Source organism: Oncorhynchus masou, chromosome 5 (assembly GCF_036934945.1).
Source record: "Oncorhynchus masou masou isolate Uvic2021 chromosome 5, UVic_Omas_1.1, whole genome shotgun sequence".
Taxonomy (NCBI): domain Eukaryota; kingdom Metazoa; phylum Chordata; class Actinopteri; order Salmoniformes; family Salmonidae; genus Oncorhynchus; species Oncorhynchus masou.
Genome location: NC_088216.1, coordinates 24,896,958 through 25,041,136, shown reverse-complemented (window position 1 = coordinate 25,041,136; position 144,179 = coordinate 24,896,958). Strand labels below are relative to the sequence as shown.

Below are 144,179 nucleotides of genomic sequence, written 5' to 3'. Positions count from 1 at the left end.
CGTTCGGGGAGCGGGGCTCTCAAGGGTAAAGTGGTGAGAATAAGGGAGCGACTGGGTGTCTGTTGGGGGGGTCCCGCCGCCACCAGACAAACCCGGGGTGTCGAAAACCACCCAAAACACAGATTTCCAAGCGGCTTATTAACAAACGGCGAGGGACAGAAAAACAAAGCATTCATGCTTTAAATGCGGTGCCATTAACAATCCCACAATTAATTAGCGACAAATTACCTTATGTTGATTATTTGCGTCGGGAGGGGGGAGAGGAGCGGGCGTGGCTGGCGATCTTTTGTTTTGGTGGCGATCGTTTGTTTAGGCTTGAATGGGCTGTTTTCCACAGACGACGAGGATGGGGAGTAATGTCGACAGACTGACTAGACGGACTTCTCCTGTGCTGCGTGTCTGAGCCTCTGGAAGAGAGACCGAGGAGGATGTGGGTTAGTTAAAGATGGGAGAAAAGAGAAGGAAATTCTCTCTGGTGCAATATTACCAATACAGACAGTGTATCAGCCTATCAACTCTGCCTAGCAACGACATAGCGAGCAATCAGTACGACTACATGCAGAGTGATTGTAGAGGCACCAGACAGTCAGCACTGTGACTGTATGTACGCCATCTTCCCTCTCTACCACCCAAACAATGCTTCCTCTATATGACGACACGTCTGTGTATATACGCTGATAGGATTCAGAAGTGAACCGTCTCGGTGCCAAACGACCATGGCACCATGCCACATTAAAGCAATATGTTGTGAATACGGTGTGGCTGGCAGTCTGGCACACAAGGATGCGGTGTATGAGTCCCTATAGACCGAACCCCTTGTTACACTTGGCATGAGTACCAATGTTGACTCAGCACTGGAGGGAAAAGGTGTGGTTTGGTCAGTTCCCCTTGATGAACGCCACCCTCAGCTCAACATTGGTGCTCAAGACACCATCCCTCACTCTCCCATAGCATAGTTTCTCATGACAGACTGACTGTTAACATAAAAGGTTAACAAAATCAAGATTTAGTTCTGGGTTACCCAAGATTACCCATTGCATTTATTGAATAACACCACTATCAATGGCAATGCTTTATTTATGATAAAGAAATCATTGCATTCCCAAAGCAACAATATTTAACTATCCGACTAACTCCCATCCACTACAAAAGGCACAGATAGTCAACCAGTCAACCACAGACCACACACCCTGTCAAAAAATAACTGAAACCCTATTGAAACCCTGCCAAATGTGCATGTCGACTTCTGCTGCCCCCAGCCTCCAGCTTATGTACATTAGACTGTGTGATTGTCTCATTAATGCAGACCACCCAGTGATTCTCAGTGTACCACAGCGTGTTGACTCCCCTGGTGCCGTGTAACAAACACTGGAACTGCAGCAACACGGGGGCATCACCCTGACACATACGCAGCAGAGGAGACACACACACACACACACACACACACACACAGCGCCAGAGAGAACTGTCTGGGAGAGAAGACTAGGGCTCCCTTGAGCGCTATAAGCTCAATGGGGTTTCTCGCGCTGTCTGACAAGGGTCGCAGATACATGGTGTAAAAACAAACCAATCTACAGCTGTTTGATTACTAACTAACAAGTATGGCGCTACACTGCCCAGCCGCTCGCAAAACACAAACACATAGACACACACACACACACACACACACGCACACGCACACGTCACACACACACACACTCCATCGAGTCTCTACGCCTGAAAAGGTTCACTGAATGGCAAATTAATTTAATTACACAGTGACACAAAAGCGGTGCTTTGGCAAATAAAAAGGTAGGGGAGGAGGGAGTGTGTGTTCGGGAACAGAGTGAACACTCTGCTGCTATGGATCTGAGAGCAGCACATTTCTCTCCCTCTCGGTCTCTAAGGGATACGCCGGCGGCACCGTGCTGGAAAGAGTGTGAGATAATGAGCTGCTCTTTACCTGGCAGTGGCAGACAGAGCAAAATCCAAAACGTACTAGCCAGAGGAAAGGGCGTGAGAGAGGGTTAGAGAGTGCCCACCCGGCTGGATGGTTCAGGGAAAAAAGGTGAGAGAAAGAGCCAAGGTGGGCGCCATTTTGAGAGCCGCCCGACCCCGACGTCTCGCCATTTTACAAGAGAAGGGGAATGAAAAGTCCCTGACCCACACACACTTCTAAACAAAAGCATTTGCATACCAACACAATAAGCGTCGCTCTTCACTGCCAAGAGGACTCCGTTAATTAGCCAACAGACGACTTGCGTTGAGTACAGAGCGTTTTCAAGGAGTCCTTTAACGATGGTTGGGGAATGGTTGAGATAACTACTAAGTTATTCTGCGTTCATAACAAGTGGGGAACTCACTGTAAACTGGGCGCAACGAGTTGTGTGCGTTCACGTGCTTTGAACTCGTTGAGAATGCCGTTTGGCTCATGGCAAACAAGCTCTGTCAACTAAAAAGAAAAAGTACAGCTTTTGTGCTCATGAACAATTTATAGAGTACAAATACACTATAAATAGATTGCCATTTATTTCATAAATAATGTTTTGTTGTTCCATTTAACTGCTGAAATGCTGTTACCAAGGTCATTTCCTTAGTAGGTGACGTCAGAGCTCAGAATGTGGGAGAAGTTGGAGCTCAGAGAGGAGACAAGTTCCCCACTAGTAATTACGAGTTGGAGGGGCATTTGCTCATATCTGCGAATTTACGAGATGTTATAAGCACAACTTTAGGTACCATCCTAGTATATGTACCAATATATCTACATCATGGCAGGTGTCATTCGTATATACAACATTTACACAGCCAGCACACCTTATTAACATGAACACAATTGTGTATAACCCATCACCCACCTCTTATACCCTAGTGGTAGTCAGCATCAATGTCAGTAGAGCCGAGATGACAAGGCTACTTCAATGTTCAGGCAGGTCTTCCAAAACTAGTCTGGGGAGGCAGGGAAAGGCATAGAGTGAAAGTGTGAGATAGACTGACCTATTCAACTGAACAGCTAGTTAAGCATGCCCACGTGGATTGAGGAAAGATGACAGGAGAGGTATGAATGAGTGTACCCAGCGTTGCGTGAACAAGGTGTGATTCGTGAAGCTCCAGTTTGAAGCGTTGTTACCCCTCAGGACATGGCCTGTCGTGAGCTAGTTGCTATTTTCAAACTCTACCTGTCTGGCCTCGACAATTGAAGAGTTGTAGGAACAGCAATTCTACTAGGCTACTGTAAATTGTATAAATTCGTTCTAGAAAACAAAAAGTAGCCTAATGTCTTCTGTTGTAGCCCAGGCCCACACACGCCTTGGAACATTTTGGAATAACTTTGTAGTTTCTCGATTGTAGTTTATTATCCAACATTGTTTATTAGGCATATAAAGGCAGTTAAATACATTGACCACCTTCCAGTCCTAGAATATTTCCATTAATTATATTCCCCAAAGACTGATGTTTACTTGCAACGGTACAACTACATCATCACCAAACTAAAAATATTTAGAAGTGTCGTTACAATTCGGTAGGCATATTTTACCCCCTATCATTCCACTTCCAGTATCATATTGTTTGATTGTTTTCTAAATACCTTGTAACTTGGTTCTCCTCATAAATTTGAAAAAAATACTCCGTCAACACAATAAAACCAAAACTTCAATGGTAAAGCTTTGGTAAAAAACCTCTGGTAGTTTTCGAAATTAATACGTTTTTCGCAAGGATTCAGACGTGCCAAATTGCGTATGAGGAAAGGGGCTTTTGTGATTGGTTGAGTCAGGTGGATAATTGTCAATCAAGACAGAATAAGTGTAAACAAGAAAATAGTCTAGCTATATTAATATGTATCTTTGATACGTTATCATACCATAAATTACACAGCAATAAACATTGTATTACCTTTCGTCATTTCTTAATGTTACGTAAGCTACATTGCTGAATGAATAGTACTCTTGGTTTTGACCTCTGTCCATGAGTTTTTGGCGGAGTGAAGAATTGTGTTTGGCAGAATGGCACATTTATGACTTTTTGGAATAAATGTTTAGTAGGGAAGATAAGGGAAGATAAGGGAGTTAAACATTGACTACACCGGGAATGCAAAACTGTCCGGGAACTAAATATTACAAGCGGTGTATGTAGGCTACATATTACTGATGTCCTATTCCGTATCATGTCCAAAAGTACAGAATGTGAATCTAGATTCATACAATTCCCTATGAATAAATGGGAGACAAAGTATGAGGGCAAGGAGATACTGATAAATATAACCAAATGGGGTCTACATAGGTTTTCCTTGCCTGGCTACCCAGACTCAAAGGCTATGTATGCCAACAGACGTTAGTTACTTCTCCATAGCGAAAGACCGAGCAGGAGAATTCCAGGAGAACAACGGGCGTGTTTAGAAGCTGGTAGCCCATGAGCATCATCTAACTCAATTAAAAGTGAGTACATGAGGGGCATAAACAGAAAGGACATGTATTTGGTTTACAGAAGAGAAAACACATAGGGAGAAAACAGGTGTGTTCCCTACACCCAAATCTAGCTAAAAACAACACAATAATATATTATAATTATAATAACAACATAATGGTAAATGTAAAATGCACTGTCACTAATATGACATTAGCATATTGGTAAAGACAGGATCGTTTGGTAAGAGGTCTTGCATTTCTGAAAACACAACGGAAAAAGACAAAGGGATTTCATCTCCACACTGCATTGCTGTTTTACTGGACAGTGCAGATTTGTCAACATTTACAAAGAACCTAAACCCTAATATCTAGACAACACCATACAGCACAACATGGACATAGACCAGGTATTTCAAGATGAACTAAATGTGCTATACTTAGATAGCTGGTCTATACACATCTGTATGCTATAATACTGTGGCATCCCATCTCCCTAGGGGACATCTTGTACTGTTTACCCAACAGCTCTGACCGACAACGACCTACACTAGAACTTCCAGCTAACAGAAACTCTGCTTAGCAGTTGATCATGTAAAAATGGTTATACAACTTGATATTGGTATGTACAGTCCTTTATGTCACGTCAGCCAGTGATGATGGGGAGATGTCGGAGGAGGAGGCTCAGTGTGAGTGGATGTGTGTGTGTGTCACGTGGTGTTTGCATGTTTGGGTGTGTGTGTGTGTCACATTAGTTGCCAGCCGTTAAAGATATGGGTTGTTCCACAAAATTAGTCCCTTTTGCATCCCTTTGATATTTAAAGTAGAAATTGTGCATAAATTAAAAAAGCCTGTTTAAATGAATGAAATAAAAGTATATTTTTTATATGAATAAGACTTGATTAAGTGCCAAAATTCAGCATCTTGACATGTATCTCTGTGCATGCTCTGTGATTTCTAGTAAGATTTTAACCCCAACAGTTTTCAAGTGTTCACCATCATTGTAAAGCCCAAGTTTCTTTGTTGCTTTGACAAAGTCATTTCAAAAGAGTATTATTTATTTAATGTGATTAGTGAATCATTTTAAGGGGAAAAAATTAAGAAAACATGTTCCTCATTTTAAGTTGAACCCTGTTGCGTGAACAGAACTCTCATTTTAATGATGAAACTATATTTTTTATTCAAAGAAACATGAAAATAAATAAACTGAGCGGGTCGAGAACACTATACCTTATTACCCATATATAGACAGGCAAAAAATGTTTGAACAATAAAAAATAAAAATGTTAAGCTTGCATTGAATTGCACCTCCCTGTTGCACACAAGCTTCCATTCCCCTGTTAGAAAGGGATTTATGAATGATTTAAGATTAAATAGTCAATCCTGTTACCGTTAACCCTGTTATTTGATTTGGCTTCTAATAGGCACTTACTACAGTCATTTTTTTATTTAACCTTTTGAGATGGGGAAAACGTGCATTTTAAATTAAGTTGAACATGTGCTCTTTATGACAGAATGTTAAAATTAGGTAAAATAAAACTCTTCAAGTCTTACTGCCCAAAAAGGGTCTCATTTTGTGGAACAACCCATATGTGCGTCTGTGTGTTTCTGGGGTGGTTAGACATCTACATCTCATGGGTCAGAACTGTGCTGCCACCCCGTTGGCCTGCTGTGGGTTGACCAGTGTGTTGGGCTGGGCGTTGGGCTGGGCGTTGGGCTGGCTGTTGGTCTCGTTTAGCCTGCGGACACGGTACACCTCGTAGTGGATGCTACTGGTGATGTCCTTGATGTTCTGCATGTGGGTCCTTACAGAGAGGAAACAGAGGGGATTTAGTGATAAATGTTACCTAGAGAAACATCAACCCAAGGACGTACCAGCCATTATATCAAAATTACAGTTTTAACCATGTTTTGAGGCTATACAGTGCTTGCCTAAATTTACGTTGTTTACAAATGTTGGAGTAAAACAATCTTATATTTAGGGTTCTGATAGGGTACAACAGTTGAACTAAGCTCACGAGGCATTCATAAGTTATATTCTCGAAGAACCAAATTGGTATATACAATTTATTTAAAAGTCCAAAAATGTATTAAGCAACTGCAGACTGCCCCTTTAATAATACACTTTTACCTTTAGATAGTATTTTATGTGCGTTCAGAAAGTATTAACACCCCTTGACCTTTCCCCATGACAGCTGCTGGGCACGTCTACACCTCTCTCTTGCTCCCTCCATCCATCCCTCTCCCACTGCCTGGCCAGGGGGCAACCACATTTCTCACATCACATGCTCCCACAAACATACCTTTGTCTAAAGTTCAATTAAAGTCCATGTGTGTTTTAACCCCATAGAGTCCAAGCCTTGGGGCAAAACAAATAGTAAAACATTTAATCACAAGGAAGTATGTTTTGAAGCGTCTGTCCTATATTTTTACCAATATTTATCCCATTTTCGGGGCACAAAATGACTTCCATACACAGACGACTCTTGTGAAGCTTGTGGGTGTCGTGGAGAAAAACAACATGTATGTGTCCATGAGTCTCAGCTTTCGATAGTGGGGTCGTAATAGTTTGTAGTGCAAAGCGTTCAGATTCTATAGACCGAAGTTGGCTGAGTCAGTACAGACTTCAGATGAGTCCCGTGAAGCTGGGGGTCATGGAACTAGTGGGGGTCGTGGAGCTGGTGGGGGTCGTGGAGCAAAAAATGCCCAAACTCTGAACACTGCAACTTTTTAGTGAGAAAAATAAATGTTTCAGGATGTCTCCTGGTCTGACAAACACCGCTGCAACTCTGACACCTTCCAGCGCAGATACAGAAGGATGATTGAGAAGCTAATGTCTAGCTTGAATAGAAATATTTGTATTCTTATGCTAATTAGAGGAGCTTCAATCGACTATGGGGTAGGAGACCTTGACAGGTCCAGAACAGGACCTAAGTACTAGAACTCTAGAAAGCCATGTATGCTAAGTTCTGGTTGGTTGGTCCTTTGAACAGACCTAACAGCAAGAGGTCAAGAATAGTATAGTTGTTCTATACAAGGGTTAAGTGATGAAAGGAGCATTCACCAAGAGGGGCCCTGGAGGGGCCAGGTGCAATCTGGGAAGAAGACAGTCGGCCCTCCAGTGAAAAGGAGCTGACATTCCTCTTCCCCCCTCTCCCTCTTTTCAGACCTCCTCCTCCTTCACCTCCACCCCCCCTATTCCCCCCAGTGGTGAGTCATGGACGCTCACTTGATATGACCCCCAACTTGACAGTAAGAATGCTTAAGGCAGTCCAAAAAACATAAGCACTACGATAGTTTGTGTGTGCGAGTGCACGCATGCTCTCAACTACAGTATTGTCTGTCTAGACCAGTGTCTGTCATAGACATTCAAATCAGTAGATAGTGATAACACTGATGTCATCCACGTATTCCAATGGAAAACTCCCGATGGCGCATGAAGCCGGAAATGTTCTAATTTGAAGGGCACCATATTGCTGAATGGGACTGAATGGCACCAAATAAAAATCCGCTAAGGATCATGGTGAAAGTGACCATAACTAGCAGAGGAACATGGTCCGTGTAGTCGTTTTCATCCTGCCTGAGAGGGTCAACCGTAATGTCTACAGCACGAGGGCGCAAGCCTCCTCGTAGCCTACCGGCTTGTGATTGGACTGTGTCAACACGTGGTCCTTAGTGGACAAATGTAGTAGTCAGAATGGATCACTATTTAAAATATGCATGTCGATTGGTAAAATAATTCACAGTGGGAATCGAACTTGATCATAATAAACACATATTAGAGCCCAAAACGACGTTGACATTTTTTTTTTGTGGAGGGGTGGGGTCGCCCTGGCAATTGTAATTTACATAGGACAAACCAAGGTTTGGCACCGTTCGGTTGCTGTGCAGTAGCCGACCAGCAGGGCTCATGACATCACATTCCAGATCGGACACGGCAGGCCTGGTGTCTGTGCACAATTTCCCCCATTATGACCCGGATTCAGAAGATTCGGTAAATCATCCTCCTCCCGTCTATTACTCCTAAATCTGTTTAGTCAAAGACAGACCAGAGAAACGTGGATATGAGTTAGACGACAGATGTTTAAATCAGTTGGCTGGGATTGAAACATGTACTGGCAGTAGTAACATGCATGGTTGATCCACTGTACTGTGCAGTCCAATCAGGCAATGGCAAATCTGCTTCAGCCCATTTGACATGATTAGTATGACAGGGAGAGTAATGGTGTGTGTGTGTGTGTGTGTTGAATTACCTTCTATGGCTACCCACTTTGTTTGTGCCCAGAATAATCTTTCCATTGACCAGGTTGCTCCCCACCACAGCAAATGGGATCATCTCCTGACAACACACAACACAGGGTTTATAATGAATCCATGTGTCGGTCGGTCGGTCGGGGGTGTGTGTGTGTGTGTGTGTATTTACAACACTGTAAACGCACCCTGATTTTCTCATTGATCCATCTGGTCATCAAAATCCTCGTCAAACTCTTTCTGAGGGTAGACGTCGATCCCGTTGGCTCGCAGCTCTTCCCTGATCTGCACACACACAGAAACACATCAGAATCTAACACCAGGTTTGCACGGTTTCATCAATGTACTGTAGAACAGCAGTCAGGGCTAAACAATGGCCGTTTCCACCTCACGTCATCTACCAAGTCATCTAGTCCTGGAGGTGGAGGAGTGTGTGTCCTGCCCAGTACAACAACAACACACACCAAAGCCTTTCACTCACCACCAGAGGAAAGACCAGGGAAGGGAGGCTTTGTCACATCATAACAATTTTTCAAGCAGATCTTCAGATACCCTGATTGTTTGGACCAGTATAAGGTCCTCATGATTGAAACGATAAATATACAAGTATGAAATGATTGACTACATTTTGACAGTACTGTCCGCTCACTCGGATTCCACCATAAATACTCCATGTTGTTAAGGCTGGTGTTGACCTTAAACAATCTATATCATGTTCTCTAACATGGAGACTTACTGTGGAGGTTAACAACCATTAAACAAATATACAGCCAGACACAAAATGGCCGCCTTCTTTACAATGACGGACACAGACAGGCTTCTTCTGCAAGCAGTGATGGCCTTTAAATGAATGACCGTTCCGCTCACAATTACTACTTTGATCATCAACCAAGTGGAAACTGTCAAACAGATTTTCTACATTACTCTGTTTATACTTCTTGGAAAGTCTAAACTTGTAACTTTAACTTTCTCCGCCTTAGGCCTACATTATAGGATGAAATGTAAACTGACTACATTTTTTAAAGCTATAACAGAGCATGCACACACACACTGTTGGACACAGATGGCAAAACCCGAATAAAAAGCTATTTTGTTCCCTTTGTATGCAAGTCATCTGCTGCAGGGAGCAGAGAACTAGAAAGAAACATCAAGACAAATGTAAGATCACAATCCCAGGGTCGTACATTGCCCAGCCCATGCAGCCAACCAAAACAAGCTGGTTACAAGCCCCAGAGCTTCCATCTCGCTCTGCCTTGTTCTCATTGGCCGTTGTCGGGGGAACGGTAGCCAAGTCGCCCAATGTGTATCCTCCTCCAGAATTAATAAAGCTGTCACAGGATGCCAGAGAGTGGAGACTAGCGTCCCTGGAGAGAGGGAATGTGCATGTACATGTGCATGTCCTTTTCTTCTTTGTGTGTGTGTGTGTGTGTGTGTGTGTGTGTGTGTGTGTGTGTGTGTGTGTGTGTGTGTGTACATGTTCATTTTCTTCTCCCAGGCTGACCACTGGCCAACAGAAACAGAGGAAGAGAGCGGGGTGCAGAGGCCTCTTTAAGCTGAGCCAAGCAGGTAGTTTAGGCCTGTGTATCCTGGTATGGTGCAGAGTTAAAGTGACAGGAAGAGAAAGTAGCATTTGGGAATTCCATTGAATTCTAAACCATTTAAACTTCCATTGAAATCAGCAGAGGGCCTCTAGTCTCTATAACATAAGCATGAGTCAGTCATCAACAGAAAGGGTTATGCATTCCATTATGGAGTAGTTACTAGACAGCCTCTACCAAGTAGCTACTAGACAGCCTGCTACAGTACACTGGCATCTGTGCAGACATCAGCTGCCTCGGAGGTTTACAGAAAGCTGGAATACTGTAAAAAATCACTTCTTAAAATGCTCCTTTCTGGCTAAAAACATCGGTTAAGGTTTCATACCACTACTCCTCAGACTGGGCAGAGTACAGTAGTTTATCCAGATGGCTGCTGTTTGTAATGCCTGGCATCGCTTCATACCGGCCTGTGTGTGATCTTACCCTCTCGTTATCCTGTGTGTGTGCACGCGGGTGGTGTGTGTGTAATCTTACCCTCTCGTTATCCTGTGTGTGTGCACGCGGGTGGTGTGTGTGTAATCTTACCCTCTCGTTATCCTGTGTGTGTGCACGCGGGTGGTGTGTGTGTAATCTTACCCTCTCGTTATCCTGTGTGTGTGCACGCGGGTGGTGTGTGTGATCTTACCCTCTCGTTATCCTGTGTGTGTGCACGCGGGTGGTGTGTGTGTGATCATACCCTCTTGTTACCCTGCTGTAAAAGCCTAATGTCAGGCATGTAAGGTTGTTGTAGTGCCAAAGGGACTAGTTTAAAAGCAAATCAACAGATCAATGTCATAGGCTTTCTGTGTACACACACACACACACACACACACACACACACACACACACACAGTACCGTCTGTTTGAAGGGTGAGTGTGTCTGCCTTGGCAATGACAGGGACTATGTTGACCACTTTACTCAGACGACTCATAAACTCCACATCCAGGGGCTTCAGACTGGAGAGAGACAACATGGAGGAAGAGAGATAAGGCGGGGAGGAGATGGAGAAGGAGAGAAAAGATGTTAAGATATTTTCTGATTTGTAGGTTATATTGTAATGCAGCACTGTGGAATAATTGAAAGCATGTCCAAGACGTTTATTCAACCACAAAGGACATTTCTTTTGAGACGTTTGATAAAGCAGTTGTGGGGCAATGAATGTCACATCCACTGAAGACTTTTCAGTCATGGATGATATGAGACAGATATACCACTAGGGGGCAATGATGGTCCATTGTCATTGTCTATTATTTTCTGATCAATGTCATGACTTTGGCCTGGGGGGTTAGGTTTTTGACAGTCATAAATACCTCTTCCCCCCTTTTTCCTCTCTCTACCCTACTGAGGTTACATTTGCAAAACCCTTGGATAACATAGAGATTGGGAACATCAGAAGATGGGGGTAATCCGACCAGTGGAACATATGCGGTGGTACTTAATGAATATGATGTCAGTTCGGTTGTCATCTGAGACATTCTCATCAATGATCAGGTGACAAACTCTACAGTGGAAAGTCTACACATCAGAGTTATCGGATTCACATGGAATTGTTGTTCAATTTAAATGTTTGAGTATTCAATTATTCGTGATGGGATGAAATGTGATTTTAGCTTCTAAAATGTGAGATTTGGGTTTTCATAAGACAGGGCTCTTCTCAATCAGTGGCCCGCCCCTGTGAAGGGACATGGGCTATAAAAAATTCAAACACACCCTCCTCTCCCTTCCTATAAGCCCTTGACGACAATATAACCTCCTGTTCCGAGGACGACGGTCCTCTGTCAGAATGGTTCAGATATTAACTACAGAACGAAGCCAACATCAGCGTGAGCTTTGGTTGCGAATGGTATGAACTTTGAACTCTTATTCACTACAGAAGTGATACCTCCGAGCCATTGAGTTAGCAACAGCAGATGCAAACAAGAGTTTGGAAGGAACAGACAAAGTATCCCGTCTATTACCCAACGACATTATTACAACGTATCCAATTGACAACCAGAGACATTCTTCAAAGGACTCGGTTGGGCAAGACGGCCTTCCATCTACCACAAACCTACCGAAGCGCAGCTCAGAGTAAATATTTATTGCATTTTCCTTTTCCAAATGGGCAGTAATTTAGAATGCATAAGATACTGTATTTACAATAGCACAGCTTCGGCCTTTGTTCCTCAGTCTTCCCGCTCTATCACTCAAACTCAGCCCATTTTCTTTTGTGTAAGAAGCTGTCATATCTGTTCCGCCCGCTAGGGACGTTTTCTTTATGACGTAATTTGTAATCAAGTTATGATTTTATGTGTATGTGTAATTTATTTAATTTTAACTTTATTTAACTAGGCAAGTCAGTTAAGAACAAATTCTTATTTTCAATGACGGCCTAGGAACAGTGGGTTAACTGCCTGTTCAGGGGCAGAATGACAGATTTGTACCTTGTCAGCTCAGGGGTTTGAACTTGCAACCTTCCGGTTACTAGTCCAACGCTCTAACCACTAGGCTACCCTTGTTAGCTATGGTTCGTGCAGATAACCAAGAATGTACAACTTTCAGATGAGACTGAATTAAGATGACGATTAATATTGACTGCTATTGATGTAAAATACTACTAGGTCTTTAAGAGTTTATTCGGAAGATAACAGCTCTATAAATATTCTTTCCTGGTGCCCGACTCTCTAGTTAATTACATTTACATGATAAGCTCAATCAGGTAATATTAATTACAGAGAAATGATTTTATAGAATAGCATGTCATATCACTTAATCCGGCATAGCCAAAGACACGACAACCACTTTACTCAGACGACTCATAAACTCCACATCCAGGGGCTTCAGACTGGAGAGAGACAACATGGAGGGAGAGAGATAAGGGGGGAGGAGATGGAGAAGGAGAGAAAAGATGTTAAGATATTTTCTGATTGGTAGGTTATATTGTAATGCAGCACTGTGGTATAATTGAAAGCATGTCCAAGACGTTTATTCAACTACAAAGGACATTTCTTTTGAGACGTTTGATAAAGCAGTTGTGGGGCAATGAATGTCACATCCACTGAAGATTTTTCAGTCATGGATGATATGAGACAGATATACCACTAGGGGGCAATGATGGTCCATTGTCATTGATCAGAAAATAATAGACAATGTGATTTTGCAGCAGTGTGCCAGTATAATCCTAATTCTCAAATTTAAAAGACGAATCACAACCTCTTTCCAAGGTTAAACACAAAATGAAACTGATAAGCCTAGAAACAGATAATGGTCCTCAAGATTTGTCATGGATGGCAGTTTTAGGAGGTAAAATGTGGGTATAATGCAATTGAATACATACATACTAGATCTAGAAACATTGTCCTCAATTGACCACTCACACAAAGCTTGTACATCCTACTCCTAAGTTGTCAAGTCTTAGAGCTCCTCTACTATCTCCTATAAACCTTCTCTCTTCCCCATCTCATCTCGTTGTATCCTGTATACACTCTCCTATCAGAGGAGAATGCATGAGAATGTTCAGGCTATAGCTAGCCTGGCAGTGGCTCTGGCTGTTCCATATGGAGTATGTCTAGAGTCTGAAACACATTTACACATTCATTTATTCAACATAAAAAAAAATGTGAATATCTCCAAACCACCATTTTTGATGATTTTAAGACATATGGTTTGGAACAATGCACTACAAGTACATCACATTTACAGAGTGGGCTCTCTGCTCATTCTGAATTTCTTATCAATTGTATGAGCACCACCAACACAGGGAACGGTAAATTGATTCAAAAGGAAACTCCCTTTGCTGGTGAGTTGCTGAATGTGCAATCCTAAAGATGGGCTGTGGTTGGTTAATGACCTATAATGTTAATTTCTATGTATAAAATGGGTCGTACCAGAGCCCACTCTGGAAATGTGATGTGTATGAAGACTATAGTGTTCCACACAATATGTCTAAAATTAAGGGAAAAACAGATCATTTGGAGTTATTCATAGATTCAATGAATAAATGTATATTTCAGAATCTAAACATACTCCATGTTAGAGAACACTATAAGGAGTATAATGACTGCAAGATTCCTGTATCATGTAAAATATTGCTAGGTCTTTAAGAGTTTATTCGGAAGATAACAGCTCTATAAACACTCTTTCGTGGTGCCCTGACTTTAGTTAATTACATTTACATGATTAGCTCAATCAGGTAATATTAATTACAGAGAAAGGATTCTATAGAATAGCATGTCATATCACTTAATCCGGCAAAGCCAAAGACACAACACTACCATAGTCGTGTGTATTTATCTCAAACTGCTCAATCTCGTAAAAGGAAACCTTGAAGCAAATTGCTGACACTAAACCAAGGACAAATCAATTCAATTAATGAATATTCAGAGTAGTGTCTACCATCAAAGAAAAATAATTCTGCTTGGGATTTCTCTATTATGGACATAATGGCACCAAAGCATGGAGTTATCCAAGACATGGGTTAATTCCCAAATGGCATCCTATTCCCTATGTAGTTCACTACGTTTGACCAGAGACATAGGGGCCCTGCTCAAAAGCAGTGCACTACAAGGAAAAGGGTGTCATTTGGAATGCACATATGGCTTTGGCATCGTGTCTATGTAATTGATTAGAGGCCCTTGTTTCAAACCTCAACCGACAGACGATATTCCATTTGTGAAAGCAATGAATACGGAGGGAAGAAAAAAAACGGAGAATGAAGAAGGGGGAGTATTTGGGTTTTGGGGAGAATTTTTTTGAATAGTTCCAGAAGCTTCTTAAGTCTAGACCATGAACCAGGTTCCACCGGCAGTAAGATCTATATTGCTTAAAGAACACCAGAACACCAGGATTGAGAGTTATACCCTCATATTGCCCTAAAGAGCAGCATTTGCTACTCAACACATTATTTTAGTGTCTCTCCCCTCATCGCCTGTCATGCGATCCGTTTTTGCTGAGTGACTAAGTGTTTTGTGTCGTGTTGTTCCTATTCATGTGCCTCAACACCAGGAAGGCCCAACCACCACTCACCCATGTCCACACTGCACCAAAATGTGGCTCCCGGCTCAACCATCTGAAGACCCACAAATAGAATATCCACAAATATTAGACCCTACAGGCATGAGTAAGACTATCCAGGGTGTACTCAAGGACACTTTAATCCCTGTTAAATGAATCTAACAAACTGCAGACGTGAGTAAAAGGAACATTTGCTAAATCACTAGCAGAGCAGCATGAGCCAATGTGGTTGGTATTACTGAGACATTAAGAGTGGGTTTCTATACAAACGCTATTCAAAATTAAACAAATAGCCACCACTTGGGTGTTTAATCTGATCATATTCGCTGCTAGTTGCTCACTAAATTAACTGTGATGATTCACAAGCATGCAGACATTTTAAGGTTTAATTTTCCACTGCTAAAAATCACAAGAAACAGCACATTTTAAACATTAAAATAGTTTTGTCCCCATTCCTAGTTATTGTTAGGCACCTCACACACTATTCCCACCTGAACATATACAAACTGATTCTAAATGCTTTGTCATATACATTGTCTGTCTCCCCAACACTCACTGCCTAATGTTTTCTAGACTGGGTACTATAGTCTACAATAGTATCTGCAGTCAAAAGGAGTCTTTGTGAAACTTGATTCCTAAAGCTGAATAGAATGAGTTCCACATGTGGTCGAAAGAGAGAGGGAAGGGGGGAGAGGATAGTGTAGGAGTGAAGAGGGAGGGGAGGAGAGGGAGGGGGAAGTTTAGAGGAAGTGGTGAGGAGCATCTAATTTGTAAAAATGTTTACAGTAAAATTAAACTTTTTCAATTGCACAGGAAAGTTATTCTCTTTCTTGTGATGCAAGTGTCGAGACGATGTGTTAAAGCCCAGATAAAGCAACGGAAAGAGCTGAATAGAATGAGTTCCACATGTGGTCGAAGAGAGAGAGGAAGGGAGAGGATAGTGTAGGAGTGAAGAGGAGGAGAGAGGGAGGGAAGTTTAGAGGAAGTGGTGAGGAGCATCTAATTTGTAAAAATGTTTACAGTATTAAACTTTTTCAATTGCACAATAGATTTTTTTGTATATTTTAGTCAACTTTTTTTGTATTTCTTTGAGTGTGTTTGACAGGTCAGGACAAACATTTCCGTGGTCATAACGTTAACGTGAAAACAACTACAGGCACAAGCAAAAGTATGAAAGAGTCATAGTAGTAAAATGAAAACAATCAATCCATCAAGACTGAAGTGACAATTGGATTTTGCTCCCCTCAAACGCAGGAAATAGATGGCTGAAACATACAGATCCTCAGGTGGGAATGCACATTGCTGGTATAAGATTTATGGCATATTTCATTGTAGCATATATATATATATATATTTAGAAACATTTGAGGATACCGTTCAAAATTCCCTGATCCGTGACTTGGAGGTGGGAGAGGGTATTTGTGACAAGGGTGCCCTCTACCCAACTCTATGGTCACGTGAGTACTGAGGGCACTCGTAGCAGGTGTGGCCTCTATATTGCTCTATGGACAGGAATGTATACGGGATGATCCGAACTTCCTCACACTCGTGTGAGTAGGGGAATGTGGCGAGATGTCTCTCATAATATCAGAGAATCGTGGTTACGCAAGTAACCCTAAATTCTCTTTAAATTATTTGTTTTGACATCTCATAGTGGGATATAACCAACTCCCATATCACACATGCTCTCTGGAGCCAGGGAGTCTCCATTCCCTTTGATGGGAATTCCCTCTGGACAAAACATCTGCTCCTATGTTCAGTACACCCGGGACATGAGTCGGGCGTAGGGACAGTACTGTAGGTGTGCTCTGCTCCACAGAATAATCCTGACAGATAGTCTAAGCGTAGGGAGTGAGTGCCATCCAGGCGCATAATGTACTCCACTACAGTCGTATTGTCCGTTCTGATCAGAACATGCTAATTCTGAAGGGAGGGTAAAAAATGTTTCAGTGAAAGAAGCACCATCAGCAATTTGAGGTCATTTATGTGAGCAATGCGGATTAGTGGGGTCCATACTCTGTTTATTACATTTCCCTTGTGAACTGCGCCCAAGTCTGAGTGACGCATCTGTCATCACCACTTTCCTCGTTTCCACGACCTTTAGGGGAGTGCCCAGTGTTGCCAACTTAGCGACTTTGTTGCTATATTTAGCGAGAATTCAGATCCCTCGAGCAACCCATTTTCAAAAAAGAGACGAGCAACAAATCTAGCGACTTTTTCTGGTGTTATTGGAGACTCTGACGCGAAAGCATGTATCATTCTTACTCTTCTCAATGAGCCCGGATAAAGGAGGAGGGTTGGAATTGTGAGATTTAAAAAAAAAACAGGAATCGACAGTTCATTTGTAGTTCTAAGCATATTTAGAATATTTTTAATCACTTTTTGTCCCTCCCATGACATTATTCCTCTCTCCTATAGCATCCATCACAATTACATGCACATGGCCTATTATGCAAATTATGTGATGACGTCATTTAGCGACTTCTAGGACAGTCAATAGCTACTTTCCTTACTGCGGAGTTGGCAACACTGGGAGTGGCAGAAACGAAGATGGAGGGGCTCTTCCAGTGACTGGGAGCTGAGAGACATGCGGATGTCACCTCTATCCGGCGATTGACAGACAAAAGGCAAAACCCTCAGTAGGCTGAGTGGTACTACTGAGATGGTGGATGCCATCAAACCCAGCACTCGGAGGCACGTCTCAAACATGACCGAGCGCCCCTGTGTAACAGGGAGAGGCACTGTAGGAACGAGGCGATGCAGTCTTCCGAGAGTGTTGCCCGATAAGGGAGAGTACCCAGCATTATGCCAAGGTATTCTATTCTCTGTGTTGGCACCAAACAGTTATTTTTCTGATTGATCTTGAACCCTAGCTCAGAGACTTGGGTTAAGCTTAGCTTAAACTTCCCAGTCAAAACAGTTCGCACATATGATAATTTGGTGTTCGGCATCATTCGGCAGGGATTTTTCCTGGCATGTTCGAGCACACAACCATTTCTCTTGAGGCAAGCCAAAGTTTGGTAGCCGAAGTCTACGCCCTTCGTTGGTGATTGGTCAACAGTAGGGATTCTTCAATTAAGTGTTTGTCATTCAACGACAGACGACTAGTTGCCATGCACATTTTGTCACTTGCAAACATCTTAAAACCTCCTCTGCAAAAACTTCAAAATGAATGACATATTTCTTGACTTATCTTTGACTAATTCTAAGTATTTTGAGGAAGTGTTACTACATGTTATTTTACATGGCGAGGGACAAACAGTAATATTGCTGTTTTTTTAAGGAAATGTCTATCTATTTAAGGGAATATGCGAGGCACGAATCAAATCTCCTTTTCATTGTATTTTCAACCTGTGTATGTGGATGCCTGGATACTGCAGAGGCTTTTTTTACTGAGTAAATAAAAAGAGTGAATGCATCAAAATGGGTCGCTGCACAAAGGGAAGGGTTTTAGGAGCACAGATGTGCCCCTCCCTCATAGTGGGGTGAACTATTGGGTTGCCCCGCTCTGCCGTGTACCCCTAGGTTGGGCGCCCATTCCCTGCAGGGGAATCAAATGAGCCAGACATCAACGCGGCTGCAAGGAAGGAACGTTTTTCCCACTGTCATTCCAATAGGGGATCCGAACTGTGGGGTCGAAGACCAATGTGTCGCTGGGGGCTTCTCGCAGAAAGTTTCCCTCTCTCTGGTACAACGCCTTGCCTTCTGGAGGGGTTGGCCGGGTAACCACGATTCCCAGGTCTACAGAGTTTGCACTTCTGCCGAATGATGGCGACAGGTGGTCCAAACAGTCCTTTCAGCTCGACAGGAACGTGAAGGAAATGTACTTTCTCCTTGTCCGTTAGCCACAGGGCTCTCTCCCCTACCACTGCAAGGCTCATGGCACAACCACAGGCTTGAATGGCACAACCTGAAGGCTCGGAAGTGTCTTCTATGAAGACACCGATCTCTTCCCAAAGATTTGGATTAGGATTGCCAATCGATAGGAGATTATGCATCTCCAGCATCAAATCGGGCTGGTAAGCCAGTAGTAGGGATGTAATGTTCAACACCCATGAAGAATGTGCAGCAAACACTTACACATTTTCGTAGATAGATGCGGAGAAGCGGTTTCGTCTTAACAGGGAGAGTGACCGCTCAACCACCGGTGGATTGTCCTTGACGTTCATTTTGGCCAAAAGTCTGGTTTGGACATTGCTAGTCAAATCAAATGTATTTATAAAGCCCTTCTTACATCAGCTGATATCTCAAAGTGCTGTACAGAAACCCAGCCTAAAACCCCAAACAGCAAGCAATGCATGTGTAGAAGCACAGTGGCTAGGAAAAACTCCCTAGAAAGGCCAAAACCTAGGAAGAAACCTAGAGAGGAACCAGGCTATGAGGGGTGGCCAGTCCTCTTCTGGCTGTGCCGGGTGGAGATTATAACAGAACATGGCCAAGATGTTCAAATGTTCATAAATGACCAGCATGGTCAATAAATAATAATCACAGTAGTTGTCGAGGGTGCAGCAAGTCAGCGCCTCAGGAGTAAATGTCACTTGGCTTTTCATAGCCGATCATTAAGAGTATCTCTACCGCTCCTGCTGTCTTTAGAGAGTTGAAAACAGCAGGTCTGGGACAAGTAGCACGTCCGGTGAACAGGTCAAGGTTCCATAGCCGCAGGCAGAACAGTTGAAACTGGAGCAGCAGCATGGCCAGGTGGACTGGGGACAGCAAGGAGGCATGGTCCTAGGGCTCAGGTCCACCGAGAGAAAGAAAGAATTAGAGAGAGCATACTCAAATTCACACAGGACACCGGATAAGACAGGAGAAGTACTCCAGAAATAACAGACTGACCCTAGCCCCCCGACACAAACCACTGCAGCATAAATACTGGAGGCTGAGACAGGAGGGGTCAGGAGACTCAGTGGCCCCATCCGATGATACACCCGGACAGTACCAAACAGGAAGGATATAACCCCACCCACTTTGCCAAAGCACAGCCCCCACACTACTAGAGGGATATCTTCAACCACCAACTTACCATCCTGAGACAAGGCCGAGTATAGCCCACAAAGATCTCCGCCACGGCACAACCCAAGGGAGGGCACCTACCCAGACAGGAAGATCACGTCAGTGACTCAACCCACTCAAGTTACGCACCCCTCCTAGGGATGGCATGAAAGAACACCAGTAAGCCAGTGACTCAGCCCCTGTAATAGGGTTAGAGGCAGAGAATCCCAGTGGAGAGAGGTGAACCGGCCAGGCAGAGACATCAAGGGCGGTTCGTTGCTCCAGAGCCTTTCCGTTCACCTTCACACTCCTGGGCCAGACTACACTCAATCATATGACCCACTGAAGATATGAGTCTTCAGTAAAGACTTAAAGGTTGAGACCGAGTCTGCGTCTCTCACATGGGTAGGCAGACCATTCCATAAAAATTGAGCTCTATAGGAGAAAGCCCTGCCTCCAGCTGTTTTCTCAGAAATTCTAGGAACAATTAGGAGGCCTGCGTCTTGTGACTGTAGCGTATGTATGTACGGCAGGACCAAATCAGAAAGATAGGTAGGAGCAAGCCCATGTAATGCTTTATAGGTTAGCAGTAAAACCTTGAAATCAGCCCTTGCCTTAACAGGAAGCCAGTGTAGGGAGGCTAGCACTGGAGTAATATTATCACATTTTTGGTTCTAGTCATTCTAGCAGCCATATTTAGCACTAACTGAAGTGTATTTAGTGCTTTATCCGGGAAGCCGGAAAGTAAAGCATTGCAGTAGTCTAACCTAGAAGTAACAAAAGCATGGATACATTTTTCTGCATCATTTTTGGACAGAAAGTTTCTGATTTTTGCAATGTTACGGAGATGGAAAAAAGTTGTTCTTGAAACAGTCTTGATATGTTCGTCAAAAGGGAGATCAGGGTCCAGAGTAACACTGAGGTCCTTCACAGTTTTGTTTTGAGACGACTGTACAACCATCAAGAATTGTCAGAGTCAACAGAAGATCTCTTTGTTTCTTGGGACCTAAAACAAGCATCTCTGTTTTGTCCGAGTTTAAAAGTAGAACGTTTGCAGCCATCCACTTCCTTATGTCTGAAACACAGGCTTCTAGCGAGAGCAGTTTTGGGGCTTCACCATGTTTCATTGAAATTTACAGCTGTGTGTCATCCGCATAGCAGTAAAAGTTAACATTATGTTTTCGTATGACATCCAAGATGTAAAATATATAGTGAAAACAATAGTGGTCCTAGAACGGTACCTTGAGGAACACAGACATTTACAGTTGATTTGTCAGAGGATAAACCATTCATAGAGACAAACTGATATCTTTCCGACAGATAAGATCTAAACCAGGCCAGAACTTATCCGTGTAGACCAATTTGGGTTTCCAATCTCTCCAAAAGAATGTGTTGATCGATGGTATCAAAAGCAGCACTAAGGTCTAGGAGCAAGAGGACAGATGCAGAGCCTCAGTCTGGCGCCATTAAAATGGCATTTACCACCTTCACAAGTGCAGTCTCAGTGCTATGATGGGGTGTAAAACCAGACTGAAGCATTTCATATACATTGTTTGTCTTCAGGAAGGCAGCGAGTTGCTGCGCAACAGCTTTTTCTAAAATGTTTGAGAGGAATGGAAGATTCGATATAGGCCAATAGTTTTTTATATTTTCTGGGTCAAGGTTTGGCTTTTTCAAGAAAGGCTTTATTACTGCCACTTTTAGTGAGTTTGGTACACATCCGGTGGATAGAGAGAAGTTAATTATGTTGAACATAGGTGGCCCAATCACAAGAAGTTAGCTCTTTCAGTAGTTTAGTTGGAATTGGGTCCAGTATGCAGCTTGAAGGTTTAGAGGCCATGATTATTTTCATCATTGTGTCAAGAGACATAGTACTAAAACACTTGAGTGTCTCTCTTGATCCTAGGTCCTGGCAGAGTTGTGCAGACTCAGAAAACTCAAAAGGTTTTCAAAATTGCATTTGGCTTCAGCCATGCACGCTGAGAGGAGTAGTTTTCCTGGGACGGTCCTAGAGGGAAGTTTACTCCTGTCGTACCAGTCCCTCGCTGATGCCACCCCCCATGGGTTCAGGCCACTCAATATGCTGCCCGTTTGCTGACATCAATGAGTGAATATCTCATCCGCCATCGATGCCCAGCTAAGCTAGCAGGTTCAATGGCTCCAAAAAACAGCTGAAAAAGTGAAACGTAACTAGCGTTCACCACTTGGGTTAGTAGCCTAGCTAGTTAATAAGACAGTGCTGTCCAGAAAAGCTAATCCTTTAACAATGTGAACGTAGCTATCGTTCGCCACGAGGGTTAGTAGTCTAGCTAGTTAGCTTCCTTTGGCTAACTTTGTGCTATGTTGGTCTTGCGACAAATGAAAGCATGGCTCTTGACCAATAAGCAGTGACGCTAGGATGGTCGGTCTAATCAATGCCGATGAAGGGTCAAACTAACAGAGAACAAACTAGTAATCCTACCATTCCAAGTATAAAAGCTAGTCATAGGATAGCTAGCCTTGCAGCGAGCTAGCCAGGTTACCTAAGCATGGCAGCTAAGCTAGCCAAGTCTCCGCAGTTAGTCGTGTGATGCTAGTTACAAAAGGAAGACAAAGGAAGAAAGGCACTGAGGCAAATTATTACTCGAAAATGTCACCCAGCATAAAAGACGTGAGCTAATAAGGTTACGCCACCAAGTGCAGGATTAACGGCACATGAACAGTTAAACAGGGAAAAGTATCAAGTCGTGCTCAGGAGAGCCAAGTAGAACTCTTCTGTGAGGAAGAGAGGTGAGAATGAGAAGAGGGAAGGTGAGTGGCTCTTTGGTATGAGGGCTCCCTCATTCACCACCTGACCGGTCTGATTAGTCCTTCAAGCTACTTATGTCGAAACAAATAATTGAAAGAGAACCCGTGTGCGTCTTTGACATTTAAGTCACATTTATCATGTAGAAGAGGATAAGAATAGAACTCCCTCACCATTGTTGTTCATAGGCCAAAGAGCTACAGTATATTTTCCTCTCATCCAACAAATGTAAACAGAGTTTGCATGGAGTTAAACTAGAATTTTCAAAACAACATTGGCATCGAGTAGAACAGGTGCTTAAGTCAAATGACATGAAAATAGAGCTCTTTGGCCATGCACGCCAGTTGTGGGTTTGGCATCAAAATGAGAATGCATGAACAGAAATTAATCCCATACCTACTTTAAAATATAGTGGTGAAATGAATTGAACCTTTATTTTATCAGGGAGTCATACTGAGACCAAGGCTTCTTTTTTTACAGATGAGCCCTGAATTACATAAATTGCAGAAAATAAACATCAATATAAATACGAAATGCAAGAAGGAAACCAGGTCACAAAAAATAAACACATTAATCTGTAAAAATGTCTTCAATCAGCTTTCTGACTTGCCCTAGAGGAGGAAAAACATCAAATGTAAGAACATTTTGAAGATAAGGTGTAAGAAAACTCAAAGCTGATTTACCTAACTCAGTAGAGAGCAAAGGATTTTCCAGAGTTAGCCATCCCCGAGACTGAGTGTTGCAACTCATATGCCGAAAGTATAGTAACGGTGTTAGGTACAGTGGGGCTTTTTGTAAAAGGCTTTATAAATTAAAACATAGCAATGCATCAACCTACATGTTTGGGCCATTATGCCTCCACTGGTCCTGGGGCCCTTGTTAAGGGCAACAGCATCATGAACTTTACCCAGTACCAGGACATTTTAGCCAAAAAGCTGGTTGCCTCTGCCAGGAGGCTGAAACTTGGCCACAACTGGCTCGTCCTGCATGACTATAACCCCAAGCACACATCAAAATCCACTTAGAAATGGTTAAATTGGCCACAAATCAACATTTTGAAATGGCCGTCTCAGTCTCTGGAATTGAAAACCTGTGGTTTGAATAAAGAGGGCAGTCCATAAGTGCAGATGAATGATATATTTGATTTATTTTACCTTTATTTAACTAGGCAAGTCAGTTAAGAGCAAATTCTTATTTTCAATGACAGCCTATGAACAGTGGGTTAACTGCCTTGTTCAGGGGCAGAACGACATATTTTTACCTTCTCAGCTCGGCGATTCGATCTTGCAACCAGGGGTTAGTTAGCTATAGCTCTGGACGGACGGACGGACACGCACATACACACAATCTTCCTAGTTCATACATGATAGCAATGAGAGAAAGGAATACCTTTTGACCTTGCCCAGATAGGTCTTCATTGACTTGGTGTCATGAGATGCCACCCTTATTTTAAACATTCCCCAATCACTGTTTGTAATGGTTAAGGATCTCATCAGAACCACTATAACATATAGTATATATACAAAACACAATCCCGCAGGGCTCTTATACAAACACACTATATGTGTGTGTACGTGCATGTGTGGGCATTCTCTCTTCTCTACCAGCATCACCACACAAACATAAATACATGGCTAGCAGTACAGGTACATCAAGTCTGACACCAACAGGCTCATAAACAGCTTCTATCCCCAAGCTTTAACCAACAGAATGAATTGACCTTATTTTTTCACTGACTACACACTCACACATTTATACCGACTCCACACACACACACACACCTGACATTAAAACTTGAAACTTAAAACACTGAGTGATGTCTAAGCTGGGAAGGAAGACTCAAGGTTTTTCAACATGCTCTTTGTAGCACCAATCGCTTCTCAGTGTGTTCTCATCCTCCTAGATCCATCTGCTGGCTCAGGCTCTGCACACTCTTGGATTGCATCCGACCTGGCAGGTCGCTCCTAGGTGACGTAGAGAGGATCTGTGTCTGCACCACATGCGCTCACTACCGGTGTCCCCCATGGCTCAGTTCTAGGCCCTCTCCTCTAAACACCAAATCATTTGGCTCTATCATATCCTCACAGTTGCACCTATCAACTACTTTTCTCCTTCCCACCCCTTCTGACAGGTGGCGACATGCATCTCTGAGTGCCTGGCAGTCATCTCAGCTTGGAAGTCAGCCCACCACCTCAAGCTCAACAAGAAGGAGCTGCTCTTCCTCCTGCGGGGAAGGCCTGCCAGATCCAAGAGCTCTCCATCACGGTTGACGCCATGGGGTCCCCCTCCCAGAGTTCAAAGAACCTTGACGTGACCATGGACAACAATCTGTCATTCCCAGCTCTTCTCTGTCCTGGCACCCCAATGGTGGAACGAGCTTCCACCTAACGTCAGGAAAGCAGAGGGCCTGCCCATCTTCCAAAAACGTCTGAAACCCTACTTCTTCAAATTGTATTTGTTACTTGCGCCGAATACAACAGTGTAGACTTCACTGTGAAACGCTTACTTATGACCCCTTTCTCAAAAACGCAGAGTTAAAAAGAAACATTTGCTCAATAAAAAAGGAAATAGTAACAACAAAATAACAATAATGAGTAGTTACTCAGACGTAACGCCGTTCCCTAGCCTAGGGCTCTCCACGGGGACACACTTAACTCATACACCAACCAGGGTGCCCCAACTGGGGATTTTATTTGGCCTCCCAAGTTTGTTGTTGGACAGAAGACTAAAAACACCAGCAAATCAGCTCCAAGTGATTTTAATTCAGGAAATGTTTTACGAAGTAGTCCCACAAATAATACTGTAAAATAGATACATGCAATCGTATACAAACGTAAGCAAGGTTTGAAATTATAACGGTTTATATCCGTTTGGGCTTCTTGCGGTCAGTTTGCAGTCGACAAATTATTTGTAATAATGTTCTGCCCCCCCCCGACCATCCACTCAAAAAAAGTATAATTGGCCCAAGGCTGAATCTAGTTGATGATCCCGGTCATACACATATGCGGGCGCCTACACACCCACACAAGAAGCGCATGCACAATTTTAAAAAGGCAATGTTGTAAGACACTGGGTTTATGAGTCCCTATTCTGTGTGTGTGGTGGTGGCTTTTAATTGGCCCTTTTGAGCTGTTGATGTTCTCTTAATGAGAGTCTGCTAGAGCTTGTCAACATTAATGGGCATCATTACTCCACCATCTCTCTCTGCCTGACAGCTTTCTTATATCTACTGAAGGATGCATGCCACTACGTGTAGTGTGTACCAATCGCAGGGGCACTCGGGGTAATGGTTCCCCAATGGGGTTCCATGCTAGTACTCGAAAAACAAACTGCCGTGTATGTGTGTCTACGTGCATATTAAATGCCACTCACCCACAACCATGTCTAAGAAGAGTCCAACTTTAGCCACAGGACTAAACACTCATACTCCAACACAAAACATTGAATGAAATGACTGACACCCTCTTTCACCTACTAAAATTGAAGATTGATCCCTTGGGGATCTGCAAACCGAGTCAACAACCTGCTAAAATGGAAGATTCCAGATCCCAGAGGGTTCAAACCGAGCCAACAACCTGCTAAAATGGAAGATTCCAGATCCCCGAGGGATCAAACAAAGCCAACAACCTGCAGAGAACAGTAAATCACACGGATCAGTTTACAAAACACATCCGCTCCCTAGCGTCGCATCAATCTGAAGATATATATTCAACCCGTCATGCCTTACAATAGCCATTCATTTTGTTTGGATTCAGACTGTTGCATTCCCCAGAAGAACATTTGGTGAACAATGATGGGAAGCTGTAAAGTGGAGTGTGTGTAGCTGGCTGCAATGTGTGTTGTGGGTGTGAGTGTCACTAGGAGGTGGAGTAACGTCCAACTGCAGTGGTTCTCAAACCTCTCCTCAGGATCCCCCAGACATTTTACCATTTTCTTGTAGCCCTGAACTAACCCACCTGATTTACCCAGTCAAGGGCTTGATGAATAGTCAACAAGTTGAATCAGGTGTGCCAGCTGTGGGACGGCTGGGCGTCCCCGAGGAGAGGTTTGAGAACCCCTTCAGGCAGCCTCGCTGAAAACTGAGAGACAGGATACAAATAGGCAATAATGATGATATTAAAGTTCAATCTATAGCCATCCCGCCCCTGGATACCACAACAGTGCCAGTCAGCTTCCCCTGTGCCATCTGCTGGGTTATGTGACATCTGTGTTCTCCAAGAACACACTTACTGTATTCCCAGCCCTGAACGTTCAACTGTCTATGGGAACGTTTCCCAAACTCGGTCCTGGGGACTCTAAGGGGTACACGTTTTGGTTTATGCCCTAGCACCACACAGCTGATTAAAATAATCAAAGCTTGATGATGAGTTCATTATTTGAATCAGCTGTGTAGTGCTAAGGCAAAAACCAAAACGTGTACCCCTTAGAGTCACAAGGACTGAGTTTGGGAAACGCTGGTCTATGGGCCCTTGGTCATGAGCTTGTAGACATGAAAAAACATTGGCATCTCATGGCTATACATTCTAAATTTAGCTCATGCAAAGGACCCAAATTTGATGTAAAAACCCCTCCAATACACACTGTATTTACCTCAATTCAGCCACAGGTTGTTTGAAATAACTTTATGACTTTGCAAAGACACTTTATGACACTAAAACCCAAACACTACATAAAGGGTATCATTTTCCACAGTTTCAGACATGCCAAATTGCAAATTTTGTGATTGGTTAAGAGAGGAGTCACCTGCACAGGTGAAATGGATTGGCAATCAAGACAATTGTGAACAATAAAAATATCAATCTTTATTTATTTGACATAGCATATCAAAGATAAACCATACTCTCATCATACTATAACAAATTACACAATAACTATACAACAGTAAACATTGTATTACCTTTTGTAATTGTTTAGGTTACGTAAGCTACATTGCTGAATGAATAGTACTCTTGGTTTTGACCTCTGTCCATGAGTTTTTGGCAGAGTGAAGAATTGTGTTTGGCTGAATGGCACATTTATGACTTTGGAATAAATGTTTAGTAGGGAAGATAAGGGTGTTAAACATGGACTACACCAGGAATGTAACTGTCTGGTACTAAATATTATTACAAGCGGTGTATGTAGGCTACATATTCAACCTACCTGTAGGCCTATTCTGTATCATGTCCAAAAAGACAATGTACATCTAGATTCATAGAATTCTCTATAAATACACGGGAGACAATGCATGATTGCAAGAGAAATACAACCAAAGTGGATCTCTGTAGATTTTCCATCCTCTCGGAGAACAACGGGAGTGTGTAGGTCGACTGGTAGGCTATATGAATATCAAACTCAATTATAAAGTGAATACATAACAAGCATAAATATCTATTTATAAATCAAATTCTATATATTTTCGCTTCTCTTTAAAACAGAAAGGACATTTATTTGGTTTAGAGAAAGTTCGGAGAGCATAGGGATGTCTGTTCCCTGCATCCAGACAACAATACAATAATATTATAAAACAACAGTAAATGTAAAATGCACTGTATGAATGAACATGATACGTTTAACAAGATACGACATTGGCATAGAAGGGATGGTTTGGTAAGAGGTCTGAAACATATGAAAATGCAATGGAAAAAGACAAAAGGGATTTCAAAGCTGCTCCACACTGCATTGCTGCTTTTCGGGGCAGTGCAGATGTGTCCAAAAATATACAAAGAACCTAAACCCTACCTCCTAATATCTCCAATATCTAGACAACACAACCCAAACGTAGAACAGGTCATTCCAACCAGTTATTTATAGTTGAGCTAATTGATGTGCTATACTTTCAATAGCTGGTCTGTACACATCTGTATGCTATAATACTGTGGCATCCCATCTCCCTAGGGGACATCTTGTACTGTTTACCCAACAGCTCTGACCTTGGCAGTTGATCATGTATGAATCATTATATACTTGATATTGGAATCCTCTTTGGAGTGTGTACAGTCCATGTCAGACAGTTAGGATGGATGTGTGTGTGTCACGTGGTGTGTTTGCATGTGGTGTGTCACAGTTGCCAGCCATTAAAGATATATATGTGTGTGTGTGTGTCTGTGTGTGTATTTGTCTGCAGATGGTCAGACATCTACATCTCATGGGTCAGGACTTGGTGCTGTGCTGCCACCCCGTTGGCCTGCTGTGGGTTGACCAGTGTGTTGGGTGGCTGGGTGTTGGGCTGGGCGTTGGTCTCGTTTAGCCTGCGGACACGGTACACCTCGTAGTGGATGCTACTGGTGATGTCCTTGATGTTCTGCATGTGGGTCCTTACAGAGAGGAAACACAGATGAAGATTTAGTGAGAGAAACATCGACATTACCCAGAGAAACATCAAGCGTCATCAAAAACACTGGTCAAACACAGTCAGTATCACCATCACTTAAAACACAGTTAATATTCACCTGATGAGAAGGTCTCGCAGGTAGGCAAACTCACAGTGGGCAATGTTCTCAACTGCAAAAAAGAGAGTAAAGAAAATGAAATTGCTTTCTATGGGATAAACAGCAAGTGTTTTCTGTTTACAGTTACTCAAATAATATACAATAGCCACGTAGCATATATTTTCTGTATCAGGGTGTGCATATCAAGTTAAATGCCATGTGCTATTCTACACTCTGCCACAAGATGGGAGTGTTGCGCCAAAGACAGGTCAAGGACGCCCATTTATCTTGACATCTGCAGCAATTATCTTAAATAAAGGTTACACCTTCCACTACAAGTAATTTAATCCATCTCAGCTCCCTCAGCAAGTCAGATTATTTAACAAACTCTCCATGACAATTTGCTGGAGTCTAGAAAGGGTCCAACACATGTTTGAATGATCGATTATGTCAAGTCCACAAAATGAAAAAGGAGTGTTATTTATGTGAAATTGCAGCACAGGAAATTAAATTCCATTTCATCCCTCTTAGGGAGGGGCGGGGGAGAAGAGGGTGCTGCTGTGTGACCACCACAGTCTGTGGGTGTACTGATTCATGTGGTGGTGGGTCTCCCTTAACCAGGCTGGTTTTTAAATATTTCTCTGGCTAACACTTTCCTCCACCTATTACAAACAGGGGATTAACGCAAGAACACACAGAGACAGACACGTTGTATATGTAGCTGTATAGGTACCAGCCCTCTAGATAAGTATGACTTATGGAATGAGGAGGGGGAGAAAGAATTTGATAATGAGGTTGATAATGAGAAAGAGAATGACATTGGGGCAGTGGTAGAGGAAAAAGAGAACGTAAGAGACGACAGAAAGAAAGAGGAGAGAGAGAGAAAAAGCGAGAACGAGTAAGACAATCAGCGAGAGAGAGAAAGAAAAGAGGAGGAGAGAGAGAAGGAGAACGAGGAGAAAGAGGTCCTAGCTATGAGAACCCTGGGCCCACAGGACTCCCTCCTCTTGTGGCCTAATTTATGATAGCAGTGCAGACAGGTCCTTCAGCTCCCTCCCTTCCCCTCCCCTCCCCTCCCTTCCCCTCCCCTCCCCTCCGCACACAGACTGCCTGGCTGGCTCGAATCAATGTTCCCTCAGCCAGGGGACAACCACATTTCTCACTCTTATCACACCCTTGCTCCGACAAACACACGTTTGTCTTAGAGTTAAATTACAGTCATTGGGTGTTTTAAGAACACATTGACAGTTCCAGAACAGGACCTAAGTACTAGAACTCTAGAAAGCTATGTATGCTAAGTTCTGGTTGGTTGTTCCTTTGAACAGACCTAACAGCAAGAGGTCCAGATTAAGATATCTGTTCTACAGCCATCTGTCGACAAGTGTGGAGTGATGAGAGGCGCATTCACCAAGAGCCAAGAGGGGCCCTGGAGGGGCCAGGTGCAATCTGGGAAGAAGACAGTCGGCCCTCCAGTAAAAAGGAGCTGTGACATTCCTCTCTTCCACCCCCCCCCTCTCTCTCTAGACCTCCTCCGGTCTATCTTCCACACATCACCTTTCCCCCCACTGTGTTATGGATGCAGACGGCTCAGTAAATCCTCCATGGGTCTGTGACTTAGAAATGTCTTTAGTCACAGACCAGAGAAACGTGGATATGAGAAACACTCGCTCATAGTCACACAAGACTGCAACATCAGTTGGCTGGGATTTAAACATGTACTGGCAGCAGTAACGTGCATGGTTTCGCCAACATCTGCTTCAACCCATTTTACATGACTAGTTTGACAGGGAGAGTAATGGTTGTGTGTGTTAAATTACCTTCTATGGTTCCCCACTTAGTTTTTCTGCCCAGAAGCCTCTTTCCATTGACCTGGTACTCCTGGTTGCTCCCCACCACAGCAAATGGGATCATCTCCTGAACACACACACACAGTTTAAGACCAACAATTGCTTTGTAATGAGAGATTCTGCATGCCTATACACACATTGTATACCCACCCTGATCTTATCATTGATCATCCTGTCATCAGCATCCTCGTCAAACTCTTTCTGAGGGTAGACGTCGATCCCGTTGGCTCGCAGCTCTTCCCTGATCTGCACGCACACACAGAAACACATCGGAATCTAACACCAGGTTTGCACGGTTTCATCAATGTACTGTAGAACAGCAGTCAGGGCTAAACAATGGCCGTTTCCACCTCATGTCATCTACCAAGTCATCTAGTCCTGGAGGTGGAGGAGTGTGTGTCCTGCTCAGTACAACAACAACACACACCAAAGCCTTTCACTCACCAGAGGAAAGACCAGTGAAGGGAGGCTGAGACTTGTATCACATCAGAATCCATCAAAAGTAAGCAAGCAAGCCTACTCATTCTTATAACTTAACTTTCACTGGCTAACCTCCAACAATAACAACATAAATGATTCTTGCAGATAGCCAGATTGTTAGACCAGTATGAGGTCACCGTGACTGAAAATATAACAGAATAGGAAAGGACTGACTACAATTCCAGAGTAGCTCACTCCGAGTCACCGTAAACACTGCTACGGCTGGTGTTGACGTTAAATGGTCATTTAATGTTCCCTGACATTGAGAGTTAATGTGGAGGTTAACCACTCCTACACAAATATACAGCCAGACACTCAGGTTTACAAAATGTCCGCCTTTCTTCTATGTCTTTATAATGACTGCAACACAGACAAGAGACAGAGTGAGAATGACAGGCTTCTTCTGCCAGTGTAACGGATGTGAAATGGCTAGCTAGTTAGCGGTGCGCGCTAGTGGCGTTTCAATCGGTGACGTCACTTGCTCCGAGACCTTGAAGTAGTAGTTCCCCGCGGCTTTTGTGGAGCGATGGGTAACGATGCTTCGTGGGTGACTGTTGTTGATGTGTGCAGAGGGTCCCTGGTTCACACCCGGGTATGGGCGAGGGGACGGTCTAAAGTTATACTGTCACACCAGCAGTGATGGCCTTTAAATTAATGACCGTTCCGATCACATTTACTACTTTTTTCCCACTTGGTCGATGACGAACAGGTTTTCTAAATTTCTCGGTTTATACTTCTTGGAAAGTTTAAACTTGTAACTTCCTCAGCCTTGTGCCTATATCATAAGCCTACAACAGTCGAGGGAACGTGACCAGAGCACACACACAAACGCCCGCAACGAACTGTGGACACAGAGGGTAAAACAATAAAAAGCTCTCGTTCCCTTTGCATGCATGTCAACTGCTGCAGGGAACAGAGAACAAGAAAGAAACGTTTAAAAAAACATTAAGATCACAATCCCAGGGTCGTACATTGCCCAGCCCATGCAGCCAACCAAAACAAGCTGGTTACAAGCCCCAGAGCTTCCATCTCGCCCGCCCTTGTTCTCATTGGCCGTTGTCGGGGAAAACGGTAGCCAAGTTGCCCAGCGTGTTTCCTCCTCCAGAATGAATAAAGATCTGTCGCAGGACGCCAGAGAGGGGGAGACTAGCGACCCTTGAAGTGTGTGTGCGCGCGCAGGCATGTTATTTTGTTCTCCCAGGCTGATCACTGGCCAACAAACACACACTGGAACAGAAGGGGGTGCAGAGGCCTTTTTAAACTATGCCAAGCAGGTCGTATAGGCCAGTGTAACCTGGTATGGTGCAACTTTCAAGAGACCGCAGGAAGCGAAAGCAGCAACGGAGAATTCCATCGAATTCTAAATCAGTAGAGATGACCTCTATACCATAGACATGAGTCATCAACAGAAAGGGCTGTGCTTTCTTTCATGGAGGAGTGGCTACTAGACAGCCTCTGCTGAGCAGCTACTGGACAGCCTCTGCCGAGTGTTGCATAAACCTTACTCTAAACAGACTCCTTATCTGAGGTCCTGTGTGGTTTCTCCATCTCCTGTACCCAGTAGCGTATTGCTAATAAGAGACTAGCCTGCTACAGTACACTGGCATCTTTGCAGACATCAGCTGCCTCGGAGGTTTATAGAAAGCTGGAATACTGTAAATAAATCACTTCTTAAAATGCTCCTTTCTGGCTAAAAACATTGGTTAAGTGTTCCAAGGTTTCATACCACTACTCCTCAGACTGGGCAGAGTACAGTAGTTTATCCAGATGGCTGCTGTTTGTAATGCCTGGCATCGCTTCATACCGGCCTGTGTGTGATCTTACCCTCTCGTTACCCTGTGTGTGTGCACGTGGGTGGTGTGTGTGATCTTACCCTCTCGTTACCCTGTGTGTGTGCACGCGGGTGGTGTGTGTGTAATCTTACCCTCTTGTTACCCTGCTGTAAAAGCCTAATGTCAGCCATGTCAGGTTGTTGTAGTGCAAAAGGGACTAGTTTAAAAGCAAATCAACAGATCAATGTCATAGGCTTTTTGTGTACACACACGTGCCTGTACACACACACACACCGTCTGTTTGAAGAAGTCCCTCTCCTCCAGGGTGAGTGTGTCTGCCTTGGCGATGACAGGGACTATGTTGACCACTTTACTCAGACGACTCATAAACTCCACATCCAGGGGCCTCAGACTGGAGAGAGAAAACATGGAGGGAGAGAGGGGAGAAATGTTAAGATTACTCTTAAAGTTAAGGAGATATTTTCTGATCAAGTCAAATTTTATTGGTCACATGCGCCGAATACCTTACAGTGAAATGCTTACTTATAAGCACTTAACCAACTATGCTTTAAGTTAAGATTTAAAAAAAACTTAAATAGAAAATAAAAGTAACAAACAATTAAACATCAGCAGTAAAATAACAATAACGAGGCTACATACAGTTGAAGTCAGAAGTGTACATATGAGTTTTAATGACTCCAACCTAAGTGTTTTTCAACCACTCCACAAATTTCTTTTTAACAAACTATAGTTTCGGCAAGTCTGTTAGGACATCTACTTTGTGCATGACAAGTCATTTTTCCAACAATTGTTTACACGCAGATTATTTCACTGTATCACAATTCCAGTGGGTCAGAAGTTTACATACAAATGTTGACTGACTGTGCCTTTAAACAGCTTGGAAAATTCCAGAAAATTATGTCATAGCTTTCGAAGCTTCTGATAGGCTAATTGACCTAATTTGAGTCAATTGGAGGTGTACCTGTGGATGATTTCAAGGTCTACCTTCAAACTCCGTGCCTCTGTTTGACATCATGGGAAAATCAAAAGAAATCAGCCAAGACATCAGAAAGAAAATTGTAGACCTCCACAAGTCTGGTTCATCCTTGGGAGCAATTTCCAAACTCCTGAAGATACCACGTTCATATGTACAAAGAATAGTACTCAAGTATAAACACCATGGAACCATGCAGCCATCACATTGCTTAGGAAGGAGAAGCGTTCTGTCTTCTAGAGATGAATGCTTTGGAGAAGCGCAACTCAATCCCAGAACAGCAGCAAAGCCTTGTGAAGATGCTGGAGGAAAAAAAAGAGTACAAAAGTATCTATATCCACAGTAAAACGAGTCCTATAACGACATAACCTGAAAGGCCGCTCAGCAAGGAAGAAGCCACTGCTTCAAAACTGCCATAAAAAGCCAGACTATGATTTGCAACTGCACATGGGGACAAAGATTGTACTATTTGGAGAAATGTCCTCTGGTCTTATGAAACAAAAATAGAAATGTTTGGCCATAATGACCATTGTTATATTTGGAGGAAAAAGATTGAGGCTTGCAAGCTGAAGAACACCATCCCAACCGTGAAGCACGGAGGTGGCAGCATCATGTTTATGAGGGGGGAATTTGCTACAGGAAGGACTGGTGCACTTCACAAAATAGATGGTATCATGAGAAAGGAGAATTATGTGGATATATTGAAGCAACATCTCAAGATATCAGTCAGGAAGTTAAAGCTTGGGCAGAATGAGTCTTCCAAAAGGACAATGACCCGAATCATACTTCCAAAGTTGTGGCAAAATGGCTTAAGGACAACAAAGTCAAGGTATTGGAGTGGCCATCACAAAGCCCTGACCTCAATCCTATATAAAATGTGTGGGCAGTACTGAAAAGGTGTGTGCAAGCAAGGAGGCCTACAAACCTGACTCCGTTACACCAGATCTGTTAGCAGGAATGGGCCAAAATTCACCCAACTTATTGTGGGAAGATTGTAGAAGGCTACCTGAAATGTTTGACCCAACAATTTAAAGGCAATGCTACCAAATACTAATTGAGTGTATGTAAACTTCTGACCCACTGGGAAAGTGATGAAAGAAATAAAATATGAAATAAGTAATTATTTCTAACATTAATCTGACATGTCACATTCTTAAAATAAAGTGGTGATCCTAACTAACCTAAAACAGGGAATTGTTACTAGGATTAAATGTCAGGAATTGTGAAAAACTGAGTATACACGTATTTGGCTAAGGTGTACGTACATTTCCGACTTCAACTGTACACGGGGTACCAGTACAGAGTCAATGTGCGGGGCACCGGTTAGTCGAGGTAATATGTACATGTTGGTAGAGTTAAAGTGACTATGCATAGATAATAAACAGAGAGTAGCAGCAGAGTAAGAGAGGGGTCTGGGTAGCCCTTTGAATAGCTGTTCAGGAGTCTTATGGCTTGGGGGTGGAAGTTGTTAAGAAACCTTTTGGACCTAGATTTGGCGCTCCGGTACCGCTTGAGGGGGACTAGTCTTTGTCGTGCCCTCTTCATGACTGTCTTGGTGTGCTTGGCCTATGATAGTTTGTTGGTGATGTGGACACCAAGAAACTTGAAGCTCTCAACCTGCTCCACTGCAGAATGGGTCCTCCTTTTCCTGTAGTCCACAATCATCTCCTTTGTCTTGATCATGTTGCGGGAGGGGTTGTTGTCCTGGCACCACACGGCCACGTCTCTGACCTTCTCCCTATAGACGGTTTCATCATTGTTGGTGATCAGGCCTATCACTGTTGTGTCATCGGCAAACTTGGTGTTGGAGTCGTGCCTGGCCATGCAGTCATGAGTGAACAGGGAGTACAGGAGGGGACTGAGCACGCACCAATGAGGTGCCATGCTGATCCATGTTGAGGATCAGCATGGCGTATGTGTTGTTACCTACTCTTACCACCTGGCAGAAGCATGTCAGGAAGTCATGATCCCGTTGCAGAGGGAGGTGTTTAGTCCCAGGGTCCTTAGCTTAGTGATGAGCTTTGAGGGCACTATGGTGTTGAAATCTGAGCTGTAGTCAATGAATAGCATTCTCACATAGGTGGTCCTTTGTCCAGGTGAGAAAGAGCAGTGTGGAGTGCAATAGATATTTGGTCCTCTGTGGATCTGTTGGGGCGGTATCGAAATAGGGGAGAGTCTAGTGTTTCTGGGATAATGGTGTTGATGTGAGCCATGACCAGCCTTTCAAAGCACTTCATGGCTACAGACATGAGTCCTGGTAAAAGGCCTCAATCCTGACCTCGTCCTGGTAATCCATCTGGTCCTGCGGCCTTGTGAACGTTCACCTGTTTAAAGGTCTTACATCGGCTTCGGAGAGCGTGGTCATACAGTCGTCTGGAACAACTGATGCTCTCATGCATGCGTCAGTGTTACTTGCCTTGAAGCGAGCATAGAAGTGATTTAGCTTGTTTGGTAGGCTCGTGTCACTGGGCAGCTCGCGGCTGTGCTTCCCTTTGTAGTCTGTAATGGTTTGCAAGCCCTGCCACATCCAACGAGCGTCAGAGCCGGTGTACTACGATTCAACCCTAGTCCTGTATTGATGTTTTGCCTGTTTGATGGTTCTTTGGAGGGCATAGCGGGATTTCTTATAAGCTTCCGGGTTAGAGTCCCGCACCTTGAAAGTGGCAGCTCTACCCTTTAGCTCAGTGTGGATGTTGCCTGTAATCCATGGCTTCTGGTTGGGGTATGTACATAGTCACTGTGGGAACAACATCATCAATGCACTTATTGATGAAGCCAGTGACTGATGTGATGCGCTCAGAAGGATCCCAGAACACATTCCAGTCTGTGCTAGTAAAACAGTCCTGTAGCTTAACTTGGTAGGTTATATTGTAATGCAGCACTGTGGTATAATTGAAAGCATGTCCAAAACATTTATTCAAAGTATTTTCAGTCATGGATGATATGAGACAGATATACCACTAGGGGGCAATGATGGTCCATTGTGTATTATTTGCTGATCAATGACAAGGTAATTGTGCAGCAGTGTGCCAGTATAACCCTAATTCTCAAATTTAGAAGACGAATCACAACCTCTTTCCAAGGTTAAACACAAAATGGTTAAGAACTGAAACTGATATAAGCCTGGAAACAGGTAATGGTCCTCAAGATTTTCATCATGGGTGGCAGTTTTAGGGGGTAAAATGTGGGTATAATGCAATTGAATACATATCTAGATCTAAAGACATTGTCCTCAACTGACCACTCACACAAAGCTTGTACATCCTACTCCCAAGTTGTCAAGTCTTAGAGCTTCTCTACCATCTCCTATAAACCTTCCCTCTTCCCCATCTCATCTCTTTCTATCCTGTATAAACTCTCCTATCTGCGCCCTATCTGAGGAGAATGAATGAGACTGTTCAGGCTATAACTAGCCTGGCAGGGCCTCTGGTTGTTCCGTACGTCTAGATTCTGAAATACACATTTTCACATTCATTTATTCAGAATTGAAATTATGAATATCTAAAAAAAAAGTACAACTTTTTGATGTTGTTCATTTTAAGACAATACTCTCTACAAGTACATCACATTTACAGAGTGGGCTCTCTGCTCATTCGGAATTTCTGATAATTGTATGAGCAGCACCATAGTTGGCCTGGCAGTACCTCCTCCTCCTTTCTATAGGCTCCCTCTCTTTTCAGTCTCTCTCTTTACGGTATCACCACTCTCTGCTTGGCTGGCAGTAATGCCTCTGGTTGTTCCCCTCTCCAGCTCCTCCTTATGGTCTCCTCTCCCCTCCAATTATCCCAGCCATGATGGGTCACCCTGGATCAAAGACCTGGAGCAGCTGGACTAGAGAGGGGTCCCCTCGGGAGAGGGGAGAGACATGAACACGGAACGGGGCAGGAACAGAACACTACGCGTGTCAATACACGTCATACTACATGCCAAGGATGTCCGAGAGAGACCCACCAGACATGGTAGGAGAGAGAGCGAGGAGTGAGAAAGGGGGAGAGAAGGAGAGCGACAGACACAGAGACAGAGCGACAGACACAGAGAGACAGAGAGAACACCACTTAATGGAAAGAAAGAGGAAGAGTGTGAGAGAGAGAGCTCCCATAGGTCATAGCCCTGCTGCAGCTCTCCTTGGCTCCGCCTATAGATTTGATCTCCTGTCCCCTCAGGAACCGTGACCTCAGCTTTGTGGACTGTAAGTCAGACACACACAGTGTTTCACGTGCATCAGTGGTATGTAGGCCTACGGTACACCGGTCAGTGAACACATACGGTTGATGTTTGACTATGAAGATGTTCACACGCCTCTGAACAAATAGATGAGAGCGAGGTTCAAATTGACGCACTGCACATGTGAATCACACATCAGTCAACACACACGCACATACCACAGACATGCACATGTGCATGTCTAATACAGCTATACTCCAGTTCTCCACTTAAAACGTTAAACGATCAACAAAAAAGGTCAGCACACACAATGCACGCCTACACACTAAACATATGTACTGTACATATTTATGCACACAGAGATGCCATATGCTCAAATTCTCCACTTCAAAAAGGGGAAATAGTCAACTTGGTAGCTGTGTCTGCAGAGGGAGGGCTGAGCTGTCAGTGCTAATTCTCTGAGAGCTGTTCTGTGGTCAAAATGGAAGCAGCCACGTAGAGGAAGGGGAGGGGGGGGGTGACCGCACTGTAGACTGCTCTCTTCCCTCCTCTTTCTCTGATGTCTTTAAAACCACCTCGTGGGTCAAGAGAGTCCAAGTGCAACATTGCTTGGCGTAACCGTGGGATACCCTGGTAGTTCTCAAAGAAAGCATCCTTCATTGGGTAACAAGAAGACAGCCTTGAGGGAAAGAGTGTGGTCAACTATTCAGTCAACGGCTGCTAGGCAGTCAAGACTGCATCCGCTTCAAGAAGTTTGACAATAAAAAGAACCACGACCATTGGGCTATAAAACTTGATGTCTCTGCTATTATTTGGTGATATGAGATACCAGTATTACTGAATATTCAGCGTAGTGTCTATTATGGACATAATGGAACCAAAGCATGGAGCTATCCAAGACACATGGGTTAATTCCCAAATGGCATCCTATTCCCTAATGTAGTTCACTACTTTTTGACCAGAGACATAGGGGCGCTGGTCAACAGTAGTGGACTAAAATAGGTAATAGGGTGTCATTTGTTACGCAGCCATGGCCTTGGCATGGTGTGCTAGTAATTGGTTACAGGCCCTTGTTGCAGACCTCAAGTCATTTGTGAGAGGAATGAAGGGAGAGAAGAACTGGAGTTGGGAGAATAGTTCGAGTCTAGACCATGAGCCAGGTTCAACCCACAGGGTTTCATCCTGAGATTGTCCTGTAGAGGAGCATTGGCTACTCAACACATTATTATTGTGTCTCTCCCCCATCCCCTGTCGTCCCATCTGCTTTTGCTGACTCTCTGTGTGTGTGTTCATGTTTTATGCATCCCTATGCCTGTTGCTTGTGTTCTCTAGCCCAGTGCCAGGTTGTAGCTTCAGCCCCACAGTGAGTGGTGCTGAGTAGCGGGGTAGGACATCCTCTTTGTGCTCTGAAGTCTCCTGGTGGCAGTAAAGAAGATCCTTCTTCCTGCTCCCCCCGTTTCCAGGCCTGATTAAGAGGTCCCTAGAGGGGACAGGTGCTTGGAAGTTTCCAAGAGAGCCTGTTTGGGGGAGGGGGGATGCACTCGAGGTCAAGCGGGTGAGAGAGGGAGGGGATTGGCAGGGGAAGTGAGTCATTTTAGCTTTTGGGACGAGAGAACGAGGGAAAAAGCTTTGGCTCGTGCTTTGCGAAAGAGGGTCTGGACAATGCACTGACTGTAGAGCTGCCACACACACTATGCAGCTGTGGTGTCATAAGGAGGAGGTGAGGGAGTGTGTCAAACAGTGGGATACATACACACACGCCACACACTCCAGAGAATAACTGGTGGACAACTGTTGAGCTACAGGTCAAGGAATTGATGTGGGCGGATGGAAGAGACAATTGTGAGCCAGTAGGTGGAGTCCTGATGTGCTCAGACAGTGTGTGATTTTATATATATTGAACAGGGATGAAAGTGTCTGTGTGCACACCGGCACTTTCATCCCTGTTCAATGACTAAAACTGCAGACGTGAAAGGAAGGAGTATTATTATTATTATACCTTTATTTAACTAGCCAAGTCAGTTAAGAACAAATTCTTATTTTCAATGTCAGCCTTGGGTTAACTGCCTTGTTCAGGGGCAGAACGACAGATTTTTACCTTGTCAGCTCGGGGATTCGATCTTGCAACCTTCCGGTTACAAGTCCAACGCTCTAACCACTAGGCTACATGTCGCCTTGAAAATTGAAACGACTAGCCACCACCTGGGTGTTTAAAACTATTCTGTTAGTAATGCATACACGTGTAGAAGACTGCAGGTCCTTGACAGACTGAAGACACTTAACCATTTCCCTGTCTATTAGAATAAATGCTTTTAACTTTGCATGAATGTCTAGGATTTTGGTGGTTTATCTTTCAGTATGTTAATATGAAGTAATTCTCTAATTTGCCAAGTCACGGTTCCTGGTCAAATATACAAATGTTTCCTTAACGCTTTGTTGTACATACATGGTTTTTTGTCTCCATGGCACTCATGGTTTGCTTTCACAGTCGATAGGATACTATAGTTTTCCAAGACAGTGGGTACTATAGTTTTCCAAGACAGTGGGTACTATAGTTTTCCAAGACAGTGGGTACTATAGTTTTCCAAGACAGTGGGTACTATAGCGTCTGCAGTCAAATGAGTCTTTGTGAAACCTGATTCCCAAAGCGATACCTCTGACTCTCGGTGGACAAGATGACTTCTATAAGTGGTCGAAAGAAAAGGAGGGTAGTCTAGAGGAAGTGGTGAAGTCCCAGACAAACAAACAGAGTGTGTGTGTGTGTGTGTGTGTGTGAGAGAGAGTGAGTCCATAACTCACCAGTGTCCAGTAGGTGGTATGAAGTACATGCAGCAGTGAACCCGTGAGTCTGGGATCCTCTTCTTCCTGTCGATGTTGATCTCCTCCTGCAGGTACTGCTCATACTGGTCATTGATGAACTTCATGATTGGCTGCCAGCTGTTGGCGGTGGGCACATGGGAAATGGAGTTCACAGACAGGCGACAACACAGTCATTCACTCTGTGGTAGGGATAAAAAAAACTACAACTCACCAGTTCTCGTTGTTGATGTGGTCCCCAAAGCCGGGAGTGTCGATTACCGTTAGTTTCATCCTCACGCCCTTCTCTTCGATGTCTAGACAGAGACACAGGAGATATCCATGAGATGTATTATGTATACTGCATACCATTCATATTACACATATACATATTATAATGTATACTGCATACCACAGATCCGTTTGTATGTATGCGTGTGTGTGTTACCGTGACTGATGGACTTGATCTCGATGGTCTTGGGGATCCTCTCCTCGGGGGTGGACACCACCGACTTCCTGCTGACCTTAGACTTGAACAGGGTGTTCATCAGGGTCGACTTCCCCAGACCACTCTGACCTGTTAAAGACCAACACGGGGTGAGCTATATGTCTGGACACACTCAAAAACAGAGGGGCTTATCTTCAACCATGAGGCTCTTCTAACCTGTCGTGAATGTACAATAGCTTTCCTGACTCTGTACCCAGACCCTACACACAAGTCATGTGACAGACCGAGCTAGACAAAGAGTGTGTCCTCATGCACTCACTGACTATGACACCAGCATGGCAGCTGTAGGGCCATTCCAGCCTGCTGTCTGTCGGGCCATTCCAGCCTGCTGTCAGGCCACAGAGGACAGATGGACCAGCCACACACACTCCTCACCAAGACCCAGAAAAGGACTGGCCACCGCTCAGAACCTGGTTCCTCTCTAGGTTTCTTCCTAGGTTCCTGCCTTTCTAGGGAGTTGTTCCTAGCCACTGTGCTTCTACATCTGCATTGCTTGCTGTTGGGGGTTTTAGTCTGTGTTCTGTATAAGCACTTTGTGACATCTGCTGATGTAAGAAGAGCTTTATAGAGACATTTGATTGATTCCTCTACCTCCCCATAGGCATCCATTAGCAGCAGGTCTGACAGTGGGCATCGGCAGCACAGCTGTGCCAGCTTAATTAGCCTTTATGCATAGGGGACACTGCTGCGGTCTAAGGGGCTTTAGGGCTGGGATTAGGGTAATACATCTCACAGAGGGGCCTTTAGAGATTGGAGTCTGATTACATCTCCACTGACCTTTCTCACAATGCCTTTAGAGAGGGACAGAGAGTACTGCTGCTGTGTCAAACTCTGTCCTGGGGCTCCTTATGGGTGCACGTTTAGGTTCTTGCCCTAGCACATCACAGCTGATTGAAAAAAATCTAAGTTTGATGATGAGTTGGCCATTTGAATCAGCTGTGTAGTGCCAGGGCAAAAAAAAACAGAGGGGGCCTCAGGACCTAGTTTAGGAAAGACGGTCAGAGGATAGCCAAAACGGCCACTTCAAAACCAAATCAGAGTTAGGCACTTGTACAGTAGTAAAACGACTTCACATCAAGTTTGACACTGGATACTGTAGGTCACTGGATCAACTATACCCCTGTAAAAAGGACAACCTTATAAAATGTCTTCTTTATCTTAATCATCAGGACTTGATGGAAAGATCCTTTATGTACAGATAGAGATGCATCAACAACAACCCTCTATTCTAACCTGGCCTTCATCATGCGAGTCATGTCTCTCACACCAATAGCGACTATAACATGTAAGTGCACAATTGCACAACATAACCTGGGCTCATGAACACAACTATCATTCACTACAAGTCTGCCTTTCTCCAACGTTCCGACTCCACTTCAAGTGGGCACACGCGTCTGACGTCTCTGATGGAGCGCTGGCTGAATGCTGCCCTTTGCCGAAAACAACTATGAGGGTTGTGATGCATGTCAGTGACGGCGTGCCAGCAAGGAAAAGATAAAGCCTAGTCAGAGATTATGAAAGTCTGGCGTATGTTTTATTTGATTGAATTGATCTTCCTACATGATAGCAATGAGAGAAAATGAATACTTTTTGACCTTGCCCAGATACGTTTTCTTTGACTTGGTGCCATGAGATGCCACCTTTATTTTAAACAAACACATTCCAATGGTTTAGGATCTCCTCAGAACCACTATGACAGCTAGTATGTATACAAAACACACTCCTGCAGGGAGTACTGTGTGTTCTACTCGACCACCGTCCCCACTGACTGCCACCAAACACAAAAAGAGACATCTAAGCTGGAAGAGAGACTCGAGGTCCTTCAACATGCTCTTTGTGGCTTTCAATCACTTCTCACCGTGGTAAAGTACAGGTAAATGCCGAAATAAAGGAAACACCAACAGTGTCTCAATAGTGTGTTGCTCCACCACGAGCCGCCAGAACAGCTTCAATGTGCCTTGGTATCGATTCTACAAGTGACTGGAACTCTATTGCAGGGATGCGACACTGTTCTTCCACGAGACATTCAATAATTTGGCGTTTTGTTGAAGGCGGGGGAAAACGCTGTCTCGGGCACTACTCCAGGATCTCCCATAAGTGTTCAGTAGGGTTGAGATCTGAGATCCACTATGTGTAGTGTGTACCAATCTCAGGGGCACTTGGGGTAAGGATTCCCCAATTGGGTTCCACGCTAGTTAGTCCTGGAAGATCAAGCACTCACTCCAGGCTCATTTCCAAATGACAGCGTGACTTTGAAAACATTTAAATAGAGTGTATAGAAAAGAAAGTGTGTCTCGCTCTCTCTGGGGATGGGTGGATGTAACAGAGGATGTGTGTGTGTGTGTGTTCATGTGTGTTTAAAACCATTCACTCACATCCATGATCTCAAAAGGGTGCGTGTTGCATGCGTGTTCACTGTTCAACACCACTCACCGACGATCATGATGTTGAGCTCAAAGCCCTGTTTCATGGCCTTCCTCCTCATCTGCTCCAGGATGGCGTCGATGCCCACGTAGCTGAAGTCGCCAGCGGCATGTGACGCTCCCTTGGCAGGGGGTTGCGGATGTGGTGGGGCGGACATGTTGTTGTGGCTCGGATTGACCTCTGACCCTGATGATGATGAGAGAGACACAGTGACACAGAGAGAGAGAGAGAGATCAGTGTTCAGCATTGAACATTTTAAATAGGAGTGTTCCATGCTGACAAACATTCTGATAAATATTTTCCATCCTACTCGTCACTGTAGCTGCAGATCAATGAGTAGATATCACGAATGTTCGCCGAATTCCAGCTGTACTGAACGCAAACTGCACCGGACAAATGTAACTTATCAAACTGATTCTACACAGCAGTGGTGGCATGTTTGAGGAATAATGGATGCTATCCTTCAGCAGTATCAACACGGATATCACAGTTAACAACTCCACCTCACACAATAAGTCACTCTAACAAGAGTCCAACTGTAGCCACAGGACAAGACACTCATACACCGAAAAAAACATTACATGAAGTGACTCAGAACTTGCTGGAGAAGGTGTGACTGCCAATTGTAGCAAGGCTAACTGCCAAAGCAGTGTCTGGACGAGCCTACGAAACAGACAACAACCTGCTTTCAACTGTCGCATGTACACACACACGTTCGCCCTGAAGGGGTGGGAGGAGATAGTTGGGTGTGATATTCCTTTGACAGCGTGGTATCATCTACTGCTCAAGGTTTACAGACCCTCCAAACCACAGACAGAGACATATCACAGCCGCCAAAAATATCTTTGAATGAATTCAAACATGCGAGCAGAAGATCCAGAGACAAACGTCAGGACGAATGTACACGCTGTTAACACGGACCACTATGAACGTGCTCCAGACACGGGGAACTGTGGCTGTCGTTTCCAGTGCTTTACATTCTAGTTGTGTGTCCATACAGTACACTCACAGTAGGAGAGAAAGTAGAACTCCCTTTTGGAGTTTGACAACGTCAGCTCTGGCTGTCTGTGACATGCCATTCTAAACCCCCCCTGCTCCTGTAGCTGTGTGTGGCATGTTGACCTGATGAGTATCAACAGCCACGTCTGTCTTTACAGTGAAACCTTCACCGCAGTCTCTGGGTTTCCTGTTCATCACACTCGCATCCACATCGTCTCGCTTTAGCTGGCTGGGCCTGATGATTCAAGTGTTGCGTTTTGTTCGTTTTGTTCCTCGCACACGGGAAGTCATTGTTATTTCCTGTCCATGTCTGATAGCGGCAGTTGGGAGCGTGCCCATAAAACATGCTGCCTCAGATCTGACGCTAAATTCAATGTCACGTATAGAAACTTCTCCAATGGCTTTCTACACAATACGGAACCATTTTGTGGAACCACTACAGAAGGAGCTTTCTTTTATTTGAACGAGGAAGACCTGGGAAAAGTGCTGCAAATAAACTTTTAATAAACACAGTGTTCCCAACTGGTCTATCGGAGCTAGAATTTCAGGGCCGAACCTGGACCCTCGTCCAGTGACTACCACACACATACATCACCTACACAGGAACCAATATACACAGGCAGTTAGGAAAGCTAAGGCTAGCTTTTTCAAACAGAAATTTGCATCCCGTAGCACACACTCAAAAAAAGTTCTGGGACACTAAAGTCCATGGAGAATAAGAGCACCTTCCTCCCAGCTGCCCACTGCACTCAGGCTAGGAAACACTGTCACCACCGATAAATCCACTATAATTGAGAATTTCAATAAGCATTTTTCTATGGCTGGACATGCTTTCCACCTGGCTAACCCTACCCCGGTCAACAGCCCTGCACCCCCCACAGCAACTTGCCCAAGCCTCCCCTATTTCTCCTTCTCCCAAATCCAGATAGCCAATGTTCTGAAAGAGCTGCAAAATCTGGACCCCTACAAATCAGCCCGGGCTAGACAATCTGGAGCCTCTCTTCCTAAAGTCATCTCCCGAAATTGTTGCAACCCCTATTACTAGCTTGTTCAACCTCATTCGTATCGTCTGAGATCCCCAAAGATTGGAAAACTGCTGCGGTCATCCCCCTCTTCAAAGGGGGAGACTCTAGACCCAAACTGCTACAGACCTAAATCTATCCTACCCTGCCTTTCTAAGGTCTTCTAAAACCAAGTTAAACAGATCACCGACCATTTCGAATCCCACCGTACCTTCTCCGCTATGCAATCTGGTTTCAGAACTGGTCATCGGTGCACCTCAGCCACACTGAAGGTCCTAAATGATATCATAACCACACTAGATAAGAGACATTACTGTGCAGCCATATTCATCGACCTGGCCAAGGCTTTCGACTCCGTCAATCATCACATTCTTATCGGCAGACTCAACAGCCTTGGTTTCTCAAATGACTGCCTCACCTGGTTCACCAACTACTTCTCAGACAGAGTTCAGTGTGTCAGATTGGAGGGCCTGTTGTCCGGACCTCTGGCAGTCTCTATGGGGGTGCTACAGGGTTCAATTCTCAGGCCGACTCTCTTCTCTGTATACATCAATTATGTTGCTCTTGCTGCTGGTGATTCTCTGATTCACCTCAATGCCATACAACTCTCCATCTGTGGCCTCCAACTGCAAGTAAAATTAAATGCACGCTCTTCAACCGATCGCTGCCCGCACCTGCCCGCCCATCCAGCATCACTACTCTGAATGGTTCTGACTTAGAATATGTGGACAACTACCTCGGTATCTGGCCAGTATCTGTGTGGAGCTGCAGTCTCAACCTTCACTTTCCCAGACCCTGTGATGATAGATGGAGGCTAAGATACCACAGAGCGGCTTGGCTGAAACGTCCTGGGAACATGAACTTTATAGAAGAAAAATCCGTTCCTCTTTACCGTCATCAATCAACGCACATCACCGTCAGAGTATTGGGTTTTGTTTTTGTATTCCCTCAACCGGCAAAGCACTCAACTTCTTTATGCGCCTTCATTAAGCTCACATTAAACATTCGATCAAATGGGGAAATGTGAACCCGTTGGTTGGTTGAAACCGCATTAGTTCCTACTGTATGTAAGAGCAGATGTGCTGCTATTCCTGTTGAACAGACAATCCCCTGTAGTGGGAATAAGATGTAGAAGTACACACAAAGTGCTAATTTGATGTTAAAGGGGGAGGGAAAGCATGACACAATGGCATGTACAGGGCCTTTGTTGATGTTGTGGTGTCATGTGCCTACCTACCTACCTGCCTGCGTGCAGCATATCACCCTGCATCCCATTGCTGGTTTGCCTCTGAAGCTAAGTAGGGTTGGTCCTGGTCGGGAGACCAGATGCTGTTGGAAGTGATGTTGGATGGCCAGTAGGAGGCACCCTTCCCTCTGGTCCCAACAAAAATAAATATCCCAATGCCCCAGGGCAGTGATTGGGGACATTGTCCTGTGTAGGGTGCCGCCTTAAATAAATAAAAGGTGAAATAAAAATAAACATTTCAGATGGGACGTTAAATGGGTGTCCTGACTCTCTGTGGTCACTAAAGATCCCATGGCACTTGTCATAAGAGTAGGGGTGTTAACCCCGGTGTCCTGGCTAAGTTCCCAATCTGGCCCTCATACCATCATGGCCATCTAATCATCCCCAGCTTCCAATTGGCTCATTTATCCCCCCTCCCCCAATAACTATTCCCCAGGTCATTGATATAAATTAGATGTGTTCAGTCAACTTATCTGGTAAAATAAGGGTTAACAAAAAATAAATAATAAAAGAGTACGGACCCTACTGTGCAGGAATCAGCCTATCTAAGAGACAGGACACAAACCAGCACTAATGACATATTAAGGGTCTATAAGCCATCCCATGCCTGGGTACCACAATGCCAGCTCCCCCTGTGCCATCTGGTGGGTAACGACTGGGTTCTCTAAGAATAGAGACCACACACACACACACACACACACACACACACACACACACACACACACACCGAGAGAGCAAGGAGAAAAAAGGGTGCTGATGGCTGTGGCTTAACCGGACTGGGAATCTGCTGTCTGAATTCTCTGTTCCGGCTGGACTGGCACAACAGACGAGAACCATCAGTTTCACCTTCCTCAACAGTGACCACTGATCAAATCGTATTGGTCACATACACATGCTGTTGCGGGTGTAGCGAAACATTTCACCTTCCTCATAATTTATGAGCTACAAGAAAAACATTGGCGTTTGAAGATCCAATAGATGGGGCCCCATCAAACTTTTATAGAAAGCCTTGCCTTCTTTTTATGAGTCAGAATAGCAGACAGGCATAAAAATGTTTTATACAGAGCTCTGGTAGCCTTTGAAGCCTGCTGGGTCTTTGGCTGATTCACCTGATTAAAACTGACCAGTGAAAATATGACATTCTAAACTTAGCTCATGCTAAATTACCCTAATTTGATGTGAAGCCCTCTCCAATGCACGTTGCATCCAAACTGAAGACGAAGGGCCCTTGAGCCCCAAAAAAAGCAGCTGTTGCTTATTCAAAAGAAATAAGATATTTGCCCTGTAAAAACACCTAGCTGACCCCAGAATTAACCCCCAAAACACAACATCAAATTATTTCTTCCACTTTCTTAACCCTTTCCAACTGACTACCATTCACAGTGTTTACCAGAACTCTGAAAACAGACAACTGTTACGACTGGCCTTGAAAAAAAGACTAACAGCCATTTCTGACTTGAGTGTGAAAAGAGATTTAAGTATTAAGGGAAAGAATGTGGAGCTTTGCAGAATGGACATAGTGGAGTTTAAAGGTTCAGTCCATCCTCATTTTCCTTGCATGCATGGATGAATGAATGGATGGATGGATGAATGAATGAATGGATGAGACCCTAACAGCTGCTGTTTCCAGACTACACATCCAGATTTGCTCCATTGAGAACTACCTCTGTTTCATCTAAACACTGGTTTGTTACACTCATCCTAGATCAATGGGGACCATGTGGACACTCATCCTAGATCAATGGGGACCATGTGGACACTCATCCTAGATCAATGGGGACCATGTGGACACTCATCCTAGATCAATGGGGACCATGTGGACACCCATCCTAGATCAATGGGGACCATGTGGACACCCATCCTAGATCAATGGGGACACCCAGCACCTTGGTCAAATGAGGAGGATTCTATTTAAAAAGACATGAACGAACAAGGGTGGAAATAAGATGTTTAGAAGTTCAATAATCTTGTGTAACGAAGCGGTTGAGATCTGAATGTTGAAAGCTAAATTATGCTACGCGGTATGATCGGGACTGCATTGGTGGCGGTTATGGGATAGTACCCGTGTCTGTGTGCCACATCTAACCTCTCTACTGTCATGTATAATGAATGTTAATAGGGGCTCATACAGAGATATGTATATATGTGTTCTCTAGTAAGGATTGCACACAAGCTACATTTTTCAACCCCATATGTGAGGTTTCAGGCTCTGTGGTAGATTCATGGTTTCCTGTTTGTCAGTAGAGACACAACGGAAGAGGCCTAGACGAGAGAACGAAAGAGACATCAATGAGAAATGAGTCAACTCATACGCCACCTGAAGACTATAAAAATCAACGTGTTTAACAAAAAAAACAAGCACTGCTGATTCATTTCAAATGACAACGACACTGACCATTTCAAGACCTTAAAAATAATCCCCCAGTTTCCTTGTTAATCATGCCAGCTGACAGCAGTGCTGCACTAGTACTACTATAGCGTATCAAACCATCTTAAAAAGCACAGCCACCACATTCCCCTCAAGAGTTGGGGTCAATTCCAATTCACTTCAGTCAGTAAACTGAAATTCCAATTCTACTCGTTGAAAAGCAATCCCCTTACCCAACATGCACCCTGTGCCCACCCGGTGCTCCTGGCCAGCCAACACGGCGTTCCCAAAGGAATGTGTTCTCTCAGGAAACTCTCCCACATCCCATTCGGATACAATCTGCCCACAGTCTGCACCAGAGGATCATTTACATGCATCCATAACCAAATATTGTTCTGCTTTCATTCTGCCGTTCAAACATTCATAATATCCGGCACATCCTGACCCAAATACAATATTCAAGGAGTGTAAATTCATACTATGAATTTCATTCAAAACTTGTTTGTAGAGTTATGAAGCAGTGGGTTGGTTGATTGCGGAGCGATGTGCTTTCGGTTTGTTTTGGTTTCTATATATTAAATATAATACAATTCGGCGGAACCTTGTTCAAAACCCATAGAAGTCTCCAAAACTTTTCCAATTAAAACTCAACCTCTTTAGTTGCCTTTCTGTTATGAATTACACGACAAAGTGAATTTTTTCTTTCTCTGTTCTTTGAGGCAAATCCAACCTTTGATGATATCAGAACTCTGGATACCACAGAGAAGGGAAACATGGATGAGAGAGACCATGACAATGATTCATCTCCTGCACGACTTCTAATTTGGCCTGATGTTAGGCCATGCTGTTTGAATTGTGTGGCCAATGATTAAGCTGGTCCATCCGGGACTGGTCTGTGGGAGAGAAAGAGAGAGAGCTCTGGTCCAGGACCACATGTCTCTTCACAAGACAACGGGTTATAAAGAATGAGAACTCCACAGCACCAGTCATCCAATCCACTTTGAAGGTCTCGGGACTTCTGAGGAGATCACAACAGTTAAGCTGCTTCCTCATAACTGGTGCAACACACATTGTGACATTCTATTTGCATGGTTCTAATAGGAGACAGCATATGCCTTCTCTACAACCATTTAACACATGGATGCCAAGGATGTCTTTGGGAGGAAGCCTAGGCATCATCCGCTTCTTGGTCACACACCGTTACCGATCCCCTTAACACGGTCTGCTCTTTTAAAGTCCCAGTAGCCTGGTCCCAGATCTGTTTGTTCTGTCTTGCCAACTCCATGTGTGTCAATGTCACACAAGGACTTGGAGTTGGCAAGACAGCACAAACAGATCTGGGACCAGGCTAGGGTCTCTGCCCTGTACCGACCAAATGTTCTGACTCTCTCTCTCCATCTCTCTTATTCACACCACCCCCCTTCTCTTTTACAGGAGATTACATTTCCATAGCTTTGGTCTCTCTCTCTCTCTCTCTCTCTCTCTCTCTCTCTCTCTCTCTCTCTCTCTCTCTCTCTCTCTCTCTCTCTCTCTCTCTCTCTCTCTCTCTCTCTCTCTCTCTCTCTCTCTCTCTCTCTCTCTCTCTCTCTCTCTCTCTCTCTCTCTCTCTCTCTCTCTCTCTCTCTCTCTCTCTCTCTCTCTCTCTCTCTCTCTCTCTCTCTCTCTCTCTCTCTCTCTCTCTCTCTCTCTCTCTCTCTCTCTCTCTCTCTCTCTCTCTCTCTCTCTCTCTCTCTCTCTCTCTCTCTCTCTCTCTCTCTCTCTCTCTCTCTCTCTCTCGGAGGAGGAAGCAATCGTTAAGTTGTATGCCTTCTGCTGTCTTGAGCAGATATGTGGATGGTAGGATTACATGGGGCAGTGTGGGAGAGGGCTGACGGACAGGCACGGCAGAATGGCACCGGATCCTACTATTGGACATATTGCAGTAGTCACTATTGCCCTAAGAGCAACTCCTCCCCTGTATAGCTTACTGTACAAGACACGCATGCAAGAGGCATTGTAGACTAAATAGAGTAGAGTATTGTAAAGTAATTTACAAAAGTTAAATCAGAAAGGCTGGTCTGAATGCAGCCTAACACAATTCACTCGTTTTCCTATTATTCGGTATCGTGGGAATGAATACAAAACGTATCATCATCAGCATGGCGTTTTGTTCTGCTCTTCCTATTAGTCATGTGTGGAATGTCATTCACCCAATTACCTTACAGCCTATAAACACGGCCCAAACACTTGCTGTTTAACCTATGGCCTCACTCTTGCAATTATCGCTTTCCTCTCTCTGAACCAAGCGGTGTAAATCTTGGGGTGTATTTATGTCAACTTACCCATGTTCTCTCACTTCCTGTTTTTCAGCAACAGTTTGACTACCACCCACCTCCCCCACCACCACCAGCCATAATAACCTTCAGGCCCGTCATTGGTACTCCTTTCTGGGTTCGATACCAGCTGCACAGCAAAGGGCTTCCGCTCAACAACTACATCATACCAGTCATCCAACAGACTCCCATTCAGAGCGACACACAGAAGCATCCAGGGTCAATGCCCTGCTCAAGGGAACGTTGACCGATCTACCACCAGGCCAAAAAACGTGAACTCGATCCCTTCACAGTTCCCCAATAGCCCTCAACCCATCGAGAACCCTCCCACAGCCCCACCCCCACAAAAAAATCCCTACCCCCAAGAACTCCACCAACCAAGAGAATTAACTAAAGAGAAAAAAGACAGAAAACAGCAATCAACAATGCAAAAAATAAAACAAAATAATACATTTAAAACAAAGGACATCAAGGACAATGAACATCTTAACAGCAATGTCAACTGTATATGTTTGTGTGGATGTCTGGCACTATTACATATGTGTGTGTGTTCTTGTAAGCGTTTATTTGAATGAGAGTGTGTGTATATGCATGTGTACAAACACCTGCATGGCATCAGCCTCAGGCAAACTGGCATTAGCTTTAAAAAAAACCTAACCCTCAGTGTCATTCAAACATACTTGTAATTATGTTAGAAAAATGTTTTTACTTTTATCTCCCACACAACAACTCCACTCCCACTTGTCTCCAATTCCACCTAACAACCCTCAGCGTCCCTCAGCCCATCCCATCTAACTCTGCTGGCCACCCACATCGGGTTTCTACGCAACATATATCTTTCAACTATGCTGTGATGTTTAACGTACAATTTCAATCTATATAATCCACAGATTGCGAGTTGAAGATAAATACTTTTACTAAGAGAATTAGAAATTGACTGACCCAGTCACTCAAGATCTCCTAAAAGTACTATTTATAGGGTCAATTTTAGATCAATGCTATGTATTGTCAGCCATTCCTGAACCTGAGACCAGAAACAGGCTACCTGAGGGAAATACCTAAATAAAAAGGTCTATTGATTCTGTATCCTCACAACAAAATCTGCAGAGCTTTGATGATTTTATGCCCCAAACATTTTGTTGGTGGCAAGAATTCTATATAATAATTTATCTGAAATTCAAGACTTTGTGCTCCATGCGTTGTTTTATATACACCCTCTACCATGGAATCGGTACATCAAAAATCTATTCCCAACTATTTTGCAATCTGTATGGCACAGTTGTCAACATCCTGGTCCTCAAATCAAACTGGTATACTTTTCTATTTATGCTATTTTTGTTCCTCCGCCAGTTTTGATATTTTGTATTGGGCAGACAGACTAGTTCCCTACCTCTTCCCACTGCCACCTGCCTCCTCCATTTTTGGGGTAATGCTGTAATCAATTGGTTGTATTCTTGGATTGAGCAGACCTTCCCGTACAATTCTGTTAACTCCATGAAGGACATAACTCTACCATTACATTTTACAATAACATTTAAGAACAAAATACACTAACATATTTTCCATAAATACAGGTATTTTAATCAACCAGCACATTTGAGTTCAGCCATAATATTTTAATATATTTTCAGGGGAATGAAATTGAAATTGTTGCCAGCTCTGCAATGCTTGTTTGAAAAAGATACTTTGAAAAAAGTATCATTTTCAATTAATCGAAAATCAGACATGGAAATCTGCACAAAAGGCAAAAAGGCCATTTTTTAAAAATGGAGGAGCTTTTCTTAGTAATCTACTTGAGAACCATTTAGGGTTCAAATAAAACTTTTGAATGAGTGAAGCTTTTAGAGAGAGGTTTAGTGCTTTTATATTTAGTAATCTCAACCCACACAATTTATATTCATTATATAGATAGGCACGTTTTACTTTGTCGGGTTTAGCTTCCCAGATAAAGCAAAATATATTTTGCTCATAATTTGAAAAACGAATCATCAGGAGTAGGCAGCGCCATAAGTGAGTAAAGTGAGATATGACTAAGGAGTTAAATCAGGGCAATTTTTGCATAAATAGACAGGTATTTACCTCTCCATGGTTGCAGGATCTTATCTATTTTTACAAGTTCTCTATTGAAAATTATTGTGGAGAGTTTATATCTTTTGTGATATGAATACCGAGTATGTCTACTTCACCATCATCCCATTTAGGTAAACTGCAGGGTAATGCAAAAGTTCTATTTAAAAAAAAGATCCAATACTTAATATTGTACACTTACCATAATTAGGTTTTAGTCCAGAGAGCACAGAAAAGTTATCTAGAGCTTCAATGAGACATTGCAGGGATCTAGCTTGCGGACTTAATATAACATTTGAGTCGTCGGCATATACATGGACACCTTTGTTTTTAAGCCTTAGATTTCTAATCCTCTAATGTTGTTATTGGATCTGATTTTAATAGCAAGCATTTTGATGGCCATAACGAATATATATGGTGACAGCGGGCACCCTTGTTTAACTCCTCTTGACAATTAAAAACTCTTAGATGTAGCCGTTATTTACTATTTTACACCTGGGGTTGCAATACATTAGTTTCTCCCATTTTATAAGAAAATTACCGAAAGTGAAAAAAAAAACAGGCTTACATTATCAAATCCACTATGAATACCATTCCTGGCTTCTTATATTTTTAATGATGTTCCATTATTTCTAGTAGTTGTCGTATATTATCTCTAATGTATCGCCCATGTAAAAAAAAGTCTGATCAGGATGAACAATGAGTGTTATACATTGCGCTAGTATTTTTGCATCACAACATTGAAGTGTAATGGGCCTCCAGTTTTTTTTAGATACACTGGGTCTTTATATTTTCCATCTGGGTCTAGTTTTAATAATAAAGAAATCAGACCTTCCTGCTGAGTACCTGACAGACTGCCATTTCTATAGGAATAGTTAAAACAATCTAATAATGGAGCTTTAGTATATCATACTCTACCGGAATGCCATCAAGCCCTGGGGTTTTTCCAAACTGAAAGGATTTTTAATAGCCTCAAAAAGTTATTCCACTGTAATTTGGTCTCATCCTCTTCCACTGATCTTTCTGTACATTTGTTAATTTTCCATGTTTAAACATTCTTTTGGAAAGAATTCCTTATAATAATCTTCATTCAGTGGGAGAGGATGAGACGGAAAAGAGAACATCTGCCTAAAATAATTAGCTTCCTCTTAAAATATAATTCAGACAATCATAGATGACTCAGTCTTCAGTAACGAGTTTCTGCAAATTATTTTTGTTAGCGTTCCTGTATTGGAGATTCAGGAAGAATTTTGTGCATTTCTCTCCATATTCCATCCAGTTTGCTTTATTTATGTAATAGATTACATTAGATCGTTCTTGAATAAGTTTCAAGAACGATAAGTTCTTGAAACGGTAAGTTTCCTCTAACTTATTTTGCATCTCTGAAGTATCATTATTATTGCTATTTACCTGTACTATTAGTTTAGGGATTTCCCTTCTTAGTCTTGTCTCTTAAGCCAGAAACTTCCTTTTTATTATTGGATGAATGACCCCTGAAGGTACATTTCAAAGTATCCCAAACAATAAGGGGATTTGCTGAACGTATATTACATTGGAAAAATGCAGTTATACAGTCTTATAACTGCAAAATAAGTTGTCCTCCAGTAAACTTGGATTAAGTTACCCCAAACTATTTAATAACATTCCATACTGCATTCTGTCTCTGCTGCTCAATCAGTGAGACATGTACTTGATTGAACTTGGGTATCAAGAAACATTCCGATTGTAAGGTAGGAGATTATCTGGTCACTACTCCTGTTGGGTTAAACCCATGCTGGCTACTGTAAAAGTCCTCAAGCAGAAAAAAGTGGAGAGCAATGCTGGACATCCTGTTTCCCAAGAGGACCAAGTCAAGTACAGTGTTTCAAGTTGTATTTGTCACATGTACAGGATAAACTGGGTACACACACCATCCAACAAAAAGGCTTATTTGCAGGTTCCTTCGACAACGCAATAACAACAACTAATACAATATAAAAAATTAAGTAAATGGCTCAGTAGAATAGAACAAACATTTTAGCATTAAGCATAATACAGGAAGAGTGAACTAGGTGATCTGTGTAATTGAGATAAATAGGTAATGTTTCGGTTGGTAAACACCTGGGGGTCAATGGAAGGCTGAAACAGTCCGTAGAGATGAGGCTCGGTACACTAGGGGGATATACGTAACTGCCCTGTAGTGTACATCCAAGAGGATATCCCACTCACTCAATCTCCCATCCGTCCTTTGAACCAAAGGGAACCAGCTGATTAAGAAGGTCAACGTGCCACTTTACTGCAATAACACCATAGCATGCGATAGTGGGCTTGAAGAATAGAACGGGGAACAACACACACACACACACACACTTCAGATGAAGGTGGGTGAAGAATGCTACCGGCTCACTTCATCTTTCACCCCTGCCGTCACTCGTCGGCCCCCTGAGAATGTGACCTTTGGCCCTGCGCGGGCCAAAGCAGATTGTGTTAAAAGACAGCTTTACACACAGGAACATCTGGAACACAAACGATAATGACCTGCCCCCTTTATCCACCACAGAGACAGTGGCAGAGTGAGAGAGAGAGAGAGGGATGGAGGGAGAGAATAGAGAGGGCATGAGAGGTGAGGCAGGCCAATGCTGTAAATACAGCGAGTGAGAAAAATGAAGAGAAGGAAACAAAGTTGAGGAAAATATAAGGGGAGGCCCATGCTACAAAGACAATGACAAGGTGAAAGACAGAGCAAGAGAGAGAGAGCGAGAGAAAGCGTCAACTAGAGATGGAGTATATGAGAAAGGAGAGAAAGGCCCAGCAGAAGTGCAGCCATTATTGTGCTGTTGAGTGCCATGGCGGACACTGTGTGAGAACCAGCTGCTTTAAGTCATATACCTACCACAACACTATAAAACCCTACAGGCCTCTGAGAAAGAGGGAAGACAGACTGAAAGGAATCCAGCCACAGAGTCATCCAGAGCAGCATTATAAGGAACTGGGGGAACTTTATATGGCAGACACACAACCATGAAGTGGGAAGTTGGGTGGTTTAAAAAAAATATTGTATCCCCACTGAAAACTGTTACTCTTCCTTATAAGAGGAAAATGTAATTACGTTCAGAGTGGAGGAATGAGACGATAAGGTGCCCTGAGACAAGGCCTGAGAAGACAAGGTGGGGAATATTTCTTCCAAGATATTCTTTCATTTTGTGCTGCAATTAGCTACACATAAAAATGTGTTTCCAATTAGTTTTATTAGCTAGCTGCCCCCTTTATATTTCCACACATTTTGTTATTGGAAGATATGCAATTATGATCACTCCCATTGCCAATTACAACCACAGAAGTCAAATTAATATTCCTTTAAGCGTTAATAAGGGGTTTAAATAGACTTAAGAAAAAATGGTTTACAGATGTCTGGACATGAATCAAGTTGTTTGCTCATATCTCCTAAGTAGTGTGTTCTACAGGGCCAGAAACATTGATCTAATTTCCCTGTTAATGACCTGACCGTGTTCCACTACGTAAGAGTCATCACACAACAGGGTTCAAACAGACTGTTGGCTGTACCCTTCAGGCAGCACAAACAGAGACCAGCAAAGAGGACGTACGGGAATCGAAGGAAGAAATCCCGCCACACCAGAGCTAGACCTAATAGTCTCCAATTGTGATCTAGAGAGAGCACTGAGGAATTAATGACGGCTGCAATGACTGGCTAGCTAATGTCAAGTAAAGGTTACACATAACCCAGAAGCTATTCCTCTAAAAAAAATAAAAAATAATTCGGACTGATATATTGACACTGTAAATGGAGTCAATAGATAGCAAGCATGTGTTGTTGACGAACACCGTGCCAACGAGGACCATGTGTACTTCATCACCCGGTACTGTTAAAAACAGTCATGAAGGACGTCCTATCATGACGTTGTCATCATGACTCTGTGTAGTGGTCACAAGTCGGAGGGGGGGGCAATAGCCTGCTGTGCACATGCTGCCACGGGCCCCTCGCTGTCTCGCCCTGCACACCAACAACTGTCGCCTATAACAGGAAATGACACGTTTGCCGTTGCTCCCTGCTCACGTCCTCCCTATCTTGTCCTCCTTCCACCCACCTCTCACATACACTAACAGTAGTGTTAACCCCGCAGTGGGGTCTGGTAGATGGACTCCTCTGTCATTGGATGAGAAAAGGAGAGGCTGTTTCAGAACATGATTCATTGTGGTGTTTATGGCATAACAGGCCACAGATCCACCTCTTAAGAGCTCTCTACCCCCAGGATAGTCACCTGAACAGGGTCTGGTTCACTAGAGGGAAAACATGACCTATTTATTTTAATAGAGTGAAATGGGACAGATTTTTTTGCTTTCCCGTTGTAAAGTGTTTTGCTACGGTGTATGAGCCACGTTCAGTCCTGCCACCTTGCCTGTGAGCTGAATGGTAACGTAAGCATGAAACAATGGCGGACGTATTAGTGAAAGGTTACACTGTAATCACAATGCACCTACTCCCTTGTGGGCTAATGTAGCTAATTAACGGTTGGTTTATTGTGTTGATGGCTAATAACTGTAGCGGCTAGCCTGGAAGCTGTAAACACATTACAGCTCAATAGGTTTTAATATTAAGTCAGTGTCTCCTACTCTAAAGCGTCGGTGAAATAATGAATGGTGGACTAAACACATGGAACAGGGTTCCCTCTTGACACTGCAGAAATACGTATTTGAGGTTTCTGTATTCCTATTTGTTGGTTGAGCTTACATATCAACAAGGTGTTATGACATTGGCCATGCTTGCAGATAGTGGGAGATGTCGAAGGTAAATTCTTCCGGGTCTGATATTGACACGCAAGCGGTAGGTCACATTCTGAAATAGAATATTCTACTTTCATATTTACAATGTGTAAGAGTTTACTATGTACCTGTCCTGATGTGTATACACACTGAGTATACAAAACATTATGAGCACCTGCTCCTTCCATGACAGACTGACCAGGTGAAAGCTATGATGCATTTTTGATGTTACTTGCTAAATCCACATCAAATCAGTGTAGATGAAGAAGAGACCGGTTAAACATGGATTTTTAAGCCTTGAGACAGTTGAGACATGGATTGTGTATGTGTGCCTTTCAGAGTGTGAATGGGCAAGACCATGAAAATCTAAGTGCCTTTGAACAGCATATGGTAGTAGATGCCAGGCGCACCCGGTTTGTCTCAAGAACTGCAACACTGCTGGGTTTTTCACACAACAGTTTCCCCATGTGTATCAAGAATGGTCTACCACCCCAAGGACATCCAGCCAATTTGACACCTGTGGGAAGCATTGGAGTCAACATGGGCCAGCATCCCTTGTGGAACGCTTTCAACACGTCGTAGAGTCCATGCCTCAACGAATTGAGGCTGTTCCGAGTGCAAAAGTGTGTGACCTCAATATTAGGAAGGCTAATGTGTGGTATACTCAGTGTCTGTGTACGGTACCTGTTAGATATTGGGGGAAGTCTGGGTTGTGCTTTGGTATGTTATTGCTGTAAGAGTGAGTTAGCTAGCTCGAGATTAGCCCCTGCTAATGCAGTGGTTTCCACAGTAACAGCAGAATCACAAATCTACAGCCATCAACATACTGTTGTCCTGCACATCTAATGTGCTTCTTTGTGTCCATTGCCAGAATAAACACCAATCAATTGGGACCGCTGGCGGGGCATTCCTTGCTTTAAAAACAACGCAAGAGGGCTAGGAAGTACGGTCACATCTGTTACACTGGTGCTGAGACCAATTCTCTTGTCTTCGCAGCATAGCTGTTGTGTACGCACACACACTAATGTTGACTGCAGTTAAGCTAACAGTGTCACTCCTTGGCCATATAGGGATACAGTGTGGCTGACACCAAGGCAAGGACATCTAGAACATCTGACGACATGCTACACTGCTGCGTCTTGTTCTACTGTCTTCAATGATAGCTGTCCATTGGTGGATCGTGTACAGTACAACCTGTCGAAGGCTGGGTAAAATGGAGGTCATGTGACCAAAGTTGGAACTACTGCAAATGGAAGCAATATGGCTGATATTTCAACAGCAGAAACAGGAAACGAAACATGGTCAGTCACATAAGGTGGGGCACAAACATGGTTCTTTCTTTCTTGAGAGGCAAGTGAAGCGGAGGGGCTGGGTTGGAAGGAATGGTCCGCTCTTCTATTGGGGAAAAAAAAAGTCTCATGCAGAAAATGTGTCCTGACGCTTCAACTCACCTTGAACTTGCTACAGCAATCCACCAGAGAGCAGATGCATGGGGTTGCCAAAATTAAATCATGTCGAAAAGTTGGCCTCTACATCTTACTTACTAATCCACTGTAATGTATCAAAGTCAAGATAAAACAATCCCTGATGGGATAAAAAAAGGAGGGAACTGGAAAAAAAAAAACATACCAGGGACCTTAAACACAGGGAGCGATTAGGACTAACATGATTGGTCAATAAATACTCCCCCCATCCATTTTAGCAGATTGCTCGGCTCCATTCAGATTGAATAATCAGACAAAGGAAAGAGGGAGAAGACAGTGGGGGATGAGAAACAGGGGGGGGGGTAACCTAAAGGAGGGGGAGCAGTAACCCCCCAGAAAGCACAATGGAACAAGAGAAAGACAGTTAGAAAAAAGGTCTGGTCTGAATATTGACACCTTTCCAATCCCTGACAAATACAGCTGTCACACACTACACGCTTCAGCTCCAAAACCCGGTCCAGACAGGACACCTGGCAAACTAACTTTGTCACACACCAAACACACACTTGCACTCATTGAACTACCTCTCTATCACTCCTCCAGCTTCTCTACAGAAGGAAATCACACACGGTCAGAGAAACAAGAAGCCGTAGCATGTTATGAATGAACAGAAAACCAGAGACACTCACCCCAGCCTCACTTTCTCTCTTCCTCCTCTCTTTCCTCTCAACCACCCTGATTTCTGCTCCAGCTGGGCAGGCTCTGCTTCTGCTCCCAGGCCCCGCCCCCACAGCCTGGTCACATGACCCACCACTCTACACCCCAGCCAGGCGGCCAGCAGCAGGCATGCCACACCCCTCATTCAGGGAGAGTTGAATGGGGAGCATTGTGAATGTGCTGGACACAGCCAGTGTGTGTGTGTATATATGTTGGAAATGGGAAAAAAGGGTGTATGTGTTTGTCAGGAAAAGTGAGTGTGTTTAAGAGGTGGAAACGGAAATATTAAACAGAACATGTGTGACAGTTTGCACGTGCTTGAAAAGGAAATATATGTTTTTGTAACAAATGTGTATTCAGTGAAGGGGTGTGTATGTGTGTTGATTTCTATCTGTCCCTTCCCTGCCAGTGCTCAGTGCAGTGTGTCTCTCCCTGTGTGCGTGTGGTGTGTGTGTGTGTGTGTGTGTGTGTTGATTTCTATCTGTCCCTTCCCTGCCAGTGCTCAGTGCAGTGTGTCTCTCCTGTGTGCGTGTGTGTGTGTGTGTGTGTGTGTGTGTGTGTGTGTGTGTGTGTGTTTGTACTGTGAGTAGGACACTGGGTCATCTCTCCTCCTGGCTCCTTCTCCTCCTGGGCTACGAGTCTCCATCCATCACATTAATGCCTGCCTCTCACAGCCCCTTGACTAAAGGAATATGTCCCAGATAACAAATGAATACCATCCCACACACACACATCAGACTTAGTATGAAACATTCTATGGCAAACAGCTCTGTTGACTTTAATTCAAAACATTATGAACTGTAGAAGAGTACAATGTGTGATTTCCTTTTGGTCTCATACGTTTACTTGTTGCATGCAATAACTGCGGAGCTTGGTTTTTCATCATGTCTACATACACTGAAATACATTAGTGTGGTATTTTATTTTGGTTTCATAGCTCCATTCACTTGTTGCATAGGGCTATCCATCTGTGGAATTGTGTCTATCAGAAATCCGCATTCACACAATAAAAGACACAATCCTTTCAACGCTGAAACAACACGCTTCTTTCTTATCCGATTGCTGGAGTTAAGAGAACATTTGTTTTATCTCAAGCGGGTGGAAAGATGGAAAGAGAAACATCTCCGTACTGCACTTATCCAACAAGCTTCCCCCCCCCATATTTGCAAGCTAATGCGAGGCCCAAGAGATGTTGTTTTCTCATATTCAGCACAAACGCCTACCTTCCTGTCATGGTTTCGGTGGTTTGTGTATGTATTGGACCACATGGTTTGTGCACCTGGCCCTATTGGCATCCGGTCTCAGTGGGAGATAGATATGAGAGAGTATGTTGTCTTCCCCTGAACTAATACAGATCATCACCAGCATGCTCTTCGGTTGAGGCTGTGTCTGTTTATTCTTCCAAGAAAATACTCATATTGAAGCTAGGCAGTTGCATGTGGTTTCTGATTCAATGTAGGGCAGGTTCTGAAGTATGCACTGATTTGTCCATGATTTGTTCATCCGCAGCGTAAAACACTGCAGCACAAACGTTGCTTGTTTGTTTGTTTGTTTGCTTTGCCTTGTCTTGTGCGAAGCCAGAGATCAAATGTGACTGAACCAATGACCGCCATAAATTTAGTTAGTTCTGTGGAAAAGCAGCTAGTTCGGGATAATCACCCTGTCATAATGGGCAAATTCTAATTGGAACTCAAGCGTTGCTCATTGACTGAGTCTATTTCAGTGCTCCAATTCATTGCAAAATAGAAATAGACGTCCTAGAACAGTCATCCTTCGATTACTAGTGTACGCTCATGACCACAGCAACTGATCCGAGTTTTTTTTTTTTTGGCAAAGAGAAGCTCTGTGGGTGAGAGATCACATTGACTTCCGTCCTTATCTTGATTACATGCCACGATAACGAGATGAGACCCTGGAGTCACTTCCTTGTTTTGCAGTTGCAAACAAACATTTGAATTATTGTGCAAGAACCTTATTAAATGACCCAGCTCTTACACGGCTGTTGCTCCGTTGGCTGAACATTTCTCCAGAGCTTTGTTTGTCATTCTGTTTGTTTTGTCATTTACCCCACTTCTGGAGGCCATTTTGAGGCCAGATTCGTATAATCACATCAAACTGTGTGGGCCGAACAGGCAACTGGAGACCCATGCAGGCACAACCCCAGAGGGGAACGCTCTGATTGGACTAGAGGTCAGGTCTGATTGGAGGAGGCCCACACAGTGATTAGAACACATGGAGCTGATTAACCAAGTCACCTCAATGACTCAGCAGAGAGAGTGACTCACACAGACATACAGCCTCCCACCCAGAGAGATGGAAGAAGGGATGAAGAAGGACAGCGGAGGAGGAGGGAGAGAACATCTGGCCAAGCTTATCTGGGAAGGAGAGAAACAAGCGACTTCCTGTTGAGCTGTAGCCGAGGCTGCTCTGCTCCCCTGTGGTGCAGATGGAGACCGCATGTGAGGATGCATGCAACCAGATGAAAACAGCTGAGGCCTGGGTGCATCTCTCTAGTCCAAAGTGGCTTCCTCTCCTTGTCTCCTTCTCTCCGTCCACACTTATCTGAGGGAACCAGATAAGTGACAGCAAATTCCCACTAGGATTAGATCAGTGTAGGTGAAGGAAAGCAGACGGAGAGAGGTAGCCCCTTTACACTATTGACATGAACCCATAATCTCATGGCACCACATAGGAGACATGGTATAGGCAGAAAAAGGCCAGTTTGGAGTACATTTTAGGGACAGACTTCTTCCTGACTGTGTGAACAGAACAGGATACACTCTGACCTTGGTCACATGGTCAGGAAAACCCCTAGCCCTACTTGTTCTTCTCTCGCTACCCTGAAGACATGACGTTCGTGCAGTCCATTTCTAATCCTCCTCCATATACACACACTGTATTACTTCCTCGGGGACTGTGCTGCACTCCAGCAACGCTACACGATCCCTCCAACTCTGCTCCTGACTCACCTCAGACCTCAGCTTGTGTGTTGCTCTTCAAGGTTACAATAACCCTGGCCTTGTTTGCTTTCATCTGCACACACACACACACACACACACACACACACACACACACACACACACACACACACACACACACACACACTTTGGAAAGACCCATTCGCCTGTTGTTTGAACAGTGGCCGCAAAGTAGATAAACTGTTGGAATTTGTGGTCAGAGGTTTGTTTAAGCCAAGGTGTTTATCTAGTGGCTTGTTTCCCCTCAGTTTTATAGTGTTAGGATACTTCCCAGCTGTGTTACCTAACAGAGCCAAATAACCCCCATATAGATATATACACTACCATTCAAAAGTTTGGGATCACTTAGAAATGTCCTTGTTAGTGGAAAAAAAGGCACATTTTTTTGTCCATTAAAATAACATCAAATTGATCAGAAATACAGTGTAGACATTGTTAATGTTGTAAATGACTATTGTAGCTGGAAACAGCTGATTTTTAATGGAATATCTACATAGGCGTACAGAGGCCCATTATCAGCAACCACCACGCCTGTGTTCCAATGGCACGTTATGTTAGCTAATCCAAATTTGAAATCCAAATGAAAACCCTTTTGCAATTATGTTAGCACGGCTGAAAACTGTTGTCCTGATTTAAAGAAGCAATAAAACTGGCCTTTAGATGAGTTGAGTATCTGGAGCATCAGCATGTGTGGGTTCGATTACAGGGTCAAAATGGCCAGAAACAAAGAATTTTCTTCTGAAACTTGTCAGTCTATTCATGTTCTGAGAAATTAAGGCTTTTCCATGCTAGCAATTGCCAAGAAACTGTAGATCTCGTACTACGCTGTGTACTACTCCTTTCACAGAACAGCGCAAACTGGCACTAACCAGAATAGGAAGAGGAGTGGAAGACCCCGGTGCACAACTGAGCAAGAGGACAAGTACATTAGAGTGTCTAGTTTTTAGAAACAGACGTCTCGCAAGTCCTCAACTGGCAGCTTCATTAAATAGTACCCACAAAACACCAGTCTCAACGTCAACAGTGAAGAGGCGACTCCGGGATGCTGGCCTTCTAGGCAGAGTTTCTCTGTCCAGTGTCTGTGTTCTTTTGCCCATCTTAATCCTTTCTTTTTATTGGCCAGTCTGAGATATGGCGTTTTCTTTGCAACTCTGCCTAGAAGGCCAACCTTAACAAAGTCTACACTGTATTTCTGATCAACTTGATGTTATTTTAATGGACAAAACATTTTTTGGAAAGAAAAGCACAAGGAAATTTCTACGTGACCCCAAACTTTTGAACGGCTAATAAAAGGCCCCGTCCTTGTTTGCTTTCATCTGCACACACACACACACACACACACACACACACACACACACACACACACACACACACACACACACACACACACACACACACACACACACACACACACACACACACAGAGAACGAGCTGTTGAGTCTGCTAATCTGCAAGGCTAGCATGTAGAAGGATTCCATCAAACCCACATTAGAAGCATGCAGACTCAGACATAACACATACTGTGTATATGCACAAACTATTCAACTCCACTATCGACACAAAGAAAATTCTTAGTGATACATAACTCAACTGTGGACATGGAGCCTTAACGCAACATATAAGAGTAGCACGAAACAGAGCAGATGACAAAACAACACTTCAAGGAGAAAGAAATCAATGCAGACCTTATGCGGCCTTACCTCATCTAAACTGAGGTTTTAGGGGGAGGAGAGGAACTTATTAAAAAGCATCTTGGGATGTCCCTGAATCCCTTTCCATTTACTCAGCGTCTAAAGTAGAGATACACAACATGTAGCCCTGATTGGCCTTAATAGAAACCAGTTGTCTCAGTCACACCAGTTATGTCGCAACAGCCTTCCCCTTCCTTCACCAAGTTTGCATCCCAAATGACACCCTATTCCCTACATAGTGCACTACTTTTGACCAGAACCCTATGGACCCTGGTCAAAAGTAGTGCACCATATAGGGAATAGGTTACCATTTTTGTCTCAACCCAACAGCCATACTCACAGAGGACCTCAATCTCAGGGTTAATGTGCATCTCTGCACCACATGCAGCCATGTCTTCCAATCGCAGTCCCAGTCGAAGCATCACAGAACAGACTATTCCGACGTGGAAGTAAAAAAAAAAATCCTCAATAAAATTCCCAACTGCTTCCCAAACCTAAACTCTTCACTGTGACAGCTGGGAGTGACTGGGAGCGCTTGGGATCTAATGCCCTATTTCTGCAACTCTCCCTCTTCCCGATGTTCCCAACTCAACGTTTCTTACCAGGAGCCTCAAGACTGAACAATAAACAGAGCTCCACGGATCCGATTGGCCTTCCGGGGGAATCCCTGCCCCTAATTCCAGCTGGAATTCTAGGGGGGAGTCAGATGACTCAGCTTGGAATGGAGGAGAAGAAAGAGAGGAAGATGGGACCCTGATTACATACTTTCTCTCTGTGCGGTCGTTCCAGAAAACTTCCCAGAGTTATGAGGATAATTATCCATAATAGAAACCTTGCCATGTGCTGAACTGGGAGAGACACACACAGAGAGAGAGAGCTTATCAGTGTTACAGTAAATTCATACCAAAAGATCTAGTCATAACATAAGTTGTCAAAAGTTTTTTCCAATTACAGTTTTACTGTAAATTGGATGATTTAAATGGTGTAGCCTGTTTCTAAACGATATGTCAGTACAGTCTAGAAAGGGAGAATAGGACTAACCGGAGTACTACTGTACTCAAAACAGCCTCTACTTTGTCGGCAATTCAATGACTTTACTTAGCTAACCAACACTGCATACTGTCAGAGGCAGTACTGTTGCCCTTTCCCCTACATCTTCAGCTGCTCTTGCTTGTTCCGTCTTCTCTCCCCTGTGTCTCATCACTGAGTACAAAGGTGAAAGTTCACCCAGAGTTCCTCTGAACTTTAGCTAAATTGAAAAAGCTAGCTACGTCCACAGGATAATGACTCCCAATGTAGCGGTGTTAGCTGTGCTTAGGCAATAGAGGACTAGCCGTTCGCCATGGAGGTGAGAAGCCAGTCAGGCAACTAAGCAGTGTGTGTTTGTGCGCGTGCGTGTTCGTGTGCGTGCGTGTTCGTGTGCGTGCGTGTTTGTGTGCGTGCTAACCCAGTGTTGTTTGATCTAGGGCTGTTCAGAGGGGATTAGGGTTTAAGTCTAGTCATAATATTACCCCTGTCAAACACACCTCCAGGCACTGTGCCGTGCGTCAATGGGTGCGATGATGACTCCATTATGAAGAGTGGTCTCATTCACCTCAATTTAAAGTGAGCATCAGCTAGGAAGTAGTTGCCATGGCTATTATCAGCATGGGGCACCAGCCTGTTAAACTGACACCATGTTGGCCCTACAGTACTTCCATTACGTCCTGAGGAAATTGATTGAATGACAGATCAAATCAAACAAACCTGGAGGGGCCAATACGACCAAATCATGAGATCTGTTGGTGAGACACTTATTTAACATGGATTCATGTCTTTGTGTTTTACGGTTTTTAAATAATTGAAGATGAGTAAACAATTGATCATAAAAAGTAACTGGTTTCCACTTCTATTGAACGTCTAAGGATCAATAACTCCTTGCAGTACTGTCCCCCCCAATGGACTAGTGGCTGATAGAATTAGGATCACAGAACATAGACTTGAATGGGGATGCCCGTTCTAGTAATTATATTTCTATGGTGGCTGATGACTATTATTATGGTACCTCCTTAGGAGAGGTCCAGCAGGGAGAGGTGGTGTACTGACCCCACACATACCCTGCCCAGCCCCCCATCTGCCCCCTGCCCAGCCTAGCAGATGGCACAACAGCGGTACGTATTGGCCATCTGTCCAGTGCCCACTCACAATTTGTGTGCACACACACTCACACTCACTCAATCTCTGGCCACACAGCAACGACCGTGGTTACTGCCCGAGACAAGACCTATACATGACGTCAATATCTGGGAACCTCGTATTGTTAAGGTGAAAGAGAGAGTAATTACAGCAAAAACACCATTATCATTCCAAACATGGCCCTTATCAGCCAGAGAATGAGGGAAACCTCATTAGCAGAGGATGTTGAGAGCTGAGGCACTGACCCAAATTGGACCTTCTCTTTGTTAACCAGCTGTACAGTTGGCAAAAATGAGAAATAGTGAGCTCATCCTGGTCAGCCCGTAGCAGCTGGGTGCAGTCTATAAGCAGGACCAGACAGGACCAGACAGACACCTCTTCAAGATAAACTGAATAAAAGACAGAAAAGGTCCTGGCCCTACCTATTTTGTACGGTCGTGACTAGTGTCAGACCAGCATTCAGAGAACTCACTAAGGAAGACCAGGGTGGGGACTGGGAGATAGTGGCTCAGGGAAACTGGAAATAGGAGGAAGGGGGAACTGGGGTTGCTTTAGTGGAGTGTATGGGTGTGTGTGTGTGTGTGTGTGTGCTGCTGCATGGGAACCTTCTTTAACCCCTGACTTCCACCAGGCGGAGCAGAGTAAACAGAAGCTTCCGGAAACCTTATCTGGGGGACCCTGTCCGGTTTCCACTTCTCTCAGTTCAGCTCTACCCTCAGGGGAAGCGCTCAATACACACAGGCAGACACAGGCTTTCCACTGACCCAGTCAGAGTCCACAGCCTCCAAAACACGTTCAATCACATCAGGAATAAATCCTACAAAACACAAGCAGACACATTCATTCAGTTTTAGTGAGATATAGAACCATGTGCGAGTGAGAGAAGAGAAAGGCGGGAGAGAATGAAAGAAACAGAGTAGATAAGAGAATAAGAGATTACTTAAGAGTACTTAATAATGCACCTTTAATTACTGTCTACATGCCCTCAGCAATGCCCTATATAAGATGCGAGCATTACCTGCAAGCCAGGTCCCATAGCTATCTCCCCTAAGTCATACCCTAACCCTACACTCCACCTGTCATACTGCACCTCCTGCTGGCCACTCTGAGCTCTGCGCCCACAGACATCATTATGAGCAAACGCTGCTATCCCTCAGGGGAGCTGAAAGTGAGTGGCCAACACTGCAGTCTAATGACCTCAGTCTGTGGTTTTCATAGCCCGCTAACGCTAACCCTGAGAGGTTTGGAACCAGTAAACAGTTTAACATGAGCCATGATGATACGCTCTAGCCTCCTCTACTCAATTCAATTTCAATTTAAGGGGCTTTATTGGCATGGGAAACATATGTCAACATTGCCAAAGCAAGTGAAGTAGATAAACAAAAGTTAACTAAACAATAGAAATTAAGGGTAAATACTACACTCACAGACGTTCCAGAAGAGTAGACATCTCTCTCTCTCTCTCTCTCTCTCTCTCACTCTCATAATGACACAGCAGGTCATTCTGAGTGCAATTAGACTGTGAGACGCCTAACCACTGTCTGAGGGGGTGTGTGTGTGTGCACGTCATAGTCCTTCCTTGTCATCAAGATGTGTTAAGAACACCCAATAAGCATCATTTCCAGTTCAGTATCTGCCTGGTTAAAATGAGTGGGGCCTCCTTTCTCTCCTCGTACCATAGTGACTTGGTGAATGACTTCATGAATACCCTGCGAGAGAGAGAGAGGCATCTCTTGCTATGATGGATACCAGGGGCGTATTCATTACGCCCGATTCTGTTGCAACATTTCTTTTAAACGGAAGCAAACAAGACGGGACCGACCTGAATTAGTCCAATAGAAACTATAGTTTTGCTCCGTTTGCTTCCGTTTGGTTCTTAAACGGTAAACGGTTTCCGTAATGAATACACCACAGGCCCTGCTGTCAAGAGCTGCTTTACCACAGCGACTTTACCTGAGATACCAATCGGAGTGCTTCAACTAAGACTAAGAAGCTGGAGAAGGTTTAAAATCACATAGCGCTGTAGGTCATTCTAGTTCCACATATGTGACACAGCATGGAATGACACGGGGAAGGGGAAACTGAATACAGTACTTTAGAATCCTAGGGAATTAGTGAGGTAAAGATTCTTACTTTGGGAATGTTGACACTCGATTTCACAGTACAGGCCCAGTGTGTGTGTGTGTGTGTGTGTGTGTGTGTGTCAGAGACTAACTAGTGTGATGTTAGCCAGACGGGAATGGCGGCCCCCCTATTCCCTAAACGTTCCTCTTGGGGGGTCCACTGCTAATCATGTTAATCAGCCTGGGATCTCCCTACCCTTCTGTCTCTCTCACTGTGTGTGTGTGTGTGTGTGTGTGTGTGTGTGTGTGTGTGTGTGTGTGTGTGTGTGTGTGTGTGTGTGTGTGTGTGTGTGTGTGTGTGTGTGTGTGTAGAGGGATTCTGTGTAGAAAGGGGATAGTGGGGCCCTCATCTGGTGTGACGCTGCAGAAGGTCACATGGGGGTACAAGGGTGTAGGGGACCGGGACAGACAACACACAGGCAGGCCACCAGAGGAGAATGACGGGGCATGGAGGAGAACAGAGAGGAGTGGGTCACGGAACAATCCAAATCCTTCGTCACAACTTTGTTGATCAACCAAACATGTCAGTTCAGGGCCAATGAGACACTATAAGGATTTATATAAACAAATCCAATGCTGGGTTAGAGGGCTTGAAGTGGCAGAACTGATGGCATAACCAAGCACCCCCCAGGACAGAGTGGTCAAGGTGAATCTCAATGGGAATTCCTCCCTGTATTGTTACAGTGTAATATAACAGTAATCTTCAGTCTAATGGACCTCTGGTTCTACAGAGGTCAAAGAGCGGCAGGTAGCCTAGTGGTTAGAGTGTTGGGCCAGTAACCGAAAGGTTGCTAGATCAAATCCCTGAGCTGAAAAGGTAAAAATCTGTAGTTCTGCCCCTGAACAAGGCAGTTGGCCTACCGGGGAACATTGGGTTTTCATTGTAAATAACAATTTGTTCTTAACTGACTTGCCCTGTTAAATAAAATAAAAAGGGTAGTCAATCAAGGCAAATCATAACCCTGTCAATCTACTGTTTAGTTCAATGTAGATGTGTGATTGGGAGCAACAGTGCACTGATTCAACTAAAGAGTCTTCCAATTTCTTCTGCAGTACATATAAAACAGGTTATTTTGTGTTCTACAAACATTAGTTACCTGTTCATATTTAGAGCCACCTACAGAGATCAAAGACGGACATTTTGATCCTAGAAACGAACTAAAAATGTATCCAGATGTACTCTATTGTGGTGAGATCACACAACTGGCTGGAAGTGCCACTGACTCAGATCACATGACCCAGGCTGAGAGAGGAAGAGAGGCGAGGTCAGGACGTGGGGAAAGGACAGCACACGGAAGGAAGGAAGCCCGGGAAACCAGAGTGTGTGTCTCTGATGTCATTACCCGTTTGAAAAGCTGAATGGACAGGAAAACGGCTTATCACTCAGAAAAATACAGCTGACAGTAACTTGGAAAATTTCAAACAAGGCACGGAGTCAACAATCTGTACACCAATGTAAAGAGTTTCATATCCACCATTATCTAGTTGGATGAAAGAGGATCAATCTCTCTTTTAAGTCACTTGTGAAACCACCACATCTATCACTCATATTGAAATGAATTGTGTATTATGTTGGAGCCAATTTCTCCTACTTGACACAAAATCTAATGGAAACAACCCACACTACCAGTCCACTACAGTGCTGTGTTGGTCACGTTTCTGCTCCACTGACGCCATCTCCCCTCATTGACAGATGGGGCGGGACAGAGCAGGGGTCAGAGTCCCTCAGTCAGTCAGGGTGGGCCCCAGCCTCAGGCCCTCCAGGCAGGTCACCCTTCATTGAGAGCCCTAATAAGGCCCTCTCCCTCTGGGAAAATAACTAGCCCAGACCTCCGTGGCCTGAGTAGGAACCAGGCTACAAGACTCCCAGCTCCAGAGCAGAAACACACACACACACACACAATCATCCCAGCAAATCTGAGCTCCTAATATTGGAGTATAGCCTACAAACCGAATGATAAAGTATGGTCATTTATACTGTTCCAGTCCACGAACACATAATGCTAAAATGGTCTGCCTACAGAATTAGAGTTAATTAAAGCCAAATAAGACATGGAATACTTGGCAATATCGCTAATAGCACTGACTGGAACATACTGGTTTATTAAATACTGAAAGCCATGATTCATTTGATAACTGCAGAGTTCGAGTTTGAGGAAGCGAACGAGCAAGGCTAAGTAGAATGCTTTTCTCCATGTGTCTGTGTCCAACATTCTGTGTCCAAAATTGCACCCTATTCCCTATATAGTGCACTAGCTTTGACCAGAGCCATAGCCCCACTATATAGGGAATAGGGTACAACAAACCAATGCGTCTAGCAGCTGTAGTTTCCCTGCAGCTGGCCCCATGCTGTGTGCTCCCTCAGTCTCAGGTCTAAACGTTGTCTAAGCGTTATTTATACATTCTCTAAACGCTTTCTAAATATGGCCTGAATGCTGTCGACACATTAGGTCATATTTGGCTCCGGGTTTTATCCCTCAGTTTACAGGAATCTAACTTGGCTCGTGTTGGACGCCCCTTCTGGGGGCCTGAGACACGCTCAATCTGCAGAGGGAGGAAAGAAGAGGAGTGTCTGTGCGCGTGTTGTCAGAAAGAGAGGAGGAAAGAAGAGGAGTGTCTGTGCGCGTGTTGTCAGAAAGAGAGAGGAGGAAAGAAGAGGAGTGTCTGTGCGCGTGTTGTCAGAAAGAGAGAGGAGGAAAGAAGAGGAGTGTCTGTGCGCGTGTTGTCAGAAAGAGAGAGGAGGAAAGAAGAGGAGTGTCTGTGCGCGTGTTGTCAGAAAGAGAGAGGAGGAAAGAAGAGGAGTGTCTGTGCGCGTGTTGTCAGAAAGAGAGCAGAGGAAAGAAGAGGAGTGTCTGTGCGCGTGTTGTCAGAAAGAGAGGAGGAAAGAAGAGGAGTGTTTGTGCGCGTGTTGTCAGAAAGAGAGGAGGAAAGAAGAGGAGTGTCTGTGTGCGTGTTGTCAGAAAGAGAGGAGGAAAGAAGAGGAGTGTCTGTGTGCGTGTTGTCAGAAAGAGAGGAGGAAAGAAGAGGAGTGTTTGTGCACGTGTTGTCAGAAAGAGAGAGGAGGAAAGAAGAGGAGTGTTTGTGTGCGTGTTGTCAGAAAGAGAGAGGAGGAAAGAAGAGGAGTGTCTGTGTGCGTGTTGTCAGAAAGAGAGGAGGAAAGAAGAGGAGTGTCTGTGTGTGTTGTCAGAAAGAGAGAGGAGGAAAGAAGAGGGGTGTTTGTGCGTGTTGTCAGAAAGAGAGGAGGAAAGAAGAGGGGTGTTTGTGCACGTGTTGTCAGAAAGAGAGAGGAGGAAAGAAGAGGGGTGTTTGTGCGTGTTGTCAGAAAGAGAGAGGAGGAAAGAAGAGGAGTGTCTGTGCGTGTTGTCAGAAAGAGAGAGGAGGAAAGAAGAGGGGTGTTTGTGCGCGTGTTGTCAGAAAGAGAGAGGAGGAAAGAAGAGGAGTGTCTGTGCGTGTTGTCAGAAAGAGAGGAGGAAAGAAGAGGAGTGTCTGTGCGCGTGTTGTCAGAAAGAGAGGAGGAAAGAAGAGGAGTGTCTGTGTGCGTTTTGTCAGAAAGAGAGGAGGAAAGAAGAGGAGTGTTTGTGCGCGTGTTGTCAGAAAGAGAGAGGAGGAAAGAAGAGGAGTGTCTGTGCGCGTGTTGTCAGAAAGAGAGGAGGAAAGAAGAGGAGTGTTTGTGTGCGTGTTGTCAGAAAGAGAGGAGGAAAGAAGAGGAGTGTCTGTGTGCGTGTTGTCAGAAAGAGAGGAGGAAAGAAGAGGAGTGTCTGTGTGCGTGTTGTCAGAAAGAGAGGAGGAAAGAAGAGGAGTGTTTGTGCCCGTGTTGTCAGAAAGAGAGAGGAGGAAAGAAGAGGAGTGTCTGTGCGCGTGTTGTCAGAAAGAGAGAGGAGGAAAGAAGAGGGGTGTTTGTGCACGTGTTGTCAGAAAGAGAGAGGAGGAAAGAAGAGGGGTGTTTGTGCGTGTTGTCAGAAAGAGAGAGGAGGAATGAAGAGGAGTGTCTGTGCGTGTTGTCAGAAAGAGAGAGGAGGAAAGAAGAGGGGTGTTTGTGCACGTGTTGTCAGAAAGAGAGGAGGAAAGAAGAGGGGTGTTTGTGCGCGTGTTGTCAGAAAGAGAGAGGAGGAAAGAAGAGGAGTGTCTGTGCGTGTTGTCAGAAAGAGAGGAGGAAACAAGAGGAGTGTCTGTGCACGTGTTGTCAGACAGAGAGAGGAGGAAAGAAGAGGAGTGTTTGTGCGTGTTGTCAGAAAGAGAGAGGAGGAAAGAAGAGGAGTGTCTGTGCGCGTGTTGTCAGAAAGAGAGGAGGAAAGAAGAGGAGTGTTTGTGCGCGTGTTGTCAGAAAGAGAGGAGGAAAGAAGAGGAGTGTCTGTGCACGTGTTGTCAGACAGAGAGAGGAGGAAAGAAGAGGAGTGTTTGTGCACGTGTTGTCAGAAAGAGAGAGGAGGAAAGAAGAGGAGTGTTTGTGCACGTGTTGTCAGACAGAGAGAGGAGGAAAGAAGAGGAGTGTTTGTGCGCGTGTTGTCAGACAGAGAGAGGAGGAAAGAAGAGGAGTGTTTGTGCGCGTGTTGTCAGAAAGAGAGAGGAGGAAAGAAGAGGAGTGTTTGTGCGCGTGTTGTCAGAAAGAGAGAGGAGGAAAGAAGAGGAGTGTTTGTGCGCGTGTTGTCAGACAGAGAGAGGAGGAAAGAAGAGGAGTGTTTGTGCGTGTGTTGTCAGACAGAGAGAGGAGGAAAGAAGAGGAGTGTTTGTGCGCGTGTTGTCAGACAGAGAGCGGAGGAAAGAGAGGGATAGACAATGAAAGTACAAAGCAAAGGAAAGTGAGTGAGTGGGAACCCAAATGTGTCCGATGCTGCCGACTGCTAAAACACGCTGGTTTGCTTTAGGACAGGGTTCATTTATACATTCATCACTTGCATATGTAGGAGAATTAAACAATATATTGTTGTTATCTCACAGTCTAGCAAGAGTGCATGAATTGAAGAACAAATTGGCAGAATATTTTTTGTACATGCAGCGATAGGGGACTGAGTTGAGAGGGAATTGAAGAACAAAGCAGCCGAACATTCATTGATCGGGGACTGAGACGCTGGGCTCCAGACAGAGCAGAGGGAGGGACAGGAGAGACAGGCCATAGTGACAGACAGGCCCAGGCTTGGCTTTAATCAAACAGACCTCTCCTCTTACAGGCCCACTCCGGGGACCCAGAGCTCTCCACTCTGTGTGCGATTGCAGTCCCTCTGTGAGGTAGTAGAGGAGGGCAACTGGAGAGGGATGATGTGTTCTGGAAAATGTTCTGTACCCCCACCACTGGAGGTTTGAAAACTAAAATTGTATCCAAAATGTGGATACCAACACTACTGTGTACTGCGGAGGTATGTGCATATTGCCAATAGTCTTAAAACAGAAAGCTGACATGAATGCAACTGGTCCCAGATCATGTTTGGCATGACAAAAAAACAACTTGAGTTGGCTAGATGGCACGAACAGATCTGAGACCAGTCTACGATGCACCTTGCTTACTCATACCCCTTTTACAGAGTGACATCTCTCCACCAAGGCAGGCTGTATCAGACTGGAGGCACTCAGCCTGTGTTGGAGAGGCCACTCCTAGAAACAGTCCCCAGATCAGTGGTCTGCTTTCTCATACCAAAGCCTCTGCTCAGAAGCCTGTGTTATGCCACAGGGAACTCCAGCCCAGATCAAACACACACACACTACCAAACACACCAGATCCTATGATTAGTGGTTAGCAACACACACACACACACACACACACACACACACACACACACACACACACACACACACACACACACACACACACACACACACACACACACACACACACACACACACACACACACACACACCAGGCTCACACTCAAAACACTGCTTTACTCTCCCTTGCTTACACATGTATATACTGGTCATCTCCATAGCAACTTCACGGTGACACAATTGAAACACAACAGAGAGTTGGGGTCTTCCTACAAACCCAATCATCTCTACGGCTGTTTGTGTTCCCCACCACTTGAAGGCCCTCACTCTGTTAGAGTGACTACATCCAGGATCACATGAGGAACCTAAGGAGTTAGAGGGTTCAGGAGAAGAAACCTAGGGTCAGAGGTTACTCACTGTCAGGGTTGGGGGACTTGGTGCGGTTGGGCGAGGAGCAGCGGATGGTGGTGACGATGGTGTTGTGGTGGGGGTTGGGGTGGTGCGGGTGGTGGACCGGTGCATGATGACCATGGTTCTCGTGGTTGTTCTTTCCATTCCCCGTTGTCTCGGGTGCTTTGGTGACGCTGATCCCTGGTGTGGTCCTCACGGCCGGGCCATCCCCCAGACTGAGGGGCTCGAACCTCCGGGCATGGCTGGGTGGCTCGGGGGTTCGGGCCCCTGTGCGAATCACCACCTCCTGGGGCGTTTTAGAGAAGGCCACCTCTCGTTTGTGACCCATCTCGGGCGTCTTGGAGTGGCCTAGGACTTCGGGTCGTTTTGCGCCGAATCGGAGGGAACCAGGGCTGGTTGGATCTACCTGCTTGGAGGAAATGTCAATGGAGAGCTCCGTGCGTCCCCGGGATATGGGTTCAGGAGGCTTGGAGCTGCCCCCTCCCATGATGGTCTTGGAGATGGAGCCGTTGTTGTTATTGCTGGCGCCCAGTTCACGGTAGTAGATGCTGGTGGGGGACATGACGGGTCGGTGGTTGGTGTTGTTGGGCACCCGGCGGGAGCCTGGCGAGGAGTTGACCGAGGTGTCCACATCCTCCACCTCAAATGACCTCTTTAGAGCTGTATGGAGGGTGAGATGAGACAGAAACACTCAGGCAATTAGTCATCCATACTACCATTTCTGACATTGCTGATAATCAGAGTGCACCTCGGGCCAGTTTCCGAAACAAACATTACAGCTAGTCCTGGACTAAACAAACACAACAGCAAATATATGAACAGTGTATTCTAATTCCAGAGGAGCAACATGAACGGTTTCGACGTCCCTGGCATCGTAGCTGCTTGAGGTTAGTGGGTAGAGAGAAGCTGGAAAAGCAATCTCAGCAACATCACAAATGAAAATGGCAGCAACAAGCAATTAAGCCAAGCTCAAATCATTTCAATAACTCGTTATTAGTGGTGCCAATCTGTCACTACATACGACTGCAGATGGCACTCTATAAGTTTATACAAGTTTAACTGGTGCCAGTTGTATGACACAGTGTGGTACTGTATGTTATAAAATGTGGTCCAATTTATACACCCACTTGCACGGCCTCAAATGGCCTTAGACTTGCATAGCCTTATAGAAATGAAAGTCATAGATCTGCCTTGTATTCTCTACATGCATTCTTGAATATTGTATGAGATATGGATGAGTTATGGATGAGTACAATGCATTAATAACAAATTAACAAAAGGAGACACACCTCCCCCCAGGTTACTGGTGGCTTTGTGAGAAAATCCTAAAAATAAGTTTGAACAAAAACATGAGGCTAGTTTGGCCTTGTAGGCATTGCCTCTTAGAAGTCATCTTGAATCCCATGGAGAAGATGCTAAGCTAGTCCCTGTGGTTGCGAGTTGGTTATGACATCACAGTCACACACATCCATGACCTCACTGTACTACTCAGTAACTCCAAGCTGATGATCAGTTCTGTTATGGCCTAAAGAGTGTGTGTGTGTGTGTGTGTGTGTGTGTGTGTGTGTGTGTGTGTGTGTGTGTGTGTGTGTGTGTGTGTGTGTGTGTGTGTGTGTGTGTGTGTGCGCGCACCTACACGTGCATGTACACTACCGTTCAAAAGTTTGGGGTCACTTAGAAATGTCCTGTTTTTGAAAGAAAAGCACAATAGACACCTCACAAGTCCTCACTGGCAGCTTCATTAAATAGTACCTGCAAAACACCAGCCTCAACGTCAACAGTGAAGAGGCGACTCCAGGGTTGCTGGCCTTCTAGGCAGAGTTGCAAAGAAAAAGCCATATCTCAGACTGGCCAATAAAAAGAAAAGATTAAGATGGGCAAAAGAACACAGACACTGGACAGAGAAACTCTGCCTGGATGGCCTGCATCCCGGAGTCACCTCTTCACTGTTGACGTTGAGACTGGTGTTTTGCAGGTACTATTTAATGAAGCTGCATCAAGTGTCCATGATGTCTATATGCTGTCGTATGATTGGTGTCGCTAGTCCCCTTCCCTCTGTATCTCTCTATTTAAACACTCACTGCTGCTATGGTTACCATACATCTTTCCATTTTATTTTGCTGATCTGCCTTTCCTTGTTCTTGCATTCCCTGTGCATTGAAAAGCTAGCTAACCAACGTTAGCATAGCAGCATTAGCAAACTGCTAAACCTCCTAACTGTATTTGAAGGGTCTCATGTGTACATACTGTAGGTGCTAAATGCTCTTAACAACCTCCAAAACCCCCTTTAAAAAAGGTTCTCAACTAAACATTTATTTCCAACGACTAACTGTTCTCTCATGCTTCCTCCATTACGCTCTCATGGATTTGGGGAATATTGGAGTTCAATTCCGGTGTCTACGAGGCATGATAAAAAAAAAATTGCCCTCCATTTTAAGGATGTGTGTTGCTTTGGCTGTTACTAAAAACACATCCCATCTCCCAAATCTTCAATTAGAACGGGAGACCCAATCCCATATGCCGCTTATAAAACAGTTATTTCCATGTCCAAACCACTTTGCCACTGGACTCCATCCCCCATAACCCCCCTTTCCTCCCTCTCGTGTTCTATGATTGTGCTGAATGATTCCAAGGTTCTGGCTACTTTCAACTCAGTCCAGGACTAGGATTTGACCTGCCAAATCAGTCTGCTGCTTAGTGCTTAGCAAACAGTGAGCTGAAAGACCATTGGTGTATCCAGTGGATCTGAAACGTTCTGAACGTTGCAGACAGAAATAGAATGAACAGAGCTGACTTGATTCCTTATTCAATCAAGAAGAGGAGTGTTTGTGCGCGTGTTGTCAGAAAGAGAACAGGAGAGCTGACTTTTTGTCCTTATGTTTTTCCCTTGATCCCCATTAATTATTTTATTCAATTGTATTTAAAGTTCTGTGCTCTGTGAGGAGTGTTTGTGACGCTCTTGTGGTATTCTGTTTTTTGTTGTCAGAAAGAGAGAGTAGGATCTTCTTTTCTTTATTAATGAAATTTCTTGGACAGAGAGGAGGAAAGAAGAGGAGTGTCTGTGCGTGTGTCCTTTGTCACCTGTGCCTCGTTTCCTCTAATTGTATTTAAACCCTTAGTTTCCCTCAGTTCTGTGCTCTGTGTTTGTATGTTAGCACCCTGCCCTAGTGTTCTGTGTACTCTTGTCGATTCCGGGTGACGCTCTTGTGGTATTCTGTTTTTTGTTTTTGTTTATTTTTTGTGAGTTTCTTTTGAGGCCTTTTTTTGTGTGCTTTTCCTACCACCTTTTGGATTTGCCATTTTTTGTATTTAAGGATTTTTCTTTATTAAATACACCGTCTTAAGTACTGCTGTGTCTGCCTCATCTTCTGGGTTCTGCTGACTATTCGTGGCTCAGTTGGTTAAGTGACTGTTTCTCACTCCGGAGACCCAGGTTCGAAACCGGGTCCTGACAGAGAGGAGGAAAGAAGAGGAGTGTCTGTGCGCGTGTTGTCAGAAAGAGAGAGGAGGAAAGAAGAGGAGTGTCTGTGCGCGTGCTGTCAGAAAGAGAGAGGAGGAAAGAAGAGGAGTGTTTGTGACAGTCCCATCTTTTCTACCACATACATTTCTATCTGAATGTTCTTTAACGTTACATGCTCTTGAACAGGCTTCAGGGTTGCCTGCATAGAGAGACAGTCAGTATAATCTAACACTGATAGGACTTAAGTGTTGTCATAACATCCAAGATGGCTGCATATGATTTAATATGACCTAGAGATGAAACTTGCGGTTTTCCCACAGTTTTCTATACATTCAGAGGTCACTCTTTCAAACATCATTCCACTAGAAGACAGAGAAGAAGGATCACGTGTTTCCGAGGAAGCATCCAAGGATATCCCTGTCATGGATTTCACACATGCTGGATGGACCTGGGATCACGGAGCGCCAGTATCCCGACGTGAGCGAAGGCCAGACGGACGATACCGTCTCATCCCCCAAGTGAAATGGCATTCCCAGACAATGAGCTGGAAATACAGAACGTCTCTGCGGAATCTCCTTAACAAACAGAGCCTACTTCTCTTTCTCCCTGTGTAGCCTACCTCTCGGTGTTCTGTGTCCCACAGTCTCTTGCGAGGGGATGACCATAACAATGGCCACAGGGCCTGGCATTTTTCCTGACCAAGAACAAATCTGGGCCCTAGTCCAGGCCCATAACTGGGCCAACAGAGTTTTTCCTGGCCAGATGTTGTGGTTAGGAAAACTCCTGGTCCTAGCATAGCACAACACGCTAAGATGGAGGCTCTCTCCCACCTGACCTAAATAGTAGGGCCAGGAAAATACCAGTATCGCAAAAACATATCCATGGCAAAAATGAAAACAGGAAGCAGACTCAACTCTTTGGTCCTTTCAAAACCAGCTGTATGTAAAATATCGTGTACTATAGCTTGGAAAAGAAATACACGTGGCTCTGGATGGCAACATAATGATGATTGTTTCCAACATTAGGACTGTTTTCTTAAAGAAATCTGCTTTGTGTTTTGTTTCCCTGCCACGACACTAACGAGTATCGCGATACTGGTATCATCCCCGGCCCACCTAAATAGATTTCAATAGAGAGGAGGAAACAGACTTCTGTTCTCTCTCCCACCCTGCTAGGCCCAGGTGCTAGCCTTGACTTCCTGTCCCTGTGTGCATCACTGGCGTTAGCTCATCTCCTCAAGGACACACAGATAGAGTAATGGACAACAGATACTTGTACAGCTCTGATGCAGCTAGAAAGAGATAGGCTTATGAGAATTCTACAGTTATGCAGGTGCTTTTATCTCATGGTTTGAGTTAACACAGTCAGTATGCGTTTCGCTGTTAGTCTACACCTGTTATTTACGAAGCGTGTGACGCTTAAAATTTTTGCAGGATCTGTGAAATGTAACTATGCTCCGACCAAACGAGCCATCAGAACCACAACGTATTGTTTCCTGTTTACAGTCTCACGGTAGTTATAGAACGAGACTGACTTCCTGGTTGTGTTGGTTCTGACTGAGGTCCGAAAGATCAAAGTCATCCCGAAAAGATTGAACGCTGAGGAAAGAGAGGGCGAGAGAGAGAGACCATAGACGTACACTAAAACTGACTTGAAAAGGTCAAGACATGAGGTTGCGTTCTCTAGAGCCCACTGTTGCACTACAGCTCATCCACATCAGTACACTATCCTACTAAACAAGGCCAACGGACGTCATGGTGGCCTTCCTGTTAGAGTCCCAGGCCTTGTTCAATACTCCTTCACTGAGACGCTTGGTGAGTATGGGTCCTGAGATCCATGGCATGTCGTCTGAGTCCTGATGTGACCGGCTGGATCAGCTTCCTCACAGAAAAGGGGTCTAGACGGGGGCCAGACGGACTTCAGATCGGCCTGTTAGAACTGAAGAGTGAAGGGGCTCTCCTGGGGACCGCAACTCTGAGGCCCAAATGCTAGAGTTTCATCAGTGTGTGTGTCTAGTCTAATTTATGTCGATTGGGCCGGATGTGCAAGTGTGTGTTTTGAGGGTTAGGGCAGAAAAGGTAAAACTGCACTGTAGCAAATATATAGTATTACACACCATCTATGGGATACTGAAGATATTGGCAAATAAAATTGCTGACGTTTCTCTGCTCATAACACCATGGTTTTAAGTCTGTAGTCATTGGTTGTCTCACTGAACCACTGACCCATCTCTTACATTCCAGACTCGCTCACTTCCTGATCAATATCACATGACGGTGGAACGATGAGAACACTGACAGTTACTGTAACACTGCCAGATTACGGTCTATGAAAACACAAGGGTCATGATGATATAATGCTAGCATTTAAAACTGTGCAGTGTCAGACATTTACTACTGTACATACAATGCCAAACCCACTGGCAAAACAGTGATTATGGCTTGAATGAAATGTCCATTCAAGTTGACAACACTTTATCTTGATACACTAACACAAACTGTAACGGTGAAGTTGAACTCCGTGGCGCTACATACGCACACAGCGGTTCTGCCAGTGTCAACAGAAGCGGGCTACAACATTATGCAGTGGAATTATAATATCATAGAAATCTTTCAAAACCAAGTCTGACAAGGCAAGGCCATCGACTGACCGATAAAGTTACTCAAACCCTCCCCTTATATTCCACTTGATCAGTCCAAAAGGTTAGCCACCGCTAATGGTAGGGTGTCAAATATACACTTCCTTTTATGTCTTCTCTGGACACTGTTGGGTTTATGCTGACACACGGCGTGTGTAACTCGCTCGTGTTCTGGCTGACACCAGGTTCAGCACAAAATAATTCGAGTAGAGAGAGAGCGAGCGACCGAGGCAAAGAGAGAGAGAGAGAAAGAAAGATATGGAGGAACTCAAAGTGAACGCAGCTGTTGGTAGTTCAGTAGTGCTTGGCTCCATACCTTTCAGTCTGAACCCCTGGGTAAGGCCTAGTTCAGTCCTTTGAACAAGCAACACCCACAGGTTAACGACTAGAAAGCCTTCTGTACTGCAGGCCACTGCCACCCTGATTTACATCACTGGTTGACCACTGGAGCCGTTTCTAATGTTAGAAGTATCAAGAGTGGACAGATTCCAGACAACACCTGCAGCTATTTCAAACTCCACAATAGCAAACAGACCGAGAGAGGACTATTCACTGTTGATGAGTAGGCCTATTCGCTATCGAGTCGATTCACTGTGCAGTTGATTCACTATGCGGTTGATTCACTATTCAGCTCATTCAGTTTATCAGAGAGCGGTATACGAGACCAAGGCTTATGACTTGATGTTGATCTCAGATGCACTCAAAAAGAAGAAATACAAATCCATACAGACGCACTAACAGAAACCACACAATCTAAAAACACACTGTCCACAAACAATAAGCCTCTGGAAAATCACCACACTTTTAGTTTGAGCTGAGAGACAGACAGATAAGAGACCAGATTGGATTTGCCAGTAAATGGAAGAGTAGGCCTACGACAGCAGTGCCTCAGCGGCAGTGTGTGACAAGTAGTGATATTTCTACGCAGCCCCCAGATCAGATACCAGGGAGAATCAGACACAAGTAGTGATATTTCTACACAGCCCCCAGATCAGATACCAGGGAGAATCAGATACAAGTAGTGATATTTCTACACAGCCCCCAGATCAGATACCAGGGAGAATCAGATACAAGTAGTGATATTTCTACACAGCCCCCAGATCAGATACAAGTAGTGATATTTCAGGGAGAATCAGATACAAGTAGTGATATTTCTACACAGCCCCAGATCAGATATCAGGGTGAATCAGATACAAGTAGTGATATTTCTACACAGCCCCCAGATCAGATACCAGGGAGAATCAGACACAAGTAGTGATATTTCTACACAGCCCCCAGATCAGATACCAGGGAGAATCAGATACAAGTAGTGATATTTCTACACAGCCCCCAGATCAGATACCAGGGAGAATCAGACACAAGTAGTGCTATTTCTACACAGCCTCCAGATCAGATACCAGGGAGAATCAGATACAAGTAGTGATATTTCTACACAGCCCCCAGATCAGATACCAGGGAGAATCAGACACAAGTAGTGATATTTCTACACAGCCCCCAGATCAGATACCAGGGAGAATCAGACACAAGTAGTGATATTTCTACACAGCCCCCAGATCAGATACCAGGGAGAATCAGACACAAGTAGTGCTATTTCTACACAGCCAGATACCCAGATCAGATATCCAAGGGAGAATCAGACACAGATCAGATACCAGGGAGAATGTATTTCTACACAGCCAGATCCAGATCAGAGCCTCCAGATCCAGGGAGAATCAGACACAAGTAGTGCTATTTCTACACAGCCTCCAGATCAGATACCAGGGAGAATCAGATACAAGTAGTGCTATTTCTACACAGCCTCCAGATCAGATACCAGGGAGAATCAGACTGCCACAACTGCCTGAGAGGACAGGCTGAGTGACAGGGTGGCTGACATCATCCTGTTAACATGGCACTGATATGGTCTTTTTCATCCATTTGATCATGCAGTACTGCTACTGAACACATAATCACTCACCAAAACAACATAAACCTACAGATGTGGGAGACAGAGTCTGGTCTGTCCAATATGGATCACCACAATCCTTTCTCTCAAAAGAGCAAGGTCTTACAAGGTCTGACTGATATTGTTTTAAGGGACTTTCTAAAACAGGACCACACATCCAGAAGTGTAATTCTAAGGGAGTGAATGCACATTTAGACTGATCTGACCAAGAGAGCGAGAACCCGACGCTCATCAAGTGCTGGACTGCGTCCATATGACCCGAAACCAATGAATTAATAATACTGAACTGTTGAACTGTGTTCAGTCACACATTCAGTTTCTCAGATCTGACGGAGTAAGCACACTTTCAGTTCAATGTGTGTGTTTTGGTTTTACCGTCCTTGTGGGAATAAAAATAAGAAACCCGCACACTGCTTGATAGTACCACTGCTCTTTTAATAACCTTCACGTAATCGGCCTCCAGAGTCCTCACAAGGATAGTAAAACAAGAAACATCTGACAAATGGGTACATTTTGTCAAACCCACAAGGAAAACGTTTTTTTTTTTAGCCTTAGCGGTTAGGTTTAGGCTTACAATTAGGGTTAGAGATACAGTTAGGGGTTACGTTTAGTTTTAGGGTTAAAGTTGGATTAAGGATTAGGGGTTAGGTTTAGTTTTAGGGTTAGGGTTAAGGTTGGATTAAGGATTAGGGGTTACGTTTAGTTTTAGGGTTAAGGTTGGATTAAGGATTAGGGGTTAGGTTTAGTTTTAGGGTTAAGGTTGGATTAAGGATTAGGGGTTACGTTTAGTTTTAGGGTTAAAGTTGGATTAGGGGTTAGGTTTAGTTTTAGGGTTAAGGTTGGATTAAGGATTAGAGGTTAGGTTTAGTTTTAGGGTTAAGGTTGGATTAAGGATTAGGGGTTACGTTTAGTTTTAGGGTTAAAGTTGGATTGAGGATTAGGGGTTAGGTTTAGTTTTAGGGTTAAGGTTGGATTAAGGATTAAGGTTTAGGTTTAGTTTTAGGGTTAAAGTTGGATTAAGGATTAGAGTTTAGGTTTAGTTTTAGGGTGAAGGTTGGATTAAGGATTAGGGGTTAGGTTTAGTTTTAGGGTTAAGGTTGGATTAAGGATTAGGGGTTAGGTTTAGTTTTAGGGTTAAGGTTGGATTAAGGATTAGGGGTTACGTTTAGTTTTAGGGTTAAAGTTGGATTAAGGATTAGGGTTTACGTTTAGTTTTAGGGTTAAGGTTGGATTAAGGATTAGGGGTTACGTTTAGTTTTAGGGTTAAAGTTGGATTAAGGATTAGGGGTTACGTTTAGTTTTAGGGTTAAGGTTGGATTAAGGATTAGGGGTTACGTTTAGTTTTAGGGTTAAAGTTGGATTAAGGATTAGGGGTTACGTTTAGTTTTAGGGTTAAGGTTGGATTAAGGATTAGGGGTTACGTTTAGTTTTAGGGTGAAGGTTGGATTAAGGATTAGGGGTTAGGTTTAGTTTCAGGGTGAACGTTAGATTAAGGATTAGGGGTTAGGGCAGGGTTTCCCAAACTCGGTCCTTGGGACCCCAAGGGGTGCATGTTTTTTTAATGCCCTAGCAGAAAACAGCGGATTCAAATAATCAACTAATCATCAAGCTTTGATCATTTTAATCAGCTGTTTAGTTAGGGCAAAAACCAAAATCGTGCACCCCTTGGGGTTAGGGAAAATAGGAATTTGAATGGGAATCAATTGTTTGTTCCCCACAGGGATAGCAAAACAAATGTGTGTGTGTGTTGGGGGGGGGTCAGTGTGTGACGGTCCTGTCAGACCTCTCACAGCTGGAGGGAAGGACACACTCGGACCGGAGGAGGAAGAGGAAAGGAGGAAGAGGACAACAAAGGAAATCAATGTTAGCTTCACAGGACAGCTAGGAAAACAAAGGAGAGAGAGGGGAGACACAGGAGTTGTGAATGAATGGGGGTTTGATGCAGTGGCCAGATGAGGCTTTGCTATAAGTCCCTTTAATGCTTTCAGTTGGATCGTTTCCAGTGGTGGAGAAGCACTGTTAATACTGGGGTACTCTACTGATGTAACTAGGATATGATCAATAACAGACTGAGATTAAGAAACTGAGGGGAACACACACACACACACACACAAACTCGAGAAACAAAAACAGAGCGAGAGAGAGAAGGGAGAGACCAGTGCTGTTAAGTGAAGACGGCTAGTGACTCAATTGTAAATTTGATCTGGAAATAGTATTTTGGACATCAGTTGTCTTCAGTCGTTAGTCACCACTGGCTGTCGATGGGAAGGTCTGTGACAAGTAAAAGAGAGTAATCAAAACGTAGAATTCAAAACATGACAAACCTTCAAAGTCCGAGATAATTCCGTCCAAGTGAGCAGTAACCTTGGAGTCAGACATGTTGCTGGTTTGATATAAAAGTAAACAGAATTTCCAAATCCCTTCCCAATCAAGGTAACGTTCCACAGTCCCTCTACTGATTCTAAATAAATCCCAAATTAGGAGCCAGTGAAAAAACCAGAGTGCTGAGTCGTCGATCTGATCCAAGCCCACAGCTTTCTTAAAGGAGCAACTTATTTTATTTTATGCCTGGCACTACATCTCAGCGTTCAGTCTTCAGAGAGCCCTCCTCTCCTCCCCTCAGAGAGAAACTCCCTCCCTCTTTTTTTGTGCATCTCCCTGACTGCCGTCTCCCTCTCAATGAGTGTGTGTGTGTGTGTGTGTGTGTGTGTGTGTGTGTGTGTGTGTGTGTGTGTGTGTGTGTGTGTGTGTGTGTGTGTGTGTGTGTGTGTGTGCGTGCGTGCGTGTGTGTGAGTGCATGACTGTGTGTGTGTGTCAAGTCTGATCCCATAACATTCTACAACATGTAAAAAGACATGAGCCAACAGGGGAAATGTCACCCAGTGTCAAACTTCCTGGCCTCATGTAATCAACCAGCAAGCTCCTCTTCCCTCAGCCAACCAGTCAAAAAGTCAGGCCCTCAAAAATGTCCTTCATCAACCTCAAGCCACTCAGTCCCACTCCACTGGAGCTAACATGAACTGACCACCTCAGAAAGTACCTCAGTAGTTATAGATAAACGTGGAATTCTGCCTCACGACCACTAATAAAAAACACTCACTTCTCTGGTACTTTCATGACACAAAGTCTGACAGAATCTGCAATGGCACCCTTTTCCCTATATAGTGCCCTGGTAGTGCACTATATGAGCCCTGGACAAAAAGGTAGTGCACTATATGAGCCCTGGACAAAAAGGTAGTGCACTATATGAGCCCTGGTCAAAAAGGTAGTGCACAATATGAGCCCTGGTCAAAAAGGTAGTGCACAATATGAGCCCTGGTCAAAAAGGTAGTGCACTATATGAGCCCTGGTCAAAAAGGTAGTGCACTATATGAGCCCTGGTCAAAAAGGTAGTGCACTATATGAGCCCTGGTCAAAAAGGGTGAGCCCTGGTCAAAAGGTAGTGCACTATATATGAGTGCACCTGGTCAAAAAGGTAGTGCACTATATGAGTCCTGGTCAAAAAGGTAGTGCACTATATGAGTCCTGGACAAAAAGGTAGTGCACTATATGAGCCCTGGTCAAAAAGGTAGTGCACAATATGAGCCCTGGTCAAAAAGGTAGTGCACAATATGAGCCCTGGTCAAAAAGGTAGTGCACTATATGAGCCCTGGTCAAAAAGGTAGTGCACAATATGAGCCCTGGTCAAAAAGGTAGTGCACTATATGAGTCCTGGACAAAAAGGTAGTGCACTATATGAGCCCTGGTCAAAAAGGTAGTGCACTATATGAGTCCTGGTCAAAAAGGTAGTGCACTATATGAGCTCTGGTCAAAAGGTAGTGCACTATATAGTACAGTCCAGGCTGCATCACATCTGGTAGTGATTGGGAGTCCCATAGGTCGGAGCACAATTTACCAGCGATGTCCAGGTTTGGCCGGGGTAGGATGTCATTGTAAATAAGAATTATTTCTTAACTGACTTGCCTAGTTAAATAAAAAAAATAAAGAAAGGATTATATATATATATATATATATATATATATACATACATACATACACACACACACACACACACACACACACACACACACACACACACACACACACACACACACACACACACACACACACACACACACACACACACACACACACACACGTAATAGAGTTCCATTTCAGACTCATCCTTTGACTCACTACCTCTCTAATTAAAGAACACTCATTTCTCTGGAAGTTTCCTGACTGATTACACTGTAGGGCCTAGGGTGGCTAGTCAGCGAGTCACACACACACTCACTCTCTGTTAAAAAATGGTTCCGAGAGAAAGTACAGGAAGTTAAGATCTGTGGGGATTTCGGAGAGTGTGTAACCTAATAACACAACGCGGGAATGAGCTTGATAAGACAGCATTTGATCGGAGTGGTGATTACATGTCCCTGGGGACTACTTTTTGGGGGTGAGTACCAAGTTCTGAAGCAAGCTTGGAAAACTGTTGATATAAAAATAATATAAAAAGACAAAAAATAACATATTGTTGTCCTTGTGCTTCATACTAAAGTCTGCACCGCAGTCACCCTGCAGTAATTAGGACGCAATAGTAGAGCTATTTGCATATGATCTCCCGTTAGCATTCTACGCTAACAAAGCAATAGTAGAGCTATCTGCTTATGATCTCCTGTTAGCATTCAACGCTAACAAAGCAATAGTAGAGCTATCTGCTTATGATCTCCTGTTAGCATTCAACGCTAACAAAGCAATAATAGAGCTATCTGCTTATGATCTCCCGTTAGCATTCTATGCTAACAAAGCAATAGTAGAGCTATCTGCTTATGATCTCCAGTTTGCATTCTATGCTAACAAAGCAATAATAGAGCTATCTGCTTATGATCTCCCGTTAGCATTCTATGCTAACAAAGCAATAGTAGAGCTATCTGCTTATGATCTCCAGTTTGCATTCTACGCTAACAAATAGCGCAATAGCGTAATTAGTGATGAGCGACTCATGGCTTTTCCAGAGCAACTCACTTCCTGTTTGGAGCCAGACATGTTGAGACCGACGGGAAGTCAACATTGTAATCACACAGTGTATTTCACCCTTAGTGGAGCATATGGACCATACAGAAGACACCTCTGATGCCAACAAGCAATTTCCGTCTTGTGAATGTGTACTATGTATAATAGCCAGCTGTATGAATGAAAAGGTATTTTTGAGAAGGTCAATATCATCATAGGAACCTGGGCCCACCTGGTGGCTGGCGTTGCCTCACCCTAACACCTCCAGGTCAGGAGCGGTACTGTTGTGTTTTATTGTGTGTTCTGGTTCCTTTCTATTGCGAGTGTCTAGGGACCAGGGCCAGAGGCTGTCAGGTAGAGTGTGTTTGTGTGTCCAAGGACTATGGAGTGTGTGTGTTTATGATATATACCAGTTATAGGATTGGAATACTTCTGCTCGACTGCTACCATGTTTACCACTTGTGCTGTGTTGCAAAGGTTACAGTCTTCTATGGATTGTGTACGGTGCCTCTTTGTGCTGAAAGCAACCATGGGTTGAGTCAGCCTCATAAGTACACATTCGGTGTGTCATACATCCAGTAAACCTGACAGCTGTGTATAGGTGTGTGGTGTGTGTTGCAGGACATCCTCACTAACCCATGCATGTGCATTCATGTATGTATATTTGCTCAAATGTAGCAGTGTGTGGCCCCCTGGTACTCAGCCCCAGTGGCAGTACTGTAAACCATATGCCACACAGCCTCAGTCCTCAATTAAACCTAAAACACACCGTGCGAAATACGCATCTCCCCAGCCATCATATATTTATCTAAACACGCACGCAAACACACATGCACATGCAGATGATGGCTCCCTTCCAGGCATCGGGAGACAGATTTTCAAAACAACATCTGGAGCGCGTGTGTGTTTCAGTACCCCTGAAATGTACACTAAACAGTGTTTGAAGGCTCAGGGCTAAACTGTAGCGCTAAACTGTAGAAAAATCTCCACCAAAACAATACAGCCTGGTCCTGGATCATGGCAGAGAGAGAGAAAGAGAGAGAGAGAGGAGACAGGAGAGCTGTGGTGTCGATGCATGTTGTTTGTGTAAACGGGTGCCAGTTTGGGTCAGTACAATGCACTTACAGGATAGGCTGGTCTAGGACTCTTCACATATTCACACGGACTACATCACGTCATGTCTCCCCAGTATATGTGGGTTAGCTTTGTCACTTACGGTGTAGGCCTCCTAATACTTGACTGCAGACTTGTCAGGCCAATTTCAGAAGAATAGGAACACACAACCATAGACGTTCATCACCAGGAAGTGACACAAAACCAGTCGCCCCACATCAATTCCTTTTACGAGTGTGTGTGTGTGTGGGATTAGACAGTTTCTCTTAAATGACACCTTTTAAAACGTGATTGTCCTGACCTTTCGGTCCAGACAGCGTGGCAACACTGCACTGATGACTGCTGATGAAATTGACGGAGCAAAATTAACTTGGCTTCAACAAAGGCTTGAGTAGAGAAACTCTACGGAATTAAAGGGGATAATAAAACTCAGAGAACGAGTGAGAGAGAGAGAGAGAGAGAGAGAGAGAGAGAGAGAGAGAGAGAGAGAGAGAAAGCAAGAGCGCGTGAGAGCTGTCCAACTAGAAGTCGTAAACACGCCAGGACTCCTAGCCTGACTGGGTCATTTCACACTTTGCCCATCAGGCATAAAACACACACGGTGCGATGAAGTGTGCCTGTCCACATGTCACGTTATGATGCATTTAGACGAGGGCCGCAAAAAAAACCCCATCATACCGGTCATCAAATCCAATTTGATTTGTCACAGACGCCGAATACAACAGGTGTAGACTTTACTGTGAAATGCTTGCTTTCGAGCCCTTCCCAACAATGCAGAGTTTAAGAAATTAGAATAAAAAGAAAAATAGTAACACAAGAGGAATAAAATAAAGTACACAAGAATGTATATACAGGGAGTACCAGTATCAGATCAATGTGCAGTAGTATGAGGCATTTGAGGTAGATATGTACATGAAGGCAGGGTAAAGTGACTAGGTATCAGGATAGATAATAATAAGGTATTTGAGGTAGATATGTACATGAAGGCAGGGTAAAGTGATGAGGCATCAGGATAGATAATAATAAGTTATTTGAGGTAGATATGTACATGAAGGCAGGGTAAAGTGAGGAGGCATCAGGATAGACAATAATAAGGTATTTGAGGTAGATATGTACATGAAGGCAGGGTAAAGTGATTAGGTATCAGGATAGATAATAATAAGGTATTTGAGGTAGATATGTACATGAAGGCAGGGTAAAGTGATGAGGCATCAGGATAGATAATAATAAGGTATTTGAGGTAGATATGTACTTGGGTGGGTACTCTAGTTTTTGTATATATATATGTTGTCTTTTTCTTTGTTGGCCTAGTATGGTTCCTGTAACGGTTTTCTTGAGTCGAACGAGAGGCGGACCAAAACGCAGCGTGGTTATTATTCATGGTTCTTTAATAAAGAAACTATACATGAATAGACTATCAAAACAAGAACTGTGAAAAACCAAAACAGCCCTATCTGGTGCAAACACAGAGACAGGAACAATCACCCACAAAACCCAATACCAAACAGGCTACCTAAATATGGTTCCCAATCAGAGACAATGACTAACACCTGCCTCTGATTGAGAACCATATCAGGCCAAACTTAGAAATAGACAAACTAGACATGTAACATAGAATGCCCACTCAGATCACATCTTGACCAAACAAAACATAGAAACATACAAAGCAAACTATGGTCAGGGTGTGACAGTACCCCCCCAAGGTGCGGACTCCGGCCTCAAAACCTGAACCTATTGGGGAGGGTCTGGGTGGGCATCTGTCCGCGGTGGCGGCTCTGGTGCTGGACGTGGCCCCCACTTCACCATAGTCTTAGTCCGCCACCTTGTCCGCTTCCATGGCCTCCTAACCACGGCGACCCTACTAAATGACCCCACTGGACTGAGGGGCGGAAGCTCTGGACAGTGGGGCGGAGGCTCTGGACAGAGGGGCAGGGGCTCTGGCGCCTCTGGGCTGAGGGGCTCTGGCGCCTCTGGGCTGAGGGGCCCTGGCGCCTCTGAGCTGAGGGGCTCTGGCGCCTCTGAGCTGAGGGGCTCTGGCGCCTCTGGGCTGAGGGGCTCTGGCGTCTCTGGGCTGACTGACTGGCGGCACTGGCAGATCCTGGCTGACTGGCGGCACTGGCAGATCCTGGCTGACTGGCGGCACTGGCGGCTCCTGGCTGACTGGTGGCACCTGCGGCTCCTGGCTGACTGGCGGCTCCTGGCTGACTGGCGGCACTGACTTTTTTGTGTTGTATGGTTTTGCACTCCTAGCTTTACATTCATTGAGTTATATATTGTTTTTTTGGTGGAACATTTCAAATTAAAGGATATGTACGCCTACCACGCTGCATCTTGGTCCGGTTATTCTACAAACGAGGTACGTAACAAATAAGGTATTTGAGGTAGATATGTACATGAAGGCAGGGTAAAGTGACTAGGCACCAGGATAGATATTTTATTTCACCTTTATTTAACCAGGTAGGCAAGTTGAGAACAAGTTCTCATTTACAATTGCGACCTGGCCAAGATAAAGCAAAGCAGTTCGACACATACAACGACACAGAGTTACACATGGAGTAAAACAAACAAGTCCCATCTACCGTGGCGGCTGACGGCATTCACCGCCAGCCTCAATGACACTTACTGTCGTGCTCTCATTGAAAACAATGACATCGGCTTTGCCATCTACCGTCTACCTCGTACCATTTAAACATACCATTATTGTAGCATTCCCTACAGGTTACATTAGCATTTCCCACACCTTCAATACATGTTCCACTGGTGCAAGGTCCAGTCAGACCCATAGATCATACAAGGGTCACACGAGAGCTGGCCCTTGTCGTGATACACATTCAAGACTACTAGTATCCATTGACGAATATATCATGACAAACCTAACCCCAGATTTGACCCCTGTTCTGTCATTTCCATATAATAGCCTACTACCAGCCAAACTCCCAACACCAAAAGGTGGGGCTTCCATAGAGCCTGCCTGCCCAGTTTCCTTCTTTCCTGTTCTCAATGTCCAGGGCAATGTTCTTTGGGCCCGGTCTTATCCTAGTGGAGAAATAATAATATTAGCAGACAATAAAAGGTAGGGTGCAGAGAGGTGGGAAGGTAGACGTGTCGACAGCTGACTCATGGAGGAAATCCTGTGCACTGCTTTTATGGAACACAAAGAGCCTTGCAACTTCCTCTACAGGGGTTAGCCAATGGGTAGTGTGCATGTGTGTGAGTGGAGTCTTGCATGTGTTTGTTGTGATGTGTCGTAAGGGTACTGCATTGGCAACCGCCTGCATTCACTGCACTGTTTACATTGTGCAAAACCCAAACAAATTCAAAGGAAAATTCACACAGAGCAGCCGAAGGATGAGTAAGCTGACGTGTGACACACTGAACAGGCCTTGTGTTGATCCAGAGCATGTAAGAACCAGTGTTCAGAGCAAAGCCCTATCGTCACCTCCCTCCCTCCACATAAACCTCAACTGGTCTATCAACTACCACCTCAGCCACCAATAGCCTGCCATGGCTGTGATGAGAGCATCACCCAACAGGATATCCTGTACTGATCATATTTCTATTTAAAATGTCACAATACAGACAGTTAAAAGGCATTTCTGATCTCCTCTCAATTCCACTATTAATCATCGGTTTTCATTTTTCCACTGAAGCACCAGCCAGACACATTGAGTGAGTCAACTATCTGCCATTATAGCACAATGTGCTGCCCATACGTAGAGATGATCAATAAGACATCACATTGAACATATTATCTTAAATCCAGCACAGCCGAGGGTACTGAGGCTACACCACGGCCGTAACTCTGAGGACTGACGCTACGGTTTATAGCAGAGAGGTTTGAAACACTACAGAGCCAAAACGGAGAGTGGCGACAGAGGCTCAGATCACGGGTCATAAATGTCCAGCTAAGACTTAATACTGTAGCTCATATCACTCTTAAAACAAGTCCAGTGGTTTTTGGGAAGAAAAGTTGATTGTCATAGCAACACATCTAAAAACAACCCCATAAAAACAAAATGAAGAGTTGAGCAGAAACAGGAAGTTGCTCAGCCCAGGGCTTCCTGGGTGAAAGGTGACTGCTGCCACCAAAAGCTTGAGCTGTGGAAAAACCTCACACTTTTCCTCGCCCCCGCCAACGTCCGACTTTGCTAGATTCTTCCAACTCACACAAGAAAGAAATCCTCGTCTGCAAAATATGAATCATCCACATGGAACTTTTCACAGAACTCAGTGAAATGGTGGTGCACTCCACTGACTGCCTGCAGAGACAGACTGCTAAGGGAAAACTCACATAGCAACACTGCCTCCCTGTGGTCTAATCTAGAACTGTACAGAGTCTGCACAGCAGATCAGATGCACTCGGAGCTGAAGCGGAGCCATCTCATTAGCAGCTGAATGAAGGCAAATATTCAGTGACGCTCAGTTTGACGTCCGACGCTAATCTCCACAAGGATGTTGGATTAGCCTCATCGTTTTAATCCAGTCTGAGCCCAGTTTAGAAGCCCCTCTACACGCAAAACGTACCAAAAAAAAACTGAAAATCCAATGAAAGATTTTCATTAGGCAGATCTATGGATCAGAGCTTCAGTCGTAGCACTGTGTGTAAACAGAGAGGGTGACATGAACAGGGGAAGTGGAGGAATATCAACCCTGAAGTTAAGAGCAACAGCGGGGAGGACACAGCATGACAAGACACGCAGTCTGACAGGACACAGTGTGTGGGACGTGCTAGGTTTTCCTGAAAGACGCAGGCGGAGGCCACAACCGCAAAAAAAAGCATATTATGAGCTCATGCCTCATCCCATAATTAAAAATAGACTTTCCCATCAACCATAGTTAATCCAGATGACTGAAATCAAGCATAAACTCCCTTGTACGCATGGCCATGACATTATTCAGAGTGAATCATGTCTATAGTCTAGCTCCCACATCAGGGTCAGCTGAAGTAAATCATTAGTCCCTCATATCCAATGCAATCCTACTGCAATGCCTCAGTCACAAATTGCATATGTTTGTGGCTTTTCCACATTCCTTTCCGTAGTAGTGTCCAGGATACCTTGTAGTCATAGGGCTTAAGACACTTCTTCACATGATGCCCACTCACTCACCCACTCACTCACCCACTCACTCAGTAAAGGCAGCCATACACTATCTCACAGCTGACAGTGTCAGAAAGAGACAAAGACAACCACCCGCTGTAGAGTAAACTATTACATGTCAACACTTAAAAATGGAGAGAATTAGAGCCGATGATCATATTCTTGTGGAATTTACTAGCATGATGAATTGGTTAGTCCTAAACTCTTCAAACAGTAGTGAGGCAAGCGGACTAGACAGACAGCGTGCCCCAGTGTCTACTGTACTGCCGACTAAGCAAACAGAACCTCGAATGACTCGTGGCTTCCTCTACACAGGCAAGGCAGCAAACTAAAGTTACCAAGTGAGTTAGAAAAGAGAGAATTAAGCAGCTTTTCTTCAATGAAAAAGACTCCAAACTACGCAGAAGAAAAAAGTTTGAGAGCCCAGAACTTACCGGCTATTCTGTCTCGCTCCATTACTTGCTCACAGCCTTAGCCACATGTAATGTCTGTCTTTTTTCTCTCTCTCCTTTTTTTGCTGAAGACTTCCCCTTTTTCTGTCTGACTTAGTCACATCTCTCCCCCTCCCTCCCTCTTAGGTCTAATGTCTTCAATCTGCCGTGATAATGCAATTTTAGCACTGTGTGATGATGCAGTGTTAGTACTGTGTGATGATGCAGTGTTAGCACTGTGTGATAATGCAGTGTTAGTACTGTGTGATAATGCAGTGTTAGTACTGTGTGATGATGCAGTGTTAGTACTGTGTGATGATGCAGTGTTAGTACTGTGTGATGATGCAGTGTTAGCACTGTGTGATAATGCAGTGTTAGTACTGTGTGATAATGCAGTGTTAGTACTGTGTGATGATGCAGTGTTAGCACTGTGTGATGATGCAGTGTTAGTACTGTGTGATGATGCAGTGTTAGTACTGTGTGATGATGCAGTGTTAGCACTGTGTGATGATGCAGCATTAGTACTGTGTGATGATGCAGTGTTAGTACTGTGTGATGATGCAGTGTTAGCACTGTGTGATGATGCAGTGTTAGTACTGTGTGATGATGCAGTGTTAGCACTGTGTGATGATGCAGCGTTAGTACTGTGTGATGATGCAGTGTTAGTACTGTGTGATGATGCAGTGTTAGTACTGTGTGATGATGCAGTGTTAGCACTGTGTGATGATGCAGCGTTAGTACTGTGTGTCGATCCAGCGTTAGTACTGTGTGTCGATCCAGCGTTGTACTGTGTGTCGATGCAGCGTTGTACTGTGTGTCGATGCAGCGTTAGTACTGTGTGTCGATGCAGCGTCGATGCAGCGTTAGTACTGTGTGTCGATGCAGCGTTAGTACTGTGTCGATGCAGCGTTAGAACTGTGTGTCGATGCAGCGTTAGTACTGTGTGTCGATGCAGCGTTAGTACTGTGTGTCGATCCAGCGTTAGTACTGTGTAATGATGCAGCGTTAGTACTGTGTGTCGATGCAGCGTTAGTACTGTGTAATGATGCAGCGTTAGTACTGTGTGTCGATGCAGCGTTAGTACTGTGTGTCGATGCAGCGTTAGTACTGTGTGTCGATGCAGCGTTAGTACTGTGTGATGATGCAGCGTTAGTACTGTGTGTCGATCCAGCGTTGTACTGTGTGTCGATCCAGCGTTAGTACTGTGTGTCGATGCAGCGTTAGTACTGTGTGTCGATGCAGCGTTAGTACTGTGTGTCGATGCAGCGTTAGTACTGTGTGTCGATGCAGCGTTAGTACTGTGTGTCGATGCAGCGTTAGTACTGTGTGTCGATGCAGCGTTAGTACTGTGTGTCGATGCAGCGTTGTACTGTGTGTCGATGCAGCGTTAGTACTGTGTGTCGATGAAGCGTCGATGCAGCGTTAGTACTGTGTGTCGATGCAGCGTTAGTACTGTGTCGATGCAGCGTTAGAACTGTGGAATGATGTGTGTCGATGCAGCGTTAGTACTGTGTGTCGATGCAGCGTTAGTACTGTGTGTCGATCCAGCGTTAGTACTGTGTAATGATGCAGCGTTAGTACTGTGTGTCGATGCAGCGTTAGTACTGTGTGTCGATGCAGCGTTAGTACTGTGTAATGATGCAGCGTTAGTACTGTGTGTCGATGCAGCGTTAGTACTGTGTGTCGATGCAATTTTAGCGTTAGTACTGTGTGTCGATGCAGCGTTAGTACTGTGGAATGATGCAGCGTTAGTACTGTGGAATGATGCAGCGTTAGTACTGTGTGTCGATGCAGCGTTAGTACTGTGTGTCGATGCAGCGTTAGTACTGTGTGTCGATGCAGCGTTAGTACTGTGGAATGATGCAGCGTTAGTACTGTGTGTCGATGCAGCGTTAGTACTGTGTGTCGATGCAGCGTTAGTACTGTGTGTCGATGCAGCGTTAGTACTGTGTGTCGATGCAGCGTTGTACTGTGTGTCGATGCAGCGTCGATGCAGCGTTAGTACTGTGTGTCGATGCAGCGTTAGAACTGTGTGTCGATGCAGCGTTAGTACTGTGTGTCGATGCAGCGTTAGTACTGTGTGTCGATGCAGCGTTAGTACTGTGTAATGATGCAGCGTTAGTACTGTGGAATGATGCAGCGTTAGTACTGTGTAATGATGCAGCGTTAGTACTGTGTGTCGATGCAGCATTAGCACTGTGTGTCGATGCAGCGTTAGCACTGTGTGACGATGCAGCGTTAGCACTGTGTGTCGATGCAGCGTTAGTACCCGTGTGACGATGCAGAGTTAGCACTGTGTGACGATGCAGCGTTAGCACTGTGTAACGATGCAGCGTTAGCACTGTGTAACGATGCAGCGTTAGCACTGTGTAACGATGCAGCGTTAGTACTGTGTGTCGATGCAGCGTTAGTACTGTGGAATGATGCAGCGCTAGTACTGTGTGTCGATGCAGCGTTAGTACTGTGTGTCGATGCAGTGTTAGTACTGTGTGTCGATGCAGCGTTAGTACTGTGTGTCGATGCAGCGTTAGTACTGTGTGTCGATGCAGCGTTAGTACTGTGTGTCGATGCAGCGTTAGTACTGAGTGTCGATGCAGCGTTAGTACTGTGTGTCGATCCAGCGTTGTACTGTGTGTCGATGCAGCGTTAGTACTGTGTGTCGATGCAGCGTTAGTACTGTGTGTCGATCCAGCGTTGTACTGTGTGTCGATGCAGCGTTAGTACTGTGTGTCGATGCAGCGTTAGTACTGTGTGTTGATGCAGCGTTAGTACTGAGTGTCGATGCAGCGTTAGTACTGTGTGTCGATGCAGCGTTAGTACTGTGTGTCGATGCAGCGTTAGTACTGTGTGTCGATGCAGCGTTAGTACTGTGTGTCGATCCAGCGTTAGTACTGTGTGTCGATCCAGCGTTAGTACTGTGTGTCGATGCAGCGTTAGTACTGTGGAATGATGCAGCGTTAGTACTGTGTCAATGCAGCGTTAGTACTGTGGAATGATGCAGCGTTAGTACTGTGTGTCGATGCAGCGTTAGTACTGTGTGTCGATGCAGCGTTAGTACTGAGTGTCGATCCAGCGTTAGTACTGTGTGTCGATGCAGCGTTAGTACTGTGTGTCGATCCAGCGTTGTACTGTGTGTCGATGCAGCGTTAGTACTGTGTGTCGATCCAGCGTTAGTACTGTGTGTCGATGCAGCGTTAGTACTGTGTGTCGATGCAGCGTTAGTACTGTGTATCGATCCAGCGTTAGTACTGTGTGACAATGCAGCGATAGTACTGTGTGTCAATGCAGCGTTAGTACTGTGTGTCGATGCAGCATTAGTACTGTGTGTCGATCCAGCGTTGTACTGTGTGTCGATGCAGCGTTAGTACTGTGTGTCGATCCAGCGTTAGTACTGTGTGTCGATGCAGCGTTAGTACTGTGTGTCGATGCAGCGTTAGTACTGTGTGTCGATCCAGCGTTAGTACTGTGTGACGATGCAGCGTTAGTACTGTGTGTCGATGCAGCGTTAGTACTGTGTGTCGATGCAGCGTTAGTACTGTGTGTCGATCCAGCGTTAGTACTGTGTGTCGATCCAGCGTTAGTACTGTGTGACAATGCAGCGTTAGTACTGTGTGTCGATGCAGCGTTAGTACTGTGTGTCGATGCAGCGTTAGTACTGTGTGTCGATGCAGCGTTAGTACTGTGTGTCGATGCAGCGTTAGTACTGTGTGTCGATCCAGCGTTGTACTGTGTGATGATGCAGCGTTAGTACTGTGTGTCGATCCAGCGTTAGTACTGTGTGACAATGCAATGTTAGTACCCGTGTGTCGATGCAGCGTTAGTACTGTGTGTCGATGCAGCGTTAGTACTGTGTGTCGATGCAGCGTTAGTACTGTGTGTCGATGCAGCGTTAGTACTGTGTGTCGATCCATCGATGCAGCGTTAGTACTGTGTGTCGATGCAGCGTTAGTACTGTGTGTGATGCAGCGTTAGTACTGTGTGTCGATGCAGCGTTAGTACTGTGTGTCGATGCAGCGTTAGTACTGTGTGTCGATGCAGCGTTAGTACTGTGTGTCGATGCAGCGTTAGTACTGTGTGTCGATCCAGCGTTGTACTGTGTGTCGATGCAGCGTTAGCGTTATGCAGCGTTAGTACTGTGTGTCGATGCAGCGTTAGTACTGTGTGTCGATGCAGCGTTGTACTGTGTGTCGATGCAGCGTTAGTACTGTGTGTCGATGCAGCGTTAGTACTGTGTGTCGATCAGCAGTACTGTTGTACTGTGTGTCGATGCAGCGTTAGTACTGTGTGTCGATGCAGCGTTAGTACTGTGTGTCGATGCAGCGTTAGTACTGTGTGTCGATGCAGCGTTAGTACTGTGTGTCGATCCAGCGTTAGTACTGTGTGTCGATGCAGCGTTAGTACTGTGTGTCGATGCAGCGTTAGTACCGATGTGTGTCGATGCAGCGTTAGTACTGTGTGTCGATGCAGCGTTAGTACTGTGTGTCGATGCAGCGTTAGTACTGTGTGTCGATGCAGCGTTAGTACTGTGTGTCGATGCAGCGTTAGTACTGTGTGTCGATGCAGCGTTAGTACTGTGTGTCGATGCAGCGTTGTACTGTGTGTCGATCCAGCGTTAGTACTGTGTGTCGATCCAGCGTTAGTACTGTGTGTCGATGCAGCGTTAGTACTGTGTGTCGATCCAGCGTTAGTACTGTGTGTCGATGCAGCGTTAGTACTGTGTGTCGATGCAGCGTTAGTACTGTGTGTCGATGCAGCGTTAGTACTGTGTGTCGATGCAGCGTTAGTACTGTGTGTCGATGCAGCGTTAGTACTGTGTGTCGATGCAGCGTTAGTACTGTGTGTCGATGCAGCATTAGTACTGTGTGTCGATGCAGCGTTGTACTGTGTGTCGATGCAGCGTTAGTACTGTGTGTCGATGCAGCGTTAGTACTGTGTGTCGATGCAGCGTTAGTACTGTGTGTCGATGCAGCGTTAGTACTGTGTGTCGATCCAGCGTTAGCACTGTGTGTCGATGCAGCGTTAGTACTGTGTAATGATGCAGCGTTAGTACTGTGTGTCGATCCAGCGTTGTACTGTGTGTCGATCCAGCGTTAGTACTGTGTGTCGATCCAGCGTTAGTACTGTGTGTCGATGCAGCGTTAGTACTGTGTGTCGATGCAGCGTTGTACTGTGTGTCGATGCAGCGTTAGTACTGTGTGTCGATGCAGCGTTAGTACTGTGTGTCGATGCAGCGTTAGTACTGTGTGTCGATGCAGCGTTAGTACTGTGTGTCGATGCAGCGTTAGTACTGTGTGTCGATGCAGCGTTAGTACTGTGTGTCGATCCAGCGTTAGTACTGTGTGTCGATGCAGCGTTAGTACTGTGTGTCGATGCAGCGTTGTACTGTGTGTCGATGCAGCGTTAGTACTGTGTGTCGATGCAGCGTTGTACTGTGTGTCGATGCAGCGTTGTACTGTGTGTCGATGCAGCGTTAGTACTGTGTGTCGATGCAGCGTTAGTACTGTGTGTCGATGCAGCGTTAGTACTGTGTGTCGATGCAGCGTTAGTACTGTGTGTCGATGCAGCGTTGTACTGTGTGTCGATGCAGCGTTAGTACTGTGTGTCGATGCAGCGTTAGTACTGTGTGTCGATGCAGCGTTAGTACTGTGTGTCGATGCAGCGTTAGTACTGTGTGTCGATGCAGCGTTAGTACTGTGTGTCGATGCAGCGTTAGTACTGTGTGTCGATGCAGCGTTGTACTGTGTGTCGATGCAGCGTTAGTACTGTGTGTCGATGCAGCGTTAGTACTGTGTGTCGATGCAGCGTTAGTACTGTGTGTCGATGCAGCGTTAGTACTGTGTGTCGATGCAGCGTTAGTACTGTGTGTCGATCAGCGTTGTACTGTGTGTCGTTAGTACTGTGTGTCGATGCAGCGTTAGTACTGTGTAATGATGCAGCGTTAGTACTAGTACTGTGTCGATCCAGCGTTGTACTGTGTGTCGATCCAGCGTTAGTACTGTGTGTCGATCCAGCGTTAGTACTGTGTGTCGATGCAGCGTTAGTACTGTGTGTCGATGCAGCGTTAGTACTGTGTGTCGATGCAGCGTTAGTACTGTGTGTCGATGCAGCGTTGTACTGTGTGTCGATGCAGCGTTAGTACTGTGTGTCGATGCAGCGTTAGTACTGTGTGTCGATGCAGCGTTAGTACTGTGTGTCGATGCAGCGTTAGTACTGTGTGATGATGCAGCGTTAGCACTGTGTGACGATGCAGCGTTAGCACTGTGTGACGATGCAGCGTTAGCACTGTGTGACGATGCAGCGTTAGCACTGTGTGACGATGCAGCGTTAGTACTGTGCGATGATGCAGCGTTAGCACTGTGTGACGATGCAGCGTTAGCACTGTGTGATGATGCAGTGTTAGTACTGTGTGATGCAGTGATAGTACTGTGTGATGATGCAGTGTTAGTACTGTGGAATGATGCAGCGTTTGTACTGTGTGATGCAGTGTTAGTACTGTGTGATGATGCAGTGTTAGTACTGTGTGATGCAGTGTTAGTACTGTGTGATGATGCAGTGTTAGTACTGTGGAATGATGCAGCGTTTGTACTGTGTGATGCAGTGTTAGTACTGTGTGATGATGCAGTGTTAGTACTGTGTGATGCAGTGTTAGTACTGTGTGATGCAGTGTTAGTACTGTGTGATGATGCAACGTCAGTACGGTGGGACAACGCAACATCAGTACGGTGGGATAATGCAACGTTAGTACTGTGTGATGCAGTGTTAGTACTGTGTGATGATGCAACGTCAGTACGGTGGGACAACGCAACATCAGTACGGTGGGATAATGCAACGTTAGTACTGTGGGATAATGCAGTGTTTGTACCATGTGCTGAGCATATAAACGTTCTCTCTATCTTTCTCTAGAAATATCATGGAACTCAAGCACTCCGCTACCTCCATTTAACAGCCCCCAATCTCTCTCTCTCACACACACACACACACACACACACACACACACACACACACACACACACACACACACACACACACACACACACACACACTCTGGTACTGTATGTATAGGGACCTTCGACACTATTCTAAGATGCCATGGTTACAAGGTAAACGTGGGGTAAGCGGATGAAGAATACTCCCATAACAACATCACACTCAACTGAGTGAGTTATAGAGGAACTTTAACATTTCCTGACCAGAGGCTGTGTATTCTATCCTCCCAGAGTATCTCCAGTTCTAGTGACTGGGGTTTAATCAGGAAAAACAAACACTGGAGTCACTTAACAGACCCGGAGCATTCCGTAGTGCCCACCCCTAACCCCACTCCCTTTCCAACCCCTCCCCTGACGCCAGGAGAGCAGGACGCACTCTGGCCTCTGACCCTCCACCTTGCTCTCAGGAGAGGTCACTTAGCGAGCTGCCGTCTGGGTGAGAAAACGGCCAAACAAACACACGCGGCCCAAGTTACAAGCACTTCACTTCCCTTTCCATTTGTTCTCAAAGGGACATCCAATCCCTCCCTAGATAGCTAAGTCGCTAACTCTGCACTATCTAGATAGCTTTAGCGTAAACATGATTGGAGACAAACCCTTTGGCTCTTTCAGGTGAATGTGACCTGTCCTGGGCTGTTTTAGTTTCATCTACAGGAACCGCGGCTGGGTGAGGACAGTGATATGCTACAGTTGCGATAGGGCAAGTTGTTTATCTTGGCTCGCCCCGATGACAAACGCCCGGCTTTATCTGAGGTGAGGTGATGATACAAGAGACGGGGCTGGGGATGGTGTACGTGTCGACAGGGATTTATTGTACTTTGTCAAAAACTTCAACCGGAGCCAAACTTTGCAGTCTCTCTGCCAAGGAGTGTGATCAGAAGTGAGTTCACAAACATTCATAACAACCTTCTCTGGGTTTTTCCCTCTGTCTTGTAAGATCCTCTTTATAAATTGCTTCATCTACTGTATGGAGGGAACCCAAGGAAGTTGGAACCAGTCATGAAAGGGTGCCCCATGGCCAACAGATGGGACACACACAAACACCCCATTCTACACACACACACTGGAGCCCAGTGGGAATGAGACAGGCATGAATGAGCAGTGGGGTTATCTGTATCTACGTAGCCATTTTTACAGAAACCCGTTATCTAGGGTCCCTTCTAACCCAAACCAGCTCTGTGGAGTTGTATGTCTCTCCCCCTCTGATGCACCTCCTTCCCCTGGCTCTCCTCGCTCCCCCACTCTTCATGTCATATGGCCATATGTCTGTGTGGGGGAGTAGAGGGACTGGATGGAGGGATAGGGGTGTGTGTAGATTTGTAGGTGTGTGTCCATATGTGTGTGTAAGTGTGTCCATGCTTGCGCTCACACACACACACACACACACACACACACACACACACACACACACACACACACACACACACACACACACACACACACAGTGTGGTTACTAAAGGTCACTCAAAGAAACAGATCAGAGCTACATTCTGGATACATTTTCACCTTTATTAAAGAGGAACTCAGTCATAAAGGAAGAAGCCAACTTCCATCCACATGGTGTTTGTCAATGTTACTCAAGTCTGTCAAAAATTGAGGCCTGGTTTTAAGGCTGTTAAAGCTGTTGAGCAATAACAAAGTTAATGGAATGCAGTGACTGCTTATGACATGTTTTAATTAAGGAGAACTCTTTAGGGCAGTCAAATGGCAGCACTAACCCGGTCTACCTTGGACCTAGTCAGTGCTCAGCTGGACAGGCGAGACAGTCAGACCCTTGGCCTGAGCCCAACAGCACTGTGGTCTCTTTCACACAGACTCATGCAAGCAGGCACGCTTGCGACCACACGCACAAACACACACACACAGAAACACACGTGACAATTTGTGACATCCTATTTGTGACACTCAGGCAACTAACAAAGCAGCAGTATCTTTTGGTGTCACACTTTTTTATTTGTGATATGTGTACGGTATTTAAACAGTGGTGCTGCGGTAAGCCAGCTCTGATTCAACGTTGGTTTGCTGTAAGCCTCAACAGGGCTGTACTGTAGTGGTTCCATGGTGAGACCTAATTGAGGAGAGGGAGACCAGCTCCAGTGTCTAGCTGTAGAGAGAGGAGAGAGACCAGCTCCAGTGTCCAGCTGTAGAGAGAGGAGAGAGACCAGCTCCAGTGTCCAGCTGTAGAGAGAGGAGAGAGACCAGCTCCAGTGTCTAGCTGTAGAGAGAGGAGAGAGACCAGCTCCAGTGTCTAGCTGTAGAGAGAGGAGAGAGACCAGCTCCAGTGTCTAGCTGTAGAGAGAGGAGAGAGACCAGCTCCAGTGTCTAGCTGTAGAGAGGAGAGAGACCAGCTCCAGTGTCTAGCTACCGAGAGAAGAGAGAGACCAGCTCCAGTGTCTAGCTGTAGAGAGAGGAGAGAGACCAGCTCCAGTGTCTAGCTGTAGAGAGAGGAGAGAGACCAGCTCCAGTGTCTAGCTGTAGAGAGAGGAGAGAGACCAGCTCCAGTGTCTAGCTGTAGAGAGATGGTTTCACTCATACGTTTCACCACCTACCCACTACATAATCCAAACCTGCCTGCTGGAGGAAAAGCCATTCTCCACCACACTACTAGCCCGTCCTCCCCAATTAAGGTGCCACTAACCTCCTGTGATAGACACACCTTTAGTGTTTTGATAAAATCCACTTTATATGCATTGAGTTTGTCTGATGCTTTAAGCTCACTGTTTGGTGAAATAAGACACAAATAACTCAAGAAGGAGCCAGAGATCAAGATAACCAGAAGAAAAAAATCCTTAATCTGTCCCAACCATCCAACTCCTGCTGGCTTTGGCAGATTCTGCTGTTACTCTCCTGAAGTTGCCGATAATAGGCTACACGAGGAGTCGGCAAACTTTCTCAAGAGGAATGCCAATTTATATTCACATTTTTACTGATCTGTGTACCAGTTATGGTTTTCATATTCACATTTTTCATGGAACAATTTCATTTTATTTTTAATAATGTCTTTGTATCTCAAAATCATTGTCATGTGGTACATCAAAACTCTATCCACTTCTATATGAAAATGATATAAACTTTAAAATGTAACTTCTATTGCCAACTATGTAAAAATAGCCTATAAAGCCAACAAATAAAAACATTGCAGCCTGCAGTGTCTACACATGGCCTGTCTGCAACGAACTTGAAACATTGTATTAATGCTTAACTTGGGTCTGGCCTGAAGCTCCTTGCAACATTGCATCAAATATTCTGTGCCATCAGCTGTAGGCTATTTGCGCAAGGGATAAGTAATAATCAGGAAGGCCTATTTATGATGTTTCCACTGGATCAGACAGAGCATGACATTTTTCTTTTTACACTGAGTGGTTATGAAAAAGGGAGAGAGCTGGAAAGAACTCTCAAATACATTGAGGAACAATTGTTAGTCTGAATGGGTGTAAAAACAGACTTTGCTTCCTCGCTGTTTGAGGTGAAGAAAACATTACTTTGAGAAGCCTATAGGACGGGCCTACCTCTATGCGTAACCAGGTGCTCTTCCTTAATCTACATTGTCTTTTGTTTGGAGTGCTCCTGACAATGACTAAATGGACAGAACTCGTAAATGGAATGAAATAAACCAAAATGTGTTTCTAACAAATTTAGCATAAGTTATGCGCTCTGCAATCAACGTGTCCACTCCGACAATGAGAGCGGTAAACGACTGGAATAATAATAATAATAATAATAATAAACGTCCCTTCTCCAGTACCCTGTCTTTCAAAAATCATTTGTAAAAATCCCAATAACTTCACAGATCTTCATTGTAAAGGGTTTAAACACTGTTTCCCATGTTTGTTCAACGAACCATAAACAATTAATGAACATGCAGGTGTGTCACAGCATCTTCGGACTGAGCTTGTTGTCATTGCAGGCAATCTCAACGCTGTGTGTTACAGGGAAGACATCCTCCTCCCTCATGTGGTACCCTTCCTGCAGGCTCATCCTGACATGACCCTCCAGCATGACAATGCCACCAGCCATACTGCTCGTTCTGTGAGTGATTTCCTGCAAGACAGGAATGTCAGTGTTCTGCCATGGCCAGTGAAGAGCCTGGATCTCAATCCCATTGAGCACGTCTGGGACCTGTTGGATCGGAGGTGGAGGGCTCTTCGCTGGGGAACTTGCAGGTGCCTTGGTGGAAGAGTGGGGTAACATCTCACAGCAAGAACTGACAAATCTGGTGCAGTCCATGAAGAGGAGATGCACTGCAGTACTTAATGCAACTGATGCCACACCAGATACTGACTGTATCTGCGTGTATGCACACACACACACACACACACACTCGCACACACATGCGCACACACGTGCACACACACGCACACACACGTGCACGTATGCACACACACGCACGTATGCACACACACGCACGTATGTACACACGCGCACGTATGCATGCACACACATACGTATGTACACACACACGCGCACGCACACACAGGCGCATGTATGCACACACACATACACACGCGCATGTATGCACACAAACACACATATGCAGACACGTGCACGTATGCACACACGCGCACATATGCATACACGTGCACATGTATGCACACGCACACACTCGTGCACGTATGCACATACACACACGCACATATGCACGTATGCACACACACACGTATGCACACACACAGGCGCATGTATGCACACACACATACACACACGCACATACACATGCGCACGCATAGGCATGAACACACATACAAACACACTCATATGCAGACACACACACCACCTTCACCACCCAGGGGAGGAAGGCTGTTATCCAGAGCAGATTCCTCTCGCATGACCGTACATCCTGTAAACACACACACGCGCACGCGCACACACACACACACACACACACACACACACACACACACACACACACACACACACACACACACACACACACACACACACACACACACACACACACACACGTTGTGCAGTAGGGCATATGGGCATAGAAAGCAGACAGCCATGTACGCAAAAGCACCCATGCAAGACCAAAAAAGCTGTAGGCTACACGATGACTGACGATGCATGGTGAGCCTAAGGGTTCACATTAAAATGTAAGCCGTCACTTTAGTACATGACCTATGGCCAAACGCCTGACCCCAACATGCTACATTTAGTTACATAAGAGTCAAGGACTGGACCAGCACACAGCGGACCACTAGTATAGACATGCCTGTGGGGCGGTGATGCACTATGAAGGACACAGAACAGTCAGAAGGAGAGAAAAGAGAGATATAAGAGAGGAGGAGGTAGTGAAAGGACTGAATGTAAATGGACAGGAAGAAGAGAGGAGTGATCAGGAGGTTCCCTCTGCAGGAGCATGTCTTCTGCACATCTGGGTAAGGGCCTCGGGGGGGCCGATGATATACACACAGGCATAAACACACACACACACACACACACTTTTAGACTGTCTTTCTAAACCTACAGTAAAGAGCTGATGATGCAGAATAAAGGGGGAACGAGGCAGAGAAAATAAAACAGACTGTGCCCGATTCGTCGCTGCAGCCACAATCTATGACCTCATCTCAGCGCTACACAGTGCAGCTCCCCTATTCTCTGTTAGACACAGACAGGCCTGTCCTTCTCATGAGTCTACTGCCCTGCTTTTACAACCAGCACTGCTGGCATGGGGATCATTCACAACATTGGGGCGGCAGGGTAGCCTAGTGGTGTTGGGCTACGAACCGAAGTTCAAATCCTCAAGCTGACAAGGTACAAATCTGCCCCTGAACAAGGCAGTTAACCCACTGTTCCTCGGCCGTCATTGAAAATAAGAATTTGTTCTTAACTGACATGCCTAGTTAAATCAAATTCAGGTTCTAAAAAGTCTCACCATCCTGAATAAAAACCCTGCTACGACACATCCAGCAGCTGTTAATCTAGGGCCTATGACACACACACACACACACACACTCTGCCTGATTGAGGGACCTTGATTTGATCCAATCACCTGATTCTCTCTGCTCCCGATGGCAGCCACATGCTCATCCCCAATCCCATCCACATATTCCCCACTGATGGTGTCCAAATGCTAAGGGAGGGGGGGATGAGTGAGTGGGGCTCACTGGGGGTTTGGGGGAATAGACACGGATTGAGATTGTGATTATGTGGAGTCAGTGTGGTTGAGTTAATGAGCACGTTCAATAAGACAGTGATTAGACTTGGTCTTTGACGTTTCTGTTTGCTATCAATTTCTCATGGTTTTCATTGGTTAAAGATGACCTGGTGTAAACCAGCCAGAGAGAGAAGTTATACTTCCCACTTCATAACCAAATAGAGAATGAATTTCATGGCCAATATATAGCTGAATAAGTAATGTCCCAAAGGCTGAGTAATTACTCTGGAAATGGCAGCTCACAGTACAAAACAGATTGTAGATACTATCTAACCCACTCCCCTCAGGACAATCATTTCTCAACTCGAACTCAAAGACAGACTTTTTTTTCCTTTCCAAAAGTCTGACAACCCCCAACCCCAATTCCAGGTCAGTAAGAAGTTAAATCAAAGTGTTGTAAAAGTGCTTGGACTGCAGTCCGTCCGTCTGTCCTTCCCAGCGTGGCTGTGGTGGTACTGGGACATCTGCTGGATATTTGCTCACCATAAGGTAGTAATTAGAGCCTGGAGGAAGCTGGCAGCAGACAGAATGGGATATATCCTCACAGTGTCGGGTCCACAGGCCCGGGAGTCTCCGGCTCTACATAGCCCAGACCTTGCCTGAGTCTCTGATCTGTTTGTGTTCCAACTTGTTTGGCGTGACACTCATAGCAAGGGAGTTGGCAAGACAGCACAAACAGATCTTGGACTCAGGCTATAAAATGCCTAGGTCAGAACCACACTTAGCATTTTGAATGACTGATAGAACTGACAGATGGAGTTAAATACTGACACATGTTGACATTGAGAAAATGGATCATCAACAGTGGCTTGGATGTCTTATCAATTCACTAAGTACTGCATAACACACAGCAGGGTACAGAGTGCATGGACAAACAAGACTGAGGGCTAGGTAGTCAACAATAATGTGTGTTTCGGGATTACACACACACACGCACGCACACACACCTCTGTCCTGTCCCTGCGAATTAGACTAAACTGAGTCATGGTGAGGGAGTGAGTGAGTGAGTGAGTGAGTGAGTGAGTGAGAAATAGAGGGAGAGAACAATAGAGGGAGAAATGGAGAGGCAGAGAGAGAGAAAGAGTTCCTGTGGTTCCTTGTGGCTTGTGCCCCTGTAATCAGCATGGCAGGCTCCTGATGTCTAAATCTGCTGCACTGACCCAGACAGTCTCCGCACACACACACACACACACACACACACACACACACACGAGCGCTGTGGTCGTGTCTGTGCATTTGGAGTTTGGTCACAGAGCACTCCCAGATAAATACGAGACCACAGAGCGTTAAATATGCCCTACGTGGCTTCTACTGAGACATTATGCAACTATTAATTGACATGGCCATCCACATTACCTACCATAGTACCTTAAAATCGACTCTTTTAAAAACACATGCTATTACTGTTTTTAATGCATCTGCGGAAATGCAATAAAGTTTTTTGGGAAAAAAAAACGTTTCTCTTGATTACCCCCTAATATGACTGTCTACATTATGTTTACAAGCTAATCCGCATGGCAATAATGACTAGCTCATTAGTCATGCCATGTTAATGACATCTGCTCTCAACAGAAGGTGTGTGTGTTTTATATAAGCTATATAACTAAATAATGATAACACTAGAAGACTGCCCATCACCCTAAGCCATAGTGACATGGCCCTGTTTTCAGTGTCCTGTTTTCAGTGTGTGTGTGTGTGTGTGTGGGGGGGGGGGGTCTAGGCTTTAAGCTGAAATGTCATCCGTGTTACACAAATCAACATCCCTATATATAGCTGAACTCTGACACACTGGCTAATGATGTCATAGAGCGCACCACAGTATTTCCGGCGGTATTGACGGCATTCCAAAACAAAACGTCAGTGGGCATTCCTGCACAGCGAGGCTAATCATAGAGGCATCTGGACCTGGGGAGACTGGAGACAAATGAGCCATAATAAGTAATGGGTTACTTCCTATGGGGGGCGTAAGATTAGGCTAATGAAAGCTTAAAGCTTCTCCAGCAGGAAATGGAGATAAAACCATTTGTGCGGATATGCAAATTCACAGAACACCAAGTCCCTTTGAGAACCACAGGCTAAGTAGTGGGAGTTCTGGGTGGGAGTTCTGGGTGGGAGTTCTGGTGTAATACTCATCAACGAGAGAGGTTAATACGTCCTTTAGCAGACACTTTATTCTAAAGAGACAGAATAGTCAACATTATTAACAATGACACAGGACGAACATTTAAAAAAATGGCCCATGTGGGAAATCTAATCCACAACCCTTGTGTTGCCAGCACCATGCTCGAACTCAGTGAACCATTGGAAGCACGATCCACAGTAAGTTGGGTTTGGTCCAGTACAGAGTGTCTCAGACTCAGGGAACGAGCTGGCTTCACTGTAAGGCAGCATTGTTAAGGAGACATAAAGAGCAGTATTGACTCCTCATCTGCTGCTTGGTCACTACGGGACCTGGATCTGCCGTTGTGCTGCTGAGTAGGAGGATCGCTGACACACTGGAGCCTTAAGGGAAATCGAGATACAAAGTTCCTTATTACATACAGGGTTGCTCAAGTCGTCCAGCCACATGGAGGGTTGATACACAGCATCCCTTTACTACGGTGTTGCTCAATTCTGGTCTAGGGACACTCACACAGTATTCAGGCATTTGTTCCAGCCCAGCACTAATCTGATTCTGCACTTACACACCTGATTCAACTGGTCAATGGCTCGTTGATGAATTGATTCAAGAGTTAGTGTTTGGCTTGAACAAAAGCCTGCACTCCCTGTATGGGGGTACCCTGAACCAGAGTTGAGAGAGACTCTGCCCTACTTTCAACTGTCTGTGCCCAGGAACCAGAGACGCCTAGCGGTCCCAGTTGACCCCGATGCGACATCTGAGATAATTTGTCACTTCCTCACATCAATGACATCACCGGGAGTGCTGCCCCATTAGGAACGACTACACCACAAACAAATAATCTGGCAAACACAAACACTGTTACAGATTAGTAACTCATACGCACTAACAATACATTTATTTCTGGTCTCTCTTTCCTGTTAGTACTAACTTAGCTGAAGATTAGAATATAAATCGCTGTAGGTCAGGATAACGATTTTCGTGATGACAAATCATGCTGATGGGGACGTTACGCTTCACCGATCCATTTGATTGGCTATAAGTATTTGAAAGGCTTGCTGCTAATGCATATTAGAGACCTGACACCCACTTCATTATGGAGGCCAGCATCAAAAAATTGCAAGTGTAACAAGTTCATAACACCCCCTTGAGCAACTCCTTAGCACAAAAGGTCCATTCAGTGTGCGGACAAATCCTGAGAGGAGTCAGTGTACAGTGCAGCTGACTGGGTTCGCTCACATGTCCAGAGAGAGAAATGGGGAGTGCATTTACTCAGCTGAGCTCCCACCATGCTTTCATTTGGAGTTTGTTACTGGGAAATAGGCAACAACATAGGTACATCCAGCCCATTAGTTCTCAATGTGTATCCCAGACAGACAGACAGACAGACAGAGGCCTCTGTCCAGATGAAGATTCCCTGGCCTTGCATTCATAGGTGACATCAGACACAAAACAAAAGTCTTCCTCTGTGTGGAAGAAAATATTGAATAATATCTATGTCCACTGGTTGTTAGTAATGGAAGACTGAGGAGGAGAGTAGATGAAAGAGAAGAACCCCCCCCCCCACTGTAACACAGCGATGCAAAATAGAGCAGCGCTAACCACAGGGACGGGAAATAGAGCAGCGCTAACCACAGGGACGGGAAATAGAGCAGCGCTAACCACAGGGATGGGAAATGGAGCAGCGCTAACCACAGGGATGGGAAATGGAGCAGCGCTAACCACAGGGATGGAAAATAGAGCAGCGCTAACCACAGGGATGGGAAATAGAGCAGCGCTAACCACAGGGATGGGAAATAGAGCAGCGCTAATCACAGGGATGGGAAATAGAGCAGCGCTAACCACAGGGACGGGAAATAGAGCAGCGCTAACCACAGGGACGGGAAATAGAGCAGCGCTAACCACAGGGATGGGAAATAGAGCAGCGCTAACCACAGGGATGGGAAATAGAGCAGCGCTAACCACAGGGTTGGGAAATAGAGCAGCGCTAACCACAGGGTTGGGAAATAGAGCAGTGCTAACCACAGGGATGGGAAATAGAGCAGCGCTAACCACAGGGATGGGAAATAGAGCAGCGCTAACCACAGGGATGGGAAATATGGCCGAATCCGGAAACTATAATCTCAAAAAAAGACTTTTATTCTTTCAGTGAAATACGGAACCGTTCCGTATTTTATCTAACGGGTGGCGTCCATCAGTCTAAATATGCCTGTTACATTGCACAACCTTCAATGTTATGTCATAATTACGTAAAATTCTCGCAAATTAGGCGGGCAAAACTGTTGCATATACACTGACTCTGCGTGCAATGAACCCAAGAGAAGTGACACAATTTCACCTGGTTAATATTGCATGCTAACCTGGATTTCTTTTAGCTAAATATGCAGGTTTAAAAATATATACTTCTGTGTATTGATTTTAAGAACGGCATTGATGTTTATGGTTAGGTACACATTGGAGCAACGATACACACCGCATCGATTATATGCAACGCAGGACACGCTAGATAAACTAGTAATACCATCAACCATGTGTAGTTAACTAGTGATTATGATTGATTGTTTTTCATAAGATAAGTTTAATGCTAGTTAGCAACTTACCTTGGCTTACTGCATTCGCTTAACAGGCAGTCTCCTTGTGGAGTGCAATGAGAGGCAGGTGGTTAGAGCGTTGGACCAGTTAACTGTAAGGTTGCAAGATTGAATCCCCCGAGCTGACAAGGTGAAAATCTGTTGTTCTGCCCCTGAACGAGGCAGTTAACCCACCGTTCCTAAGCCGTCATTGAAAATAAGAATGTGTTCTTAACTGACTTGCCTAGTTAAATAAAGACTAAATAAAGGTGTAAAACAAATAAAACGTACAGTTTCTAAATAAATAAAAATCGACCAAACCGGTGTCCAAAAATTCCGATTGTTATGAAAACTTGAAATCTGCGCTAATTAATCGGCCATTCCGATTAATCGGTCGACCTCTAGTCTCAACCTCACAAACAGAGCACTGGTATCAGTATAAGCAGATCTGAAGGCTCTCGATAGGTTTCAGCAGTGTGGTGGGGGACCTTCCACCATATTGCTAACAACCTACAGATTTAACATCGAAAGGATAAGCCCGAGGAGAAGGGTTAGTGAGTGTTTTGGGACAGGCTGTCTGGTTTGTCTCAACACCACCACTAGGAGAGGGCTGGTATCAGTATCAGAGCTCTCCCAGGAGCCGACATACAGTGATAATCACTCAAAGCACTCCATAAACTGCTGAGGAAAATGCTATGTAGGAAAAGGTCCTGCTTTAAAGGCCATTCTTCTTCCCTCTGAAAGGTCACAACACTGACTTAATGATGCTTAGCCCGGTCCCTGATCCATTTGTGCTGTATTGCCAACTGTAATCTGAGCATGAATCCCAACACACTAAAAAACACTTTGGCATCAGCATGTGTTATTTTCCGATTCTCTGATCCACTTGATCCCAGGAGCCCGTCCTGTGGTCCTGAACGTTGGGAACGAGTGGGAAGCACAGATGGGGTCTGAGAGGAGCCAGTGAGCAGAGGTATGCTGTGACACACACACACACACACACAACTATGTGTATTAATAGAGCACAACCTAGAGGAGGGCCAGCACATCACAGCCATAGAGAGCAGGAAGGAGAAGGACAAAGGGATGAAGCATAATGGGACAGACAGAGGCCTTAATGGCTAGAGAAGTCCAGGAGGCTCTCCTCTAGATGGAGAACACTCAGTCTGCATACACACACTGGTCAGAGGGGAGAGGAGAAAAATGCAAAAAGAGACAGAGAAAGATTAAATCAATAAAAAGGAGAGAAAGGGAATAGAGGTGACTGACCTCTCCCTGTGTTAAAGTATAGGCTCTTTGATTTGTCTAATGACAAGTCATGCAAGTAATGAAAATACAGGGAAATCCAGGCATATGGTACACATGTAGACATGTAGGGAAAAACACTAGCCTATGGATCATTAAACGAACATGTATTCAGAAATGTACATAAAAGAGGTTCAAATTAAAATAATTAAAATACAAAGGAATCAAACTAAGTGCTGAAAATACATAGTAGACAGACATGCACTCAAACATATCACATCATCTACAACAAGCCTCCAAGATCTCGTGGAAATAAAGCAACTTGAAATTGAGGGGTGGGCGCACAATAGTGTATTCCACAATAATAACACATTTCCCAACATACCTGAATTCGCAGGACTTTTCTTCATGTTCTGGTCGTTTGGGCGACAATTAGTCAACGTTTCCCCCAACAAATTAATAGAGTATTCGTCCAAGTGTTCTTGTACTAGATCACGCTTGTCCTTTCAATGTTCTAACTGTTGCCGCGGCTCGTGCGTAACCGTTCGCTGTATCCCAATTCAAACCATCGAGTAGCCTACTCAAACTATCGTAGCCCAGCCTGTATTATTTATTATCACTGAATGTTTCACCAAGCCTGATGTGCACTTCGTGGGATGCTCCAAGTTTCAGACCACACTAGCGTGCATACGGAATCACGGGTGCATCAGTGGCACGAATGGATGTTGATGTGCCTTTTACGCACGTCCCACTTATGACCATGCTGTTATTTTAGTGTTCGGCTTTCTATGCATAACATCATCCGTGCGTATTCAATCAATCCATGTGAAGAGAGAGAGGTCGCAGAGACGACGTCATAGGTTGTTGACGTAAGGAACACATTTGTTTGAGCTCATTGGCGTCCCCAAAATGTCGCTCTACTGACCATTACATGGAAGATTGAGGAGGTTCTATTCGTAAATTAGAACACATCCATTGCATTTTATTGTGGTGTAAAATGTTACAAACACCCAATTTAGCTGTATAAATATTAATGACTCAGATGTTTCTATTACTGAAAAAAATATTAAGGCAACATGCAACATTTTTACTGAGTTAGAGTTCATATAAGGAAATCAGACAATAGAAATAAATTAATAAGGCCTTAATCTACGGATTTCACATGACTGGGCAGGGGCACAGCCATGGGTGGGCCTGGGAGGGCATAGGCCCACTAAATTGGGAGCCAGGCACAGTCAATCAGAATGGGTTTTACCCCACAAAAGGGGCCTTATTACAGACAGAAATATTCCTCTGTTTTATCAGCTGTCCGGGTGGCTGGTCTCAGATGATCCCACAGGTGAAGAAGCCGGATCTGGAGGTCCTGGGCTGAATTGGTTCACACGTGGTCTGCGGTTGTGAGGCTAGTTGGGCTTACTGCCAAATTCTCTAAAACAACATTGGAGGTGGCTTATGGTAAAGACATGAATATTCAATTCTCTGGAAACAGCTCTGGTGGACATTCTTGCAGTCAGCATGCCAATTGCACGCTCCCTCAAAACTTCAGATATCTGTGGGATTGTTGTGTGACAAAACTGCATATTTTAGTGTCCTTTTATTGTCCCCAGCACAACGTGTACCTGTGCAAATGATCATGCTGTTTAATCAGCTTCTTGATTTGCCACACCTGTCAGGTGGATGATTTTATTACATTTTTGGGGCAAAGGAGAACTATTCACCAACAGGGATGTTTTATTTTAGATAAATAAGCTTTTTGTGCATATGGAACAATTCTGAGATACTTTATTTCAGCTCATGAAACATGGGACCAATGCTTTACAGGTTGTGTTTATATTTTTGTTCAGTATAGTTGTAGTAATAATGAAACTATAGCCTTTTGAATTGTCAGCTGAAGGTATGGACCACAACTGGCTCTACAATCCCAACAATCTGTTTTAACGTTTAGAAACGTTCATAATCCGAGCTCGCAATACGGTTTTGGAAACGTTTGGAACTGAACTTTTGTACCAGTGAGTAAGAATATAAGATACTCTTACTGTAAGCAGTTTAGAAAGTTGCACCCAGCTATAACAGCCTTCAGCCATGGAATGACACATCCTCTCACCCTGCACTCACATTTCCATTGGACCCTTCCATTCCACATTTCCGGTCAGAAGCAGGTGTTAATCAAAACACAGCTGGCTGCAACTTTGCTATACTGTGTAATGTATACAGTAAGTGAATCTTTTGTGTTTGAAAAATGTTGTCATTCATATTAAAGTTAAGTTATAAATGTTTCCAAACCTGTTTCGCGTGAGGCATATTTGCGATTAGACAGAGGATTTGAGCAGCGTCTAAGAGTCGGGGCATTTCCCTGACAAGGCTGAAGGGGTCATCCAATGCCCCAATCTAGTGCGATTGAATTGGTGTAATGATAAGGGCTAAACCCACACGAGCTCAAGGTTAAGACATAATTTGGGCTCCTCTTGAGAAGCCTAAATGAAACACTTACCTTGATGAAATACAGTACTTATTCAAAGAAAATGGTTAGTTCCAACTCTGACCTTTTAAAACAACAACATTTTGATCCAGGCTGCCCATACTTGGTCTGCAGAGGAGGCTGGTGGAAGGAGTAATAGGAGTACAGGCTCATTTTAGTGGCTGGAATGGAGTTAATGGAACAAAGTCAAACGTGGTTACCATATGTTTGTGTTTGATACCATTCCATTATTCCATTCCAGGCATTACAATGAGCCCGTCCTCCTATAGCTCCTCCCACCAGCCTCCTCTGGTAGTTTTTTATATGAATGATATTGACCTATCTGCTGCTTCAATGTGCAAAAACAAAATGCCATATAGGCCTTGTGCAGCCAATCAGAATTGATTAAGCTGCTGATTGTAAACGTAAAACAGCTGCCGATTGTTTAAAACAAAGGCTTTGACAAAATACTCACTGTGTGTGGGGGGGGGGGCCCAGGCTTGAGTTTTGGACCCCCCTTGACTAGATCACGTGTCAAACTCCTTCCACAGAAGGCTGAGTATCTGTGGGTTTTCGCTCCTCTCTTCACTTGATGAATTAAGTTCACTAATTAGTAAAGAACTTTCTTCACCTGGTAGTCTAGGTCTAAACTGAAAGTTTTAAAATAACCTGCAGACACTCGGCCCTCCATGGAATGATTTAGGCATAGTCTTAGCTGCAACAGGAACCCTGTTGAGGGGCTGAACGTTAGACTCGCTGTCATTTTTGTACGTTTTCGTATCCTAAATATTACTGCACGTCATTTAATGGAAATGACGTTGAAACAATGTTGATTCAACCAGTGTGTGCCCAGTGGGTAGGCTTCTGTTGGCCTACTAACGGGCATTTTATTTAACAAGCTGTAACTACATTTATGGAGGTCTGTTGTTTTTAGACAGTTTTCTCACAGCAAACTTGAAGCTTGTTCAAACTTGAAGCTTGTTCGACATTGCAGGCGACTGCCTAATAACTGATCTACAAATCACCTTGCATCATAAATAACTACTCATAAATGTTTGTAGATCAGTCAGTCACCATTTACCCATAATGCATCATGGATTTAATGCTTTCAAACATGGCAAGTGCCATCCCCTCATACCCCTACATTATCATGGTTTTGCTTCCCTCTAGTGAGCATACCTTTAACAACTACAGTTTCTGGTACTGCCTGAAAAATGACAGTCACATCTTTTCTGAATTACAAGGGAGAGGCCACAGCAGAGTATCTATCACTGTAAACTTTAAACACATCTTATACCTGTGTGTGTTGACGCAGCCTTAGCCGGTCCTTATCACCATTTTAAAAGGTATTTCATGAATATGAATAATAATATTATTATCTAAAATGCTTGAAACTATGTACATGTGTGGTTTGGATAAAGTGAACTAGTCCATTGCAGTGCATAGCGAGCTGTCGTTTTAGGTGGGCCTGACCTTAATTGTTTGCCACCAAGTTGATTGCTCAGGTTGAAGCCAGGTGTGGTGAGCTATGTAATTAGCAAGCAGCTCACATGCTTTCAGTCTCTGATGAGTAGTTCTAATCATGTTCTACTTGATGCAGCTCTATGTCTTTTAAAGTAAAGCCTACTTGACCAATTATGGTAATTTTAACAAATGAATGTAATTAACTGAATTTGTTTTTCATAGTATTGCCTGGTCTAATTAACAAAGTAAAGTTCAGCTAATTAAATGTACACTCATTGGTTAATCGATATGGGAATGGTTTAGCAGCTAAGGTAGAAAGGCTATCATTAGCCTCTCAGCTCAGGATGAACACCATTTTACAATTTGCTCCATAGCAGTTTGTTGTAGAGCTGATGAAGAGGTAATCTTTGGTTACGCTGTTTAGCCTGGACTTTTTCCACATTGTTACATTACAGCCTTATTCTAAAATTGATTAAATAAATCATCCTCAGCAATCTATACATAATGCCCTATAATGACAAAGCAAAACAAGGATTTTTGCAAATGTATAAAAAATTAAAACCATACCTTATTTACATAAGTATTCAGAACCTTTGCTATGAAACTCAAAATTGAGCTCAGGTGCATCCTGTTTCCATGGATCATCCTTGAGATGTTTCTACACCTTGATTGGAGCACTGTCAAACCATAGTTGGCAGTGCATGTCAGAGCAAAAACCAAGCCATGAGGTCGAAGGAATTGTCCGTAGAGCTTCGAGACAGGATTGTGTCGAGGCACAGATCTGGGGAAGGCTACCAAACAATGTCAGCAGCATTGAAGGTCCCCAAGAACACAGTGGCCTCCATCATTCTTAGATGGAAGATGTTTGAAACCACCAAGACTTTTCCTAGAGCTGGCCGACCGGCCAAACTGAGCAATTGAGGGAGGAGGGCCTTGGTCAGGGAATTGACCAAGAACCCGATGGTCACTCTGACAGAGCTTTAGAGTTCCTCTGTGGAGATGGGAGAACCTTCCAGAAGGACAACCATCTCTGCAGCAATCCATCCATTACGGCCTTTATGGTAGTGGCCAGACGGAAGCCACTCCTCAATTAAAGGCACATGACCGCCTGCTTGGAGTTTGCCAAAAGGCACCTTGAGACTCCCAGATCCTGAGAAACAAGATTATCTGGTCTGATGAAACCAATGTTAAACTCTTTGGCCTGAATGCCGAGCGTTACATCTGGAGAAAAATTGGCACCGTCCCTACAGTGAAGCAAGGTGGTGACAGCATCATGCCTTGGGGATGTTTTTCAGTGGCAGGGACTGGGAGACTAGTCAGGATCGAGGCAAAGATGAACAGAGCAAAGTACCGAGAGATCCTTGATGAAAACTTGTTCCAGAGTGCTCAGGACCTTAGACTGGGGCGACGGTGCACCTTCCAACAGGACAATGACCCAAAACACACAGCCAAGACAACGCAGGAGTGGCTTCGAGATAAGTCTCTGAATATCCTTGAGTGGCCCAGTCAGAGCCCGGACTAGAACCTGAAGGAAAATCTCTGGAGAGACCAGAAAATAGCTGTGCAGCAACGCTCCCCATCCAACCTGGCTGAGCTTTTTATTTAACTAGGCAAGTCAGTTAAGAACAAATTCTTACTTTCAATGATGGCCTATGAACAGTGGGTTAACTGCCTGTTCAAGGGCAGAACGACAGATTTGTACCTTGTCAGCTTGGGGATTTGAGCTTGCAACCTTCCGGTTACTAGTCCAATGCTCTAACCACTAGGCTACCCTGCCGCCCCAGGATCTGCAGAGATTAATGGGAGAAACTCCCCAAAAACAGGTGCCTGACCTCACCAATGCTCTTGTGGCTAAACGGAAGCAAGTCCCCACAGCATTTTTCCAACATCTAGTGGAAAGCCATCCCAGAAGAGTCGAGGTTGTTATAGCAGCAAAAGGGGGACCAACTCCATATTAATTCCCATGATTTTGGAATGAGATGTTCGACAATCAGGTGTCCACATACTTTTGGTCATGTAGTGTATCATCTTGATCCTGCTGCCATCTACTCCAGACATACCAGAGAGGTGTTGGTTGACTTCGCTTCACAATGTCTCGGTACTTTGCTCTTGTTAGGTGTTCAGCATCGACGCTGGTGTCAGGAAGTTTAAGGAGCATCAACCCCCCTATTGGAAAGCCAGAGGTAGATTTCCTCAGCCTTCACAAGCATCTTCTGGTGACACCATAGGTTGCCAACGAGGAGGTGAACACTGAGGTAACAAATAAGAGCCATCTGAAAAGGCCTATTATTATGATAGTCTGATAGTCATTGACCCATCACCTGGGCAACCTTCAGCACACTCACCAGTGGAGCGACCCAGACGAGGAAGATGACGGCACACATCAGGGTGGTCAAGATGCTGGTGATGATGATGATGATGCTTTCCACGCCAGATGGGCACGGCTTCTCTTTGGCTGGGTGAAAGGGGGTCAGTGTTACTGCAGTAGCTGTGGGGTATGGCAGCTGGAGGGCATCGTCTATGGAAGACATCATCAGATGGGAAAATTTAACCAGTATGCTGCGGTATTCACACAAAATAACTATCGGAGACAGAATTGTACAAAAGAAAAGTCACTGAAGAACAATGTTTGTCAACTTTTTGGTATCTAGACCAACAGGCTATGGTTGTTTAAATTGAAACTAACACTTGGGAGTTGACCAAATTGGTCTGAAACACCTGAGGGACTGCTGCCAGTCCATGAACCATAGACTGAGAAACACCAGTCTGGATTCTAGATTGCACACATTTTTTCTACATGTGAAATGATTGTTCATTCATGAGAAGAGTAAAACATATCACAACTCCTAGAGTTTAAAAGTTCATCTACCATTCACCACGAACAGAGTGGAGCCTCTTCCTCAGTTGATGTCATTTTCTGATGTAGTTTCATTGAATTTTGGGTAAACACACTAGTAGACACGTGTCCTCTATGGTCAGGTTACTGAGGGTGATGGTCAGTTGGTCCACAGGTCCCTCAGTCTTCACTCAGTCCCAGTAGCGTTTCCTGGGGGTCAGCTTGGAGTCACGCTGGTAGTAATACAGCACCTCCCTGTCCCTGTTCAGCCCAACATACAGGTACATTCCTTCCTGGTCTTTTAGAGTGGTGGAACACTTCATGGTAAACTTCTCCCCCGTCTTCACCCAGAGAATGGTTTCTAAAGAAAAGACAGGGAAGAAAGTGAAACCATGGTTGTTAGATTCAAAGATACATGTAAGAAACAGCTTGCCTTACCTGCTGCTGTGGTCAATTCATTGAATGAGAAGTAGAACAACAGCAAACTCCTCAGCAGTGACATCACCATTACCACAGCTGGCGGTGTACTGCTGTCTGTCTCTGTATGTATGTCTCTCTACTTATAAAAAACAGGAAATAGGATACATCTGACATTACAGTCCCTCACAGTCAACCACACCTTCATGTATTACTGCAGTAGATTCCAACCTTTTGCGGTTACTGTACCACCAACTGAATTTCGCTCTGCCCGGAGTACCCCCGAAGTACCCCCTCCTGCAATTTACAAGTAAACCTATGATCTAATCATGAGGCTTAAGTTCCTGCTGTGGATAGGCCAAGTACCTCCATGGTTCTTTGTACCCCTGGTTAAGAATCTCTGTATTACTTAACACTGTAAACAATCTAATTTAGATTTCTTTACTGAATTAAATTCTATATATGTTATTATAATTTCAATGGTTTATTGTGTTAGTGTGTGTTGGACATGATAGATAGATAGATTGTATTGTTATAGAACCACAACAACATATCCAACTGTAAATGAACTTCACTGCATTCACATTACAACAGGCATGTTAAAAAAGCATATCAAAGTTACATCATGTTGTGTTCATGTTATTCACCTTCCAGATGTCGATTTTTCACAATGTTAACCTTCCTAGTGCAGGTGTTCCGCTAGCGGAACCCCTCGACAGCATTCTGCTGAAAAGGCAGTGCGCGAAATTCAAAAATATTTTTTTGAAATATGTAACTTTCACACATTAACAAGTTCAATACAGCAAATGAAAGATAAACATCTTGTTAATCTGCCCATCGTGTCCGATTTCAAAAATGCTTTGCAGCGATGATTATGTTAGGTCATAGCCAAGTCAAAAAAACACACCTCCATTTTTCCAGCCATCAGATGGCACCCATAGGACATCATTTTACACAATACATGTATATTTTGTTCGATAATGTGCATATGTATATCCCAAGTTTACATTGGCGCCTAACGTGCATTAATGTTTTGTTTCCAAAACATCCGGAAATACTCATAATAAACATTGATAAAAGATACAAGTGTTATTCAAAGAATTAAAGATAGACTTCTCCTTAATGCAACCGCTGTGTCAGATTATGGAAAAAGCATAATCTGAGAACGGCGCTCAGTGCCCAATCCAGCCAGAGAAATATCCGCCATTTTGGTGTCAACAGAAGTTAGAAATAACACAATAAATATTCACTTACCTTTGATGATCTTCATCAGAAGGCACTCCAAGGAATCCCAATTCCACAATAAATGACTGATTTGTTCCATAAAGTTCCATGAAGTTCATCATTTATGTCCAAATAGCCACTAGTTGTCAGAGTGTTCAGCCCAGTAATCCATCTTCATGAGGTGTGAGCACTTCGTCTAGACAAAAACTAGAACATTTCCGTTACAGCTCGTAGAAACAAGTCAAACAATGTATTGAATCAATCTTTAGGATGTTTGTAACATAAAACATCAATCATGTTCCAATCGGAGAATTCCTATGTCTGAAGAAAAGCACTGGAACGAGAGGCAACTCTGTCGGGAGCGCATCATGAGACCAAGGCACTGTGCCAGACCACTGACTCAAACAGGTCTCATGAGCCCCTCCTTTATAGTAGAATCCTCAAACCATTTTCTAAAGACGGTTGACATCTAGTGGAAGCTGTAGGAAATGCAACTTGACTCCATAAACACTGTGTATTCGGTAGGCCAAGCTTTGAAAAACTACAAACCTCAGATATCCCACTTCCTGGTTGGATTTTTCTCAGGTTTTCGCCTACCATATGAGTTCTGTTATACTCACAGACATCCTTCAAACAGTTTTAGAAACTTCAGAGTGTTTTCTATCCAATACTAATAATAATATGCATATATTAGCATCTGGGACAGAGCAGGAGGCAGTTCAATCTGGACACGCTATTCATCCAAAAGTAAAAAACCAACCCCCTATCCCAAAAAGGTTTTAATCAAACTCAGCTCATATCTCTTCTCACGCTTTGCATCAGAATTTGAATGTGAGGAGAGAATTCCCTCTAGTGGACATGTTGCTTCTGTTCAGTGTCACATGTCTAACTTCAGTTCAATCAATCCAGGGTTGTATTCACAAGGGACCAAATGAAAGCCGATGTAGAGGGACCACCAGACCATGTCCAATAAGAAACTTTTGTTTTCGTTGTCCGCTGTGAATTGTTTTGCTACTTCCCTGTACTGTCACCGGGCTAGAAAAGTACAGTCTTTAGGTACTTTATCCACTTCTATAATACTTAATGTCCAAATAGCCACTTGTTTTCAATGTGTTCAGCTCATAATAATTAGAACATAATAGTTAGAACACATCCATTGCATTTCACTGTGGTGTAAAATGTAACAAACACCCAATTTAGCCGTATAAATATTAATGGCTCAGATGTTTCTATTACTGAAAAAAATATAAACGCAACATGCAACAATTTCACTGTTACATGTAATATTAGGGAATCAGTCAATTGAAAAAGTTAAATTATGCCCTAATCTATAGATTTCAGATGACTGGGCAGGGGCGCAGCCATGGGTGGGCCAGGAGGGCATATAGGCCCACCAAATTGGAATCCAGGCCCAGCCAATCAGAATGGGTTTCGGGTGGCAAGTCTCAGTGGCTGGTCGGGGGCTGGTCTCAGACGATCCCACAGGTGAAGAAGCCGGATGTGGAGTTCCTGGGCTGGCTTGGGTACACGTGGTCTGCGGTTGTGATGCCAGTTGTAAGTAGTGCCAAATTCTCTAAAATGTCTTTGGAGGTGGCTTATTGTGGAGAAATGAACATTTCTCTGGCAACATCTCTGGTGGACATTCCTGTAGTAAGAATGCCGATGGCATGCTGCCTCAACTAGAGACATCTGTGGCATTGTTTTGTGACAAAACTGCACTTTAGTGACCTTTTATTGTCTCCAGCACAAGGTGCACCTGTGGAATGATCATGCTGTTTAATCAGCTTCTTTATATGCCACACCTGTCAGGTGGATGGATTATCTTGGCAAAGGAGAAATGTTCACTAACAGGGATGTAAACAAATTTGTATACAACATTTTAGATAAATAAGCTTATTGAGGGTGTGGAATAATTCTGGTGTATTTTATTTCAGCTCATGAAACATGGGACCAACACTTTACATGTTGAGTTTGTTCAGTAAAGTTGTAGCAATAATGAAACTAATTCAGTGAGGGCATAGACCTAAAAATGTTGGCCTTTGTCTTGCTGAAATGTATTTCCCCCCCAAATACAATGTGTTATCATTTCTTTAGGCCACTGACAAAAACTTTAGCTCCAAACTTTTTATTATAGCACATGAAAAAGTAGAATTTAATATGGATGAGATTAGTCAGTCGCTTAATCTTTTATACTCAAGGCTTAAGTTTCACATTTCACTTGAAATAGGCAAGTGAGCTCCTATTGTCTGAGCCTTATCTTGCCTTTTGGGTTGTCAGCTGAAGGTATGGACCACAGTTTGCTCTATGTGAACTAGAATCCCAACACTCTGTTTTAACGTTTAGAAACGTTCATAATCCTAGCTCGCAATACGGTTTTGGAAACGTTTGGAACTGAACTTTTGTACCAGTGAGTAAAAATATAAGATACTCTTACTGTAAGCAGTTTAGAAAGTTGCACCCAGCTATAACAGCCTTCAGCCATGGAATGACACATCCTCTCACCCTGCACTCACATTTCCATTGGACCCTTCCATTCCACATTTCCGGTCAGAAGCAGGTGTTAATCAAAACACAGCTGGCTGCAACTTTGCTATACTGTGTAATGTATACAGTAAGTGTATCTTTTGTGTTTGAAAAATGTTGTCATTCATATTAAAGTTAAGTTACAAATGTTTCCAAACCTGTTTCGCGTGTGAGGCATATTTGCGATTAGACAGAGCATTTGGGCAGCGTCTAAGAGTCGGGGCATTTCCCTGACAAGGCTGAAGGAGACGACCAATGCCCCAATCTAGTGCAATTGAATTGGAGTCATGATAAGGGCTAAATCACACTAGCTTTAGGTTAAGACATGATTTGGGCTCCTCTTGAGAAGCCTAAATGAAACACTTACCTTGATGAAATACAGTACTTATTCATTTAATATGGTTAGTTCCAACACTGACCTTTTAAAACAACAACATTTTGATCCAGGCTGCCCATATTTGGGCTGCAGAGGAGGCTGGTGGACGGAGTTATAGGAGGATGGGCTCATTTTAGTGGCTGGAATGAGTTTATGGAATGGAGTCAAACGTGGTTTCCATATGTTTGTGTTTGATACCATTCCAGGCATTACAGTGAGCCTGTCCTCCTATAGCTCCCCTCACCAGGCTGTGACAAAATACCCACTGGGCACAGACATCTATTCAACTTTGGTTCAACTTCATTTCATTGAAATAAGTGGAACAACGTTGATTCAACCAGTGTGTGCCCAGTGTGTAGGCTTCTGTTAGCAATTTGTCAGTTGATGACGAGGCATGCATCCATCGGTTAATTCAAGCAATGTCAGAGCGGGGGAATGAGACCTTTGGGCTTGTTCGACATTGTTGGCGACTGCCGAAGGACTGATCTACAAATCACCTTGCATCTTAAATAATTACTCATCAATATTTGCAGATCAGTCAGCCAGTCACCATTTACCCACAATGCCTCATGGATTTGATGCTCTTGGACGTAGCAATCTCCTCATACCCCGTATAGGCCTACATTATCATGGTTTTGTTGCCCTCTAGTGAACATACATTTAACAACTACAGTTTCGGGTACTGTCTGCAAAATGACAGTCACATCTTTTCTGGTTTACAAGGGAGAGGCCACAGCAGAGCATCTATCACTGTAAACTTTAAACACATCTTATACCTGTGTGATGAGGCAGCCTAAGCCGGTCCTTATCACCATTTTAAAAGGCATTTCATGAAGTTAATATCTAAAATGATTGAAAGCATATACATGTGTGGTTTGGATAAAGTGAACTAGTCCATTGCCATGCATAGCTTGCTGCCGTTTTAGGTGGGCCTGACCTTAATTGTTTGCTACCAAGTTGAATGCTCAGGTTGAAGCCAGGTGTGGTGAGCTATGTAATTAGCAAGCAGCTCACATGCTTTCAGTCTCTGAGGAGTAGTTCTAATCATGTTCTACTTGATGCAGCTCTATGTCTTTTAAACTAAAGTCTACATGACTAATTATGGTAATTTAAACAAATGAATGTAATTAAGTGAATTTGTGTTTCATAGTATTGCCTTGCCGATCCTGTGGGGAATCCCAGGGTTGAGTTTGGGACCCCACCCCTTGACTAGATCACCTGTCAAACTTATTCTGTAGAAGACTGAGTATCTGTGGGTTTTTGCTCCTCTCTTAACTTGATTAATTAAGTTCACTAATTAGTAAATAACTTCCCACACCTGGTACTCTAGGTTTAAACTAAAAGTTGTTTTATTAAACTGCAGACACTCGGCACATGGAATGATTTAGGCACAGTCTTAGCTGCAATAGGAACCCTGTCGAGGGGCTGAACCTTAGTCTTGCTGCCATTCTTGTGCGTTTTTGTATCCTGAATGTTACTGCTACAGACAACTGTTTTTCAAGTCAAGCCATGTATCCTGAACTCTGCAATAAATTCAAGTATTGCTTTTCTGCAACCACAGGTCCATTCCCACCCATCACCTCCCTTGGTTACTATGGACCTGCTATTCTACAACCTGTCATTTTCTAGCTGCTTGCTCTATTTGCTGTCTCTTTATCAGTAAGGCAAACCACAATCTTTCCAAAACGTCTTAGGTGTTAGTTTCACTCAGCTGCGTATGTTTTCAGGGTTGAGAGAGAGATTTGCTGTCGCTTAATATGTAGATTTGATGTCTTTCTAGTTATGAATAGATCAATGAGTTCATTAGTACTGTGTTTTTGTGCAGGTGTACTGTATATTCAGAGCAATGGGAAATATTTGTATAGTTTTTCTTCCATGCCTTGAAAGTGGAAAGGAAATGGGAGCACAAACTCTCTCACTGGATTCCTGCCCTATCTTTCCTGTCCTCTTACCGGATGGAACACCTGATCCAAGTATCTCCTCCTACCTTACCCAGCGCATTCTAAATAGCAAACCTGCCTTTTAAGTTTCTCACTATTTACATATAGGTTGAAGTTAATGGGTATCTTCAACATAGAACAAGAAAAGGTGTACAGGCCATGTTTGCAAGACAACAGAATTAACAGGAAAACAACAGCTAAAAATAGAGACGTAAAGTCTCACAAACGACAGGGCTGCTTCACCACACTTTTCACACAGTTGATATAAACATACTTTGACTGTATTAACACATACGTCAGGGGTAGGCAAATAGACTCAGCTGCGGGGCGATGTTTGTCAGAGATAATGTCAGTTGGGTCGTAAAATAATTATAATAAGTTGTACATTGCAAAATGTAGGCCTCAATTTAATCTTGATTTCACCAAAAATGTTTACAAGCTTGAGTGATGAAGCTCAACTTGAATGCAAATATACACTGCTCAAAAAAATAAAGGCAACACTAAAATAACACATCCTAGAACTGAATAAATGAAATATTCTTATTAAATACTTTTTTCTTTACATAGTTGAATGTGCTGACAACAAAGTCACCCAAAAATGATCAATGGAAATCATATGTATCAACCCATGGAGGTCTGGATTTGGAGTCACACTCAAAATTAAAGTGGAAAACCACATTACAGGCTGATCCAACTTTGATGTAATGTCCTTAAAACAAGTCAAAATGAGGCTCAGTAGTGTGTGTGTGCCCTCCACGTGCCTGTATGACCTCCCTACAACGTCTGGGCATGCTCCTGATGAGGTGGTGGATTGTCTCCTGAGGGATCTCCTCCCAGACCTGGACTAAAGTATCCGCCAACTCCTGGACAGTCTGTAGTGCAACGTGACGTTGGTGGACGGAGCGAGACATGATGTCCCAGATGTGCTCAATTGGATTCAGGTCTGGGGAACGGGCGGGCCAGTCCATAGCATCAATGCCTTCCTCTTGCAGGAACTGCTGACACACTCCAGCCACATGAGGTCTAGCATTGTCTTGCATTAGGAGGAACCCAGGGCCAACCGCACCAGCATATGGTCTCACAAGGGGTCTGAGGATCTGATCTCGGTACCTAATGGCAGTCAGGCTACCTCTGGCGAGCACATGGAGGGCTGTGCGGCCCCACAAAGAAATGCCACCCCACACCATGACTGACCCAACGCCAAACCACCAAGACTTCCTAGAGCTGGCTGCCCTCCCAAAATTGAGCAATTGTCAGAAGGGCCTTGGTCAGGAATGTGACCAAGCACCCGATGGTCACTCTGACAGAGCTCTAGAGTTCCTCTGTGGAGATGTGAGAACCTTCCAGATGGACAGCCATCTCTGCAGAACTCCACCCATCAGGCCTTTATAGTGAGTGCCAGACGGAAGTCACTTCTCAGTAAAAGACGAATGACAGCCCGCTCTGAGTTTGCCGAAAGGCCCCTAAAGACTCTCAGATCCTGAGAAACAAGATTCTCTGGTCTGATGACACCAATATTGAACTCTTTGGCCTGAATGCCAAACGTCACGTCTGGAGGAAACCTGGCACCATCCCTACGTTGAATCAAGGTGGTGGCAGTATAATGCTGTGGGGATGTTTTTCAGTGGCAGGGACTGGGAGACTAGTCAGGATCGAGGAAAAGATGAACAGAGCAAAGTACAGAGATATCCTTGATGAAAACTTGCTCCAGAACGCCCAGGAACGTAGACTGGGGTGAAGGTACACCTTCCAACAAACCAATGACCCTAAGCACACAGCCAAGACAACTCAGGAGTGGCTTCGGGACAAGTCTCTGAATGTCCTTGAGTGACCCAACCAGAGCCCAGACTTGAAGCCGATCGAACATCTCTGGAGAGACCAAAAAATAGCTCTGCAGCAATGCTGCCCATCTAACTTGACAGAGCATGAGATGATCTAATCTATCCTTCCTGTTTGGCCCTGTCCAGGGGTGTCATCGGATGGGGCCACAGTGTCTCCTGACCCCTCCTGTCTCAGCCTCCAGTATTTATGCTGCAGTAGTTTGTGTCGGGGGGCTAGGGTCAGTTTGTTATATCTGGAGTACTTTTCCTGTCCTATCCGGTGTCCTGTGTGAATTTAAGTATGCTCTCTCTAATTCTCTCTTTCTCTCTTTCTTTCTCTCTTTCTGAGGACCTGAGCCCTAGGACCGTGCCTCAGGACTACCTGGCATGATGACTCCTTGCTGTCCCCAGTCCACCTGGCCGTGCTGCTGCTCCAGTTTCAACTGTTCTGCTTGTGATTATTATTATTTGACCATGCTGGTCATTTATGAACATTTGAACATCTTGGCCATGTTCTGTTATAATCTCCACCCGGCACAGCCAAACGAGGACTGGCAACCCCACATGGTTCCTCTCTAGGTTTCTTCTTAGGTTTTGGCTTTTCTAGGGAGTTTTTCCTAGCCACCGTGCTTCTACACCTGCATTGCTTGCTGTTCGGGGTTTTAGGCTGGGTTTCTGTACAGCACTTTGAGATATCAGCTGATGTACGAAGGGCTATATAAATTAATTTGATTTTGATTTGATCTGCAGAGAAGAATGGGAGAAACTCCCCAAATACAGGTGTGCCAAGCTTGTAGCGTCATACCCAAGAAGACTCGAGTACTGAGTAAAGGGTCTGAATACTTATGCAAATGTGATATTTCAGTTTTTTATATTTGATACATTTGCAAAAATGTATAAAAACCTGTTTTAGTTTTGTCATTATGGAGAAGTGTTTAGATTGATGAGGGAAAAATAATTTTATACATTTTAGAGTAAGGGTGTAATGTAACGAAATGTTGAAAACGTCAATGGGTCTGAATACGTACAGAATGCACTGCATAAATACAAAGTATGTGGACACCCTTTCAAATGAGTGTATTTGGCTATTTAGGCCATATCTGTTGCTGACAGGTGTATAAAATCGAGCACACAGCCATGCAGTCTCCATAGACAAACATTGGCAGTAGAATGGCCTTACTGTAGAGGTCAGTGACTTAACATGGCACTGTCATTGGATTCCACTTTTCCAACAAGTCAGTTTGTAAAATGTCTGTTCTGGTAGAGCTGCCCGGTCAACTTTAAGTGCTGTTATTGTGAAGTGGAAACTTTTATGAGCGAAGTGGTAGGTCACACAAGCCCACAAAACGGAATCGCCGTGTATTGAAACGTGTAGCACATAAATAGTCTTTCCTCTGTTGCAATTCTCAATACGGAGTTCCAAACTGCTTCTGGAAACAATGTCAGCAAAAGAACTGTTCGTCGGGAGCTTCATGGACGAGCAGCAGCACACAATCCTAAAATAACCATCTGCCAAGCCAATGCTACCTGCTCCAATGTGTAGTGGGTAGAGGAGGAATAATGGTCTGGAGCTGTTTTTCATGGTTCGGGCTAGGCCCCTTAGTTCCAATACTGTGCAGCTGCATTCATTGACCTGGCCAAGGCTTTCGACTTTGTCAATCATCACATTCTTATCGGCAGACCCAACAGCCTTGGTTTCTCAAATGACTGCCTCGCCTGGTACACCAACAACTTCTCAGACAGAGTTCAGTGTGTCAAATCGGAGGGCCTGTTGTCCGGACCTCTGGCAGTCTCTATGAGTGTGCCACAGGGTTCAATCCTCGGGCCGACTATTTTCTCTGTATACATCAATGATGTCACTCTTGCTGCGGGTGATTCTCTGATCCACCTCTACGCAGACGACACCCTTCTGTATACTTCTGGCCCTTCTTTGGACACTGTGTTAACCCACCCTCCAGAAGAGCTTCAATGCCATACAACTCTTCTTCCGTGGCCTCCAATTGCTCTTAAATGCAAGCAAAACTAAATGCATGCTCTTCAACCAATCGTTGCCCCCCGTCCAGCATCACTACTCTGGACGGTTCTGACTTAGAATATGTGGACAACTTCAAATACCTAGGTGTCTGGCTAGACTGTAAACTCTCCTTCCAGACTCACATTAAGCATTTCCAATCCAAAATTAAATCTAGAATCGGCTTCCTATTTCGCAACAAAGCATCCTTCACTCATGCTGCCAAACATAGTCTCGTAAAACTGACTATCCTACTGATCCTTGACTTCGGTGATGTAATTTACAAAATAGACTCCAACACTGTACTCAGCAAATTGGATGCAGACTATCACAGTGCCATCTGTTTTGTCATCACCAAAGCCCCATATGCTACCCACCACTGTGACCTGTACACTCTCGTTGGCTGGCCCTCGCTTCATATCCATCGCCAAACCCACTAGCTCCATGTCATCTATAAGTTTTTGCTGGCCCCGCCTCTCAGCTCACTGGTCAGCATAGCAGCACCCACCTGTAGCACGTGCTCTAGAAGGTATTTTTCACTGGTCATCCCCAAAGCCAGTTCCTCCTTCGGCCGCCTTTCCTTACAGTTCTCTGCTGCCAATGACTGTAACGAACTGCAAAAATCACTGAAGCTGGAGACTAATATCTACCTCACTAGCTTTAAGCACCAGCTGTCAGAGCAGCTCACAGATCACTGCACCTGTACATAGCCCATCTGTAAATAGCCCATCCAACTACCTCATCCCATACTGTTATTTTTTATTTTTATTTTGCTCCTTTGCACCCCAGTATATCTACTTGCACATTCATCTTCTGCACATCTATCACTCCAGTGTTTAATTGCTATATTGTAATTATTTCGTCACTATGGCCGATTTATTACCTTACCTTTGCACACACTGTATATAGACTTTTTCTATTGTATTATTGACAGTATGTTTGTATATTCCATGTACAACTCTGTGTTGTTGTTTCTGTTGCACTGCTTTGCTTTATCTTGGCCAGGTCGCAGTTGTAAATAAGAACTTGTTCTCCACTAGCCGACCTGGTAAATAAAGGTGAAATAACATTTAAAAAAGGGAAATCTTAACGCTATAGCATGCAATAGCATTCTAGATGATTCTATGCTTCCAACTTTGTGGCAACAGTTTGGGGAAGAGCCCTGACCTCAACCCCATCGAACACATTTTCGGATGAATTGGAACGCCAACTGCGAGCCAGGCCAAATTGTCCAACATCAGTTCCCAAACTCACTAATGCTCTTGTGGCTAAATGGAAGCAAGCCCCCACAGCAATGTTCCAACATTTTGTGGAAAGCCTCCCCAGAAGAGTGAAGGCTGTTATAACAGCAAAAGGGGGACCAACTCCATATTAATACCCATGATTTTGGAATGAGATGTTTGACGATACTTTTGGTCATGTAGGATCATCATCTTGATCCTGCTGCCATCTACTCCAGACATACCAGGGAGGACTTGGTTGATTTCACTTAACAATGTCTGTCGTTGTTCTTGTTAGGGGTTCAGCAGCGACGCTGGTGAAACCTGTTGTAATTTTTGGGGTCCATTATTCTTCTTCTTCTACCGTGGTGATGCCTAGTCGTGGTGCAACATTGCATGATGGTAAAGCGATTATCCTGTGATAACTAGGAGGGAGTTATCACATCATAGTCCCCAGGTTGTGGTGCCTTATTGCTTTTATAAAACAGTTGGCAAACATATTATACAAATATTAATGACATTGTTTCATCAAACAATTACTTGACTCTAGCCACAAATTTCGGCAAGTAAGAAAATTGCTTTGCCGATATCCCCACACCCACACCAACTTCTTCTAATTTCTTTAATTTTGTTATGAGAATCAAATACTTTCTGTGGCCCACATCAGAGTCAAATACTTTCTACAGAACAAACTTCAAGTCAGGACAGGCAAAGACGATTAATAATTAATCTGCGTGTGTTATATTAAACATAGTAAAATGTAGGCAAGCAATAAACATTTCAGAACAACTACTAGTCAAATAAAACATGGGAGAGATGATGAATTTTGTCGATGAGATTTATTTAGACTAATACACTTGAAACAAATAGCCAAAATGAAAACTGCAGACATTACTAATTCCTCCCCCGTGTTCAAACCACCATCAAAAATAAAATGAAACGCAGCCTAATGTGATCATTGACAGCTGCCTTGAAGGACACAAAAAATGCTTTCTGCTACTAAGATCATTGAAGTGTAGACTAACCTGACAACGGACTGAAGAGCAGAAATCTCAACTTGCAAAGCAAGATCAATGAAAACTTGAGTGGGTGCGCTTTCACACGAAGGGGGGGATTTCGGCACAACACCAGCACGGAGACCCGTGAAGCAACTCAGCCCGTACACGTCACCCTGAGCATTCCTCACACTCCCATGAAACCCCTGAAGGATAGCATTTAACCGCCCCCTCCCATGTCCTGTTCCCACCACTCTGTAAAATCCATCTCCATCATCAAGTTTGCTGACAACAACGACGAGATGGCCTACAGGGAGGAGGTAGGCACTCGGACTGCATGGTGCCTGGTAAACAACCTCTCCATCAATGTCACAAAACAAAGGAGCTGATTGTGGACTTCCGTAGGAACCAGCCTGGACAGCCCCCATCCTCATCAACAGGACCTCGTGGAGATGGTCAAGAACTTAAAGTTCCTCGGCGTACACATCTCCAAGGAGCTGAAATGGTCAAACCACACGGACGCCGTGGTGAAGAAAGCACAGAATGCTGAAGAAATTTGTCCTGTCCTCGAGGGCCCTTACAGAGTCCGACAGGAGCACCTTCGAGATCATACTGTCACGTTCTGACCATCGTTCGTGTGTGTTTTCCTTGTTTTAGTGTTGGTCAGGACGTGAGCTGGGTGGGCATTCTATGTTGTGTGTCTGGTTTGTCCATTTCTATGTTAGGCCTGATATGGTTCTCAATCAGAGGCAGGTGTTAGTCATTGTCTCTGATTGGGAACCATATTTAGGTAGCCTGTTTTGTGTTGGGTTTTGTGGGTGATTGTTCCTGTCCTTGTGTTTGTGGCACCAGATAGGACTGTTTTGGTTTTTTCATGTTTCTTGTTTTGTAGATTGTAGTACTTTCATCTTTATTAAAGATGCACAAAACTAACCACGCTGCATTTTGGTCCGCCTCTCTTTCCCCACAAGAAAACCATTACAGAATCCCCACCAACCAAGGACCAAGCGGCGTGGTAAACAGAGGCAGCAGCAACAGCAGGAGAAGCGACAGGTGCAGCAGGAGCAACAGCAGCATCGGGAGAAGCAACAGAGGCAGCAGCAGCAGGAGAAGCAGCAGCAGCAGGAGCAACAGCAGCAGCAGCAGTGGGAGAGGCTGCACTATTTGGAAGAATGGACTTGGGAGGAGATCCTTGACGGGAAAGGACCCTGGGCAGAGCCAGGGGAATATTGCCGCCCCAAAGCCGAGCTGGAGGCAGCGACAGCAGAGAGGTGGCATTATGAGGAGCTAGCACGGCAGAGCGGCTGGAAGCCCGAGAGGCACCCCCAAAAATGTCTTGGGGGGAGGCACAGGGAGAGTGTGGCAGAGTCAGGAGCCAGACCTGAGCCAACTCCCCCTGTTAACCGTAAGGAGCCATGGATGTTATTGGAGCTATCGGCGAAGCTGAGGGCTGAGTCTGAGGGTCGAGGAGTTATTGGACAGAAGGGAGGAGAGTGAACGGATGGGAGATGAGGAGACACTCGAGGAGGTGTTAATAGAATTGGGGGAGTGTGAAGAGCGAGAGGAGTTGATTTGGCGTAGTATGCAAGGCATTCGCCCTCAGGTGTGTCCCCAGCCCGGTACCACCAGTGCCGGCACCCCGCACCAGGCTGTCTCTCCGTCCCATCAACACAGGTGCTCCCGTCTGTCCGGCGCTACCAGAGTTTCCGCCCCTCAGTCCAGAGGCGCCAGAGCCCCTCAGTCCAGAGGCGCCAGAGCTTCTCTGTCCAGCACTGCCAGGGCCTTCCTGCCCAGCGCCACCTGAGCTACCCGTCTGCCCAGTGCCGCCAGTCTGCCCAGTGCCGCCAGTCTGCCCAGTGCCGCCAGTCTGCCCAGTGCCGCCAGTCTGCCCAGTGCCGCCGGTGCCGCCAGTCTGCCCAGTGCCGCCGGTGCCGCCAGTTTGCCCAGTGCCGCCAGTCTGCCCAGCGCCGCCAGATCCGCCATTCAGCCAGAACTGCCAGTCTGCCAGGATCCGCCAGTCTGCCAGGATCTTCCAGATCCGCCATTCAGCCAGGATCCGCCATTCAGCCAGGATCCGCCAGGATCCGCCATTCAGCCAGGATCCGCCAGTCAGCCAGGATCCGCCAGAACTGCCAGTCAGCCAGGATCCGCCAGTCAGCCAGGATCCGCCAGTCAGCCAGGATCCGCCAGAACTGCCAGTCAGCCAGGATCCGCCAGTCAGCCAGGATCCGCCAGTCAGCCAGGATCTGCCAGAACTGCCTGTCAGCCAGGATCCGCCAGAACTGCCAGTCAGCCAGGATCCGCCAGTCAGCCAGGATCCGCCAGTCAGCCAGGATCCGCCAGTCAGCCAGGATCCGCCAGTCAGCCAGGATCCGCCAGTCAGCCAGGATCCGCCAGAACTGCCTGTCAGCCAGGATCTGCCAGAACCGCCAGTCAGCCAGGATCCGCCAGTCAGCCAGGATCCGCCAGTCAGCCAGGATCCGCCAGTCAGCCAGGATCCGCCATTCAGCCAGGATCCGCCAGAACTGCCTGTCAGCCAGGATCCGCCAGGATCTGCCAGAACTGCCTGTCAGCCAGGATCCGCCAGAACTGCCTGTCAGCCAGGATCCGCCAGTCAGCCAGGATCCGCCAGTTAGCCAGGATCCGCCAGAACTGCCTGTCAGCCAGGATCCGCCATTCAGCCAGGATCCGTCAGAACTGCCAGTCAGCCAGGATCCGCCAGTCAGCCAGGATCTTCCAGATCTGCCATTCAGCCAGGATCCGCCATTCAGCCAGGATCTGCCGGAACCGCCAGGATCCGCCATTCAGCCAGGATCTGCCGGAACCGCCAGGATCCGCCATTCAGCCAGGATCTGCCAGCCAGGATCCGCCATTCAGCCAGGATCTGCCAGAACCGCCAGTCAGCCAGGATCCACCAGTCAGCCAGGATCTTCCAGGTCCGCCATTCAGCCAGGATCTGCCGGAACCGCCAGCCAGCCAGGATCTGCTCGATTCATCAACCTGCCTGAGCATCCCCTCAGTCCCGAGCTGCCCCTCAGTCCCGAGCTGCCCCTCAGTCCCGAGCTGCCCCTCAGTCCCGAGCTGCCCCTCAGTCCAGTGTGGCCCGTTGTTAGGTGTCCTAGGCCAAGGTTAGCGGCGAGGGTCGCCACTCAAGGGACGCTAAGGAGGGGGACTAAGACAATTATGGAGTGGGGTCCACGTCCAGCGCCAGAGCCGCCACCGCGGACAGATGCCCAACCAGACCCTCCCCTATAGGTTTAGGTTGTGCGTTCGGAGTCCGCACCTTGGGGGGGGTGTACTGTCACGCTCTGACCATCGTTCGTGTGTGTTTTCCTTGTTTTAGTGTTGGTCAGGACGTGAGCTTGGTTAATAAGATATTTTGCTATGTTATTTGTATAATGGTTTTTCAGATACTTTATTGCCTGTTGATATTGAGTTATGGTTTACTGAGTTAAAGCTTTGTGCTTGACAGTTAAATTGAAATTAGTATCTGTTTCAGTGAATTACAGTGTATACTGTTGTGACTTGAATAAGCCTTGTACCCTAAAGACTATCTATTTCCTGTAGATCTGTAAAATGTGTTACTTTTGTGAAATGATTGCACTAAAAGTTATTATTGAGGAAATGATACCGTATCACTCTCGTGATTATTTCTCACCCTTTTCAGGGGCGTAACACACAGTGCCTGACCTCCAGGACACCTACAACACCAGGTGTCGCAGGAAGGCCAATCGGATGATCAGGGACCACAGCCACCTGAGCCATGCCCTGTTCTCCTCTCTTCCTTCACTCAGACGCAGGCAGTACAGCAGCATCACGGCATAAACTAGAAGACTGGCCAAGAGCTTCTACTCCCCAGACCACCAGGCTGCTCAATAGGAGCCACTACATTCTTCATCCCTCTGTTCCCTGCCTCTTTAATTTAATTTTTTTAATTTTACCTTTATTTAACCAGGCAAGTCAGTTAAGAACACATTCTTATTTTCAATGACGGCCTGGGAACAGCGGGTTAACTGCCTGTTCAGGGGCAGAACGACAGATTTGTACCTTGTCAGCTCGGGGGTTTGAACTCGCAACCTTCCGGTTGCTAGTCCAACGCTCTAACCACTAGGCTACCCTGCCGCCCCGCTCTGCCAGCAACGTAGATAAAGGTTGATATTAGGTTAACTCCAACATCATTTCTGATGTTTGCCGATAGCCTGATGCTCTAAAGCAGAGTGGCTGATATTCCAAACCCGGAGAGGTACTTGGAATATCTCGTGGCAGTGAACACCTCAATACGGGTTCCAGACCAATGCCTTTCTGACCACGAGGTGGTCCTGTTGATCCAGCGAGTGATGGGGAACATTTTAGAATCATTAATCATCATCCTCATTGAGGTCCAGACCTCAGACCCAGGTACCAACATGGAGGAACTTGTGGAGGTTGAGGAGCATCAGCCCTCGGAGATGGAGGAGCAGCCCTTGGAAGTTTAAGGAGCATCAACCCCCCTGTTGGAAAGCCAGAGGTAGATTTCCTCAGCCTTCACAAGCATCTTCTGGTGACACCATAGGTTGCCAACGAGGAGGTGAACACTGAGGTAAGAAACATCTGAAAAGGCCTATTATTATGATAGTCTTTGAATGAAATTTCAAGCAACCCTGCAGGTTATGTGTATCATTTTGGACAACTTGACAATGTAGATATGACTTCGATATGTTTTGTAAAACTGCTACTAGGTTCCAATAGTTATATGCGGTATGTCCGTCTGTTTGCAGAAGGATTCCACAGAGAATGCAGACCTCAACCAACTAGGCACCATTCACCAAGGAGTAATGTGCCTGGAGATTAAATCTGAGCAACTCGCTCTGGGCAACACCAACAGCGAAGACAACTGTAACAAAGATGTCCTCCTCCTGCAAAAGAGTCTGAGAAACAGGAGGCTATGATTTATACCTGGCCCTCGACTGTGTCCAAAATAATATCATATCACAAATTTATATTACAAATGAGCAACAATTATTTTCTTTGGATGTCTGTGGTATGTTTTGTGAAACAGCTACAGTAAAGATTGTCATTATTCCTACTCTTACAGTGCTCTCGTCTGTCTGTTTTCAGAACACTGAATGTCTGCTGAAGGCCGTAACTCAAGAACTTATGTTAGCGACGGTCTCAGGTCTGTTGTTCTATATTCAAGGCAACACAACCCATCTCTATTGAAGCTCATACAACAGACATGCTTTCAAAACATTTATTTAGGCAATGTACATCAACATGGCAAATTGTTGCAATACTCAACGGTATTTCATTGTTTATAGAGGACGGAGCTGGAGGCAAATAGCCGAAGAAGCAAAAGAACTTCATTAGGAAGATCTTCATCTGCAGGATCGTGTTCCTCTGGGATCTCCAGAGAGGACGACAACTGAGCTGCCTCCATTGAAAATAACTGTTTTACCAGTTGCTACCACCAACTGTAATATCACCATGGACAATTATATCATTGTATTTAAATAACCCAAAAATAAAACCTCAATTTTGCCAAAAATAAACATTCTGTATGTGCATTTCCATACTATGCTGTTATAAAACATTTTTTAAATCAGAAGAGTACCACTTAGACCTTGCTCATTCTGATTTAAGAATGAGATTTACACAAAGACAAAGTCGTAGAGTGTGAGAATAGGGATCCAGCCTATATTCATATGTCATGCAGGTCATGCTGTGTGTTTGGTTGTTGTGGAGGGCCTTGGAATTGAGGTATTCACTCACTGTGGTTGGTTTTTGAAAATGGTGGGCGTGTTAAACGGAAGCACTGTTTCCCTGGGATGTTGGATATGGTTTTGCGTGTGTCTGCTGCCACCACATCAGAAACCACTGTCACCAGCAGCACACTGAGGTCTGGCTTACATGGGTCTGTTTGACATTTATATTGTATTTGACTTATGGTTATAATTTTGGATATGATTGTAGAATGTAGTGTCAAAAACAACTTGATGCTGCTCGTGTATACTGAAACGTAAATTGGACATTAAAAGTGATTCAGACCGGAAACGTCACATTTGTTTAACCATTTATTAGAAAAGACTACAATACAGTCAATACGTTACTCTTGGCGTTAGGCTCTGCTCCTTCGGGGTAGCTCACTGCCAGAGCATGCATAATGATAACATAATAACAAACAGTGAGCCAGGTATGCTATACCAATCTCCCTGACTGAAACAAAAGCAGTGCCCAGACAGGGGAGTCTGGGGTGGGTGGTCAGAAAGCAGACATGCAGGGTGAGTACCGCATGTTACAGCATAGCATGTTACAGCATAGCATGTTACAGCATAGCATATTACAGCATCGCATGTTACAGCATCGCATGTTACAGCATCACATGTTACAGCATAGCACGTTACAGCATCGCATGTTACAGCATCACATGTTACAGCATAGCATGTAACCAAGAACACCAGTGCATAGCTTGAGTCCAGCAGACATCATGAAATGATGTGCATTTCCTGGTTAACTAAATAGACCGCCATATTACGGTAGAGTGAATCTAATTGGTTCAATATCAGCAGATACAAACACTCTGGTTTTCTGTCTGAACTTTTCTTCGATTGATTTAACTAAATATACTGTAAGCAATATAGCTGAACATCACCAATGCATGCCAGATACACATACACAAATACAACATAAACATGACATACACAAGTGGAATATCACATGACTATCAATGATTCAATGATGTATCAATATTTTGCTTAAAATGGAAAATGGTGAGAATATTTTTCTTCCTTTAAAAAAAAATACAAAACACATTTACATTTATTTAAAGTGAAAATAGCTGTTAGGAAGTTGACAAATAAGTAAAAATCAGTGACTCATAGTGTAAAACAAATACTACGTCACTTGGTAAAAATAGTTTTTCCAACCACAAGACGCACTCATTACCAGCATGAAAACAATGTACTCAGACCATTATGGTTTAACCTACTAGCTATCTCAACTACAACCATAGATTAATCAAATGTAATTATAAAAATCGCTTATATCCTAAAGTACCTGAAAGTTTAGGCAGCTAAAATATTTGTACCTATGATAAAATATAATAAAAATCTTAACAAACGGTTCTCATTTTAACATTGAAGCTCTTTTGACTTTGTGTGCAGACATGCACAGGAACAGCTTGATGAGTGGTCCAGTGACCTAAAAACACTAAAAAAACAGCAATATAAATCTTATTACCTGATCTATTGAAAAAAGTTATAGGGAGGCCTCCATCGCTATCAACTGTGCCCCTTATGGACTAAAACAAGGATATTCAACTGGAGGCAGCGGGCCAGATCCGAACCGTTCAGTCATTTCAACTGGCCCCCTGATCAATTCTGAACATTCACAAAAGATCGGCACCAAATTCCGACGTTCAGTGCCAAAATGAAAAGCACTATGGTTGCTGTCTGTTATTTATTGAGATGCTTAGTTGTCAGATGATTTTCAAATGACCTAATTACTTTAAAGAATCTTTCAATAGTTCAAATGATGAGCAAGCATTGAGCCGGTTTCTTTTCAATGAGGACAACATTGTTTGGTTGCACCTCAACTCACGTTGATCGAGCACTTTCCACTTCTTCCCCACTACTTTTAGCAACATTTCGTTAGAAGAAAAGTGCTTTACTGGTGTGTGTGGGACGCATGTGGAAAATGTCCGGCCCCACTGCAATGAACTTTTTTTTTTTTTTTTTACATCTGGCCCCCGTAAGAATATAGTTGAATAGAACTGGAATATAACACTGGATGTTCCCTCTTTTGTTGAAATATGAATACTATCCATATAGAGATTTTATTCACACACATAAGCATGGTATGACACACACACATACACACAAACAATTTACCAATAAGACATGCATTGAGGCTAGAACTGTGAAACACAGCAGAACAGGTTGGTCAATTCTGAGAAAGTAAAGAAGCAATATTCAGAGAAAGCATTTGAAGAAGCTACACAGTGGTCCTACTTCCTCCTTTGGTAAACACAGAATAGGGGTACGATTCTACCTGCTGTGTGCCTGATGGATAAATGCGATTCCTGGCCATGTCTTCATAGACCGAGTCAGGAAAGACCTGTGGTGTGTATCCTCCCTGGTTACAGCGCCTCTTCACCTGTGAAACAGGAATGTTGCTTCATTCATATCTTCTGATGCGCTACAAGAAATCAATTAAATTGTCTAATTCAACCACTTGAATTATTCTTGGACGACATTGACTGGCATCGAAAGGACATTGTGTTTTGAGAGTTTAGAACAAAATGTAGATCTGCGTACTGGTAATATGCATTGAACGTGTTTATTAGGACAGGACAACTTGTTAATAAAGGACAATGTTTTGACAGATATACGTCATTGACCCATCACCTGGGCAACCTTCAGCACACTCACCAGTGGAGCGACCCAGACGAGGAAGATGACGACACATATCAGGGTGGTCAAGATGCTGGTGATGATGATGATGATGCTTTCCATGCCGGATGGGCACGGCTTCTCGGTGGCTGAGTGAAAGGGGGTCAGTGTTACTGCAGTAGCTGTGGGGTATGGCAGCTGGAGGGCATCGTCTATGGAAGACATCACCAGATGGGAAAATTTAATCAGTATGCTGCGGTATTCACACAAAATAACTATCGGAGACAGAATTGTACAAAAGAAAAGCCACTGAAGGACAATTTTTCTAAACTTTTTGGTATCGAGACCAGCAGGCTCTGGTTGTTTAGATTGAAACTAACACTTGAGAGTTGACCAAATTGGTCTGAAACACCTGAGGGACTGCTGCCAGTTCATGAACCATAGACTGAGAAACACCAGTCTGGATTCTAGATTACACACATGTGAAATTGACTGTTCATTCATAGAAGAGTAAAACATACATCTACCATTCACCACGACCAGAGTGGAGCCTCTTCCTTGGTTGATGTCATTTTCACATGTGGCTTCATTGAATGTTGTGTAAACACACCAGTAGACACCTGTGTCCTCTATGGTCAGGTTACTGATGGTGATGGTCAGTTGGTCCACAGGTCCCTCAGTCTTCACTCTGTCCCAGTAGCGTTTCCTGGGGGTCAGCTTGGAGTCACGCTGGTAGTAATACAGCACCTCCCTGTCCCTGTTCAGCCCAACATACAGGTACATTCCATCCTGGTCTTTTAGAGTGGTGGAACACTTCATGGTAAACTTCTCCCCCGTCTTCACCCAGAGAATGTCTTCTAAAGAAAAGACAGGGAAGAAAGTGAAACCATGGTTGTTAGATTCAAAGATACATATGTACCATACTGATGACTTAATACAGAACCAACCATGATTGGTGGGAAGAAACAGCTTGCCTTACCTGCTGCTGTGGTCAATATGTTGAATGAGAAGTAGAACAAGAGCAAACACCTCAGCAGTGACATCATATCACCACAGCTGGCTGTGTACTGCTGTCTGTCTCTGTCTGACATCTACTTATAAAGAACAGGAAATACAATACATCTGACATCACAGTCCCTCACAGTCAACCACACCTTCATGTATTACTGCAGTGGATTCCAACCTTTTGCGGTTACTGTACCACCAACTGAATTTCGCTCTGCCCGGAGTACCCCCGAAGTACCCCCTCGTGCAATTTACCAGTAAACCTATGATCTAATCATATGAGTCTTAAGTTTCTGCTGTGGATAGGCCAAGTACCTCCATGGTTCTTTGTACCCCTGGTTAAGAATCTCTGTATTACTGAACACTGTAAACAATCTAATTTAGATGTCTTTACTGAATCAA

General features: G+C 44.5%; 2 protein-coding genes across 7 annotated transcripts; both read right to left on the bottom strand.

Moving 5' to 3' along the window:
* Positions 1-27,754: 27,754 nt before the first annotated feature.
* LOC135537560 (septin-9-like) lies at positions 27,755-96,138 on the bottom strand. Of its 5 annotated transcripts, none has more exons than XM_064963695.1 (11): positions 96,049-96,138; positions 76,374-77,027; positions 44,382-44,558; positions 41,889-42,017; positions 41,676-41,757; positions 41,444-41,581; positions 33,781-33,898; positions 31,385-31,480; positions 31,205-31,301; positions 29,409-29,460; positions 27,755-29,273 (listed from the first exon to the last, which is right to left on the bottom strand). In XM_064963695.1, the coding sequence occupies exons 1-11, from the start codon at positions 96,068-96,070 to the stop codon at positions 29,096-29,098; spliced, it is 1,743 nt and encodes a 580-aa protein (XP_064819767.1). In that variant the 5' UTR covers positions 96,071-96,138; the 3' UTR covers positions 27,755-29,095. The 5 variants fall into 5 exon arrangements, with proteins under 5 accessions (XP_064819767.1, XP_064819773.1, XP_064819778.1 ...); XM_064963701.1 differs by lacking the exon at positions 96,049-96,138 and adding an exon at positions 86,735-86,930; XM_064963706.1 differs by lacking the exons at positions 76,374-77,027; positions 96,049-96,138 and adding an exon at positions 66,299-66,553.
* A 44,321-nt stretch (positions 96,139-140,459) lies between these two features.
* Positions 140,460-143,830, bottom strand: LOC135526415 (uncharacterized). 2 transcript variants are annotated; one of them, XM_064954772.1, is made up of 4 exons: positions 143,752-143,830; positions 143,294-143,629; positions 142,812-142,984; positions 140,460-142,536 (listed from the first exon to the last, which is right to left on the bottom strand). In XM_064954772.1, exons 1-4 carry the CDS (start codon positions 143,816-143,818, stop codon positions 142,375-142,377), a joined length of 738 nt encoding a protein of 245 aa, XP_064810844.1. In that variant the 5' UTR covers positions 143,819-143,830; the 3' UTR covers positions 140,460-142,374. The 2 variants fall into 2 exon arrangements, with proteins under 2 accessions (XP_064810844.1, XP_064810853.1); XM_064954781.1 differs by having other exon boundaries at positions 143,300-143,629.
* Between the last annotated feature and the right edge of the window lie 349 nt (positions 143,831-144,179).

Bases quoted from the DNA above. Each gene is read 5' to 3' on its own strand.
- LOC135537560 (XM_064963701.1), bottom strand. From the start codon at position 86,789: ATGTCTGACTCCAAGGTTACTGCTCACTTGGACGGAATTATCTCGGAC. The intron at 41,582-41,675 runs GTGAGTTGTAGT...CACCGCCAACAG, and splicing joins CACATCAACAACGAGAACTG to CTGGCAGCCAATCATGAAGT. The intron at 29,274-29,408 runs GTGAATATTAAC...CCTCTCTGTAAG, and splicing joins CTGCGAGACCTTCTCATCAG to GACCCACATGCAGAACATCA.
- LOC135526415 (XM_064954772.1), bottom strand. From the start codon at position 143,818: ATGATGTCACTGCTGAGGTGTTTGCTCTTGTTCTACTTCTCATTCAAC. The intron at 143,630-143,751 runs GTAAGGCAAGCT...TCTTTTCTTTAG, and splicing joins CATATTGACCACAGCAGCAG to AAGACATTCTCTGGGTGAAG. The intron at 142,985-143,293 runs GTATGTTTTACT...TGTCTTCCATAG, and splicing joins GGTCGTGGTGAATGGTAGAT to ACGATGCCCTCCAGCTGCCA.